Here is a 144,179-nt window from a genome sequence, read left to right as displayed (position 1 = left end):
AGTATACACATACCGAGATTAAGAAGAAAAACTCATAACTCACACATTGATATTTATGAGCCATTAAATATAATCAATTTGTTGGCACCGACTTGATCATAATCACATTAACATAATATTATAACTCTATTTTCATACTTAGTTATAAATATAGAGTTATTTGAATTTAAGTTTTATTAAATTTTATTTATCTTATATTATTTACCTAACTCACAAAAAGAATTTTAACCAAACAATTTAATTTATGAGCTTTTTTTTTTAAATATTTTTAAATATTTTTTGTTATTATGTTAATTTGTTATGAAACTTGCCAAAAGCCCAAACCTTCAATTATACAACGAAATACAAAACAAAAACAAAAATTTATCAGCAGTTGGCTAATATATTATTGTTTTATACAGATTAGTTTATTATATAATTGTACAGTATCCTTTTCAGCCTAGTTACTGTTAGGTCCTACCTTGTTGGTTTGTGCTAGGCATGTACATGTTAGGCTTTGTTATTCATTTATTGAGTCTTAATATGGGTTTTCGGTTAGGGTTGGACCGAAATCAGTCTTGATTTTGGTCCTTAGGCGTGTTGGGTTTAGGGTTTCCTTGTATAATTGTGTTCCCTATATAAGGAGACTTATATGGGCGGTTCTAGTTTAGCTTTTCTGTCATATCATTGTGAAGGCCAACCATTGTGAAGATCTCCATTGTACTAGACGATTTCATCAATATAATCGTGTGCATTGGGATGATTACGCGTTTGTTCTTGATTTACTTTTCATTGATTCCGCCCTTGCTTAGTGATTTCGATTGATTACTAGTTGGTTCATGCTTTTGGGACTTACAATTGGTATCAGAGCCAATCTAGTGTCAACCGTGTTCAAGAACATCAAGATCGAATTTGGCTGTTTTAATTCTTTAAGCTTTTAATAGAAAACTGTTAAAGTTTGTTATTAGAAATCGTTCACGGTTGCTGATGTGTTCTTGGTGTTCATCGAGGTTCAAGGCAATCTTCTTCGGTTTTTGGGGCATCAAATCTTGAATATCTCGATTTTTTTGGCAACAGAATCGAAATTCTATTTGAAATTGTCGTTTTCGGTGGAACTGGGTGTTTTTGGTGGCACGTCTCCTGTTCTCGATTAGGGTTAAAAGAGTCTTCGGCGGCACACTTGAGTTCTCGGTCATCGTTTTCGGCCGAAATCTACTGTTTTCGGTCAACCTCATCTGTTGACTTTCTGAGTTTTCGGTGTGACATTCCTTGACTTTTTGGACACATTTAATTTTAATCAATTAAAATGGAACCTCAACATTGGCCTTACATCAAGAACTGGATTCAATTATGGGAACCACTACAAGAATTCCACGTCTTTTATCAGCTGATGGGTTTACAGAATGGAAGTACAAGATTGAAAAATACATTAAGATGAAATATTGTAAGATTTGGAGAAGCATTCTTAAAGGACCGGTTAAAATTACCACAACACTGGAAAGTGGTAAAGTAATTGACAAACTTGTGTAGAGTTACACTGATACGGACTTTGAGAAGGTTGAGGAACAAGAAAAGGCGCTTGCAATTTTGACCATGGCATTGTCCCCTGACATCGCTCAAGGATTCAGGGAATATGATTCTGCAAAGGCTCGTTGGGAAGATTGATAGAAATTTATGAGGGAAACGACAATATGAAACAGAGCTGGCAGGATCTGCTCCGCCAAAGGTTCAATATGTTCAACCACATCCTTGGGGAGACTCTTGAAGCCCAACTGCAACGATTCATCACTCTCACTACTGAAATGAGTACTGCAGGAATCTCAGTCTCCCGCTCTGAGATAAAAAAAAGAAGCGGTTAAACTCTCTTCCTAAATCTTGGGACATGAATGTTTCTGTCATTAAGAAGACCAAGGATCTTCACAGGCTCTCTCTTGCTGAGATTATGGCTATCATCAAGGCCTGTGATTTGGATGATAAGCAGCGTGAGATAAATCACGTGAATTCCTACTCCACAACAAACCTAGGAATCTCGTCAAACAATGCTTTTTCATCATTCTCAGTTCCACAAACTCATGATATTCCTCCTCCTATGCCTTATCAACATCCAGCTTCCTCAAGTTCTTCAGGGTCAAACTCAAAAGCTCCTGCTACAATTTCAACTCCCAAGGAAGCTGAAGAAAACATGACATTAGCTTTTGACCTTGTGAACTGTTATAATGCTTTCTTGGCAGGAGACTTACCTCCTCAAATGTCATTTGCAGATCTTGATCAAATTCATCCAGAAGATGTGGAAGAGATGGATATCACCTGGAAAATTGCAATGGTTGTGTTCAGAGCTAAGCATTTTGCTAAGAAGACAGGGAAGAAAAATTGGAGTATGAATGGGGAAAAGAAGGTAGGGTTCAGTAGAGGTAAGCTTAGGTGTTTTAATTGTCACGAGCCAGGTCACTTTGCTCGTGATTGCCCAAAGCCGACAGAAGGGAGAATCCGGATAGGACGTTGGTGCCAGTTGTGAATAATAGAGGAGCTGCCACCAACAATGAAACTGCAAACCTGGCAGTGGTGGCTCAGACTTTTGATTGGGAGGACCAGATTCAGGCGTTGAACATTAGAGGGCATAAGACTACAAATTTGGAGCAGATAAGTGAACGCCCTGATAAAGATGCTGAAGAAGATGCTGAAGCGGAGATGATGCAGCTGCAGTTTGCTTTTATGGTCTCCACCACTCCTGAAACAAAAGAGGTTAGTGAAGTTTCTTGTTCTCAAAATTGTATGGATACTGTTAAACTTCTTCGTGATCAAATTGATATATTACGTAGAGAGAATGAGGACCTTAGGTATGAAGGCTATACTCTTACGAAGGCCTACAAACCTTTAAAAGAAAAATTAGAGGCCAAGACAAGAGACTTTAGACAGCTTCAGGAAGACTATAGTAATAAATGTGAAAATTATCATTATGCTAAACAAGAGATTGCCAGTCTAACTGTCGAGCTTGACACATTGAAGACTAGATTTGAAAAGGCAGACTTTAACTTCAAAAAGTTTGATGTGTCAAGTAAGACAATTGAGACCACGATAGAAAAACAGTTAAAATGGCAGGACAAAAAGAAAGTAGGTATTGGGTATGACAATGTTCCTCATCCTTGTAATCATAATTACACCTTTATCCCTATGACTAAAGAAGAAATGGACGGAGAAGCACAGCTTCAGTATGGCAAACCTGTTGTGGTTGTGCCAGATAATAGTTCTATGGTGAACGATACTAATGTCTCTACATCATATGCAGATTCATCCTTAGTACAAGACAGGCAGGAAGCTGGAGAAAGTGTTTTTGATAATTATTTTGCTTTGAAAACTGATTCTTTGGAAAATATTTCTGGTTTAAAACTTATGTTTTTGTTTCTGCTTCTACTGCTTTGAAAACTGATACTTTAGTTTCTGATGATTCTGGTTTGAAAATTGTTTTTGTTGATTGTTCAAATAGTCATAAAATACCAAGGATGTGCACGATCACGCCTTCGCTTTTCCACGATCATCTGAAGTACCTGAAACAATAAACAAAAAACTGTAAGCTAAAGCTTAGTGTTAGATCTAAGGTTTTGTCCCATTTTCTTCTTGTGTGACCTAGTTGGAATGGAAGGATTCCAAAATTTTGGCAACTTTATGGATCCTAGAGGTCCCTTTGACATCATATGTTGTAGATCTGATGTTCCATGGTGTATGTTGTCCTACGTATGAGTTGGAGCCTTTTATCACTCTTGTTGACCAAAAATGGAGAAGACATACATTGGACATGCATGTCCATAAAGTAGCCAACTTTATGGTTTAAAGGGTAAAGGAAAACCCTTCTGGAAAGTTTGGGCTTGTATCTTTTGTGATTAAGGACTTAATGGTTGATTTGTACTTCTTGTTGACCTTTAGAACCTAGGTTTAGAGATCTTATCTTAATAGATAAAGTTGGAAACTTTGTCCATTAAGGCGTTGGGAATGAGTAGATCTGGGATTTTGAGCCCTTGAAAATGAGTTAATAGCAACTGGACTCGAATTAGCCAATCAGACTAGTCCCCACAGCGTGGCACTAGGCCGCCACAACGTGGCAACTAGAGACCAGTCGATTGCTTCGTCGTTTTATGCCCACGGACTGGCCAAAGGAAGGCCACGATGTGGAGGGTTACTGATGGCATTTTGACTTCTTTGACTTGGATCTGGATCTGGTTTAGACCCGTGGGCCACGACATGGTCAAGGATAGGCATGGCACGAAGGTTGACTAAATTCAACGTTGACCATTGACAGTTGACTTTGACTGATTAACTTTTTGGCTTGAGTTGACTTTTGGTCAAACTTCTATTTTTTTAGAAGGTAGACTTAGATTTTACATTGTGTGGATTTTTAGGAGGTCTTTAGCACCCATATTTTAGCAGTGAGAGTTGTTAGTTGTGGTCGATACACATTAAGTTGGGTTTTAGTCGGCACTGTGATTTAGGTGAGTCTCATCACTGTACTTGTGGGTCGAAGGCACCAATGTCGACCCAATGGATTATGTTATTTAGGAAGACTAGGTAGTGGACCCTGGAAATTGTATAAAAGACCTGGATATGGCTTCCGAAAAATTGAATGCAAGACCAGGGTCTGGACCCTGGTAGTTATCTGTAAGAATGTTCGTTGTATTTGTGATACTTGCATGGAAGACCAGGAGGTAGCTATTGACACTTGTTTATAAGACTCATATTTTTTATCCCCTGGCTTGGGAAGGAAAGACTATAATACGATCATGGCATGATAGTAAATATAAGACTATAGTTAGCACATAACATTCTCTATTTTATGTATGGTATGTGGTATTTTAGGGAACTCACTAAGCTTTGTGGTTACATTTTCATGTTTATGGTTTCAGGTACTTCCGGTTCCAAAGGGAAGGGCCCAACATGACTACACAACATCCCCTAGAGCTTTCTGCATTGGCTATTTATTATTTTACTCTGATGTTTAAATGAAATATTCACTTTGATTGGTTTTGGAACAACTCGTTTGTATGGTTTATTGTTTAAAATGAAAATTTTACTATAAATTTTTGGGACGTTACAAGTTGGTATTAGAGCCTTGGTTTGAAGGATTTAGGCACACTCTCGGGTGTGTCTGAACTCAAACTGGGGAATTGGTAATATTTTGAAAGAAAATAGATTTTCCAAAAATATTTTTATAAAGAAAAAGGGGTGCGATACGTGAAATCAGTCGAGCTAAAGTAAGTATTTCCCAATATACCCATACATGTGTTATGTTATTGTTTTTATATGAGTATATGAGAATTGCATGATAGATTAGGGCTAAGGTTCTGCTCAGGATTGTATAATAGAATGCTAGGATAAATGCTTTTATATGTCGGTTGGTTGAGCTTTTAGAACTGCATGCTAGTATGGATTTCAGATGATTGGACAGAATGGCTTGATTAGGTGATGCACTGGTTTAGATTACTCGATGCTCGAATGTTGTTTGCTTTGTGATTTATGGGACTCGTGTTGATGTGAGTTAATTATTCATGAATATGTTGATTCACATGCTACAAAGGTTAAATATCTCAAAGTGATTGAATTGGCCCTATTGCGCAGCTCTTGTCTGAGTCCAACCGTTGTAGGGTTGAGTCTTTTAGTCGAGGGATTATTTAAGCTTTGTTGCATGTAATTGTATTCATGAAGTAGTTAGCTAACATTAGTAGGAGTTCTTCAGCAGCTAATAACGGAGAGTGGTGAGGAGGGAATCCTAGGAAAGCCTAAGAAGCGTGAATAATGTGAATAGTGCGCTATTTAGCGGGTTATGAGAATGCCAGTTTGAGAAGGTAACTTAGAGGATTCGGGATGATTCTTGAGGAAAGTATGTATAGGTGTGGAATGTAGTATTGGGTCTGTATTACTAAAAGCACATGATCCGTACTCGAATCAAGGAAAGTCACGAAGATTCTAGGAAGCCTGTAGAATGAAGATCCTTTTGTTATTTTCTGGTCATTTTATGGTTGCTTTTCATGATGGTGATGACACATGGTGGAGCAAGAGGCTCAAAATCTGGTTCCATTTCAGGCTCTGGTACCGAAACAACTTATCCAGGATTACGTGAGTTCATCATGTCAGAGATGAGACGAGGTATCCTTGATGCAACCCTGATAATGATCGGGACGATCAAGGAAGGAATTGCTGAGATGATGGAGGAACGTCTATAGGCCTATCGAGCTGAGATGTCCGCCGGACAGTATGGAGCCCATGTCCTCACATTCAAGGATTTTTGAGGATGTGGGGCATCCAAGTTCTTCTAGGTGAAAGACCCCATTGCCTCCAGGCAGTGGATAACGGATATAGAGTATGCCTAGATGACGAGCTTCTGCCCCGAGGGATCTAAGGTGAGATTCGTTGCAGGGTGTTTGAGGGAGCAAGCTTGGGATTGGTGGGAGGAGTTTGGTTATGCTTGTGGAGCACCGTCTATTAAGGCCATGACTTGGACTATTTTTATGACCAGATATCGAGCAAAGTTTACACCGGTTGTCGAGGTACGATAGCTAGCAAGGGAGTTTCAGTACATGTGTCCGACGACTGAGACTGTGGTGTAGATCACCGCCAAGTTTAGAGAGAGATCTTTGTTTGTTCCACAGTATGTAGCAGACGAGGAAATGAAGAAGACACGGTACCATGACATGTTAAGGGAAGATATCAAGGAGTTTGTTCGCTTTTCATATTTTTAGACATTGGAGGACATGATAGCTAGAGCCCGAGAGCGAGAGATTTACTTGGAGCACATCTCGAAGAAGAAGGCAGAGCAGGTGCAGAAAGCCAAGGCTTCAGTGAAGAAGCCTAAGACTTTTGATTTGCGAGCTAGATGCTAGCAAGGTCGAGACCATTGCGGAAAGTGCACGAAACAACATGATGGGGTATGTCGATCTAGGGGTATGGGTTGCTACAAGTGTGGCAGGATTGGTCATGTCAAAATGGATTGTCCCTAGGAGTCGAGTCCGATTTGTTTTCACTACAACCAGGTGGGCCAGAAGAAGGCCGACTGTCCGGGATTGACAGGATGAGTAACTAGGGCACCTGTTCCAGCTATTATGAGGATTAATGATGGTCATGAGGGCATGGTGGAGGCTCCTGTGGTGAGGAGTTGAGCGTTGCAGTTGCGGGCCGAGAAGGTCCGAGTTTAGTCAAATGATGTTGTCGGTATGTATCATATTCTTCCTTCATGCACTTATTATTATTACTTGTGCTTATTATTATGTGTTTGTGTGTGCAAAACACTATGTTCGGTTTATCTAAGTCCCGACCTACGAATTAGAATTTCCTTAGGATGGTCTAGTTGTTATATTTCGAGAATCTTCATATGCCATTTTGCATACCGAGAGCCATGCTTTGAGGGTATTTAGGTAAGTCGGTTTTAGGCCTACATATGGGAAGCGTCGTCCAATGACAAAGTAAGACGTAATTGAAGGAAGACCGAGTGTTCTGCTTGGAGAACCCGTAGCCAGTTGATTTTTGGTGGTTTCGGTAAGGAGTTCAAGGAAGCTGCAGCGTGAGCGTGTCAAATTTTGATGCGGAACTTGTAGGGATTTTTCATGGTTCCGATGCAATTAAGGGGTTGGTCAGAACACGAGTTTAGGGTGATTTGTTTTGTGATTCATGTTTTTAGGAATGTGTGTATAGTTCTCGCATCGGAAGCTTCTAGGAAAAGATCTTATTGTTGCTGGTTGTCCCTGCTAAGATAATGAAGATAGAGTTCAGAAGTGCTAGTGTTGCTCAACATTGGATGTCAGATATAGGGTTAGATCAATTACTAATGCTAGCAGGGGAGGAACTGTCGTGATCCATCAATTTGGGTTGTTTAGTTGTTGGATTGTTCAAAGTCACTCGATGATTTTGAAGTTGTTTCAAATGGGAGATGCTTAGAGATTTCAAATTTTCGTTGAATTATTGGTATGTGTGTATGCTAGGTCGGCTGCTCATAGAATCTTAGTTCTTACAAACTCAAGTTGGTGGCAGTTTTGAGTAGTGAAATTGTAGACGACTTGGAAGCTCGAACGGGTACGAGGTTGACAGAGTATAGATGATTCCAAGTGAGGGAGAATTTCTTGGGGTTAATGGAATCATTCCCAATGCGGGTTAACTTGGAATGGCATTCCGAGAATAAGTGGATAGCTAGTTATGATCGTGGAATGATCCAACTTTATACAAGGGATAATGATAGTGGCACATGGTGGATTCGTGTCTCGGTTCACGTTGAGGGTTGTGTTAGAACCTCTCTTCTTGTTATTATCTAATAAATGCCTTGGGGTTCGAAGCACGACATGAACACCTGATTGGGTTTAGTAGGATGAGGGTTTCGGTTTGTATTGGTTCATGGCTAAGTTTTCTCGTGGATAGTTAGCAAGACCATGGGTTAGAACCCTGGCAGTGGTAGAAGTGATGTAAGACTGCGGAGTGGCTATAACATTCACTATATTGGTAGGCGATATGGAAGTGTTGTAAGACTATGGAGTGGACCGTAGCATTCGTTATGTTGGTAGTCAGTGTGGAAGTGTTATAAGACTGCAGTGTGACCCATAGAAATCACCGAGTCGATGAGCAGTTGTGAGAGTGTTGTGAATCTATGATTTGGCTCGTAGCTTTCTCTAAGTAGAGTTAGACCTTGGCAGATGGGTTGTGAGACTGTAGGAGGGCCTCATCATTCATGAGATTGAGGAAGGTTGTAGGAGGACTTGGGCCCGGCTATGATGTAAGACTATGGCTGGGCCGATAGCATTCACCTAGAACGAAGTGGACTATCTAATGTCTGTGTGATGGTTGGTTAAGTTGTCCATGGTTGTACTATAGGGGTTTTTTGGGGTCGTGTTGGCAAACAAACTAGGATAGCATTTTTTTCAGATACACTCTTGGTTAGAGTCTCATGGTACGGTTATGTGTGAGGTTATTAGCTACAGCCACCGGTTGGAAATATGGTACTCCAGTTAATTGGTAGATCAGCATGGGACCAGGGAGATCCCTGGTTAGATCAAAACTATGAATGTTGGTTAGTGGAGTTTAATTTATATGTTGGTATGGCATCAACATTTGGATTTTATGTTGGGAATTGTCTTCGTATTCTAGTGCGAGGTTGCTGGAATCTACGAATGGTCAGGAATTTTGTTTTCCAATATCAGTGGAATAATTTAGGGTCAGAGGAGTTGTTGGTCTGGGTTGCGGAGTGGAGTCATTATGGTTGTGATTCAGAATGATATTGTATGTCTAGAAGTCAGACATGATTTTTGGATTTTTTTTCAGACTTTTGGGCAGAGTATGAATGGTTACTCTTTGTTGGTTAAAGTTAGTAGGACAATATTCGTTTCTTCTTCAGAGTTTATGATTTCTGCTAAGATTCGATATGGCTGCAATGTTGGAAGGCAGCCATCTGTATGAGATGACTTATCAGTCCTAATTATTATTCAAGAAGTTCTGACAGGGTGGTTGGGTGTGACAAAGTAAGTTAGAAAGATTGATTTTGACGATGAAATCTAATTTAAGTGGGAGAGAGTTGTAAAACCCGTGTTCTAGATTGGTTAAGCTTATTTTCATCAAGGACTAAAGATAGAGTTTTGGAGAAAACTTTGTGTCACGACGTGGTGCAAGGATGCCCATGACGTGGCAATGATCGAAAGGAACGTGAGTTTTATTGAATCGTCAAAGCGTGGAACCTGTTTTGGCCCAATCTCAGGATCTTATAAGGTTTCTCTCATATTTAAACCTATCTACCTTGAACCTATGGTTCCTTATCCGCCTCCATCACCCTCAAGCTTCAGAAACCCTAACCCTAATTCCTCATTGTGAGTTGTGAGTCCATTTTGGTGATTTTGGTTGCTTTTGAAGGAAGAAGAGGCATTGGAAAGGATTGTGGTGCTTCTTGGCTTGAGGGAAGATCTCTTTTGGGCATCTCTGGACCTTTGTAATTGTCTAAGCTCAGTTCTTTATGCTTTTATGATGTTATATCTAAGGTTTTGTCCCATTTTCTTCTTGCGTGACCTAGTTGGAATGAAAGGATTCCAAAAAGTTGGCAACTTTATGGATCCTAGAGGCCCCTTTGCGATCATATGTTGTAGATATGATGTTCCATGGTGTATGTTTTCCTATGCATGAGTTTGGAGCCTTTTTATCACTATTGTGGACCTAAAATGGAGGAGTCATGCATTGGACATGCATGTCAATAAAGCAGCCAACTTTATGGCTCTTGGGGTAAAGGAAAACCCTTCTGGAAAGTTTGGGCTTGTATCTTTTGTGATTAAGGACTTAATTGTTGAGTTGTAATTCTTGTTGACCTTTAGAACCTAGGTTTAGAGATTTGTTATTAATGGAGTCTCTTAATGGATAAAGTTGGAAACTTTATCCATCAAGGCGTCGGGAAGGAGTAGATCTAGTATTTTGAGCCCTTGAAAATGAGTTAATAGAAGCTTGACTCGAATTAGCCATTTAGACTAGACAGCCACGACTTGGCGACTAGAAATCAGTCGGCTGCATCATCGTTTTGTGCCCACGACGTGGCTAAAGGAAGGCCACAGTGTGGAGGGTTGTTGAAGGCATTTTGACTTCTTTGAGTTAGATCTATATCGGGTTTAGACCTGTGGGCCACGGCATGATCAAGGATGGCCACAACGTGGAGGTTGACTAAATTCAATGTTGACCGTTGACCATTGACTTTGACTGGTTGCCTTTTTGGCTTGAGTTGAATTTTGGTCAAACTTCTATTTTTTTAGATGGTAGACTTAGATTTTACCTTATGTGGATTGTTAGGAGGTGTTTAGCACCCATCTTTTGAAAATGAGAGATGTTAGTTGTGGTCGGCGCAAAATTGAGTTGGGTTTTAGCTGGCACTGTGATTCAGGTGAGTCTCCTCACTATACTTATGGGTCGAAGGAACCAATGCCGACCCACTGGATTATGTTATTTACGAAGACCGGGTAATGGACCTTGTCAATTGTATAAAAGACATGGATATGGCTCCCAATAAATTTTATGCAAGACCAGGGTCTGGACCCTGGCAGTTATATGTAGGAATTTTAGTTCTCTTTGTGATACTTGCATGGAAGACCAGGAGGTGGATCTTGGTACTTGTTTGTATGACCCAGGTTTTGGCCCCTGGCTTGGCAAGGAAATACCATGATATGTCTCATGTCATGATAGTAATTGTAAGACTATGGTCAGCACATATCATTCTCAATTTTATGTATGGTGTTTGGTATTTTAGGGAACTCACTAAGCTTTGTGCTTACAGTCTCGTGTTTAAGGTTTTAGATATTTCTAGTTCTAAAGGGAAGGGTTCGGCATGACTAAACAGCATCCCCCCAGAGATTTTTGGATGGGCTATTTATGATTTTTACTTTGATGTTTAAATGAAATATTCACTTTGATTGGTTTTGGAACAAGTCATTTGTATGGTTTATTGTTTTAAAATGAAAATTTTAATATGAATTTTTGGTACGTAACATAATTTGAAAAAGAAAAAGAAGAGGAGAAAAATTAAGGAGTAGATTCTAAAGATGAAAATTTCTTAATGTGATATTTGACAATTTTTATGTTCTTACTAAGAAGCCAATATCACATTTTCCTCAATATTCAGAAGATGGTTCTTATTTTAATCAATGTTTTTCCCCAAAACAAGAGGTTTGCAAGATTTCTGTAACGTCGTGTTTCGAGAATATTCTTATTTCGGGATTGTGGATAATAAATGGATCGAGTAAAGGCCTTGGGCTTCAAGGGAATAGGATTTAGACCTTATTGGATGTCGATGATATTGGTTATATGATGTAAGCTCTTGGTTTGTGTTTTGGAGTCAAAGAGTAAAACAGGAAAAGTGATGTTTCAGACTTCTTGCATGGATTATCGTTTTTAGTTCGACATGTGTTAAGCCAAAAGTAATTAGATAGAAGTGTGGGGATCGTTAATACCTTTCTGTGGATATAAAGATCGTCGGAAACAGAGTAGAAACAAAGAAATTATGATTGTTTGAAGTTGGTATGGAATTTGGTGAAAACCCGTTCTCATGAGGTGAGAAGCATATTCTCACGACGTGAGGAGCATGTTCTCACGAGGTGAGAAGCAGGCTATCACAAGGTGAGAACTGTGCAACCCAAGCCTACAAATTTTTAGGGTTTTTAAGGTATTTAAAGGTAAGGATTCATGTTTTAGGGTATTTTCTTAGCCTCCATCACCTTTAGAACCCCTTGGGAGAAACTCTAGCCTCCACCTTCAAGATTTGAGTTTCTCTTCTCTGCTCTCTCCTCTTTCATATGCTTTTTATGTTATTTTGATGGATTTTAAATATCAAGAAGGTTCTTTTGGTTGCAAGGAATGATGCTTCAAGTTTGGACCCATCTTAAACACTACATTTCTGCACTATTGTAAGTATAAAGATCCAATCTTGCCATCTAGTTCTTTAGATCTTGTCATTTGGGGGTTTTGGCACTTTTGGTCTATTTTATGGGTAATCTAGGAGTTGAGTAGACTACAACATCTTTTGATCAGTTTGGAATGCTTCTTGGACCTCATGGACTAGGAAAGTTATGATCTTTTGCGCTCCCTTTCATCCATGCAAGTTATCATGGTCCTTTAGGTCATTTTGGTGTATTAAAGTTTAGATCTTGAAATTTTGTGGCATTTTTATGGATAAAGTTGGAAACTTTATCCATCTAAACATCATGTTGATTCAGATCTGAAGGTTGGAGGCTTGGACTTAATGGATTAAGTAGAGAAATATGCATTTTTGGGTCCCTTTTGAGACTTAAAGTCTAGATCTTGAGCATTTTAGCTTTGGTCCTTATGAATTAAGCTCTGATGATTTTAACTTTGGTCCTTATGAATTAAGCTCTTTTTGAAGAAAAGCTTTTCAGACTGAAGACCACGGTGTGACATTAGGTTGCCACGACGTGGCAACTGGGGAAGCTTGGGTTGGCTGTGTTGGCTTTAGGAAGCTTGGGTTGGCTGTGTTGTTGTTGAGGTAGCTGTTGGGCTTCTGTCAAATAGCTCGGGTGAGTTTTCCTCACTATACTCATGGTTCAAAGGCACCAATGTCGACCCATTAGGTTGTGATATGTATCCTGGTATATAGGATGTCATTATGTAGTAGTGATATGTTAGATTGGTAGATCTATATGAATACCTATATTTGTTGGTTACATTTTTATCTGTTGCATGTGTCAACATAGTGCGGTTGGGATGAAGCAATACTGCTTTGTGCGGAAGCCAACAAAGTCAGGAGCATTCCAGACATAAGATGATGGTTAGGAGGGCATTGAAGAGTTATGTTGTCAGCTCGGGAGCAATCTAGACATAAGTTAAGGGCTAGGAGGGCATTACAGACTTATGTTGTGGGCTTGGGAGCAATCTACACATGAGTTGTGGGTCGGGAGGGCAATCTAGACTTATGATGTGGGCTCAAGGGTAATCCAGTTTGATGACTGTGGACCCAGTATGCATGCTTTTATATGTTTTTTTATGTAGGGTATTTTGGGGGGAACTCACTAAGCTTTGTGCTTACGGTTTTTTTTGTTTAAATGTTTTTCAGGTACTTCTGGTTTCAAAAAAAGGGTCTGGTTTGATCGCACTGCATCCCCTACATATTTCTTCCGCATTGATTGTTTATGATTTTACTCTGATGTTTTGAGAATACTTTGACTCTGGTCATCTTTTGTAATAATGAATGAATGGTTTTGACTTATTTAAAAATAAAAATTTTACTCGATATTTTTGGGACTTTACAATTTCATCTCTAATTCTTAAACTCAAATGGGTTCGTAATTATTTTTAATATCAAATCCTATTTTGAGGGGGCTTCATTTTATTATGATGATCAAGTGTGATGGTATTAAGAAGCATGCCTATTCAATTCTTATGTTGGAGATTTTGAAGGCATAAGGAGTGTGTGTGCATTTGTATAAGACAAAACCTGTAACATGTTTGATAAAGTGAAGCACTTAGAAAATGGGTGAACATGTGTTGAAGGCATGTATCGTATATCATATGAATTTGGATGATATTGACTTCCAGTCACATCAAAAAACATAAGAACTATGATGTCTACACCCCTGAAAACGCGTCAGATATCTAGTTGCAGACTAAGAGAATGTAATAGATGGCATCTTTAAAAGCATGTGGAAAAAAGCATCAGAAAAAGCATAACAATGATGTGTCTACATCTATTTGTAGAAAAAATTTCTTGCATTCCATATTCCAGATGTTGACCTACAACACGTTGTAATGTGATGCGTGTTCTTCAAAACATGTTGACTTTATGCTTGTCTAAGTAAACATGCATAGAAAAAATAGGATGAAAGTGATTACTCACTGAAAACAACGTACCCTTTAATGTTTTAGAAACAATGACAACACTTTTCAGAAAAGGTTGATGGAACGCGTCAGATCTCATATTGCGCGTCGATAACCGCGTATGACAATTGTTTTCTTATTTAACGCATCAAAGTGATGGTAATTGGTCTCATAGTTGTTGACTCCTAAAAACGCTTGTCTCGAATGGAGTCGATGTATTAAAGCGCGTGAACAACTAGCTCTTTGTATTCATTCGCTCCGACACACTCCGACGATTCACACGACATCAGAATGATGTCATTTTTGGAGTTTGGTACTTTCGCAATGTGAAGGCTTATCCTTTCCAACTCTGATAACCTCAAAAACCCTTCTTAATTTCATTTTCTTATCTTTTAATTTTGTATGAACCTCAAAAACCTAAAAAGCACACAAAAATAATGTTTTTGTTCTTTCTTTCTTTTTGAAGCCTAAGAAAAATCAAATATCCAAACAGAAGACTTATTTCTTTTCATTTTTACCTTAGAAAACCCCAAAAATAAAAAAGATTATGTTTTTTGTTTGTTTTCTTGAAAAGTTACCACCCAACTACGTGTTGGATTAGGTGTCTTAGCCCATAACTATAATTGGTATATACTTGAATTGATAGTAGCACAGTCCATTTGGGGTGCCCTCATACTAGCAACTAAACATGATGACTTTTGAAGAGAGAGGTTGAATTATTATTTGAATAGTAAATTGAAATAAAGGATTTATTAATGTATTATGAAAATAATATATTAATTAGAAAACATATTATTTAATTGATATTTAATCAGAAATTAATTGGAATTAATTTTCGGATTAAAATAATTAATTGAAAGTGTAGGGACTAAAGTGTAATTGTTCAATAGTTGTGCAAGAGGTTCTAGAACCTTCCTAGAAGTGTAGAGTCGAAATGTATTGTAATATGTCGAAGTCTGTGTAATTGTTTGTTTCGTATGTTTCCTTATGTATTTTCTAAGGCATCTGTTTAACGAAGCTTTAATGTCTAGCCTTAGTATTTTTTGTACTTTCAGCCTCCTATAAATAGGAGCTGAACATAGAGTGGATGGTAGAGTTTTCCCATTACTATTATCATTTTGTACTCGTGTTCATTGGAAGTAATAAGAGCTAAACCATACCTTATTTACTTCTCGTGTTCATCTTTACTCTGATCTTGATTCTCATACTCGATTAATCTCTTCTACAATTGGTATCAGTGCAGGAATCCATACTGCAAAGCTCTGATTTTCAATTGAATCTCTAGTTTTTGAGTCGCGAGTTTGTCTCAAAAGTTGCTGCACTGTTTGATTCTGAAAATCATCTCTGATCTACAGTTTTGATTTGATTCTGCGTTTGAATTGTGTAATCAAGTAATCGTTTTTGAGTTTCTGATCAATTCAGTCATTCAGTTTCAAGTGTCTTCAAGTTTTTCTGAAAAATCTCATTCGTACGTTAATGGCGAATTTCAACATGAACACGATGACTTCATTTTCTCATATGTTAGGATCTTCTACGAAGATTCCTATGTTGATTCCAGAGTACTATGATCAGTGGGCTGATCGAATGGAGGATTACTTGAACGAATTGGACGAGGAACTCTGGAGCTGCATTACTGGAATCGCTCAACCTCCACCGAATGTTCAACATATTGCTTCATCTGGATCAGCACCTATAGTTACTGATCAATCCACCAGGCTGAAGAACAACGAAAAGCGTTGTTTGAGAGAATTGCGAGGTGCCTTGCCACCTGTTGTTTGCAGTTACATCCGTGGTTGTAACACTGCAAAGGATATTTGGAATACTCTTAAGGAAAAGTATCAGGGAAGCGAGAAAACGAAGATAAATTATGTTAAGCAGTGTCTTGTAGAGCTGAAAGAGTTCAGACAAAAAGAGAGTGAAACGATTGAAGTTTACTATGATCGTCTTAATGAACTGAACTATAGATGCAATCGTTATGGTATCACAACGTCATCAATGGAGTTCAATCTCACTTTTGTGATGGGACTTCGTAAGGAGTGGAGAAGTGTCAGCATGATGGTAAAGAATCAACAAAGCTTCGATACTTCATCTCTGAATGATTTGTATAATCAGTTGAAAACTCACGAAAGTGAAGTGAATGAGATGGCTGAAGAGTCGAAACTGAGTTTGGGTGGACCTTTAGCTCTTGTTTCGAAAGTGTCTGAGAAAGAAGCTATTGAGAAAGATGATTCTGATGAATAAGGCTTTATAATGAATTCTGATGATGAAGCGGTTGCTTTTTACTCGAACAACCGAGTTAAAAGGTTTTTCAAGAAACCTTTCAATTCTAAGGTGAAGCAGAGTGATGTGAAAGGAAGTTTCGTGAATAAGTCTGTGGGTGAGGAGAAGAAGAAATTCGAGAAGAATGATGTGAAGGCAACTGAAGCCAAAATTGAGAAGAAACTTAAGGGAGATTCGGGCATTGAGTGTCATTACTGTAACGGAGCAAATCATTTGGCGAATGATTGTTTGCTTCGTAAGAAAGAAGAGAAAAAGAATAGGGTCAAGGACGAAGCCTATTATGTTGAAAGATTGGAAGAAGTTCGTGCAAAGACGAAGGGGTTATCTTCGGTTGCTCAAGGAGAAGGTGAGGAGGATGGCACTTATCATATCTGGTCTTCAGGATATGATGATGAAGAGATGCGTAATTCGACTCATGGGGCTATGTTCGCACAGTTTGAAGAAGATGAGGACGAAATGGTGTCTGGTCCCTGTTTCATGACCAAATCAGGTGACAAATCACCAATGACAACCAAGGTACATGCCATTCTTCAGTCTTTTAACATTCCTTTACAAGCTTATGATTCTGAAATAATTGCATTTGATGATATTGTTGCTTACTTTGATACAATTGTGGTGTCTGCTAGTAATGAAGCTAAGAAACTGAACATCCAGTTGCTAGAGACCCAAAAATTGTTAGATTCGAAATGAAGCAGGGTAGAGTATTTGGAGTTGCAATTGAATAATGTAAATAATGATAAGGAAAGTCTAGATAAGGATGTTCGAATGTTACTTGCTCAGAGAAACATCTACTGTAATTTAGCAAAGAGATTATATGCTAAATTGACTTCATTGCATCATTCGTCTGACATTAGCAAAGAACAACATAGGAAATTGTTGCCTTTTCTTGTTTTCGAAAGAGATAAAGTTGATAGTTTGTCCTAATGATTGTGAGAAAACCATAGCAGAATTCGATAAAGTGCCTGATAATCGATTTGCTTATGGTATTGTTAAGATAGACGAATATTTGAATGCAGATGAACTTGTTGAGATAGTGAATGATACTTTGACCAAAAGTGAACAAATCAAAATTTTGAAAAGAACTGAGAATTCGAAACTTGACTCTCAATCTAATTTTGCTGATGTCGATGATAATTCTGATAGTTTTAGCGAAATCAGTGAAATTGAGGAGGAGGAAAGTATCAATTGTTCTCAGTTATCTGTCATTAATGTCACATCTAAGTCAACAGGTAAAGAAATTTGTGATGATTCGATGGTTAAGGATAACACTGATAGACCCTCTACTTCGAAAGTGTGTGACTTTGATCAAGTGAGTGTCAGAGATAGTCAAACAAATAGTAGTGATGATGAGAATGAAGAAAAAGTTTCGAACAATTCTAAGCCAGAAAAGAATGTTTCGAATGAAACATCCATTCCACGAGTTGTTGTTGATCAAGTGTATGGAGACACTGAAAATTTCGACAAAATCATATCTGACAAAGGAGCTCATTAGTTGGAAACAAATACTGTTGTGTATCCAAATTTTAAGTGTTCAGATGATGTAGTATTTCCGAATCAAGTGTTTGTCACTACTAGAAATGTTGAAAACATCAAACCTGAGTTCAACAAAATGGTCGAAGACGATAACAAGAAAACATCATATGAAGGATTCTTTTCAAGGCAAAGCACTCTCGAAAACAATCTAACAAAGAATTCGTATGTTTTTCAAAGACAAAAACCACAAAGAAAATGGGTTGATAAACAAGAAAATACAAAAGAGATTTTGAAAAAGGAATCTAATGACACAAATGAAAATGTGAAACTTAATTCACAAGAATTTAAGGATCTTGTTGAAAAATTTTCAAATGAAAAAGGAATTTCGAAAAGACAGGCACCAAGAAAATGTCACAATCAAACATACCAACCAAGAAAATGTCTGAAAACGAGTTGCCTAAATCAGTAAAAACAAAGTTTTCAACTCGTTCGAATAAAAAGGAAAATCTCACTCAACCAATTTCGTCTGATACTCAAAATTCTTCAACAAAGTTTTCAAAATCATCATCTTCAAAGACTTTTCAAACAAATGTGAAACAAAAGAATTTTAATTCACAAAGCCAACAAAAGTTTTCAACTTCAAATTCATCCTTTCCAAAACCAACAAACAATCAAAACCGATTTTCTTCAAATAGAACAAATCGAACTTTTGCTAATTTTCGTTCATTTGAAAATGTTAGAAAATTTGAGAATGTTCGAAAATTTGATAATGTTCAAAAATTTGAGAATGTTCGAAAATTTGACAATGTTCGAAAGATTGCAGACAATAAAACATTTATGAATAATAAATCCACAACATCTGCAAAGTTTACTCAACAAAAACCAAATTTTCCGAATCCATCCGCACACAAAGCCACTAAAGTTTCGTACACAAAAGGTTCATCTGGGGTGGAAACAATCAATCATTGGCTTGAAGACAAAGGGAAAAAGTATCAATCGGGAAAGTTTTCTCAACATCAAATCCAGAAGGCCTATGAACAGTATTTGAATGATACTTCATCTGGAAGTTCATCTTCGAAAGAATCAAATACTCTAGTTCAAAAATGGCAACCAATCTCAAAGGAGAGACACACTGAGAAGCATGAGAAGAAAGTCAGTGAAAGTCCAAAACTATCGAAAATTTATGTTTCGGTACCTTTAACTGATGATGTTGACTTAATTGATTCTTTCAAAACTAAAGTTCGAAATTGGGCTTTAGGTTCTAAGTTTCATTCGTTTTTTCAAACTAATGATCAAGGACCCAAACAGTCTTGGGTACCTACATTCTTTTAATAAATGCAGGTACTATGTGACGAGCAATATGATGAGAAATGGTACATTGATAGTGGTTGCTCACTTCACATGACTGGAAGAAAGGAGAATTTGATAGATTTTAGACGTTTGGAAAATGCTGGTGTTGTGAAGTTCGGGAACAATCACAAATGTCAAGTAAAAGTATACGGGAAAGTAACGAATGGACAGTTTACTGTAATCGTGTTGCCTATGTTGAAGGTCTTCAACATAATTTGATAAGTGTTTCACAACTTGTTGTGGGCACTGGTAATCAAGTTGTGTTTAACGAAGAAGGAAATATCATTTCCAATGTTGATACGAAAGAATTTTTGCTGAAATCAAAAAGATATGGCGATATGTTCACTCTCGACATCAAACCTATTGTTGGGAAACCCTCAGTTTGTTTACTTTCGAAAGCTTCATCTGATGTCAGTTGGCTGTGGCATCGACGTTTATCACATTTAAACTTTCGAAATCTCAATAAGTTGGTGATAGACGATCTTGTTCGAGGTTTACCTGTTCTAAAGTTTGATAATGATACTTTGTGTGCAGCTTGCGAATAAGGAAAACAGCATCGTAAAGGACATCCAATTGTCATAGATTCGAAAATTGTTGAACCGCTGGAACTTCTTCATATTGACCTTTGTGGACCATCAACTGTTGAAACTCTCAACAAGAAACGGTACATTTTGGTTATTGTTGATGATTTTTCACGATTTACTTGGGTGTATTTTCTTAGGTTAAAATCTAAAGTCGCTCAAACAATGATCGAATTTATCAAGAAAATAGAGACAAGTCTGAAAAGGAAAGTTCGTAAAATCAAAAGTGATAATGGTTCGGAGTTTAAAAATAACGTGCTCGATTCGTTCTTAACTGAGAAAGGAATTTTGCATAATTTCTCATCACCATATACACCACAACAAAATGGTGTGGTTGAAAGAAGGAATAGGTCTCTTTGCGAAGCAGCAAGAACAATGTTGACATATGCGAATCTTCCTCAATATCTATGGGCAGAAGCAGTTTCGACAGCATGTTTTACTCAGAATAGATCTTTTATTCATCGTCGTTTCAATATAACTCCGTATGAAATCATCAATAACCGAAAACCTAATGTCAAATTCTTTCATGTGTTTGGTTGCAGGTGTTTTATCATGAATCTCAAAGATAATCTTTCGAAATTTCAAGCTAAGGCTGATGAAGGAATATTTTTTGGATATTCAAATAATTCGGTTGCATACAGAGTGTTGAATAAACGAACACGAAAAGTTGAAGAAACATTTAATCTCACTTTTGATGATTACTATGTGAAACAAGTTGAAAAACATTTCGAACAAAAACCAATTCTTAATGAATCAAATGATGAATCTGAAAGTTCTAATTCATCTGATTTTGATTATGATTTAATTTTTGGTATTCCAGATAGGGCTGTAGATGTTGAAGTCCATGCTGCTGATAATCAAACTCCTGAATCTTCGAAAAATACTTATTATTCGACAATCACATCAGATACTACTGCTAATGGCGAATGTATGCTAGATGCTCAAGTGGAGGGGGAGCACTTGAATATACCTTCAACTGTTGAGGGGGAGCATCCTTTCGAGGGGGAGAATAGCAGAGTAAATGAAAGTTTCGAGGGGGAGCATCAGAATGACAATTATGTCGAGGGGGAGCATAATGATAATGAAACCATAAATCTTGATGAAAATGATGAATTTCATGAACTAAATGATAATAATTCTGTTGCAGGATCCGAAAATGAAGAAATGTACGAAGATGCATATCACCATTGGAAAAGTGGACAAGAAATCATCCGAAGGAACAAGTCATTGAAAATCCACAAGATGGAGTTTTGACTAGAGCTCAAATTCGTGCAAAGAATGAGGTATTGAATGCTCGTCAATAATTTTGCATGTTTAATGTTTTCATCTCGAAAATTGAACCAAAGACAGTTAAGGTTGCAATGGAACACTCAGATTGGGTTGTTGCAATGCAATCTTAACTTGCTGAGTTCGATAGAAACAAGGTTTGGAGGTTAATTCCTCAACCTGAAAATTTTTCGATTGTCGGATTAAAATGGATTTTCAAAAACAAAACCGACAAGGATGGAAATATTGTTCGAAATAAAGTACGATTAGTCGTTAAAGGATATCCGCAACAAGAAGGTATCGATTATGAAGAAACATTTGCCCCTGTCGCAAGACTCGAGGCTGTTCGAATATTTTTAGCTTATGCAGCTCACAAAGATTTTGATGTCTATCAAATGGATGTAAAATGTGTCTTTCTGTTGCAGGATCCGAAAATGAAGAAATGTACGAAGATGCACCTTTAGACATTGATCCAGCATATCCACCATTGGAAAAGTGGACAAGAAATCATCTGAAGGAACAAGTCATTGGAAATCCACAAGATGGAGTTTTGACTAGAGCTCAAATTCGTGCAAAGAATGAGGTACTGAATGCTCATCAAGAATTTTGCATGTTTAATGTTTTCAACTCGAAAATTGAACCAAAGACAGTTAAGGTTGCAATGGAACACTCAGATTGGGTTGTTGCAATGCAATCTTAACTTGCTGAGTTCGATAGAAACAAGGTTTGGAGGTTAATTCCTAAACCTGAAAATGTTTCGATTGTCGGATTAAAATGGATTTTCAAAATCAAAACCGACAAGGATGGAAATATTGTTCGAAATAAAGCACGATTAGTCGTTAAAGGATATTCGCAACAAGAAGGTATCGATTATGAAGAAACCTTTTCCCCTGTCGCAAGACTCGAGGCTGTTCGAATATTTTTGGCTTATGCAGCTCACAAAGATTTTGATGTCTATCAAATGGATGTGAAATGTGTCTTTCTCAATGGTGAACTCGAAGAAACAGTTTACGTTGAACAACCTCCAGGTTTCATAAATGAAGAATATCCTGATCATGTGTATATTTTAGATAAAGCAGTATATGGGTTAAAACAAGCACCAAAAGCATGGTATGCAACTCTGACCAGTTTCTTAAAACAGTCGAAATTTAAACAAGGATCAGTTGACCCCACATTATTTCAAAAGAAAGTTGGGAATCATCTAATGCTTGTTCAAATTTATGTCGATGATATTATTTTTGGCTCTACTGACCCTGCTTTGTCTAGTGAATTCGAATGTTTTATGAAAAGCCAATTCAAAATGAGCATGATGGGTAAAATCAATAATTTTCTTGGTTTAAACATTCATCAAAGCAGAGAAGGAATTTTCATCAATCAAGAAAAATATACCAGGAATTTGCTCGAAAAATTTGGAATGAAGAATAGAACGAAGTTAAGAGTACCAATGGCAGTTGGAACAAGGCTAAATCCTTCGTTAGACACACCGGCTGTTCATCTTACTTTATACAGGAGTATGATAGGTTCATTGCTTTATCTTACTTCAAGTAGACCTGATATCATGTTTTTTGTATGCAATTGTGCTAGGTATCAAGCAAATCCAAGAGAACCACACATGACTGCAGTGAAAAATATTTTTCGTTATCTCAAGGGGACAACTTCGTTAGGATTGTGGTATCCTTCGAAATCAGGATTTTTCATTCAAGCTTTTTCGGATGCAGATATGGGAGGATGTACACTTGATCAGAAAAGTACTAGTGGAGGATGTCAATTGTTAGATGGGAAGCTTGTAAGTTGGAAATCGAAAAAGCAAACTTGTGTTGCAATTTCTACTGCTGAAGCTGAGTATGTTGCAGCTGCCGCTTGCACTTCGCAAATCATTTGGATCCAGAGTCAATTGTGTGATTATGCAATTAATATGAAAAAGATTCCATTGTATTGTGATTCACAAAGTGCTATACGCATTTGTCATAATCCAGTAAAACATTCGAAAACCAAACATATTGCATTTCGTTATCATTTTATTAAAGATCATGTGGAAGATGGCAATATTGAAGTTCATTTTGTAAAAACAACTGATCAGCTTGCTGATATTTTTACAAAAGCATTGGACGAAAAATCATTTGTTCGAATTTTGACAGGATTGGAAATGATCGAAGCAAGTTCTGTTCCAGGACTGATTTCGAAAGAATAACAAAGAAGTGTTATGCACATGTGTCGATTCAGAGGCAATAATGATTCATTCAGCGGCTGATAGTATTAACCACTCAGAGGTTACTGTTCACGTTCAGCGCTTCGACACGCTTCATTTTCGACTTTTGAGAAAGAAAAATTTCGTCAGTTTGGTACATTCTTACGTTTTCGTTTATTTTTAATTTCGAAAAATTGGAAAAACCAAAAATATTTTCGTTTGTTTGTATTCTTTTCGAAAAATCAAAAATTCCAAAAAGATTTTCTTTTGTTGTTTGTTTTAATTTTCGAAAAACTTAAAAACACAAAAATATTTTCGTTCTTTTCAAAAACATAAAATATCAAAAAGATTTTTGTTATTTTGTGCTTTGTTATTTTTTTCTTAGTGCAGATTTCACGAAAGTTTTACAAGGGTCATACTTGCATTTCAGGGGTAAGGTAAATTTTCGAAACTTTGTACTAGTTAGAATGTCCCTAGAAGCATGTTGCAGCATGTCGACCCAAGCCTCCATTGACTCAATGTGTGATTTCGAAAGGCTTAATGAAATTTTTCACTACGAAAATTTCTTCCCAATCAGGCTTGCATTCACATTAGTCTACTAAGCTACCTAACTCTTTTCACATGAGTTAAGAGTTTTCTGTTTAGTCCAAGCATAACAGAGGTACAATTGAATTTGTGAAACAATCTTTTGCATCTCAAACTTCTAACACATTTCACACACAATGACGTATGTCCAAGAGGTCATTGATCAAACCAATCATGACTTAGACATATCAAAACTCTGTGTTTACGATCTTAAATCATGAGGCTGTGATGAAAGTGAAACCCAATTTTCAAAATTTTTAAGGAATTGACGGGAAACTAGGTTCCAGATTTAACGAAACATTTGTTTCAGTACAAAACTTTCGAAAATCCAAATCATATTCAATTCTTTTGCATGATCTTGATCAAATAGTCGAAACTCACGATATTTGTTACCCAACAGGATCCAGCTCAAAATTTTTTCTTGAATATGATTTCCGGGTGAGTTTCATTTGAAATTTGAAGTCACTTTCAAATTAATTCAAAGCATACTTGTCACTGACTATACTGGTCAAACAAGTAATTTCGGTTACAATTACTCACCTTATGTTTAGGGTGATATGTAACGAAATTTTTAAGCCACCCACGAAGCCTTGAAAAAGAAGCCCTTCGATACTTCTCTACAAGTATTCGATTGTAATTCACGGGAACATACACAAGCTGTTGATTATCTCTCTTGATAATTAACGAAGAAACCTTTGTCCGGGGATTAACTGCCTTTGTGTCGAAATTTTATTTTTCGACATCACAGATCCCAAATTTTCGTTAGTTTGCTTCTTATCTTATTTTATTGGCACACTGCACTCACGAAATCCTTGAGGTTCTGAGTATTAACAACTCAGGTTGATGATTTCGATAGTCTGGCAAATGACTTCGTCTCTAATCCCAAAGACGAAAGAGCCTAACCTCCATGCTGAAGGTTTTCGATCTTATCCACATGGTACTCACGAACAGTCTGATGTGATGGTTTGGCAACGTGGCCCGACTTTCAAGGAACTTTATCTGACATGGCGCGTTTAACGGCTAGTGGTGCGACTTTCAAGGACAGACGTGGCTTACTCTTTCAAGAAAACGTTTGGAATTCAATAGGGGTTACATATAAAAGGAAATTATACTCTCCTTTTACAATTACGCGTTCAAATTCTCAGAATATCAAAAAGCCCTAAATTTCTCTGTTCTTCAAGAAGTTCTCAAAACCCTAATCAATGGCGGCTGATCCGACCTCCACTACTGAAGAAGTTGCATCTCAACCTCTTATGAAGATTCAAAGCACCAACTATCAGGTTGAAGGAGATGTGTCACTGTATCCAGAAGAACTCAAGATGCTGATTCTTGCTCTTAAACATTCAGGTCTAGCAATTGCAATGTTCAATGCTTTTAAAGTTCCGTTGTCATGGTTATCAATGGCTGGTGCCACTGCTTCTTACAGCAAAGCCACTGATCTTATCACATTCAATCTGGTGAATGAAAAGTGAATTCGACTCTCGAAGAAGTTGTTTACTCAAATCTTGGTAATTCCAAATTCCCCTCCATTCTTTAAACCTACTGCTGATCAAGTCATGTTCATGTTTAACGAGATGGGTCATCAACCACCACTTGTTAAGATCAGTGATTTCAAGAAATCTGGTCTTCCTTGCATATGGAATTTTATGTTTGGAATATACCTTCGTTGCTTAACTGGGCGAAGTGTAGGGCATGATAAGGGGAGAATGGAAGTTTATGGTATGGTAGCAGGGTTGTACTATGATCTCAATGTTTATTATGCTACTCATATTTGGAAAGAGTTTATCAAGAGCTTGGAGAACACGAATGTGGTGAAAGGAATTTCGTGTGCACGTTACTGGAGTTTGGTTTTTCAGTATGTATATGAGAAAGAAGGTATTCTAGTTCCTGCTGATGAGGCTAAGGCAGAATTCGCAAAGTATCACTTTCCAAAGAATGTTGCAGATGATTCAGAAGAATTCCCAAATGTTACTCGAATTCCTGATGGGATGTTGAAGAAGGTTGATCCAACAAATTCTGTGTTGGTGGCATATTTGCAACATATTAATCCTTCAATCGAAACTGGAATTTTGTTGAAAACAAGCGATGAAGGGTCCTCCAAAAAGTCAAAGAAGTCAAAGAAGATTCCTGAAGAGGTTGTTGTTCAAGAAAGTCCCAAGAAACAATCTACGACTAAGTCTCTTAAGAAGATTGCAAGTGAAACTAAGAAGCCTAAGGAGAAAGTTGTTCCTGAATCTTCGAAGGAATTCATCCCTTCGAAATCAGGTGTGTTCAAAACATTAAGGAATTTCACATATCAGAAACGAACTTCATCAAAATATCAGTCTCCTACTATTCGTAAACCTCAGCTTAACCGCCAAGGAGTGAAAGCTCGTGAGATTCCTGCACCTGTTTCTCCATCCTCCAAGAAGCGAAGAGCTGAGGATGTGGCGAAGCATATCAACAAGAAGAGGAAGAAACGAAAGATGGTGGTTCGTGCAGAGTCATCAGATAGTGAGATAGTTCCAGAATCCCCTTTGGGTTCGAATTCTCCAGAAGTCTCACAACCACTCATCATAGAAAATGTTTCGACTCCAACAACAACAGTTCCAATCGAGATTATTGTCACCAAATCAATTCCTGAAACGGTTCCAATTTCTCCAATTGTTGCAAACGTATCTAATACGGATGCACATGTTGTGGTAAGTGTTCCTCCATCTTCTCAAGGTAATCCTGAACCTATTTCCAGTTCCTTTGTTTCACTTCCACCATTTATTACACCTGTTTCCACTACCAATCCTTCACCAACATTCGATCAAGTCTTAAACCAACCATTCACTACACTCTTCCCATCACAATCCACCGATCCACCAAAACCAACTTCCGATGATGAAACAGATGGAGGAGGTTTCGGAGGAACGTTTTATGATCTCCATTTCGATTCGGAAGTAGAAGATATACCAGATCACATGTTGATGTCTGGTAAGCAGTTCAAGATTCTCAATCGAAAACTCAATGCTATTCTTCAATCACAAGCTGATTTCGGAGCAAAGAACTCAGTGTCTGGGATTGAAGTTGATGTGATGCTTAAAGCTGTAGAGCTTAGAATGCATAAACAAATGGATGTTATGGATAAAAATAACGAATTAAGGGTCAAAGCTCAGACTGATTCGTTCAATTCTGCACTTAACAATCTTCGATTGACAACAAAAGAACGACATGTTCTTTTTGTGAAAGATGTCAAGACAGTCCGTGAAGATGTCAATCGAAAGCTTGAGGAGCTGAAGGTTGAAGTTACAAAAGAACTTAATGAGCTGAATACCAATTATTCAACAATCAAGTCGAATGTTGACACTATTGCAGCTGCTGTCCGAACGGTTGTTGAATGGTATCAAGGTTTAACTCCAAAGTTTGATGCAAAGGATACAGCTGATGCTCAGCATTTCGAAAAGATGGGTGTTTTGCTTGGAGAATTAAAAGAGTTAGTGTCGAAGCCAGCTCCTACTTCGTTTTTAACTCCTGAGTTTTTAACTCAGAAGTTACATTCTTTGGATCAAGCCATTCAGAAGGCGGTTGCTCCTATTTCGAAGTTTGCAAACATGTTACCCACTGGTGCCCCACCTGTTGTCACAGGGGTGCAAGGGGGAGAAAAGAAAACTCAAGAAAGCAAACCTTCGAAAGTTACAAAAGTGGTTGATAAGCCGAAAAAGATTGAGAAGATTGTTACTACTGCTGGTGAAGTAACGAAAATTGTATCTGCTCAAGTCACAATTCCTATAGTTCCGAAGGTGAATACAACAGAAGCCATCAAGACAACAACAAGACCCATTCTGAAGGGGATTGTGTTTAATTTGACAACTAAAGGAGGGAGTTCAAGTTCGTCAAAACCAAAGGTTTCAGAAGGTGATAGAGATAAAGGAAAAGTGATTGTGGTTGAAAAATCAAAGGAAGAGAAGAAGGCCGAAATTGAAGTTGAAATGGAGAAGCAAAGGCAAATACAGAGCATACTGAGACTTCGTGAAATTGATCCACCTGGTATCGAAAAGGGAGATCCAAAGAAGTTATACATTTATGAGAATATTGAAGCAAGAGTTGCTTACAATCACATGCATGCGTTTGAGAAGAAGCCAAAGAAAAGCTACTATATCACTAACACTGATATGAGTCAGCTTGATTTCCCAGTGAACGAAATGATGTTTATCATGGCTCAATACAAGATTGTGGAGAAGTTCGACAATGAGGATGATTATATCCATATGAAACTTAGGTTTCATGCAGTTGTTGGAAAAGAACCAGAAGAGATATGGTCTTTGGTGAAAATCAAGAAAGTTGTCAGTATAACGAAGGATGTGATGTTCGAGAATATGATACAAAACTTCCGGTATCATGTTGTAAGAGCGAACAATCAAGTGTGTGATTTCTCGGTTGCTGATTTCCCTCTAATGAACTTGAATGATCTGATTCAAGTTGCATTGATTCTGAAAGACATAGAGGTTTCGCAACTTCAGGGGACTGACAAAGACGTTTTGAGGCTTGGTCTTGCCCATATCAAAATCTTTATAGACAATTACTATGATTGTCTAGCATTGACTGATGTGGCATTAGCATCAGCAATGGGAAAGGAAGTAAAGGTTGCGATGGAATTGTCGAAGACTCAAGTTGAACTGAAGAAGTATGTTGATGGGGAGATTTGCTTAAAACCTTTTGGAATGGTATTTGCTGGAAAAGAAAAAAATGGCAAAGCTAAAAAGGTTTTTGTTCCAGACTTCAGAGATTGAAAGATATACCACTTCACAATATACGAACTTCATTATTCGTATGAATAATTGCAAGAAGAACAATGACGGGGATAAAGTGGAGTTGAGGAAGATATTGATATGGTACTCGGAGATACGAAGGATGATGCATTTTGCTGCACAGATTCTCACGAATTAAGAATTTCAACATGATTACAAAGGGGGAGATTTTAGAGTCGAAATGTATTGTAATATGTCGAAGTCTGTGTAATTGTCTGTTTCGTATGTTTCCTTATGTATTTGCTAAGGCATCTGTTTAACGAAACTTTAATGTCTAGCCTTAGTATTTTTTGTACTTTCAGCCTCCTATAAATAGGAGCTGAAAATAGAGTGGATAGTAGAGTTTTCCCATTTCTATTATCATTTTGTACTCGTTTTCATTGGAAGTAATATGAGCTAAACCAAACCTTATTTACTTCTCGTGTTCATCTTTACTCTGATTTTGATTCTCATACTAGATTAATCTCTTCTACAAGAAGGTGGTGGAGGATTTTACTGTGGATAATTAGGATTTTATATTATCCTAAGTAGATAATTAAGGAGGTGGATAATTATCTAATTTGAAAAAATAATATTTTATTCAAATTAGGGTTATCCAGTGTATCCTATCTGCACTATAAATAGACCCATAGGGCTTCACATTTTCGGCCACTCTGAATCCAGAAGGATAACCGAATTTATAAGAAGCTCCTCCCCCTCTCTCTCCTCTCGCATCCTCTTTCTTGGTTTGGGTGTGATTAATTAGAGGTGTGACACTTGTGACACTTGCTCTCAAGCTTCAAGAACTCTTGGATTCACATTCTTATTACTACATAACAATCAAAGGTATGTTTACTATTTTATGTTATTAATTTTTAAAATAGTATATACCTTTTAGGGTTTTCCTTTTGATGTTCAATACTTGTATGTTCAATTAGAGAAAACATAGATCAAGAAATTAGGGTTGCATGCACACATAGGATTGTTTGTTATGCTCAAAACCCATCACTACGAAGGTATTATTGTTCAAATGCGAAGGAGTGCGAAGCTTCTCAATGGTTCAGAGTCTGTTTTACCCATTTATTAAAGCTATTATCCATTGGTTATTTCCATGTTTTGTCGATTATTCATTGGTTCTTTGACGTTCTTGATGTTTTTGTGAAAGTATGGGTACAAAAGTTCAACTTTTCAGTGTCAAGAACTTATTTGCAAGATTTTTAGAGATGATTTTTCAAATTTGATGGTTTTAAAGATCCATGTTAGCCTTGGGAAAGCTTTCATGTTTCCTAGCTGACACTCTTATGATTAGATATGTTAACTAGTGATTTTGATGCTTCTTAACTTTCCAGATCCTCTCCATATCATGTGTTGAAAAATAAGGGGGGAGTAATGCTTGTTCAAGGGGGAGTTTGACATTTCAGATTTGTGTTCTTTGATGTTGCCCTTTTTCCATATATGTTCCTCTCTCTTTAAAGAGCCCATGTTCTGATGATTCTCACGATTTAGGGGGAGAAATGTCAAGAAGATGTAAATTGTGATCTTTATTAGTTTCAACATTTAGGGTAGATTGTTGGGTTGAAATATCGAAAATGATGTTGGCATTTGTGAAGGTTATTTTAAAGATTTTTCAAGATGTATTTTTTATATTTAGTGGTTCCTTTAGTTTATTTATGATGGGTGTATTTATCCAATATATATAGCCTTTAGCTTTGCTCTTTTTAGTAAGCTTCCCAAAAACTCCTAATTTGCATCAATATCATATTGGTAGAGAAAACCCAAGGTTCTTGGCATGTTTCACTCTTATTCAATAAGATACAAGAAGTTTAACCAGATTACTTGCATTTCATAGTTTGATTCATGATTCTGATTACTATTCCACACATGTCATTTCATATAGGACCCGACACTAGTTCGTAGGATGTCTAAGGGAAATAAAAGTAAATAAATAGTGTTATGTCACGATGAAAAAATAATAAGAGCAAATCAATTCACTTTAGTAGGAGTAAAAAATAGTTAATCATAATAATATTATGTCAGAACATATGAAAAAATATAAATATAATTTACTACAAAAAGATTATAAAAAGACTATTTGGTGTACCTTCTTCGGCAGTTTCTTAGTTATATGTCACTTACACAGCCTATGTTATGACAATGGGAGAACTTTATTGATAACTTTACTCAAAACTCCTGATCTATGACAACCAATTAATTTAGGTTATTGTCTAAAAGCTTTAAGAAAGCTTTAAGCCACCAAATGTATGATTTTCTATCCCCTTTCCTTAAAAGGCCAACACCAAAGTTAACACATTTTGTATGGTTATCTATTCCAGTGAACAGAACGAAAACCGTATTATACCTTTATGGAAAACAATGATTAATCAACATAAACTGAAATTAAATATGTGTATGTGTAAACATTTAAAATATAAAAATAGAAACATATTCGTGATGAATGTGGCATCAAGTGAGATAATGTCTCCAAAAGCATGGTAGTTATACTATGATGTCTCGCCAGCCCAAAATATCGCACCCAACTTTTCTCTGACACTCTAAACTCAAAACTAAATGTTAGGACATGTTTTTTTTCCTATCGAGCATCTTGTCAACAAGGAATTTTGCATCCCTCCCACCTATGTAGCAATTAATATTTCTCGCACTATTCTTGAAGTCTGAAACCAAGCCACCTCTAACTGTGTGCCCACCCTGAATACCGGTATACAATCTATGTGCTCTTGCGGCATCGATATTTTGCTTTGACATGTTATGAATAAAAATATGATTAGAATAATCAAGTTTCCTCTTTGCACAAGATAAGTGCATAATATCCTAACAAAACAACACGTGATTATGCTTCTCAAAAAAAATCATAAACGACATATTTCATAATACCATGGATGAAGTGGAAAATAATTATTGCATTGCATTTGGGTTCTAAATAAATCTTTCCTTCTTTCAGTCTAATTATGTTGCGTGTCCATAGTATCTACTTTACCTGTATTGGGTTTACCTTCCCGATTGCATACCATACGACTTTTTATAATCATGTCGTATGTTGTTTTTCTAATTGTTCCAAGCTTGACATTGAAACCAACATCTAATGCATAGTTTCTATACATTCTAATAGCTACATCATATGATTGAAATGTTGACTCAACTTTTTTATTTGATCTCCTTAGAAACAATCGGTATCCAATATAATGAGCCACCAGGAGAAACTTCATCTGTGATTGTTCTGCATAGATATAACAATCAATTATTAAAAACAATTTACCTATAAAGTAAACATAGGAATGGTGACGAATATAAAATTACACATACTTGAGTTAAAAAATATAATTAAAGTAGTGCTTTTTGTAAATAAGCGAATAAAAATACGAACTTATTCTGCGAGAACTTTATTGGATGATGTTACATTTATGGAAGTCATTAGTATCCTCCGTATCATCATCAATGAACTCGCTTTCGTTTTCTTCATCTTTTGATATAATGAGTGTAATGGAGTTCAAATATATTCAATTTACCCATACTCATAACAAAAGAAGTTCAAAAAAACACACACACAAAATCAAAATACATCACCATGTATATGTTTACTAATTTCACCAATGTGTAGTCGCGATTTCAATCTGTATGGTAATGAATGAATTTCTTCATGAAAATATTAATATATAAGTTTAAACATGTTTATTAGAAAATACAATTTGAAAAACAGTAAAGCTTTAAACAAATATCAGAAATTCACCTCCATTGGGATTACTCATTTCTCTTATCTAAAATTAGACATTTTGTAGTTTATCATGATTAGAAAACTCGAAATCTTCAAGTTTCTATGCATAATAAACAGGGAATTCATGTTTATCATAAATATGATTATTACAAATTGATACTTCATCGTCCATATGTAAGAAATTTCTACAATGTTTCTAAACACTTTGGAAATTGAAGATTAGTAATTTGGTGAAATTAAAGTACAAAGAAAAGAGAGAAAAAGGGAATTATGTGTAACTTAAAAGGCATGAAATCTAGATTCCTTAATTAAGAATGATTTCATTTCGATTCTTTTTTTAAACATGCTAAAGATAAAGATATTCTTGTTATTTGACTTATTCATATTCTATAGATAAAACTTTCCCGTATTACGTTATATTATATTATTATTAAATTTTAAATTTTATTATATACTTGTTAAAAAAATTATCCCAACTTGTATCCCGAAATTATTCTTTCATAATCATATACCAATATGTCTTATAAAATTATGCATTGTTCTAGTGAAAAATCAAATGATAAGATTAATGTAAGATAATACAATCTATTAGACATAAATATTATAAAAACGGTTATTTTTAGAAGAAAAAAACTATTTTCATAACATATATTATCTGTCAGTAGGGGTGGCAAATCGGGTCATCGTGTCGTGTTTTTGCCTGACACGACACGACACGACAATTTTTTATGTAACACGACACGACATGATGTCGTGTTTTTTCTAGCTAACACGAAAAGAACCAATTAAAAAAAGACAAACACGACACGACACGACAAAAATAACATAATATAACAATTAGTGTATTTAATTAATATTTAATCACACATAACATGAGAAACACAAAAAACACGACAAATAAATGCTAAATCGTGTCAATATCGTGTCGAATTTTGAACACGAACACGACACGACACGACATCGTGTTTTTTACTCTTGACACGAACACGACACGAACATGAATTCGAATTTCAGTTTCGTCCCAATTTCGTTTCGTGTCGTGTATTTTTGTCGTGTCGTGTCAACAATTGTCACCCCTATCTGTCAGAAAAAAGAAAAATATCATAAGATTAATGTATGATAATACAATCTGTTAGACAATATATATATATATATATATATATATATATATATATATATATATATATATATATATATATATATATATATAATCCTTACATTTTAGATTTATTTGCGAAAAAGTCATTATATTCTGTTGGTTACCGGTTTACCGGTAAAATGGTCAAAATAAAGACAACGGGTGGTTTTTGGGACTTAATTGACTGAAAAAAGATAAGGGCTAAATCAATTATGAGGCATAAACATAAGGATTTTTCAGTAGATTTCCCATAATTGTTTATACATTTTTAATGACATGGATTTTTCAATTTCTAACATCTAGTTTCGGGAAGTTTCTTATTTTGGAATGGGGGATTTTAATTTAGTCAAGAGAATGTCTCGAGTTTTAAAGGACAAGGTTTCAACCTTAAGGTAATGAGAATTTTGGGTTATAAGTACAAGGCTTTGGTGGGCTAAAAAGCAGTTTGGTCTTAAGTTGGTTTTGGGCCTTGCTAGATTAGGCTTTTCGCGGTACGACATGAAGGTTGTCATGGTACGAAGTTTGTGCTGCCCAAACTTACAAAATTAGGGTTTTACCCCGTGTTTAAAGGTTCTATCTCCGAGAATTAGGTCTTTTGCCAGTCTCTATCTTCTCCAAACATCCCTTAACCTAACCTCATCCTCCATACTTGAGTTTTGTGTGTTTGGACCTCTTTTAGTGAAGCTTGAAGGTGAAGAAAGTCTCTACTTTGGCTCAACATATTTTGGACCTCTATGAGTATTCAAGTCCTATGCTTTATGCTTCTTTCATTATAGATCTAGGTTCCTTGCTTGGTTTTCATCCCTTTTAATTATTTGGGGTGGAGTTTAGAATGCTCCACGCCTAAAGGTTGAATCTTGGGGTCTTATGGACCTTTTGTGACATAATGGAAGAATTATTATCTTGCACTTGATGCCTGCAAAGTCATGGGTTCATTTTTGGTCTCTTTTAACATATATTTGTAGATCTATGTATTGGGGGCATTCAAATGAATAAAGTTTGGAACTTCATCCATTAAGACAAGGATTTAGTTAGTTTAGAAGGTTAACGTTTAGGTCCTGAAGGATTAAGACCTTAAGGAAAAGGTGGATGTTAAGTCGGGTTTAGAGGCGCGATTTGTTGTGGTTCACGACGTGATTTTAAGAGTGATTCCAACTATTTTGTCGTCTAGTGGATTACGGTGCGACTGGTCAAGGTTCACGGCGTGATTGTCTATTTGACCGTTGACTTTGACTTTGATGTTAACTTTTGACTTTTTGACCAGTTTGACTTTTGGGAAAACTTGGAGGTTTTGAGCTATAAGTTTAAGCGGTGCGTATATCTGATTCGTTGAGACTTTGAGTAGTTGGTTTTAGCTCTGAGATTTAGGTGAATCTCTCACTATACTATGTAGGACACTAGGTGTCATGATATGCTTTTTGTCTTTGTGACTCATGCATGTATGCTTATATGGTTAGTTGAAATAGTCCTTTGGGTTGGGACGGCTTTGTTGAAATAGGTTCTAGGCTGAAATAGGCCCTTGAATGAAATATGTCGTTGGCTAAATAGGCTGTTATTGTTATGTATGATATTTTGTGATGTATGAGGTATTTTGAAGAATTCACTGAGTTTTGTGTTTACGATTTTAAGTTTAAAATGTTTCATTTTTCCTAGTAGTAAGAGGAAAGACACGACGTGATTCTTCACATCTACTAATGTGATTTTAAGATATTCTGCATATTTGATTTTATTATGGCTCTGATTTATGTTGTCAAACAATTTGGTTCGTTACTCTTTATGAATGAAAATGATATTGTTTCTAAAAGTAAAAATTTGGTCTGAAAATTTGGAACGTTACATAATTGATGTAATCATATACACTTTTAATGACATTATATAATTTTGCTAATTTTTGGCTGTTTTTTAGAAGATGATTGATGAGATTTATATATTCTATCTTTTTTTTTTCTAAAAGTTAAAAGTCAATTGTATAAGTTTTATGTAAATACAAATACAAATAAAAGTTTATAATTATTTTTGAATGTGAGAGGTGACATAATGACATTAAAAAAGTTATTGACGTAACTGGGCAACATCTATTTGTGATAAAACGACAAGAAAAGACAATTTTGAGAAATAAGATGCCGACATCTTAAATTGTTGTAAATTGTAATCATATTATGCTAAATGGTTTATTTAAAAAAAAAATATTGTAAGTGTTATATTAATGAAAACATTAGAAAGTTGAAAGTATCGAATTGCATTTTTTCAAATACAATATTTGATTTAGGGGTTGTTTGGTATTTTCTTATTTAAGGTGATTATTGATTTATTATGATATATAGAGCTGACAATGGGTCGATATGGGTTGAGTTCGGTTCAACCCATTTATTAGTTGAGTTAATATTTCAATCCAACCCAACCTTTTTATTTAAATAAGTTATTTTCAATCTAACCCAACCTTTTAGATAAATATGTTATCACCGGGTTGACCCGTTTATGTAATTCTCAACCCAACATATTAAATAAAAGGGTTAAACCTGAGTTAACCCATTTAAAATAAAGAAGTAAAGAAATTAACTAAAGATTACACCACTTAAATTAGTTTCAAACTTAAATACACTTTCAAAATATAATAAAAGCACAATCTCAATTCACAACTACAAAGAAAGTGTTTAAATAACATTAAGGCTATGTAATTTCGAAGTGATTTTGAAGATGGACTAGTGTTGTCGGTGCAAAGAAAAAAAATAAAAATTAGGATTGTATTTTTTAAAACATAAATAATAATACAACATAGTAATTTATAAATTAATACTTAGATTATACATTGTAATATTTAAATAATTATTAAATTAAATATATATTAAAGTTAAATGGGTTGGTGGGTTGAAAACGAGTTGATAACATTTACTCAACCAACCTATTTAATTAAATGAGTTAGATGGGTTGACCTAGACGTGGCAAAAAAACCGGTTCACAAACCGAATCGGTCACTAAACCGAAAACCGGTTTATCTCTGAACCGGTTCACCTATGAACCGAACCGCCGGACCATACCAATTCGCCATTCCTACCGTTTGGACCGGTTTCGAACCGGTTTATTACAAACCGGTTTTGAACTGGTTTTGCGCCTAAACGGATTCTGCCCGTTTTTTTGTCTTATACTAACGGCTATATAGTCGTTTAAGGCTGTTAAACATTCGATTTTGGGTCCCTTTTGGCCATATTCACCAATATTTGATAGTATAAATAGTTATTAGATGTTTTGGCTTAACCAAACCTCAAAAAACGTCTCTTAGTTCAAAAACTGCTCTTAATTCAAACAATGGATTCGACTTCCGTTGGTGTCGGAGATTCATCAAACAATCTTACCGTTGTTAGCATCAAAGAAACAAGTAGAAATTCGGCTATTTGGTGCAATTTTGATTTGTGTGTAATGTCGAGCGGTCCAACAAAAGCGCGATGTAAGAAATGTGGTGCTTTTTTCAATGAAGATGAGAATTCGACATTGAAAACTCATATGACCAAGAGATGCCCCGCGGTGAAATTTGGGCTGGGACATAATCAAACAACAATGGCGAATGATACAACATTGTGGAGTTACGATTTGGCTAAAGTTCGGGATAGGATGGCGAAGTCCGTGATTCAAGAATGCTTGCCTTTTGACCACTTCGACAACATACGATTGACTTCACTCATCCAAGATACTCTCCAACCACGATATTGCCATGTGAGTCGTACTTCTATTAGACGTGATTGTATTGAAATGTGGAAACTTGCAAAAAAATGAATTGATTTTAGGATTTCAATCTTTAAAAATTGGTGTGAATTTAACTTGTGATGTTTGGACGGCTCCTCACGGTTCACCGGATGCGTACCTTTGTGTTACCGCTCATTGGATTAATCCAACTAATTGGGTAATGATGAAGCGTACGATTACGTTTGAATTGTTTGAGTATCCGCACACCGGTAGAAATTTATTTAAAATTTTAGATTGTGTGATCAAAACTTATAAACTTGAAGGAAAGATATTTTCTATATCTTTTGATAATGCTTCAAACAACACCGTCGCGGTTGGACAACTAAAACTATAATATAAACCAATTGGCGATTGTGTTTTTTTTTCATAGTCGATGTGTTGCACATATCATTAATTTGGTGGTGCAACATGGACTAACTAGCATTGAAACTATAAAAGATGGTTTCAAAGACATGTTAAAAGATATTTTTAGTTCTAGTAATGCTCGATATCATAATTATATGCAATTTTGTGCCGATGCGAATGCCCTCTTTTTAGGTCCGAATTGGGAAAATAATACCTGATGGAACTCCACTTGCAAAATGTTTGAATGTGCCTTACGTCAAAAAGATACTTTAAAAATGTTATATGACAACCTTGCGGACCGTAATAAGGTTACGGCTTATCCGGAATCAAGTTGGGATACTATCAAACTTGTTACAGACATGCCTGATGTTTTTAAAAAAGCAAATATTTTTTTATCGGGGGTTTATTATCCTACAAGTTGTTTAGTTTTAAACCAAATTTTTGTAATGTGTGCGAAAATAAATGAGTTTGAAATGAGGATCACAATGTTTGCTAATATGATGAAACCGATGAAAGCAAAGTTAAAAAAATATTTTCAAGAAATGCCTCCCATTATTATTTGTTCCGCCGCTTTGAATCTGGCTCTAAATGTTGGGGGGTTGAGACTTTAATTGAAAATATTTGTTACGATTTGAGTTTATTGGATGATGACATGGATTAGGCATCAATAGAAGTTTCAAAATTTAACAAACTTTTTCAAAATTTGTTTGAAGTTTATTTAACAAAATATGGTTCAACAAACATTCATGACATGATGCAAAATACGGGGGCATCCGGATCCACTTCTCACAAAAATAACGAAACAATTAGGCTCTATAATACTTTGAGGAATGAAAATTCCAAACGAGCTCGGTCTAACACCCCTAGTAGCGAGCTCGGAAGGTACACTGGTTCCGATTTCTTGTCACAAATGAGTATTCAAGAGTTTGAAAATTTTGATATTTTGGCTTGGTGGAAAGGAAAGGAAACCCAATTTCCGATTCTAGCCGCTATGGCCTGTGATCTACTAAGCTCCCAAGCTTCTACGGTAGCTTCGAAATCGGCTTTTTCTGTTAGTGGCAGGGTTATATCACCAAGAAGAACAAAACTCACCCCTTTGTCGGTGGAAGTGTGCATTTGCTTGAAATGCTACATTGATGACATGGAACGGATACAAGACATGGAAGTACTAGAAGGCACATCGTTGCATGCCGAAGCACGAGTACATGAGGAAGAAGTAGCAATGGGAATGTTGGTGCCACTCACCCTAGAAGAGCTCAAGTATGAGAGATGATTGCGCAACGACATGGCGGATGACGAATAAATACAATGACTACGGACTTGGAATGAAGACTACGACGACGACAATGTTTTATATTTGAAGATGTATTAGTTTGACAATTTGGATGTTTTGTGTTTTTATGTTTGAAGTTGTATTATGTATTTCCAATATAAAAAACAAAAAAAATGAAAAAAAAGGTTGAAAATTGCTCCAAAAAATATGTTGATTCAAGTTGAACAATTTTGTATATACATTATGTTTTTGTACATATACACAAACATCAAATTTAAAACAAAAAAAAAGTTAATACATCAAAAGATATGTATATTATTAAACAAAAAACAAAAGGAAAAAAATAGAATTTTTTTTGACCTTTTGGCATATATATGAACGTGTATATGTGTGTGTATTACCATAAGGCTTATGCCTTCCCAATTTATTCCACCCCAAAAAACCTACTGTGAATCCCATTTTTTTTTATGGTTAAACACAATCAAAAACAATAGAATTTAAACAAAAAAAAAACCTATTCCTATTTTACACTTATTAGCCCAAAAAAAAAAAAAAAAAAAAAAAAAAAAAAAAACCTTATATGCGTCGAACCGGTTTTGAAATGTTTTTGAACCGGTTTTTTCTGAACTGGTTTACATATTTTCGGATTTTTTTGGGGCTGGACCGGTTTGGAACCGAACCGGTTTTCGGGTGAACCAGTTTTGACTTAGTTGACCAGAACCAAACCGGTTTTCTGAACTGGTCCGGTTCATAAAAAAACCGGTTTGTGCATGCCTAGGTTCACCCATCTAACCTAAATGGGTTGAAATCTCAACCCAACCTGCTAATTTTGCGTTGAGTTCGGATTGGACCGGTGGGTTGGGTCGATTTTTGTCAGCTCTAATGATACGACAGTGGTAATAAAAAGTTTAAATATTTAGATATGAAAATATAATAAACATTTATTTACTTAAATAAAAAGTTTTTGATAAATTATATTTCTACTTACTTAGCCACTTATATAAAAAGTTGTTGATAACCTATTTCCTCCTTACACACATAAACATCATTTCACAAATAATAAAAAATAATTTATCAATTTATTACATTTTGTTATCAACCATCTAAACCAATAATATTTTTAAAAAACTTTGTTTCTAACACCAAAAAAAACAATAAACATTTTTACAAAAAAAAACATAAAAACATAAATTGATTTAAATAAACAATTCCAACCATCCAAACATAAGTTAATTTAAACTAGTTATTCACCCGCACAAAGCAGCGGGCAGCGAATAGTTTTTTTTCGGAAGATAGTTTTAACGTGCCGATCAGTTTCCTTTAATGGCGAGCTAGTTCATTGCGACCTTTTTGTAGACTATTTTGTTTCGGATAGTTCATTTCAACAGATAGTTTTTAGCTAGGTGCATAGTCGGACAATACGACGAGCGTTAAATACACATTTGAAATTTCATCTGAAAGTTCATAGTTGATTTTACAATATATAAATTACAACAATCTGCAATCTTTGGTATGTACTTGACCCGGTTGTAACATGGTCCTTTTGGGTTGCCTTCACCGGAGCAACTTGACTGGATAATTAGTGGAGAAAGAAGATATTATGGTTTATTAATATATTATATGGATAATATATTAAAAGAGAAATCATATTGATTAATTAATATTGGTCAACAATTAATTAAGAAATTAATTTTGTGATCAAAAGATATTAATTAAACTTAGGGGACTGGATTTGCAATTATAAGATAATTGGATTTTGGGTTGTGGATCATATGGATAAAGGGGTGGACGAAATTAGGGTGGAAGCCCACCTTGAAATCGTCCACGGCCTTATTCCAGAAGGTTCCATTGGACTGCTTAAGGCCTAAGCTATCCAATTAGGGTTTTGACTGAAACTCTACCAGCTCCACTATATAAGGACCCCTAGGGCTTTAGAAATCGACACCCAGAAACCCTAAGAAATCTTAGAGCCGATTTTGAGCCTCTCATCCCCTCTCTCCAAGATTATTCAACTTGCTTTGGTGTTTGTGATCCATTAGAGGCATCACATTTGAGGTGCTAGGTTCTCATAAGCTAAAGATCTTCAAGCAACAATCAAGGTAACATTCTTATTGGTTATTTATGTTATCCTCAAGTTTTGTTGTATGTTAGATTAGGGTTTGTAAGCTTTGGATGATTTGCATATACAATAGAGAAACCTAGATCCAAAGCTTTAGGGTTTGCATGTGCACCATAGGATTGATATATTGCTCAAAACACATCAGTGGTATCAGAGCCTTGATTGATTTCTATTGTATTTGATGCATTCTATGAATATTCATTGCTTAAAATCGAAATTTTTGCTTTCTGCCTGACAAACCGGTCGAGTCACCTGATGAACTCGACGAGTCCAGATGGTGACTCGGCGAGTCGGAGAGTCAGACAGAGAAAATTTCGGGATTTTGGCCTACTTTTAACTTGGGATAATTACCAAAAACATTTTTGATTGATTAAATCCGAATTTTATTAATATGATGTGATTATCCTTATCAAAATAGAAGATAATTGTCAGTTAATTAGATAATTATTGCCTTATATGATAAACTTTAATTATTTGAATTATTTGAAAAAATTATCTTGCCATGGAATTAGATTAGGTCAAAATTAGATAATCATCAATTAATTGTTTAATTAAATTATTTGAATTTTGATCTAGAAAGTTTTGAAAAGTTTCAAAACTCTCTCTCAAGTTTTGGAATTTAAATTTTGATTAAAAATTTTAATTTTGAAATATTTAAATTCTAAACCCTAGAATTTTACAAGTTTAAAATTCAACCCTTATACTATTATAATATTATAAGAATAATGATTATATATATATATATATATATATATATATATATGTATGTATAAGATTAATGCTAGTCTTACCGTTAGTAGGCATCATTCACGAAGCCGGTCTATAGGGGGTATAAGGTTGCTGCCAATAAAATGGCAGTTTAATGGGTGTCCACTCTCACCCACCGCTTCCTTGATTGGTGAAGCGTCATTAGCCGAACGGGTAAGATAGGGCAACTAATTCCTCATTAAAAGTATAATGGTTAATAAAGTAACTAAATATTTTTTATATAAAATTCTCAATCTTAGTTACTTTAGGAAAAATGTGAAAATGATGCTATTCCATGAAATTACACTTTGTACCCTTGCCAAGACGTTAGTGGAGCGTGTGTGGTTAACCGGCACACTAATTTGGGTCTAGCAAATGTGGCAAATGGTGACTCGATGATTGGCATAGATCAATGGAGCGTGTGTGGCTAACCGACACATTGATTAGGTGACTGTAACATTGAGGGTACCAAGTACATTTGCATGGTTATTCACACCTTGTTTGTGATCCTCGGTATCCCAATCACAAACTTGAAGGGCATATCGAGATTTAAACATGCCATTAAAAAGTTCAATGAATCTCAAAAGATCTAGGAGTTTCAATACATTTAAAACTTAATTTTTTTTGTTTTTCATGGTGGAAATTAGTGAATCGTCATTCACTTACCTTCAAATTATTTGTGATTTAGATTACGACATCCCTCTTCTAAATTGTGAATAATGTTGTTGGATCCTAGCCCTAATTTCTCATTTGGGTGTTTAATTGGGGATTCTTATCTAATCAAACTTTGTCTCTCTTCTTTTTCAGATGTCTACCTCAAACAACAACGCTTCTGGATCGAACTCTTCCGACTCATTCTCACTCATGAATTTGTGTGGGAGGGTGATTTTCGATGGGACCAATTTTAATGATTGGATCTGCAACATTCGAATGGTTACCTGCTACGAGGACAAGGAGTATGTCCTCGACAAGGAGCTGAAAGAAGTGAATGTCAACACTGCTACTCCCGAGGAGATCGCTGCCTTTGAGGCTCATGAGCGTGATGCTACGAAAGTCCATTGCATCATGCTCACGACTATGACTGCCGAACTCCAAAAGTCCTACGAGGACTTTTATCCCTATGAGATGCGTCAGGATTTACTGGACAGGTACCACCAAAGTGCCAGGCAGGAGAGGTACGAGATCATCACTTCAATGATCACTACCAAGATGAGGGACGGAGAGTCTGTCACAGCCCACCTGCAGAAAATGCAGAGATATGTCGACCGCCTGCTGAAGTTAAATGTTAACTTCGATGAGGAGCAGGTGATTGATATCATTCTTCACTCCTTACCTCCTTGTTACAACCAGTTCTGCATGACCTACCACATGAACAAGGAGGATGTCACTTTGAGCAAGCTTCAAGGTCTGTTGAGGATTACTGAGAGCAACCTCAAAGACAAATCTGTTGCATCAACTCCTACTGTTGCTGCTCCTGTCTTGGCTATTGGGCAGGGGAAGGGTAAGAAGAGGAAGGCTCCTTCCAAGAGCCACCATAAGGGAAAGTCCCAAGATGGCACCTCTTCTAGTGGAACCAAGGTTGATCTCGTTGCGCCCTCCTCCAACCCGAAGGATGCAGAGTGCTACTACTGTCATGAGAATGGGCATTAGAAATGAAGTTGCTCGAAGTATCTGCAGGACATCAAGGATGGAAAGATAAAACCATCCTTCCAAGGTACTTATACAATTCAATCTAATAACTCATCACATGCTATTTCTTGGGTTCTCGATACAGGATGTGGTTTTCACATTTGTTCTGATTTGCAGGGCCTAAGAAGAAGTAGGGATGTGAAGCATGGGAAGATAAACTTGATCATGGGGAATAGAAGAGTGTCGTCTGTCACCAAGATTGGAGTTTAATCTTTAGTGTTTAGTAGTGGGTTAGGACTAGATTTGAATAATTGTTGCTATTCGCCAGAAATGGCAAGAAACATCATTTCTTTTCATGGTTTATATAAACAAGGTTTTAGATTTTCGTTTGATAATGAAAAGGGTTCTATTAATGCTTTCTTTAATGATGTTTTCTATTTTGAAGCAATGCCTTGTAATGGAATATATGAAACTGTGATGGTTGTATTCAACTTAGGAAATGAGGTGTTGTATATCGATTCTTCCAATGATTTGGATAAAGCATGCTTGTGGCATTGTCGTCTTGGACATGTCAACAAGAAACGCATAGCCCAACTCCAAAAGGATGGAGTGTTGGAGTCATTCGACCTTAGGGACGATGACGTGTGCGAGTCTTGTTTACTTGGAAAGATGACCAAGTCACCCTTCACGGGTACTTGTGAAAGGGGTGAGGGTTTATTGGATCTCATACACACCGATGTGTGTGGGACCTTTAGATCCACCACAAGGGATGCAAGCTGCTTCTATGTGACTTTCACCGATGATTATATCAGATATGGTTATATCTACTTAATCAAGCACAAGTCAGAAACCTTTGAAAAGTTCAAAGAATTTAAGCAGGAAGTGGAGAATCAGCTGGGCAGGAAAATTAAGATGCTCTGGTCCAATCGAGGTGGTAAGTACCTTAGTCTTGAATTCCACGACTACCTCAAGGAATGCAGAATTGTTTCGCAATTGATGCCACCTAGGACACCGCAGTTGAATGGTGTGGCTGAGAGGCGTAATCGAACTTTGTTGGACATGGTTCGTTCCATGATGAGTCGTGCTACGTTACCTATCTTATTATGGGGGTATTCCTTAGAGACTGTCTCCCATATCCTTAACCTAGTCCCTACAAAGAAGGTTGCCAAAACACCTCACGAGACATGGACAGGGAAAGCTCCCTCGTTGGCACATATCAAGGTTTGGGGTTGCGAGGCTTTCGTAAGATGAGAGACTCACGACAAGCTCGAACCTCGTAGTGAGCGGTGTATTTTCATCGGCTATCCACAGAAGTCCTTTGGATATCTCTTCTATAGACCGAGTGACAATGTTGTCTTTGTTGTGAGGAGAGGGGTTTTTCGAGAGCGAGAACTCATAAGCCAAGGAGACAGTGGGAGGCAAATCGATCTTGAAGAGCTTCAAGAATCAAACGATGAAGGAACCTCTAACACTGGCGTTCAACCTGAGGAGGAAACTCCTATTGAACCTGTTGACGAGTCCCTACCTCTTAGACGTTCCAGTAGAGTTAGTGTTCCACCAGAGTTTTATGGTTTCCATATTACTACTGAAGGTGATACGTTTATTAGTGATAGTAAACTAGTAAATTTGGATGAACCTAGCAGCTACAAGGAAGCCATGGCGGGCTTGGAGTCTGCAAAATGGAAAGAGGCTATGGATAGCGAGATCCAGTCCATGTATGACAACCAAGTTTGAAATTTGGTTGGCAATCTGCCAGGTCGTAAGACGGTCGGGTGCAAATGGATCTTCAAGAAGAAGACCGACATGGATGGGAAGGTACACACTTATAAGGCGCGATTGGTTACAAAGGGCTTTACTCAAACTCCTGGAGTTGACTATGATGAGACCTTCTCACCAGTTGCGAAGATAAAGTCTATTAGGGTAATGCTAGCCATTGATGCATTTCATGACTATGAAATATGGCAAATGGATGTCAAAACCGCTTTTAGGAAGTTGGCTGAGGATGTTTACATGATTCAGCCAAAGGGTTTTGTCGATGCAGAGCATCCTAATAGAGTGTGTAAGCTTGAGAAATCCAATTATAGATTGAAACAAGCATCTCGCAGATGGAATCTTTGTTTTGATGAGAAAGTCAAAGAGTTTAGCTACCTGTGAAGCGAGGATGAGTCTTGTGTATATGTCAAAGCTAGTGGGAGTATAGTTAGCTTCCTCGTATTGTATGTCGATGACATACTGCTCATAGGAAACGGCATCCCAACCCTGCAGGAGGTTAAGTCTTGGCTTAGGAAGTGCTTCGCTATGAAGGACCTCGTAGAAGCTGCCTATATTCTGGGAATAAGGATAGTGAGAAACAAGAGTAAAAGGCTAATAGGACTTAGTCAAAATACTTACTTGGATAAGGTACTAAAACATTTTAGTATGGAAAATTCCAAGAAGGGGGAGTTGTCGATCCAAAGCAATACCAAGTTGAGTAAGACTCAAAGCCCGAGTACTAAAGCCGAGATGAGTCGAGTACCTTATGCTTCCGCAGTTGGCTCGATCATGTATGTTATGACTTGTACTCGCCCTGATGTGGCCTTCGCTTTGAACATGGTCAACAGATATCAAGGGAACCCTGGTAGAGCGCATTGGACCGCAATCAAGAATATTCTTAAGTACCTTCGGAGGACCAAGGAATGGTTTCTTCTCCTCGGTGGAGTGATGACTTAAGGGTACGAGGGTATAGTGACGCCAGTTTTCAGACCGACCGAGACAACTTCAGCTCTCAGTCGGGCTGGGTCTTTACCCTGAATGGAGGAGCAGTGACTTGGAAAAGTTCCAAGCAAGAGACCGTGGCTGATTTAACGTGCGAATCAGAGTACATAGCAGCGAGCGAAGCGTCGAAGGAGACAATATGGTTGAAGAACTTCATCGGAGACCTTGGAGTTGTACCAGCCATAAAGGAGCCTATGGAAATTTTCTGTGATAACGAAGGTGCGGTTGCCTTAACCAAGGAACCGAGGGATCATGGTAGATCCAGGCATATCGACAGGAAATATCACTTTATTAGACATCGGGTAGAAGAGGGACTCCTCGTAGTAAAGAGGGTATTGTCAGAAGAGAACCCAGCAGATCCCCTTACGAAGGGACTGAGTAGGGTTAAGCACTTGCAGCACGCTAGGAGCATTGGGCTGAAGGACGATATAAGTTTTAGTGATTAGATAGTTTTGAAACGTGTAATAGATAAATTGTAATTAACATTTGATGATTAAATAAATGAGTATTATTTATAAGTAAAGTTACTATCTTGTGTTAATTATTTACCTATTGTTTCACTTTGCATGTTTTGACTTCCTGAATAATAAGATTATTCGAACAGTCCACAATCGTTCATATGTTGGAAGTAGATATGAAAGAAGACTGTTGTGAATTGGTTTGTAGACTTTCTAAAGTGTATTAGACATAGCAAAAGTTTGTTGCAACATTCATGAGTGCTTATGAAATAAGATTTAAGCATTGGATTAAACCCACGCTTACTTGTATCACTTCATGGAATTTATCACGAGTGATCATAAGACGATAATATCATATAGTCTTTAAACCTAGAGATATGGTTTATTGTTTGCGAGTTGGCTGTGCATTGATAATGCGTAAACGCATCAGTAACTTGATGTTATAAAACGTATTGTTGTGCATGATTTGATGAGTGAATAGTAAATGCATATAAGTTGAATTTTATCTGTTCCTTTTATCCTAAGAGGGTAAAAGCGATATCTGGGCCCCTCGATGATTTGGTTTGACTTATGTGTCGGGCCCGGTCAGGACTGAGTTGATGTGTTCAATTAATTTCTATGTCATAAAAATCAGAGATCGAGAAACAAACTGTTGGACAATAAGTATGACTATGTTCCATGTAATTGTCCGCACGATATCTTGAGGACGGAGGACTATACGATCTCTTATTTAAAGGACAAGTCAGAGTTCGACAGCGCCTTTTGAGAGCTACGATTGCTAATCGGATTTTGAAGTCATACTTGCATCTATAGTTATTAGACTTATCCAAGTGGGAGACTGTTGGATTAGTGTCTAAGTCCATAACTATATTTGGTATGTACTTGACCCGGTTGTAGCATGGTCATTTTGGGTTGCCTTCATCGGAGCAACTTGACTGGATGATTAGTGGAGAAAGAGGATATTATGGTTTATTAATATATTATATGAATAATATATTAAAAGAGAAATCATATTGATTAATTAATATTGGTCAATAATTAATTTTATGATCAAAAGATATTAATTAAACTTAGGGGACTGGAATTGCAATGATAAGATAATTGGATTTTGGGCTGTGGATCATATGGATAAATGGGTGGACGAAATTAGGGTGGAAGCCCACCTTGAAATCGTCCAAGGCCTTATTCCAGAAGGTTCCATTGGACTGTTTAAGGCCTAAGCTATCCAATGAGGGTTTTGACTGAAACCCTAGCAGCTCCACTATATAAGGACCCCTAGGGCTTCAGAAATCAACACCCAGAAACCCTAAGAAGTCTTAGAGCCGATTTTGAGCCTCTCATCCCCTCTCTCCAAGATCATTCAACTTGCTTTGGTGTTTGTGATCCATTGGAGGCATCACATTTGAGGTGCTAGGTTCTCATAAGCTAAAGATCTTCAAGCAACAATCAAGGTAACATTCTTATTGGTTATTTATGTTATTCTCAAGTTTTGTTGTATGCTAGATTAGGATTTGTAAGCTTTGGATGATTTTCATGTACAATAGAGAAACCTAGATCCAAAGCTTTAGGGTTTGCATGTGCACCATAGGATTGATGTATTGCTCAAAACCCATCACATTTCAACATATAGTTTTTAGCTAGGTGCATAGTCGGACAATACGACGAGAGTTAAATACACATTTGAAATTTCATCTGAAAGTTCATAGTTGATTTTACAATATATAAATTACAACAATCTGCAATCTTGTAGTTTTGTACATTTAGAACATGTACAATATATAATTTATAACAATCTGCAATCATGTAGCTTCATCTGATACCCTGCATTAAACATCAAATGATTATATAAGATACATATTTGAAAATATTGTAAAATAATAAGTTGTTCATTGTACATTATTAATCACATAAAACTTCTTTGTACACCATGTTTGATGTGTAGATTCCATCATTATCAAACGTTTTTTCCTCTAGAAAAAAAAACATACAATTGGTGAAGTTCTTTATATGGTTTAGCTAATAAAATTTAAGACAGTTTAGCTACAACAGATTACAAAATTTCAAAATCAAGGTTCACATTCAACAGCAAATTAAAAGAAAAAGACTTTATCCCTAATTTACACAGTTTGAGACAGAAGAAAGAAAATGAGAGAAGGAATAAGCACCCGCAGTCGTCTCACGGAATAGTAGTTGCCTCTTATTCCTTGCATTTGCATGGAATGTTCTTTCTTTTCTTCTCTTTTACGAGAATTATAATTGATGTGGGAATAAGTGATGAAAGAACATGTATATAAAGGAAAATATATTATCATGGAATGTGAAAAAAATAATCAAATAATTAAATCATACAAAAATTATGCAAAAATCGTCTCCAAGTTGAAAGAGATTTGAAATTATGTTTGTCTTGCTTTTCCAAGTGGTATGTTTTAGCTTGGAGCATTGCTTTTTTAATTCCTGTTCATATAATTGTTCAAAATTAAAACAAATGAGATGTAAATTGCAAAACAATATACATGAAACATTTATTATATATGCATCACATCTGATTCATGCAATTGACATAAAAACAAAAATTGAAGTATAATTCAAACAGAGAGCAACCAAACACACCTGCTTATAACGATTCAAGGAATTAGGATTGACAAAGTTATCGTCAAAAAACATAGAAACAATCTTGTAACGCCCCATTTATTTAAATAAATAAATAAATGTAAGTCCCGGACTGAATTGCGAAGAATTTTAGATGTCGAGGGTTAAAAGTGTAAATTCCAGATTAGTTTTGTAAGTATTTATGAAGGCAGGGAGTAAATGGTAATTTATGGGACTTCATTTGAAGAGATTATGGAAGATAGGGGGTTGTTTGGTAATTTTCATACCCAAAATGTAAAGGATTTAATGCTGAGGGTTCATTTGGTAATAATTGGATTGAATTTGAAAGAAAAGGGAAGGGGGAGGGACTGATTTTGTTATTATGGCATAATGTTTTGAGGGATCAGGTATATAGCTTAAATGTAACCCTAACCCTAGGGAGTGTTATACTCAGCCGCCGACTTCACTCTCTTGTGCCCTCCTCCAGCCGCCACCCGACTCATTCACGTTTTCCGGCCAGACGAAGACCCGGCGGCCGCCAGCGTCCATGCCGTCGGCCCGAGCCACACTCCGGATGTCGCCACAGCCTCACTACCGATGAAGACGAGGTTGTGTCGCAACCCACCTCGCTACCGATGAAGAATCGATCGCTGCTTCTTTCTCGCCATTCCTTTCTTCTTGTTCGCTCCATCCGCCGCTGTCGGCTCGCCCCTGCTTGCTCCGGTCAACGTCGCCACCCAAAAGGGGTTGTCATGTTCGTGTGGGTGGGACTTCTGTCGTGTAGGGCCGTGAGGAACCACCATGGCAGTCGGCCATGGTGGCTACTACCGTCAAATGCCGCCGTCAAACCCCCCATTTCATGATTGATGAAGAACTGCTCGGTGGGTGTTCGCTATCTCGTTGTGATCGTGACCTTCTGCCGCTGTAGCGCCGCCGATGACACCACTGCCGCCTTTCGTTGCCACCAGCCACTGTGGAAGGTGGCTGTGTGCGTGTTTTACTATGTGTAGGTGTGTGTGGTTGTATTTTATTAGTTGTATGTTTGTTGGGGGTTTTGGGTAGCCGGAGTCCACAGAAGAGCCACCGCCACCACGAGCCACCGTCGGCCGTCATGGTGTGGCTGTGTGTGTGTGTGTATTAGTTAGTGTGTGTATTATTTAGTGTGTGTATTTTGGATAAAAGCCTTGTAATTGTAATTAGCATGAAATAATGAAAACAATAATAGTAACCACCACCGTAAGGTGGTGGCCGCCGCCGCGAGCCGCCATTGACCACCACTACCCGGGGTGGTAGTGGGTGGTGCCCCTCAAGCAAAACCCTAATGGACCTAGCAAGACCCTAATGGGCTTAAAGATTTATTTTGGGCCTATTGGGCCACGTTTGGGTGAGGAACCCTAATTAGGGTTTAGAAAACCCTAATTGTGAGTATTTGGGCCTTAGACTTATTGGACCCACTTTTGGGCCATTGAGATGGGATTATGTATTAGGCCTAATCACTCTATCTCATGTATATAGTAGAGCAAAGGACTTAATGGATTAAGTCCTTGATGGGTTAAGTAAGAAACACTTAACCCTAATCGTCATTTTATGTGAAACCCTAGTTTCACTTGGGCCTTGAGTTGGGCCTTTCGATTGGGTTTTGGTAATTGGTTTATTAATGGGCCATCCAAGAATAATTAAATGGACTAGAGTAATTAGTTGGGCTTTAGGATAAGGCCCATATGAAGGATTGGGCCCAATTTGGAAAGTTGGGCCATATGTTGGGCTTTGATCCCTAGTTGACTTTGGGCCTATAGATTGGGCCTTGGGCTTGGGTAAGCCAAGCTAGGGTTAATATAGTAATTATCCAAAGTATGCATTTATAGTTATGTGTTAGAACCCAATTAGTAATTGGGTGTTATTTTGGTGTTGACAGTTCGGGAATCTGTCATCCAGCAGTTGGGGTTGAGTCTGCAGGACTTCAGCAGTGTGGGATTGAGTCTACGGGACTTCAGCAGTGTGAGGTGAGTTTCCTTTCAGTAGGAACGGGTCTACGGCCACAATGCCGGCCCGTTTAGGTTAGCAGTAGTTCCGGACTTTAGTTCGATGCAGTAGTTCAGTATGCTTGGTGTCTTTGTGATACATGCATGGTATGTGTTATGTGTTCCGGACTATGGTCCGATGCAGTATGCAGTATCTGTGTTTATGCTAGTAGTTATGATTATGTTATGCTATGTTCAGTCAGTTCCAGACTTCGGTCTGATGCAGTAGTTCAGTGTGCTTGATGTCTTTGTGATTCAAGTATGACTGTGTGTTATGTGTTCCGGACTTCGGTCCGATGCAGTATGCAGTATCTGTGTTTATGCTAGTAGTTATGATTATGCTATGCTATGTTCAGTCAGTTCCGGACTTCGGTCCGATGCAGAGGGCAAGGCCCTGGTTAGTTCCGGACTTCGGTCCGATGCAGTTTCCGGACTTCGGTCCGATGCAGAGGGCAAGGCCCTGGTTAGTTCCGGACTTTGGTCCGATGCAGTTTCCGGACTTCGGTCCGATGTAGAGGGCAAGGCCCTGGTTAGTTCCAGACTTCAGTCTGATGCAGTTTCCGGACTACGGTCCGATGCAGTGGGCGAGGCCCAGTATGTGCTTTATATGTTATTGTCTGGTATGTGGTAGTTGGGGAGACTCACTAAGCTTCGTGCTTACAGTTTTCAGTTTTGGTTTCAGGTACTCAGTTCTCAAAAGAGGAGCTCGGAAAGATTGCAGTGCATACACCATTTGTTCAGCCTGGGATGTTTATACTCTGATATATTTGACAGTTGTCATGATATTTTGAGATACATAGTTTATGATTCTTATATGACGTTTGATGAATATGGTTTTATTACTGATTTAAAACGAAATTTTCAGACTGTGTTTTTGGGATGTTACAAAATTGAACAAAAATCCACACATTTTATGAAACATTGAACAAATCCATAAAAGGGAAAACAAAAAACAAAGTAAGAACATGAAGAAATTCTTGAACTACCCACCTCGATCCAGTCATTGGCAGCAACTACGTGAAGAGCAGAATGACGATCACTGATAACCGTTTGTTGAATAAGATCGGGATCTCTCTCCAAAACACTCCTTACAGACAGTAAAATAGTTGAAGAACTATCAGAAATTTGCCTATATTAATCAGAACCGAGCAGTATGTGTGCTTGGAGAGATTAATTAAGTTGGAATACTCTCGTCATTCATCAGGACTTGTTGGATTACTTTATTGTGTTGGATAGGCTGCATCAAGAAGAAATGTAAACACCAAAACCCTTCCCCTTCATGGAAATGACCTGTCTTTGGAGGCAGTAATAACAACAAGAAGCAATTTAGAACAAGTGTACCCAAAACTACATTTACAAATTACAAGCATGACAATTATCTCAGTTTTAGATCAATTCTTATTGATTAAAACCCAAAATTGAAAAGAAGAAAGTTTATTTTACCAAAAGTCGTATCATGATTGAAAGCTTTCAGTAGATGATAGTAATGGGGTTTTGGTTTTATATGTCAACAATGGGATAGAAATTGGGAGAAAGGGGAATAATTTTCCAGAAGACGACAACGACCATCGCAGGAGGACATTCCTCTCCTCCGTCGTCATCATCATCATCACCATCGAGAGAGAGAGAGAGAGAGAGAGAGAGAGCACTAATGAGTGGTGCAATGGTGTTAGCTGGATTAGTGTTTCAAAAGTTCGATCTTCATTACCATTTCCTTGAGCAGAGACATAGGTACACCATCTGAACTTTTTTTTGTCATTGAGCAGGTGGCAATTGTGGTTTAGAGAGAGAGAGAGAGAGAGAGAGAGAGAGAGAGAGAGAGAGAGGTGCGATGACATTGGCTAGATTAAGGTTTGAAAAGTTGGATATTCATTACATTTTTCCTGAAAAGAAACACATGTGCGATTGTAGTTTTAAGAAGAGAAACAGAGGTAGAAAAGATTAATGGAGGAAAGGATGGCTGGTGACCTATTCTAGGTTGTAGGGGCAGCGTGAGGAGGGTGGTGGTACCGGAGGGTTGCCGGAAACTGGAGATCGTAAGGAGAGAGACAGAAGAGATGTAGGTTTGAGGGCATTGAAGGTGTATAGAGGAGGTTAGGGTCTAGTGCTTTCAAGATTCAGAGATAGCGTGAAGATACGATGAGGTACATTGTCAGATGTAAAGCTTAAAAAGGTTGTATGTTATGTTGTAATGGGTATACCTCTTAAATTTCAAAAAATAGCTAAAATGATTTATATAATGCTAAAGATAAAGATAAACAATTCCAAACACCCCTGGAAATGACCATAAAATTCAAGACAAAATAACATCACACCTTTTATTTCTATTGATAATTGATAATAAGATTACAGGCGATGTTTACTAGAAATACACACATACAAAATCTTAATTTATGAATGAAGAGATCTCCAAGAGTTTATTGTGGGATTCCAATCTCAACAACAAAATCAAACCCTCGATGGGTTTCACTCCAAAATCAAAACCATTTGATGCAAACTTCAAACATCACTTTTGCCATCCGATCGCCTCTCACACAACAGAAAGCAGTGATGAAGCAGTACCGCGGATTACGTGGCGCCGGTGAGCGGATAAACTACTATCGCCGTCGGATCCACAGTAATTTCTGACGGCGGTAAGTTCGTATGGTGACGTGTCGGTAGCAAGCCACTGTTCAACCGTGAATGTCTGTTGTGCGCAGGGGATGTGTGCTCCGGTAGTCGTTACCTCAATGTAATTACAATACCAACCATGGTGAGCCCCGGTGCCGTCGGAGGTGATGTTCATCTCACACGGTGCTCCGGTCAAACAAGGGCCTCTTCCACTGAAAATGTCCAGATTGCTCCTCTCGAAATAGTTGTACCCAGGACCCATCAAACCACCCCAAGCTTCTAGATTGTTGATCCTGATGCCATAGCCGGCGGCGTCGTATAGTGTTAACGTCATGTTGGAATCTGTTCCGGCTTTAAGTATCGATCCAGTTCTGACGTAAATGGTGTACACACAATCCGGATCAGACTGCAATTATTCGAAGAAGGTTAATAAGATTTTAAATGTTTTGAATGAATGCAGACAGGAATAGGAGCTTACAGATCTGACGACGGCGGCGATGATGAAGACGATGAGGAGATTGAAGAACAAACGGTTGACTTTAGGAGCCATGGTTGCCTGGTTGGTAATGGTGCCGATGGGCAGATAGATCTGTGATGAATGGGGGAGTGGAGCGGGTGATATATGATATGGATGAAAATGAGGACATAGTGGTAGGGCCGGTCAAACCACGTGATACGTATATTTCCATCATACGTTGAGTTTGCAACCGGTCGAACCGGACCCGACCGTACCCGACATAAAATTTGATTTTAAATGAAGATATTAGAGGGATAATAATTGATGAGCAAAGGAACCGATTCGGTTGCAACCGGGCCGAACGGACCCGACCCGGGAACCGAATTTGGTGGAAATTAGGAACCGAACCGGACCGCCGGTTCTACCGGTTCCGGTTCTGGTTCCTACCGGTTCTTGTCGTGTCTTCAATATTGGAACCGGTCCTCGAGAAATATCAACATATGTTTCCGGTTTTTGGCGGTTTTACCGGTTCCGGTTCCTACCAGTTCCCGACTCCAAAAATCGACAGTAACATAGTATCCGTCCCGGCCCGACCAGTTCCATCGGGTTTTGGTTCCGGTTCCGGCCGGTTCCCCGGTCCATATGCTCATCCCTAATTGATGTCTTTTGCCATTCTCAAATTAAACGAATAAATTATAAAATAAAATATATAGTTAAAAGATACGATAAAATATATAAAAGAGAAATTAAATACCGTTATATTTTTTCTTTCTACTCATTCTTCTATCACTTTAAAATGATAACAAATGTAACAAAAAATTATTAATTATATTAAATATGACAGTTGTCATAATATTAAGTGTGTAAGAATATATATATATATATATATATATATATATATATATATATATATATATATATATATATATATACTAGTAGTGTACACGCGCGACGCGGCGGTGCGAGATAGTTCATTTCGGCAGGTAGTTTTCATACGGCGATTAGTTTCCTTTTCATGTTAGATAGTTCGTTTCAGGTTTTTGGTGAATTGTTTTGTGTCGGATAGTTCTTTTCGTCGAATTGTTTATAGCTAAGTACATAGGTGTGGGGCATAATAATTTCCTATTTCCTGTCATTTATTGTTCTGGTTTTTATTTTACGATTAAATTAAATGTAAAACAATGTGTAAAACTGTATATATTATAACATAATCACAAATTATATAACTTTTTTATAATAATAAAATTGGATTAGAGATACATAATGTTAATTAACACCATTTGTTTATATAATTTATAAATTCGAATTAATTTATTATTAACTAATACCATTTATAAATTCAATTAAAAAAACACATTCCTATGGTGCTCATGTAATAAAAAAACATTAAGTTTAGTTACATGCGTTATCAAAACATTTCTATCATTATCTAGAATTAACATTCTCACATAATTATTATGTGAAATCTCCTAATATTGTTTTCTTTCGTACCTACGTAGATAAATTATTTTAGTTTAAATTACTATAATTAAATCGTTTCTACACAATAGGGTTGTCACATATAAACAATTATTAAATCATTTAATATATTAATCAAGTGTGGATTATAATAAAGCATATAACAATTATATCAAAGCCCACATCAATTCGTTAACCCAGTTGAATTGTTTAGCTCACAATAAAATAATTCCAAATTAAATTGTTTAGCCCACATAAATATCAAATAATTCGTGTGCCCTACTTGTGTTTTCATTTTCATTTGCGCAGCCAAAGAATCAAAGGCTAGAACAAGCCTCTTTTTCTTCTCCTTCTTCTTTTCTTGGTTCGATTCTTGACTCCTTAATACGGTTGGTAAAGGTTCGACTGGAGGGCAAGTAATAGGTTGATGGGTTCGGTGGTTGTCGTCGGTTTGTATTCGGAAATGGGTGTTCAACAGGTGAAAGTTCAGTGAAGAAGGAGGTGGTGTTTCACGATGTTGGTTGGCTGTAAAGGTGGCTCTTGGTGAAGGGTGCAACGGTCGAAGAATATGGGTAGTAGTGAAGATCGTAGGTGCAAGTGCGATTTCCGATGGAAGGACGGTGAAAGCTTTTTCCGGCTATGATTGTAGCTAGATGTGGTGGCGATGTTGAAGGCAGCGATCATGGTAGACAGTTCTTGGTACGGCCAGGAAAAAGTGGTGAAGAAGGTGGTTTCAAGTGCTTGCTTCTTGATGGAAGTTTAAAGGTTGCATAACAGGTAAGAAAGCAGTGGATGGAGATGGATGTGCTGAGACCGTGATTTACTTTCTCATTTTTAATTTAAGTTGAAAATGTTTTTTTTTGTTATGATTTTGGTTCCAAAATCCTCAAATTTTGAAATTTTTCAGATCAAATAAAGAATAGATAAAAACACAGATTTATTATGTATAACAAGTCATTTTTTATTGTAGTTGCGCTCTCTTTTATATAAATCCATAGTTTTTATCAAACTTATAAATTAGAATTAGATCAATTTTTATTCTGAGAGTTTTAGTTAAATGAATCATCTTTTTCAAGTATTGTAAAAATATACGAATAAATACAAACAATAAGATTTGAAATTTGAATTGAGTTGATTTCGATATGAATCAGCACGCAAACACAATAAAAACGCTAAACAGGTAACAATATGTAACAACTAAGAATCAAAACATAACATAATAATCTATTTTAAAGAAAATAGTTACAAAAATGTAGAACATCATAAAAGTGCACTACCAAATAATGCTACAAAAACATAAAAACCACTCACTAATAATAATGTTACAGAAAAAATAAAAAAATGATACTGAAATTTAGATGTCGATGATCAAGTCATTTTACTGGATTTATGGTTGTTGCAAACTTCATATCCTAGTTCTAAGATTGATGCAATCTTCCTGAACCTTTATTTCTGTTGGATTCAAACGTATTTTCACTTTTGATTGAATTTTAAGTTGAGACATATTATATAGGAAGATAAAATGGTTTTGTGTTTGTTTGGTTGTTAATTTATATCCATTGATTACTTTTTAAACATTCAATATGTTTCTATCCATTAGATTAAAAGAGCAATCCATGTGAAGTGGGTGTCTTGATTTTTATTGGTTGAATATTTTTGCCATGTTGGCAATCCAAAGCAAAAAAGAGAACACGTGTTTAGCTAAGTGTATATATTCTTATGCATTTAAGTGTTGTACATTATGCAATACAATGTGTCTTTAAGACTTTTTTTAAGAGATGTTTTATTTTGTTGTACCTCATGCTTAAAAAATTGTTTTTAAGACTTGAATATGTATGCTTTATAATATAGTAAAGATATATATATATATATATATATATATATATATATATATATATATATATATATGGCTAGGTTAATTTGTTTTTTATATTTATTGTGTGCTAGAATGCACCAATAGAAATTTAGTAAATTAAATAAATATTTAATTAAATAAATATAGATATTAAATGATTTCCATAATTATATGTATATTAAATGATATTCATAATTATAATTCTCTTTTTATGAAAACTAATTAAATCCGTCATTAATGTCAGCAATAACATTCTTTCAGAATGAATTCGCATCTAGGTTTTTATATATGAGTTCGTATTTTGTTTCAGGACTCACTCACTTAAAATACAATAAAGTTGCATGGAATATGAAGAACGAGAGTGTATTCTACTAGAATACACTCTCATTCTGCTGAAATACACTCTCATTCTTCTGGATATGAATTCATTCTGAAAGAATATTATTGTTGACATTAATGACGAATTTAATTAGTTTTCATAAAAATGAGTTATAAGTATGGATAGTATTTAATATACGTATAATTAATATTAAATTCCTATTGGTGCGTCACAGCTAGTTGATAAGTTGGCTTATTTTTCAAGCTTTTTAAATTGTCATGTTTGACAAGCTAAAAACTAGTTGATAAGCTAGCTTTTCAAAACGCTACTTATGTTGTGTTTGCCGCACCACAACTAGCTAATAAGATAACTTATTTTTCAAGTTTTTTTAAAATTGTCATGTCCGCAAACCAAAAAGTAACTGATAACGTAGCTTATAAGCCTCTTTTTAAAAATCTACTTAAACTAGCTTTTCATAAGTTTTTTTCTAAAATTCCCCGAATACACCGTTAACTAATTATAGAAGACATATTTGTGACAACTGGAAAAAATTTCGTCAACGACCGTCACTAGAAACAAATGGTAGCAATAGAGTTTTTCATATTTTGGGAAAATATAATCAGATATGCTATGATTTATAACTTATAAGTAAGAAAAATGTTAATATGATTAGAAATGAATGATCAAAACGTTATACCGCTATTAATAATGGCTAGTGTATTAGAAAAGTACACAGTAACGTGATCCCAATTATATAAACTTCGTAAAAATCTGACTCCAATTGGAGGAGTCATGATTTTATAAAAAGTAAAAATCAACCGCGTTGTTAACGTAATTAACATCAAAATAGTATAAAGAAATTCGTTGAGTTTTGACTGAAGTCATTAAAAGGAAAATCGTATTACTCCGAGAGATAAGATCTTTGAAATGAAAAAGGTCAAAAACGGAGTCTGTATAAAGAAGATACGATAATTGAAAATATATAAAATACGAGTTAAAAATAAAAGTTAAAATTTTACAACGTGACCTTTATGAAAGTTGTAGTGCTCAAGGATATCTACACAAATATATAAAAAGGGTAAGAAATAAGATTCATAAAATGAAGATATAATTTTTTATAGAAAATTTAGTGATGCACGCGAAGTGTGCGCCGTACTCGACATGCACGTCTGACACCCGGATTCGTCGGGATTAGAGAGATGTTGTGACAACCCTAAATTTCACGGCAATAAAAGACCGATTTGTTTATGTTTATTTAAAATAAGAGTATCCTCTTAGAGGAATAATAATATTGCGGAGTTTGTTCCCAAAAACATGATAATGATATTATCAAAGCAATTCCGAAGAAATGTATTTTATTTATTTTAAAACGTTGGGATGTCATCGTCAATACAGAAACATGATCATAGCGAAATCTTACAAGCTTTACAGTAATTAAACTAGTGGCTTAATTGATGGGTTTCATACAAACAATCATATGTGTGCATGCAACCCTAATTGGATCTATGTTTTCTCTATTAGACATACAAGTATTGAACACAAAATAAAAAACCCTAATATGCATCTAATAATTCGAAATCTACATAAGAAAGATTAGAACACATACCTTTGTTGCTATATATTAATAACAACTAATTCTTGAAGATCCTTGCTTTTGAGAACAAGTACCACACGCGTAGTACATCTAATGGCTCACAAACACACTATGGCAAGAGGATGAATATGAGAGGGAGGAGAGAGGAGTGACTTGCTCTAAAAATCGGCTCTTTTAGGGTTTCCACAAGGGTGTCCGAATTCAAGAGCCAAGGGGCTCTATTTATACTTGAGGCTAGCTAGGGTTTGAGGGTGGAAACCCTAATTCCTTAGCTTAAGGCCTAACCAAGTCAATGGACCCCTTCCTTAGGGCTTGGACAAAAATCTCTAGATCCTTCTAGGGATTTTCGGCCCTCCCTAATAAGGGTGATCCAATGGCCCAAAACCTCAACTATCAAATATTTACAAAAAAAGCCCCTACACTTTCAGTCCATTCCTTTAATCCCAAAATTAATTCCAAATTAATTTCTGATTAAATATTTATTATAAATATGATTTCTAATTAATATATTATTCTTATAATATATTAATAAAACATATTTATGTACCAATTTATTATTCTAAATAATAAAATCAGCCTCTCTCTCTCCAATAATCATCCTGTCTAGTTGCCAGTGTGAAGGCAACCCAAAAGGACCATGCTACTATCAAATAAAGTACATACCAATTATAGTTATGGGCTTAGACACCTAATCCAACAGTCTGACACTTGGATAAGCCTAATAACTATAATTGCAAGTATGACTTCAGAATATGATTAGCAATCGTAGCTCTCAAAAGCCGCTGTCGAACTCTGACCTAGTTAGTTGTGTGTCCTTAAGATAAGGGATCATATAATCCTCTGTTCTGCAAGATATCGTGTGGACAAAGACATGGAACATAATCATTCTCAATGTCCAACAGTTTGTTTCCCGATTTCTGATTTGTGTGACAACAAACTTAATTGAACACATCAATTCAGTCCTGACCGGGCCCAACACATAAGTCAACACAAAATCATCGAGGGGCCCAAGATATCACTTTTACCCCTTGGGATAAAAGGAACAGATAAACTTTGACTTATATGCTTATACAATTTACTTATCAAATCATACACAACAATACGTTTTATAACATCAAGTTACTGATGCGTTTACGCATTATCAATGCACAACCAACTCGTAAACAACAACTCATATATCCCGGTTTAAAGATTATACGATATTATCATCTCACAATCACTCGTGATAAATTCCATGAAGTGATTCAAAAGAGCGTGGGTTTAATCCAATACTCAAATCCTATTTCACGAGTACTCATGAACGTTGCAACAAACTTTTGCTATGTCTAAGCACTTAGACAATCTACAACCCAATTCATGACAGTCTTACTTCATTACTTACTTCCAAAGTATGATCGAATGTGGATAATTTGAACAATCCTATTATTCAGGAAGTAAAACATGCAAAAGTGAAACACAAAATAAACAATTGACAAAAGATAGTAAACTTTACTCGTAAATAAATCTTCCATTACTTAATCATCAAATGTCAATTACATTTATATTGCTACAAGTATCTAACTATCTATCTAATCACTAAAACTAATATCGTCCTTCAGACCAATGCTCCTCGCATGCTGAACGTGTTTAATCCTACTCAGTACCTTTGTGAGGGATCTGCAGGATTCTCTTCTGACAATACCCTCTTAACGACGAGGAGTCCTTCTTCGACCCGATGTCTGATGAAGTGGTATTTTCTGTCGATGTGTCTGGATCTACCATGATCCTTTGGTTCCTTAGTTAAGGCAACCGCTCCTTCATTATCGTAGAAAATATCCATAGGCTCCTTTATGGCTGGTACAACTCCAAGGTCTACAATGAAGTTCTTCAACCATATAGCCTACTTTGACGCTTCGCTTGCTGCTATGTACTTTGATTCGCACGTTGAATCAGCCACGGTCTCCTGCTTAGAACTTTTCCAAGTCACTGCTCCTCCATTTAGGGTAAACCCCCAACCTGACTGAGAGCGGAAGTTATCTCTGTCGGTCTGAAAGCTGGTGTCACTATACCCTGTCACTCTCAAGTCATCACTGCCACCAAGTACAAGGACCCAGTCCTTAGTCCTTCGCAGATACTAAAGAATGTTATTAACTGCTATCCAGTGAGCTTTACCTGGGTTCCCTTGATATCGACTTACCATGCTCAACGCAAAAGCCACATCAGGGCGAGTACATGTCAAAGCGTACATGATCAAGCCAACGGCGGAAGCATATGCCACTCGACTTATTTCCGCTATCTCTGCATCGGTACTCGGACTCTGAGTCTTACTCAGTTTGGTTTTGCCCTGGATAGGTAGCTCCCTTTTCTTGGAATTCTCCATGCTAAAACGTTTTAACACCTTCTCCAAGTAAGTACTTTGGCTAAGTCCAATCAGCCTTTTACTCCTATTTCTCAAGATCCTTATTCCTAGAATATAGGCAGCTTCCCCTAAATCCTTCATAGCGAAACACTTCCCAATCCAGGTCTTAACCTCCTGCAAGGTTGGAACGTCGTTTCCTATGAGCAATATGTCATCAACATACAATACTAGAAAGCTAACTATACTCCCACTAGGTTTGACATACACACAGGATTCATCCTCGCTCCTAGAGAAACCAAGATGCGAGAAGCTTGCTTCAATCCATAGATGGATTTCTCAAGCTTACACACTCTATTGGGGTATTTAGCATCCACAAAACCTTCTAGCTGACACATGTAAACATCTTCAGCCAGTTTCCCATTAAGGAAAGCCGTTTTGACATCCATCTGCCAGATTTCATAATCATGAAACGCAGTGATGGCTAACATAACCCTAATAGACTTGATCTTGGCCACTGGTGAGAAGGTCTCATCATAGTCAACCCCTGGGGTTTGAGTAAAGCCCTTCGCAACCAGCCGTGCTTTGAACGTGTGCACCTTTCCATCCATGTCGGTCTTCTTGTAGAAGATCCATTTGTACCCAACTGTCTTTCGACCTGGTACATTGTCAACCAAGTTCCAAACTTGATTGTCATACATGGACTGGATCTCGCTGTCCATTGCCTCTTTCCATTTGGCAGACTCACGGCCCACCATGGCTTCCTTGTAGCTAGAAGGCTCATCCAAATTTACCAGTGTATTATCACTGATAAACGTATCACCATCTGTAGTAATATAAAAACCATAAAACTCAGGTGCCATTCTAACTCGAGTGGAATGTCGAATAGGTAATGACTCGTCAATGGGTTCAACAGGAATCTCTTCCTTAGGTTGAGTGCTAGTGTTAGAGGTTCCTTCATCGCTTGATTCTTGAATCTCTTCAAGATCAATTGTACTCCCATTGTCCTCTAGGCATATGAGTTCCTTCTCGCGGAAAACTCATTTCCTTGCTACGAAGACCACATTATCACTAGGTTTGTAAAATAGATATCCAAAGGATTTCTATGGGTAGCCAATGAAAATACACCGCTCACTTCTAGGTTCAAGCTTGTCGTGAGTCTCTCATCTTACGAAAGCTTCACAACCTCAAACCTTGTTATGTGCCAACGAGGGAACCTTCCCTGTCCACATCTCATAAGGTGGTTTGGCAACCTTCTTTGTTAGGACTAGATTAAGGATATGGGCGGTAGTCTCTAAGGCATACCCCCAGAATGAGATTGGTAGTGAAGCTCGACTCATCATGAAACGAACCATGTCCAACAAGGTTCGATTACGCCTCTCAGCCACACCATTAAGTTGTGGTGTCCTATGTGGTGTTAATTGTGAAACAATTCCACATTCCTTAAGATAGTCGTGGAACTCGATACTAAGATACTCACCACCTCTATCAGATATGAGCATATTTATCTTCCTGCCCAATTGATTCTCTACTTCTTTCTTAAGCTCTTTGAACTTTTCAAAGGTCTCTGACTTATGCTTGATTAAGTAGATATATCCATATCTGCTATAATCATCAATAAAATTCACATAGAAGCGATTCGCATCCCTTGTGGTGGATCTGAAGGGCCCACACACATCTACGTGTATGAGATCCAACAATCCCCCACCTCTTTCACAAGTGCCAGTGAAAGGCGATTTAGTCATCTTTCCAAGAAAACAAGACTCGCACGTATCATCCGACCTTAGGTCAAATGACTCCAACACTCCATCCTTTTGGAGTTAGGCAATGCGCTTCTTGTTGACATGTCCAAGATGACAATGCCACAAGCATGCCTTATCTAAATGATTAGACGAATCAATATGCAACACATTATTTCCTAAGTTATCTACAACCATCACACTTTCATATACACCATTACAAGGAAATGCTTCAATATAAAAAGTACCATTATAATAAGAATTAATAGAACTACTTTCATTATTAAATGAATATCTAAAACCTTGTCTGTACAAACAATGGACAGAAATTATATTCCTCGTCATTTCTGACGAGTAGAAACAATCATTAAAATCTAAACCTAACCCACTACTAAGCACTAAAGAGTAAACTCTGATCTTGGTAACAGGAGACGAATTCATATTGCCCATTATCAGGTTTATCTTCCCATGCTCCACATCCCTAGTTCTTCTTAGCCCCTACAAATCAGAACAAATGTGAAAACCACATCCTGTATCAAGGATCCAAGAACTAGCATGTGATGAGTTATTAGACATAATAGTATAAATACCTGTAAAGGTGGGCTTTATCTTCCGATCCTTGATGTCCTGCAAGTACTTTGGGCAGCTTCTCTTCCAATGCCTTTTGTCTTGGCAATATAAGCACGTTGCTTCTTTTGGATCAGAGGAAGGAGGGACATAACCGATTTTTCCTTTGGATCCACTTGAAGAAGATCCATCATGGGACTTTCCCTTCCAGTTCTTAGAGGGAGCTTTCCTCTTTTTCCCTTTGCCTTGTCCAATAGCCAGGACTGGGGCAGCAGCAGTAGGAGTGGATACGACAGCTTTTCCTTTTAATCCACCTTTAGCAGTTCTTAACAAACCTTGAAGTTTGCTCAAGGTGACTTCCTCCTTGCACAAATGATAAGTCATCTTGAACTGATCATAGCATGGAGGTAAAGAGTGTAAGACTATGTCTATAGCCAACTCTTCATCAAAGTTGACATTTAACTTGAGCAAACAATCTACATACCTTTGCATTCTTTACAGGTGGGTCGTGATGGACTCTCCATCCTTCATTTTGGTTGTTATGAACTGCGTGACTATTTCGTACCTCTCTTGATGCGCTCTTTGATGGTACTTTCCATCAATTCATGGCACATCTCATAGGGCCAATAATCTTCATAGAACCACTAAAGCTCAGGAGTCATAGTGGCCACCATAATGCACGACACTTTGGTCGCTTCCTTGCATTTGGCCATATACTCTTCCATTTCTTCGGGAATAGCATTAGTTTCATTTATCTCGGCGAGTTCCTTGTCGATAGTATGTTCCTTGCCCTCGTAACGTAGGGCCATTATGATGTTTATGATCCAATCATTGAAATTGGATCCATTAAAAGTGATTTATCTACAAATGTTCAGGAGCGAGAGTGGGTTCGAGGAGTTGTTGGAGGAGTTGGAGCCAGAAGCGTTGTTTGGGCCAGACATCTGAAAAAGAAGAACAAGTTTTGATTAGATAAGAATTCCTTAATATAACACCCAAATGAAATATTAAGGCTAGGACCCAACACAATAATTCACAATTCAGAAAAGGGATGCCGTAATCCAATTGTAAATTATTTGAAGGTAGGTAAATGACGATTTACCAATTTCACCACGAAAACGAAATTTAAAATGAATTAGGTTTTAAATGAAAGTCCTAGATCTTTGAGATTCATTGAACTCTTCAATGGCATGTTTAATCTCGATTATGCCCTTCAAGTTTGTGACTGGGATACCGAGGATCACAAACAAGGTGTGAATAACCATGCAAATTAGCTTGGTACTCTCGATGTCATTTACCACCTAATCAATGTGCCGGTTAACCACACACACTCCATTGATCAATGATAATTTACGAGCTACCCATTGCCACTCTTTTTATTCCAGATTAGTGTGTCGGTTAACCACACACGCTCCACTAACGACTTGACAAAGTGCAATGTGCAATTTCATGGATTAGCATCAAAACCACATTTTCCTAAAGTAACTAAGATTGGGAATTTATAAAAACATTTAGTTACTTTATATTTATCATTATACTTATTAATGAGAAGATTAATGCCCAATCCTACCTGTTCGGCTAACGACCCTCCACTAGTCAAGAGTGCGGTGTGTCCGTATATCAGCTCGTGACAGGTGGGTAAGAGTGGATACCCAATGGCGGTCATTTTATAAGCTGCTTCCTTAAACACCCCTTATAGACCAACTTCGTGAATGACGCCTACTAACGGTAAGACTGACTTTTTTATACATATATAATATTAAACTTTTAATTATATATAGTATAAGGGTGTATTTTAAACATTTCAAAATACTAGGGTTTTTATTCTAATTTAAAATTTTCGAAATTAATACTTTTTAATTTAAAATCTTAAATATTAAAAACCTTGATTTAATAATTATCCAAAATTAAACAATTAATTTAAATTATTAAATCTCATAGGATTATCCATTAAATTAAATAAATAGTTGAACCTAATCCCTTTATCCCCTAGATTTCCAAATTTTGGGAAGGGATATACCAAATCATCAATTATCCATTTAAACAATTAAAAGATAATACCTACCCAAAACCCTAGATTTTTGAAATATAATCTTGGGGAAGGCATATTTCGAAATTTCTAAGGTTAGCAGACCCTAAAAATCGAAATCATGAGGGTCAAAGGAAAGGGTGTTGGATTAGGTGTCTAAGCCCATAACTACAACTGGTATGTACTTCACCCAATAGTAGCATGGTCCTTTTGGGTTGCCTTCACTAGAGCAATTTGATAGGATAGACTTTTGAGAAAGATGTTATTTGTGATTTATTAATATATTATAAGTATAATATATTAATTGAGAAATCATATTATTTAATTAGTATTGATTAAGAATTAATTTGGAATTAACTGAGTGATCAAAAGAGACTAATTAAATTTATAGGGACTGATTAAGTATATCAGTAAAACTTATAGTTTGGGCTAATGATCCATGGTTGATTAGGATGAGCTAAACCAATATGATAGTCCATGGAGGTTTAACCCATGGAGCCTAAGAAATATGAAGGGTCATGGTGTATTAGGGTTTGTATGGATGAAACCCTAGTCTTTTCCACACTATAAAAGCAACCCCTTAGATCCTAAAATCGGTGCCCATACATTCTAAGAGAGTGATAATCGATTTTGAGCTAACTAGCCTATTCTCTCAAGCCTCCTCTTGCATTTGGTGTTTGTGACACATTAGAGGCATCACACTTGAGGTCCTAAAGCTTTCTAAGGCCAAGAACTACAAACTACATCAAGAGGTATTCATCTAACTTGGTTTTTATGTTGTATATCCTCTATTGTATGCTAGTTAGAATGTATGCTTTGGAAAAATGAACTTGCATGTATAATTAGAGAAAACTTAGATCCAAAGCATATAGGGTTGCATGTGCACCATAGGAGTGTTATAGTGCTTAAAACCCATCAGTGGTATCAGAGCCTAGGATTGTTTTCTATTATATTGATGCTTGGTTATTTTTCAAAGCTGAAAAAATCGATTTTCTGGCCTCTGACTGATGAACTCGCCGAGTCCAATGTTCTGAGTCGACGAGTTCACTCACTAAAAGGGCAACTCGACGAGTCCAGTTCATGCACTCGTCGAGTAGAGCCTTCTGTTTGCAGAATTTCGAGTTTTTTGCCAGAATTGGATTAGGATCATTATCACAAATTGTTTTGTATCATAAAATTCGTATTTTCTGATTTGGTAATGATGATCCTCATCCAATTAAAGAACAATTGTCAAATTTTAAGATAATAAGATGATTATTTGTATTATTTGATATGAATTGCCTTGCTATATGAGTTAGATTAGATCAATGGTAAATTATATGATAATGTTGTTAGTTAAAATTGATCTAAATTGTTCTTGAAGTGAGTTTTGTAACTTGTCCTCAAGTTATATGAAAAGTCTCATTCATGAACATTAAAACTCATAATTTTTCATAAGTTATGGAAACCAAAAGTTTTGAAGAGTTACAAAACTTGCCCTCAAGTTTTGGAATTTGTAAAGTCTCACTTTTGAAACATTTAATTCCAAACCTTAGAATTTTAAAAGTTTAAAATTCAACCCTTATACTATTATAATATTACAAGTTTAATAATAGTATATATGTATAAGACAAGTCAGTCATACCGTTAGTAGGCCTCATTCACGAAGTCGGTCTATAAGGGGGGGGGGGGTATAAGGTTACTGCCTATAAAATGGTGGTTTAATGGGTGTACACTCTCACCCACCGCTTCCTTGACTGGTGGAGGGTCATTAGCCGAACGGGTAGGATAGGACATTAATTCTCATTATAAGTATAATGATAATTATAAAAGTAACTAAATGTTTTATTAAATTCCCAATCTTAGTTACTTTAGGAAAAATGTGAAAATGGTGCTATTCCATGAAATTGCACTTTGCACCTTGCCAAGTCCTTAGTGGAGCGTGTGTTGTTAACCGGCACACTAATTTGGGACTGACAAGGGTGGCAAAGGGTAGCTTGATGTTTGTCATAGATCAATGGAGCGTGTGTGGTTAATCGGCACATTGATTAGGTGATAAGTGACATCAAGAGTACCAAGAAATTTGCATGGTTATTCACACCTTGTTTGTGATCATCGGTATCCCAGTCACAAACTTGAAGGGTATAATCGACATTCAAACATTTCATTGAAAAGTTTAATGAATCTCAAAAGAATCTAGGAATTTCAATCCAATTTAAAACTTAATAATCAATTTCGTTTTTCATGGTGGAAATTGGTAAATCGTCATTTACCTACCTTCAAATATTTTGCAATTGGATTATGGTATCCCTCTTCCGAATTGTAAAATATTGTGTTGGGTCTTAGCCTTAATATTTCATTTGGGTGTTATATTAAGGATTCTTATCTAATCTAAACTTGTTCTTTTTCTTTTCAGATGTCTATCCCAAACAATGCTTCAGGCTCCAATCCTTCTAGCTCATTCTCCCTCATGAACTTGGTTGGGAGAAATATCTTCGATGGGTCAAACTTTAACGATTTGATTAGAAACATTCATATGGCCCTTCACTACGAGGACAAAGAATATGTCCTCGATAAAGAGCTAAAGGAGATTGATGAACAAACTGCTACTCCCGAAAAAATCGAGGAATACAAGGTTCATGAGAGGGACGTGACAAAGGTGTCGTGCATTATGATTGCTACCATGACTGCTGAGCTTCAAAAGTCCTATGAGGACTTCTAGCCCTTCGAGATGCACCAAGATTTGATGGAAAGGTACCATCAAAGTGCTCGGCAGGAAAGGTATGAGATCATTGCCTCCATGATCACAACAAAAATGAAGGATGGAGAGTCCATCACGGCCCACTTGCAAAAGATGCAGAGATTTGTGAACCGCTTGCTGAAGTTGAATGTGAACTTCGATGAAGAGTTTGCTATTGATATCATCCTACATTCATTGCCTCCTTGTTATGATCAGTTCAAAATGACTTATCATATGAACAAAGAGGAAGTCACTCTGATCAAGCTTCAAGCCCTATTAAGAACTGCGTAAAGCAATTTGAAAGGCAAGGCTGTTGTACCTACTCTTACTGTTGTTGCCCCTGTTCTGGAAATTGGACATGGGAAGGGAAAGAAGAGGAAGGTTCCTTCTAAGAGCCGCAAGGGAAAGTCTCTTGATGGATCCTCTTCCAGTGGGACCAAAGCTGGTTCTGATAATCCCTCTACCAATCCAATTCATTGTCATGAAAAAAGGCACTAGAAACGAAGCTGCCCCAAATACTTGCAGGACATTAAGGATGGAAAGATAAAGCCCTCCTTCGTAGGTATTTACACTATTCTATCTAATAACTCATCGCATGCTAATTCTTGGGTCCTTGATACAAGTTGTGGATTACACATTTATTCTAATTTGCAGGGACTAAAAGGAAGTAGGGATGTGGAGCACGGGAAGATAAACTTAATCGTGGGGAATAGGAAAGTGTCGCATGTGACCAAGATTGGAGTTTATTCTTTATTGCTTAGTAGTGGGTTAAATTTAGATTTGAATAATTGTTGTTACTCGTCGGATATGGCTAGAAACATTATTTCTTTTCATGGTTTGTATAAACAAGGCTTTAGATTTTCATTTGATAATGAAATTGGTTCTATAAATGCTTTTTATAATGGTGTATTTTATTTCAAAGAATTGCCTAGTAATGGTATATATGAAACTGTGATGGTTGTAGATAATTTAGGAAATAATGTGTTGAATATTGATTCGTCCAATGGTTTGGACAAGGCATGCTTGTGGCATTGTCGTCTTGGACATGTCAACAAGAAGCGCATAGCCCAACTCCAAAAGGATGGAATCTTGGAGTCATTTGACTTAAAATCGGATGACACTTGCAAATCTTGTTTGCTTGGAAAGATGACCAAGTCACCCTTCACTGGTACTTGTGAGAGGGGAGAAGGTATGTTGGATCTCATACATACCGATGTGTGTGGACCCTTCAGATCTGCTACAAGGGATGCTAACCGCTTCTATGTGACTTTTATTGATGATTACAGCAGATATGGCTATATCTACTTAATCAATCATAAGTTAGAAACCTTTGAAAAGTTAAAAGAGTTTAAGCAAGAAGTGGAGAATCAATTGGGCAGGAAGATAAAGATGCTCCGATCCGATCGAGGTGGTGATTATCTTAGTATCGAGTTTCACGACTATCTTAAGGAATGTGGAAGTGTTTCACAGTTGACGCCACCTAGGACACCGCAGTTGAATGGTGTGGCTGAGAGGCACAATCGAACCTTGTTGGACATGGTTCATTCCATGATGAGTCGAGCTTCGTTACCTATCTCATTCTGGGGGTATGCCTTAGAGACTGCCGCCCATATCCTTAATCTAGTCCCTACTAAGAAGGTTGTCAAAACACCTCACGAGATGTGGACAGGGAAGGTTCCCTCGTTAGCACACATCAAGGTTTGGGGTTGCGAGGCTTTCGTAAGACGAGAGACTCACGACAAGCTCAAACCTCGTAGTGGCCATGTATTTTCATCGGCTATCTGCAGAAGTCCTTTGGATATCTCTTCTACAGACCGAGTGACAATGTTGTCTTCGTTGCGAGGAGAGGGGTTTTCTGAGAGAGAGAACTCATATGTCAAGAGGACAGTGGGAGGCAAATTGACCTTGAAGAGCTTCAAGAGTTAAGTGATGAAGGAACCTCAAACACTAGCACTCAACCCGAGGAGGAAACTCATGTTGAACATATTGACGAGTCATTACCTCTTCGACATTCCTCTCGAGTTAGGATGGCAGCTGAGTTTTATGGCTTCCATATTACTACTGAAGGTGATACGTTTATCAGTGATAGTACACTGGTAAATTTGGATGAGCCATCTAACTACAAGGAAGCCATGGCAGGCACCGAGTCTGCTAAATGGAAAGAGGCAATGGACAGCGAGATTCAGTCCATGTATGACAATCAAGTTTGGAACTTGGTTAACAATGTACCAGGTCGCAAGACTGTCGGGTGAAAATGGATCTTCAAGAAGAAGACCGACATGGATGGGAAAGTACACACATATAAGGCGCGACTGGTTGCGAATGGCTTCACTCAAACTCCTGGAGTTGACTATGATGAGACCTTCTCACCAGTGGCGAAGATTAAATCTATAAGGGTTGTTTTAGCCATAGCTGCATTTCATGATTATGAAATATGGCAAATGGATGTCAAAACCGCTTTCCTTAATGGAAAGTTGGCTGAAGATGTTTACATGTGTCAGCCAGAGGGTTTTATCAATGCAAAGTACCCTAATAGAGTGTGTAAGCTTGAGAAATCCATTTATAGATTGAAACAAGCATCTCGCAGATGGAATCTTTGTTTTGATGAGAAAGTCAAAGAGTTTGGTTTTTCAAGAAGCGAAGATGAGTCCTGCGTATATGTCAAAACTACTGGGAGTATAGTTAGCTTTCTGGTGTTGTATGTGGATGACATATTGCTCATAGGAAACGACATCCCAACCTTGCATGAGCTTAAGTCCTGGCTTGGGAAGTGTTTCGCTATGAAGGACCTTGGAGAAGCTGCCTATATTCTAGGGATAAGGATATTGAGAAACAAGAGTAAAAGACTAATAGAACTTAGTCAAAGTACCTACTTGGATAAGGTGTTGAAATGTTTCAACATGGAGAATTCCAAGAAAGGTGACTTACCTATCCAAAGCAATACCAAACTGAGTAAGACTCATAGTCTGAGTACAGAGGCCGAGATAGCAGAGATGAGTCGAGTACCATATGCTTTCGGAGTTGGCTCGATCATGTATGCTATGACTTGTACTCGCCCTGCTGTGGCCTTTGATTTGAGCATGGTCAGCAGATATCAAGGGAATCCTGGTAAAGCTCACTGGACTTCAGTAAAGAACATTCTTAAGTACCTGTGGAGGGCTAAGGACTGGGTCCTTACCCTCGGTGGGAGTGATGACTTGAGAGTGACAGGGTATTGTGACGCCGGTTTTCAGACCGACAGAGATAATTTGTGCTCTCAGTCGGGCTGGGTGCTTACCCTAAATGGAGGAGCAGTAAGATGGAAAAGTTCCAAGAAGGATACTGTAGCTGATTCAACATGTGAATCAGAGTACATAGCAGCGGACGAAGCATCGAAAGAGGCGATATGGTTGAAAAACTTCATCGGAGACCTTGGAGTTGTACCATCCATAAAGGAGCCTGTGGACATTTTCTGTGATAATGAAGGGGCGGTCGCCTTAACCAAGGAACCGAGAGATCATGGTAGATCCAGGCATATCAACAGAAAGTACCACACCATAAGACATCGAGTAGAAGAAGGACTTCTCATAGTAAAGAGGGTATCGTCAGAGGATAACCCAGCAGATCTCCTTACGAAAGGACTGAGTAGGGTTAAACACTTGTAGCATGCTAAGAGTATCGGGCTGAAGGACGATATTAGTTTTAGTGATTAGATAATTTTTTAGAAACTTGTAATAGCTAAAATGTAATTGACATTTGATGATTGAATAAAAGGAGTTTTATTTATAAGTAAAGTTACTATCTTGTGTAAATTGTTTACTATTTTTTCACTTTTTCATGTTTTGACTTCTGGAATAATAAGATAATTCAAACTATCCACAGTCGATCATACTCTGGAAGTAGGTTATGAGGTTAGACTGTCATAAATTGGCTTGTAGATTGTCTAAGGTGTTAGACATAGCAAAAGTATGCTACAACGTTCATGAGTGCTCTTGAAATAAGATTTGAGTATTGGATAAAACCCACGCTCACGTGAATCACTTCATGGAATTTATCACGAGCGATTATGAGACGATAACATCATATAGTCTTCAAACCAAGATATATGAGTTGTTGAATACGAATTAGTTGTGCATTGATGGTATGAAAACGCATTAGTAACTTGATGTTATAAAACGTATCGTTGTGCATGATTTAACGAGTAGTTAGTACAACCATATAAGTCGAAGTTTATCTGTTCCTTTTATCCTAAGAGGATTAAAAGCGATATCTTGGGCCCCTCAATGATTTTGTTTCGGCTTATGTGTCGGGCCCGGTCAGGACTCAATTGATGTGTTCAATTATGTTCTATGTCAAACAAATCAGAAATCGTGAAAACAAACTGCAGGACAATAAGTATGACTATGTTCCATGTATTTGTCTGCATGATATCTTGAAGAACAGAGGAATATATGATCCCTTATCTAAAGGACGCGCCACTGACTAGGTCAGAGTTCGACAACGGCTTTTGAGAGCTAAGATTGCTAATCGGATTTTGAAGTTGCATTGGCAGTTATAGTGAAGGGTTTTGAGCATTCTAGCACTCCTAAGGTGTACATGCAACCCTAGAAACCTTGGATCTATGTTTTCTCTAAGATACATGCGAATAATAAATTTCCAAGGTTTACATCCTAACTAGCATGGTATGGGGAACTTGAATCATAAAATGCTAGAAGAATTACATACCTTTTAGTAGTGGTTGATTCCTTGGAGTTTGAGAGCCTAGCACCCATAATGTGGATGCCTCAAATGGAAATCACAAATCACCACAAACTTTGGAAAACTATGAGAGAGTATGTATGCACTCTAGAAATCGGCCACCTTGCTCACACACACACTAGTGCCAAATCAAGTGCCAATGACTCCTTCATATAGTGTGGAGGATTAGGGTTACATTCCATGTAAACCCTAATACCCATGACTCTTCCTTTCCAAGGATCCATGGGTTAAAAGCTCCACGGACTATCCATGGACTCCCATGCAAGCCTAGCCCATTCCAAATGAGTATTAGCCCACACTATATAAATACAATAGCCCATATTTAATTAGTCACCTTTTTTTATCACTAAATTAATTCTAAATTAATTCAAGATCAATACTAATTAAATAATATGATTTCATATTAATATATTACAACTTATAATATATTAATAAATCATAAACATACAATTCTCAAAGTATTATCCATACAAATAGTTCGGGTGAAGTGCAACCCAAATGGACCATGTCGGGTCGGGTCAAGTATATACCAAATAAAGTTATGGACTTAGACACCTTATCCAACAGTCACCAACTTGGATAAGTCTAATAACTATATTTTCCTATATGACTTCAGGAACCAACCGGAAATCGTAGCTCTTAAAACTCTGTTGAACTATGAAGCGCCATTTTAGATAAGTGATCATATAATCCTCTGTTCTAAAGATATCAGCCGGACAAATACATGGAACAAAGTCGTACTTATTGTCCAACAGTTTGTTTCCCGATTTCCGATTTGTTTGACATAGAACTAAATTGAACACATCAATTAGGTTCTGACCGGGCCCGATACATAGGTCAAAACAAAATCATCGAGGGGCCCAAATATCGCTTCTAATCCTCCAAGGACTAGAAGGAACACATAAACTTCGACTCATATGCTTGTTCTACTACTTGTTGAATCATACACAAAGGCACGTTTTATGACATCAAGTTACTGATGCGTTTTCATGCAATCAATGCACAACCAACTCATAGGCAACAACTCATATCTCTAGGTTTGAAGACTTATATGATATACTGTCTCACGATCACTCGAGATAAATTCCATGAAGTGATACAAGTGAGCGTGAGTTTAATCCAATACTCAGAACTTATGAGCACTCATGAATGTTGTAGCAACTCTTTGCTATGTCTAACACCTTAGACATCTACAAGCCCAATTCATGACAATCTTAATTCATACCTACTTCCGATGTATGACCAACTGAGGATAGTTTGAATAAATTAATTATTCTGGAAGTCAAAACATGCAAAATTGAAACAATAGTAAATAATTGACAAAAGATAGCAACACATTACTCATAAATAAACAACAACTTTTATTCATCATCAAATGCCGATTACATTTTACAAGTTTCAGAAATGACTATCTAATCTGTAAAACTAATATCGTCCATCAGCCCGATGCGCCTCGCATGCTGCAAATGCCTAACCCTAGTCAGTCCCTTCGTGAGGAGATCTGCAGGGTTCTCTTCTGAAGATACCCTCTTTGCCACGAGGAGTCCTTCTTCTATATTATGTCTTACGAAGTGGTATTTTCTGTCAATGTGTCTGGATCTGCCATGATCTCTCGGTTCCTTGGCTAAGGTAACCGCACTATTGCTGTCACAGAAAATCTCTATAGGCTCCTTTATAGCTGGTACAACTCTAAGGTCTCCGATGAAGTTCCTCAGCCATATCGCCTCATTTGCCGCTTCACTCGCTGCTATATACTCTGATTCACAAGTCGAATCAGCTACTGTCCTGATATCTGCTGACCATGCTCAAAGCAAAGGCCACATCAGGTCGAGTACAAGTCATAGCATACATGATCGAGCCAACAGCGGAAGCATATGATAATTAACTCATATCAACCATCTCAGCCTCTGTACTCGGGCTCTAAGCCTTGCTCAGTTTGGCATTATGTTGGATCGGTAAGTCACCTTCTTGGAATTCTGCATGTTGAACCTTTTCAACACTTTGTCCACATAGGTGCTTTGTAAGTCCAATTAGTCTTTTACTCATTTCTCTCAATATCCTTATCCCTAGGATATAGGCAGCTTCTCCAAGGTCCTTCATAGCGAAACACTTCCCAAGCCAGGACTTAACCGCCTGCAAAGTTGGTATGTCATTTCCTATGAGTAGTATGTCATCCACATACAACACCAAAAATCTAACTATACTCCCACTAGCTCTGACATATACACAGGATTCATCTTCGCTTCTCGAAAAACCAAACTCTTTGACTTTCTCATCAAAACAAAGATTCCAGCTGCGAGATGCTTGTTTTAATCCATAAATGGATTTCTCAATCTTGCACACTCTATTAGGGTACTTTGCATTGACAAAACCCTCTGGCTGACTCATGTAAACATCCTCAGCCAACTTTCCATTAAGGAAGCGGTTTTGACATCCATCTGCCATATTTCATAATCATGAAATGCAGCAATGGCTAGCATAACCCTAATAGACTTAATCTTCACTACTGGTGAGAATGTTTCATCATAATCAATACCCTGAGTTTGAGTGAAACCCTTTGCAACCAGTCGCACCTTATAAGTGTGTACCTTTCCATCCATGTCAGTCTTCTTCTTTAAGATCCACTTGCACCCGACTGTCTTACGGCCCGGTACATTGTCAACCAAGTTCCAAACGTGATTGTCATACATTGACTGAATCTCGCTGTCCACAACCTCTTTCCATTTAGCAGACTCGGGGCCTGCCATGGCTTCCCTATAGCTGTTAGGTTCATCCAAATTTACCAGTGTACTATCATTGATAAATGTATCACCTTCCGCAGTAATATGGAAACCATAGTAATGCTCAAGTGCATTCCTAACTCTAGTGGAACGCCTAAGAGGTACAGACTCGTAAGTGGGATCAATAGGAGTTTCCTCCTCATGTTGATTGCTAGGGTCTGAGGTTCCTTCACCACTTGACTCTTGAATTTCTTCAAGGTCAATTTGCCTCCCACTGTTTCCTTGGCTTATAAATTCTCTCTCGCGAAATACCCCTCTCCTTGCCACAAAGACCACATTCTCACTGGGTCTATAGAAGAGGTAACCGAAGGATTTATGTGGGTATCTGATGAAAATACACCTCTCACTTCGAGGTTCGAGCTTGTCGTGAGTCTCACGCCTCACGAAAGCCTCGCAACCCCAAATCTTGATGTGGTCCAAATTGGGAACTTTCCCAGTCCACATCTCGTGAGGTGTTTTGGCAACCTTTTTGGTAGGGACTAGATTAAGGATATGGGCGGCAGTCTCTAAGGCATACCCCCAGAATGAGATTGGTAGCGAAGCTCGACTCATCATGGAACGAACCATATCCAACAAGGTCCGATTACGCCTCTCAGCCACACCATTAAGCTGTGGTGTTCTGGGAGGTGTCAATTGTGAGACAATCCCACATTCCTTAAGATAGTCAAGGAACTCTATACTAAGATACTCACCACCTCGATCGGATCGAAGCATCTTAATGTTCCTCCCCAAGTGATTCTCCACTTCCTGTTTAAACTCTTTGAACTTTTCAAAGGTTTCTGACTTATGCTTGATTAAGTAGACATATCCATATCTACTATAGTCATCAGTAAAAGTCACATAGAAGCGGTTGGCATCCCTTGTGGCGGTTCTGAAGGGTCCACACACATCAATATGTACAAGATCCAACAAACCTTCACCCCTAGCACAAGTACCAGTGAAGGGTGACTTTGTCATTTTTCCAAGTAAACAAGATTCACAACTATCATCTGACTTTGGGTCAAATGACTCCAAGACTCCATCCTTTTAGAGTTGGCCTATGCGTTTCTTGCTTACATGTCCAAGACGACAATGCCATAATGATGCTTTATCCAAACTAGTGGAAGAATCAATACACAACACATTATTTCCTAGGTTATCTACAACCGACACAGTTTCATATACACCATCACAAGGTAATGCTTTAAAATAAAGAACATTATTAAAGAAAGCATTAATACCACCACATTCATTATCAAACGAAAAGGTAAACCCTTGTTTGTACAAACCATGAAACGAAATAATATTTCTCGCCATTTCAGACGAGTAACAACATTTATTCAAATCTAAAGTTAACCCACTACTTAGCAACAAAGAATAAACTCCAATCTTGGTGACAGGTGTAACTTTCCTATTCCCCATGATCAAGTTTATCTTCCCATGCTCCACATTCTCACTTCTTCTTAGTCCCTGCAAATCAGAACATATGTGAATACCACAACCTGTATCAAGGACCCAAGAATTAGAATATGATGAGTTATTAGACTATATAGTGTAAATACCTGCATGGTTGGGTTTCACTTTCCCATCCTTAACATCTTGCAAGTACTTTGGGCAGTTTCGCTTCGAGTGCGCCTTTTCATGGCAATAGAAGCATTCAGCCTCATTAGGGTTGGCAGAAGGAGTGACAGAACCTCTTTTGATTCCACTTGAAGAGGAGCCATCAAGGGACTTTCCCTTGGTACCCTTCGAAGGGCTCTTCCTCTTCTTCCCTTTACCTTTCCCGATAGCCAGAAGAGGGGTGGCGGTAGGAGTAGGAGTAGTAACAACTGATTTATCTTTAATACCACTTTCCGCGGTCTTCAAAAGTCCTTGAAGCTTGCTGAGTGTAACTTCCTCCTTGTTCATGTGATAGGTCATTCGAAATTGATCATAACAAGAAGGTAAGGAGTGCAAAATGATATCAATCGCCAACTCCTCGGGGATGTTCACATTCAACTTCATCAAACGGTCCATGAATCTTTGCATTTTCTGCATGTGGCTCGTGATGGGTTCACCATCTTTCATTCGGGTTGTTATCATGGAGGAGATTATTTCATATCGCTCTTGACGAGCACTCTGATGGTTTCTTTCCATCAGATCCTGGTGCATCTCAAAAGGATAAAAGTCTTCATAGGACTTTTGGAGCTCGGCTGACATAGTGGCCAACATGATACATGCCACTTTGGTAGCATCTCCCTCATGTGCCTGAAGTCAGCGATCTCCTCGGGAGTAGCAGTAGACTCATCAAGATCCTTCAGCTCCTTGCCGAGGACATATTCCTTGTCCTCATAGCGAGTGACCATCCTTATGTTCCTAATCCAGTCATTGAAATTAGTCCCATCAAAGATGACTCTCCCATAAAGGTTCATGAGAGAGAAGGAGTCGGTAGGGTTTGAGCCAGAAGCAGCATTGTTGGAAGACATCTGAAAAAGAAGAAAGACAAGTTTAGATTAGATATAAAGATAGTCCTTAATAAGACACCCAAATGTAATATTAAGGCTAGGACCCAACACAATATTTTATAACTTAGAAGAGGGTTGTCATAATCCAAGCTATAAAATATTTGAAGGTAGGTGAATGACGATTCACCAATTTCCACCATGAAAAACGAAATGAATTATTAGGTTTTAATTGGTTCTTGAAGCTCCTAGATTCTTTTGAGATTCATTGAACTTTTCAATGACATGTTTCAATCTCGATTGTGCCCTTCAAGTTTTGTGACTGGGATGCCGAGGATCACAAAACAAGGTGTGAATAACCATGCAAATTTACTTGGTACTCTTAATGTTTATCACCTAATCGATGTGCCGGTTAACCATACGCGCTCCACCGATCTATGATAAACTTTAAGCCACCCTTTGCCTACCTTGTTAAGTCCAGGTTAGTGTGCCGGTTAACCATACACGCTCCACTAACGACTTAAGCAAAGTGCAAAGTGTAATTTCATGGGTTAGCACCATATTCACATTTTTCCTAAAGTAACTAAGATTGGGAATTTATATTTGCGCTTGGGGCAATGACGCAGCTAATGAGGTAATAACCGAGGCGCGTCAATTGCTGGTTGAAAAAACTAAGATTGGGAATTTATAAAACATTTAGTTACTTTATAATAATCATTATACTTTTAATGAGAATTAAAGTCATTGTCCTACCTGTTCGGCTAACGACCCTCCACCAGTCAAGGAAGCGGTGGGTGAGAGTGGACACCCATTAAGCTGCCATTTTATAGGCAACAACCTTATACCCCCCTTATGGACCGACTTCGTGAATGAGGCCTACTAACGGTAAAATTACTTGATCTTATATATATATATATATATATATATATATATATATATATATATATATATATATAAATATTAATAACTTATAATATTATAAAGTATAAGGGTTGAATTTTAACTTTTAAAATTCTAGGGTTGGAATTAAAGTATTTAATAAGTGTGTGAGACTTTACTAATTCCAAAACTTGAGGGCAAGTTTTGTAACTTTCAAAACCTTTCAACTTTCATAACTTATGAGTTATTAGTTTATTAAAATGAAGACTCTTCATTTTATCTAACCTATGTGTTCATTAATGGACTTTAAAAGAATGACTTTTGGTAATCCATAACTTGAGGACAAATTATGGATTCCATTAAAACACATAATGATCAAGAATTAACTAACAAACAATTTTGCAAATAATTACTATGATCTTCTAAACTCATAAGTGTATGAATATTCATATCAACAATTTCAAGAATCATAAATAACACATACAAAACTTGAAATTTTGATAATAGCCATTGTAAATGGATTAGCATAACCATTACACCATCTAAAACAAGTTTTATAAGACCAAAACAGTTTAGGGTAATGTTTCCAATCCATTTCCAACGGCAAAACTCGAAAATATGCATCCAGGGCCTCCTACTCGTCGAGTGCAAGAACCTACCCGACGAGTAGGATGAATTAACACATGGACTCGTCGAGTCCCCCCATGGAATCGGCGAGCTCACTCAGCAGGATGCAGAAAACTTGAGTTTTTTCAACAATTTGCATCAAGTATCAAGAAAACAAGCCTAGGCTCTGATACCATTGAAGGGTTTTGAGCATTCTAACACTCCTAAGGTGTACATGCAACCCTAGAAACCTTGGGTTTATGTTTTCTCTAAGATACATGCAAATAATAAATTTCCAAGGTTTACATCCTAACTAGCATGGCATGGGGAACTTGAATCATAAAATGCTAGAAGAATTACATACCTTTTAGTAGTGATTGATTCCTTGGAGTTTGATAGCCTAGCACCAATAATGTGGATGCCTCAAATTTAAATCACAAATCACCACTAACTTTGGAAAACTATGAGAGAGTATGTATGCACTCTAGAAATCGGCCACCTTGCTCACACACACACTAGTGCCAAATCAAGTGCCAAGGACTCCCTTATATAATGTGGAGGATTAGGGTTACATTCCATGTAAACCCTAATACCCATGACTCTTCCTTTCCAAGGATCCATGGGTTAAAAGTTCCATGGACTCCCATTCAAGCCTAGCCCATTCCAAATGGGTATTAGCCCACACTATATAAATACAAGAGCCCATATTTAATTAGTCACCTTTTTTATCACTAAATTAATTCTAAATTAATTCAAGATCAATACTAATTAAATAATATGATTTCATATTAATATATTACAACTTATAATATATTAATAAATCATAAACATACAATTCTCAAAGTATTATCCATACAAATAGTTCGGGTGAAGTGCAACCCAAATGGACCATGCCGGGTCGGGTCAAGTATATACCAAATAAAGTTATGGACTTAGACACCTTATCCAACATATAGTTATTAGACTTATCCAAGTGGGAGACTGTTGGATTAGGTGTCTAAGCCCATAACTATAACTCGTATGTACTTGACCCGATAGTAGCATGGTTCTTTTGGGTTGCCTTCACCAGAGCAATTTGATAGGATGAACTTTTGAGAAAGAGGTTATTTGTGATTTATTGATATATTATAAATATAATATATTAATTGAGAAATCATATTATTTAATTAGTATTGATCAAGAATTAATTTGCAATTAATTTAGTGATCAAAAGAGACTAATTAAATTTACGGGGACTGATTAAGTAAATTAGTAAAACTTATAGTTTGGGCTAACGATCCATGGTCGATTAGGATGGGCTAAACCAATATGATAGTCCATGGAGGTTTAACCCATGGAACCTAAGAAATATGAAGGGTCATGGTGTATTAGGGTTTGCATGGATGAAACCCTAGTCTTTGCCACACTATAAAAGCAACCCCCTAGACCCTAAAATCGGTGCCCATATATTCTAAGAGAGTGATAACCGATTTTGAGCTAACTAGCCTATTCTCTTAAGCCTCCTCTTGCATTTGGTGTTTGTGACACATTAGAGGAATCACACTTGAGGTGCTAAAGCTTTCTAAGGCCAAGAACTACAAACTACATCAAGAGGTATTCATCTAACTTGGTTTTTATGTTGTATATCCTCTATTGTATGCTAGTTAGGATGTATGCTTTGGAAAAATGAACTTGCATGTATAATTAGAGAAAACTTAGATCCAAAGCATCTAGGGTTGCATGTGCACCATAAGAGTGTTATAGTGCTTAAAACCCATCAAAGGGTTCAAAAACCCTAATCAAATTTCAAACCTAGGGTTTAGAAACCCTAATTTCGAAAAATCCAAGCCCTAGGGTTTAATAGCCATAATCCTTAATTTGTCAATTTCAATATATTGTATCAAATCTAATTGAAAACAAAACCAAAAGTTCTAATACGACTGATGGGTTTTATACAAACAATCCTATGTGTGCATGCAATCCTAAATTGGATCTATGTTTTCTCTATTAGACATACAAGTATTGAACACAAAATAGAAAACCCTAATATGCATCTAATAATTCGAAATCTACAGAAGAAAGATTAAAACACATACCTTTGTTGCTATATAGTAATAACAACTGATTCTTGAAGATCCTTGCTTTTGATAACAAGTACCACAAGCGTAGTACCTCTAATGGCTCACAAACACACTAGGGCAAGAGGATGAATATGAGAGAGAGGAGAGAGGAGTGACTTGCTCTAAAAATCAGCTCTTCTAGGGTTTCCAAAGGGTTGTCCGAATTCAAGAGCCAATGGGTTCTATTTATACTTGAGGCTAGTTAGGGTTTCAGGGTGGAAACCCTAATTCCTTAGCTTAGGGCCTAAGCAACTCCATGGACCCTTTCCTTAGGGCTTGGACGGAAATCTCTAGATCCTTCTAGGTATTTTCAGCCCTCCCTAATAAGGGTGATCTAATGGCCCAAAACCTCAACTATCAAATATTTACAAAACAGCCCCTCCACTTTCAGTCCTTTCCTTTAATCCCAAAATTAATTCCAAATTAATTTCTGATTAAATATTTATTAACAATATGATTTATAATTAATATATTATTCTTATAATATATTAATAAGTCATATTTATGTACCAATTTATTATTCTAAATAATAAAATCAGCCTCTCTTTCCAATAGTCATCATGTCTAGTTGCCAGTGTGAAGGCAACCCAAAAGGACCATGCTACTATCAAATCAAGTACATACCAATTATAGTTATGGGCTTAGACACCTAATCAAACACTAATACTCCTTGAATCTCTCAGCAGAATGCATCTTTTATATCGCTACATGTGATACAATAACCTGAGTGGGTCAGGTTGGAAAGCCTGGTGAGTACATAGGGATTTCAAAATGTTATAACATGCATATATATATATATATATACATATATATATATATATATATATATATATATATATTAGAACTCGTAAGATACAATTTTCACCCCATATAAGCAATTTACCCCACCCCGTCGATCCTCACAACGACACGATCCATGCTTTCGGATCTAAAACGAATGGCTTTACCAAATCCATACTCCCGGATCGGGTATCCATAATCTCGGACTAGGGACGAATGACTGTACCTACTCCATACTCCCGGACTAGGGACGGATCACTTTGTCTAATCCATGCTCTCAGATCAATGACAAATTACTATGCCTAATCCATACTCTCAGACTAGGGACGAATGACTATGTCTAATCCATACTCTCGGATCAAATACAAATGTTAGAGTTCTACCCTCCATTTATATCTCATACGTACTCTTAAGGAGTACTACACGATATTCATCTTAATAAATTTTGGTCTATTCTATAAGTCCTAAATCATCATATATTATCAAATATTTTCTTAACACGTATTCCAGGAAATATAAAATTTCTCACACATAAACTCTTTAACATATAATTAATACTTTAATTAATAATTGTATTAAAATCATGTTCATGAAAGTGACTATGTATTCACTTGTTAAAGTGACGACTCAAAATTCGAACAACGCTTCACTTCTAGCAACTGTCTTTTCCTTTGACGTAACCTAGTATCATTATCACTAAGTCTTAGTCTAATATTTATTTCGACTAATTATTAGTCTAGATTCATCATTAATTCAACGTCTATTGATTTATAGCTAATAAGAGACAACCAGGTAGGATCATATAGGATGTAGGGTCTGTTTGGTATAAAAAGTATACTGTTTGGAAATCCCACTTTAAACACCTCACTAAATCCAGCATAGACATCATCACCGTAAGTAGATCAATCATTATAACGACATGGAATCACTGATAAATCTTGTGTATGGCTTCATAATAATGATAATGAATTTAAACATAAGTTATACTGAAAGCACGGTAAGCATAACTCAACTTACAGGTGGTTTAGCGAGAAACCAGACTCTATGCGGGCAGAACTTCTAAACTGAAAGCTCTATTTCTCGGGTATTTCTGGCGATCCGAAGCTTCGCTACTAACACTTAGGAAGTGCTAGAGAAAGGCATTGAGGCGTTGGGGGGTTTGGGAGAGAATAGAATGGAAATGTGTGAAGAAATGAGTGAAATTCGGCTCTATTTATAGGCTGCCAGGAGCCCAGTACGATGGGCATACACAAACTTATGATGGGCATACTAAACATTACGTTGGGCGTAATGGGTCCAGGTGTCGCCATCAGATCGCAAGCCTTGGGGAGGAAGGAGTGTGCCAGATCGCAACATGTGTCGCACTCTTGTTAATCCGAAAATTAATTATCTTGTAAAATCCATAACTTTCGCATACGAGCACCATTTTAGACGTTCTTTATATCCGCCCATAGTTGTCGATGAGATCCACAACTTTCATAGACTCCATCGGATAATTTTGAATTTATTTTTAAAGTTGTATTTTAACAGTCTTGGACAGTTAAAGTCCGTTAAAAATTCATAACTTTGTCATCCGACGTCCATTTTCGACTGTCTTTATATCGTTGAACTCCTTTTAACGAGATCTTCAATTCTCGTTTAGACGGTGTCGGCTAATAATCGATCGATCAAAAATTCGATTTCTGCGCTATACACTGCTACGCTGAATCTTAGAAAAATCACAACTTTCTCAAATGAAGTCAGATTTGGACGTTCTCTATATGCTCGCTCTCAGTTTAACGAATACTATGACTCTCGTTTAGATCACTAAGACTAAAAAGTATTTTATCTAAACTTTACTTTTTACGTTACGCAGAGTCGTGTCGATTTAAATCGTGAAACTTCAATGGGTCATAACTTCTTCAATATAAGTTGGATTTTAGCGTTCTTTATATGTAAGGAATCCTTTTCACATACACAATAACTTTTGTTAAGATTATTTGTCCTAAATAATCTTCTATCAAAAAGTCATTTTTGACACTTATTATCTCTAAATTGACTAACCCGAATCTGCGGGCGTTACAGAAGTGGACCACCAGAAGTGTGACACGTGGCAAGCTTTGGATGGAGCCACGAGTCATGTGCACGACGCACATAAGGTGCATCGCACGCATATGCACTATAAATAGAGGTGCTCACTTTCTGATTTCTTCACACCCAAAAACCTAAAAATATCTCTCTTTCTCTTGATCTATCTCGTAAATCCTCCCAATGGAGCGAAGCTTCGGGTGCAGCAACAAGGATATCCCTGATCACACTACTAAGGTGAGTTCATGGCCCCAATATATTATTTTAACGGTTTTAGGGGGGATACATGCCCCAATATATATATATATATATATATATATATATATATATATATATATATATATATATATATATATATAGAGAGAGAGAGAGAGAGAGAGCTAGGTTCAAATGTGGATTGACATCTATTGTGTGGACGTGTGGATAATGCTATTCTGTGAGAATTACAAAGAAAATATGTTGTTTGATAATATGAATACGTTCAATATTATATAATTATTTTAATTATTAAGCATTTTCACTAATTAAATCGTCTATAAGGTTATTATACACTTTTTTTTAATTATTCTCATTCTGTCAGAATGTTATCAGAATGTTTATTGAGTCGTATTCAGTAAGAATTAAAATAAATAAAAAACGATGAATGAGAACAAAAAATGAATTAGAATTGGTGAGAATCCATTAAAATAACAATAGTTTTGTGAGATTGAACGTATTGGCATTAGTAAACAACATATTCTCTTAGTAATTTTCATAAAATAGCATTATCCACACGTCCACACAATAGTTGTCCATCCACATTATAACCTAGCCCTATATATATATATATATATATATATATATATATATATATATATATATATATATATATATATATATATATATATGTCAGTAGTTATACAAAGCTTGAAAACTTTAGGATAATGTAACCATAGATACTCTACCTATTTATAAGCTATGATATTATGCCTAAAAGTTATGACGCCCGATATTCTACAAAATAATTTTACCTAGAGGTTATACTGGCCAATTTCCTAGGATAACATAGTACGTAGAAGTAATTTTAGTCAATTATATGGATATATACTGTGCCTAGTAGTTACTCTGCCCGAATATCGTGTTTTCAAGTCAATCATAATTAGGGTATATTATATATATATACATACATACATATATATATATATATATATATATATATATATATATATATATATATATATATATATCCTAATTCTAATAAATAAGTACAACTCTGCCACGTGTCACTCTCTAAGGACCCCCAAAATCGAGTTTTCCCGCTCATTTATTCATCTATATTTACGTAAATGCCATTCAATCCAAATTAAATCAAAGTTCAAACTGATGCAAAAAATCCGGAAATTTGAGCAGTCAACTGCATTCAAAATATTCAACCATTATTTTTAAATGAATAAAAATTATGGAAATAATTTGAAAAAATATGTTAATAAAAAATCAGATTCGAAATTCACGATTAAATTTGAAAGTTTGTTTATTTTGATTGCAAATTAAATATATTGCAATCATTAAATCCCTAAAAATCTGCAGTATTCTTCTCAGCAAACGTAAATACCATTTATACAGTTATTTTGTTTTTACCATTCTGCTCCATAACAATTTTGCTTCATAGAAACCACAGCAAACGTATTCTTCTTCATTCTTCTTGATTCTGCAACGCTTCAATAATTAAATATCAGGTTAGTGTATTCAAATATCAAAATTACAAATATTTCTATTCCCTTCATGGTCTTATTTATCGGTATCTATCACGTTCTCATTGTATGATTGCTATTCTTCTTCTTCTTTTTTGTAATTCTTCTTAATCGTCTACTTCTTCTACCTTTTCAGTTTAAAAGACGAAAAACTAATGAACATGACAAGTTCATTTTCTTTAAAAAAATAAAAAATAGTTTTTTTCAGATCTGAAACTTTACTATTACATTATTTTTTTTTTGTTTTGGTGTTACATTTACTTTGATTTGCTGTTACATTAAATCTAATTTATGATGTCAATTATTTTTACTTTGTCTATTTACGTATTAATGTAGATGTATACGAAAAAACTAATGAACATGAGAACTATTTTTTCTTTAACATGATTGTTGTGATCCAGCTTCAAGTTCATTACTACAAATTAGTGAATTAACCCATAATTCTGACATGATATGCCAAACCATTGGAGTTGACCTACAAAGTTATTAAAATTCTAAATGGTCAGTCTTGCACAGTAACTTTTGTTTTGATGGTATGAAATTTTAAAATTTGTTTGTATTTATCTCTATACAATCTCAATAAAATGATTAATAATAACATACAAGTTACCCTACGTATAAACAAGGGTCTGTAAGAAATCTACTCATTTGGTTTACACATTAAAAAATATATATTACTTACTTTAAGAAAAAATTATTAGGTGCTGATTTATAATTTTTCTGTTTTAATTGTTAGTTAGGATGTTCTTTACGTTAGTTGCTGATTTATAAATTATTAGGTGCTGATTTATAAATTATTAGGTGCTGATTTATAATTTTTCTGTTTTAATTGTTAGTTAGGTTGCTAATTTTCCTTACAATTCTATATGGTTTAAATTTTCTTGCAGAAAATGAATATAGGAAATAAGGTTTACCTAAATAACATTGACCAGATAGATGAAAAATCACATATCAAGGTTCGGGTGCTTAAAATTTGGAACTTTGTCAGAAATAATAAAGTTTGTTCGATTGAAATGATCCTGATGGACGAGGAGGTTTGTTGTATTTCATATATTTTTTATTCATCATTCAATATTAGACATGTTTCATGAAAATAATAATTTTTAGTTTTTTTTAAACAGTGTACACAATACCATGCTCGTGTCTTCAATCAGAATTTCTCCAGATTTCGTCATCTTTTAAAGGAAGATGAAAGTTATATAGTTATAAAACCCAATATGGTTGCTGTTACTAATGGTTTTAGTTATACAAGTCATAAACAGACCTTAACTTTGGATTGGAAAAGCATCCTAAAAAAATGTGATGATTTCTCGGGTCCGGTCAATGGATTTATGTTTGTTGACTTTAATTCTATCATAGAACAAACATGCCCAAGAGACACATTCTTTGGTTAGTTATAAAATATTAATAAAATCATTTTTTATCATTTGTTTTCTTGGTTATAAATTTTATTATTTAAATATTATGATTTTAATTCAACAGTTTATGTTGTGTTATCTGTTGTGTAGATGTTATTGGACATATCGTGTCATTTAGGCCTCTTGAAACTTCAAATCCAGTACCATCCAAGCATTATATAAAACTCACTCTTAGCAACCTAGAGTGAGATTATATTTTATTATTTATTTATTATTTATTATCTTTAATTAATCACAAATTAATATTAATATACGATTTTTTGGTTTATTTAGTTCTGTACATCTGAAGGTTACTATTTTTGGAAGTCAAGCATATCAAATTTCAGAATACCTAAAAAATAACCCGACGGTTAATTGTGTTGTTATCGTGATGCAGTTTTTGAAGCTAAACATTTGGAATGGTTTGTATTCACTCTTTATATATAGATGTTTATAATTACTGTTTTTATATAATTTTTATTAATTGGATATACATTTTTTACAGGTATTGGTGAAGCTAAAAGTCATTTTGAAGTAACGAAATTGTTCATAAATTCTGACATTTATGAAATTAATGAGTTTAAAAATAAGTTAGTTTCCGATTGTTTTTTATTTTTTTATAATGTATTTTAACTTAAAAAAACACAAATCCTAATATTCTTGAATTTAAATTAAACATCACAGGTTGAAATGTCATGACAATTTCGGTATAACTGAAAAAAGCATAACTACACTTCAAAGCTACTCTTCTTCATATACAGATGACTTTAAGGGCAATTTTCCATTAAAAACAGTTTGTGAGATCACCGAACCAATTAAGGTATATTGCATTATTTGATATGTTTTACATTTTATTTTTGCATAATTTATTTTAATAAGTTTTACATTTAATATGATACAGGAAATGAAGTTTTTATTAGTTGCTTCCATTGTTAATATAAGGCAGAATCTACCATGGTATTATGAAGCATGCAAAAAATGTGGAAAAAAAATAATCCCTGTTCCCAAAGCCAATCATTCGTATACCAACCCTGAGGGAATTTCAGAAACTATGGTTGTCGAGTGTACAAATGCACAATGCAAAAAATCTGAATTTCAGACAGTTATAAAGTAAACACATATTTATTTCTATTAATTTTGTCAATCTGTAAAACAACACTAACAATGACATAATTTTTTTGTTTTAGGTATATAATTCCAATCAACGTACAAGATTGTACTGGAACCATTGGATTGACTCTTTTTGATAGGGAAGCAAAGAGGCTGTTAAATATAAGTGCATACGAGTTGAAAAAGATACATGATGCGGTATATTATTCATACCTTAAAATCAGAAAACATTTACTTTTTTTTTGAATTTATTAAAATATATCTTACAGGTCGGAGACAGTGATGCACTATTTCCAATGCAACTTAACGTGTTGAAAAACTGCAAGTTTGGTTTTGTTGTAGATATTACAGAATACAATGTCAACAACTATAATAACATCTACACAGTTCTCAGAGTTACAGAAGATATGTCCATTGTTTCTGAATTGGAAAGTAAAATAGAACTTATGGTATGTAACCTTTTATTGTTGAAAATTTACAATTCTTTACTGTTAAAATACATAACGATTAACATATTTCCATTTTATTTTTTAGAGTATTTAATCTGTCTCCTTAAATCAAGTTGCTTTGGAATCAGATGATGTTGTACAGCCTGTTCAAAAGGTTTTTCAATTCCTTTTATAAACTTTTATTTAGATTAGTTTTTATTTGGAATTAAACACTTATTATTTTTTTTTTTTAAATTAGGATGTGATCTCACAAACAGATGAAAGTTTTACACCCTCAACAGTTGATAAGTCAACCGCAACAAGTCCAAGCAAAATATCAGGTGATTTGAAGCGCAACCTCCAAGAAATTTATGATGTTGATTCTGGAGATGATTTAAGTTCAACTAAGGCTAAAAGAAAGTCAACCGGAGAGGAAACTCCACTCTTAATTCCAAAATTGGAAAAGTGAGTTGCTATTGGTTATAACACACATTTAATATATTTTGATCATTTGTTTTGGTTTTAAAGATATTTTGATTGCTTGGTATGATTTTTATTTTGGGATATTTAGGATGTGAAATATTATTGGTTTTGAATATTTTTGGATATTTTTATTGTTTTAAAGTGGACAAGTTAGTTGATTTTGGTTTTAACTCAAATTAAATATATTTTGAAGTTTATTTGCTTGTAAATATATTTTGAATTTTTTCTTAATATTTAAATTTTTTGGCCGATATTGCCTATGGGGTTATTATTGTTCAAATGTTACATCTCATCCAGGTTGTTAAGTAGTATAAGGTTTTTATGATTTTTTGGCTACCCCTTTTAGTTAAAAAGTATAATGACTTTGTTGTCTCTTCCTTTAAGCATAATGCTATTGTTGATTTTCCCCTTTGAAGTGTATTGCTATTCGTATCTACTGGTGTAGTAGTATGTTTTATTTTAATATTTAATTTTTGTTTTGTAAATAGTTTTTATTTAGACTCTTAATTAGCAATGATTGGCTCTTTTATTTAAAAAGTAAAATAAATGAAGTCTAATAATCAAAATACTTGAAATACATTTTTATTTCTAGCATTTAGCTCAATATTTAAACAAAAAATGATAGTGATAATAATACCTGTTAATTAAGAAAAGGTGCTGAAACAGAATTCAGTGAGTATGAGCTTAACTTATAATCTCTTTGCATAGCCTGTAGAAAATAATACAATGAATTAAAACCTTATAGTTATCCCTACATATCAACTTACTTTTTCGATAATATTTTTACAGAAGTAATGACCTGAATTCTTTCAAACTGAACTCTCCCTTCCAATGTAACTTCTTTACTTTCACTTGTACAATACTGTAACAACAATGAGTAAATTTAAAGTAGCAATGATTTGAATCAAAAAAAAAATTCCAGATTTTTTGTTTTTAATAAACAATTTTCCGAAAATACCCCTAAGATCTTTTGTTATATTAAAGGTTGCAAATGCTCTGAATCTAATTGCAATTCATTCGATAAGCACATAGGCATTCAAACTTCTTTTGCTATCACAGAAAAAAAAACACATTGTTGTAATAATCCAGAAAAAGTACAGGTAAAAAGAAAGCAATCAAAAACTTTAACATAACAATTTACTTGAGTAAATTTCTTTTTATATATGAATTAAAAATTGAATAAAAGGATCATGTGTAGTCTCAGCAAAGACACCCTTTCCACCAGCACACTCCATCTCGATACTGAATATGCAAAATGGACCCATTTTTTAAAATTATCCTTCTGGAGCATGGCAAATGAGTTATGAATAACTATTATTTTTGTCACGATAATTATGTTATTTTTATTAAATAATCAATAACCAATTCTAAACAAAATTTATATCTTTTATTTTCTTCAATTAATTCATACATTTTTGTAATCGTGTCAGCATATTTACTGATCTTCTATAAATTTCGTATATTCAAGATTCTATTTCCTAATATTCTATACTCCCTTTTTAGATGAATATCTTATATTAAACTAAATTTCAGTTGTAATCTTATAAATCCCAAAAAATCAGGAACAAAATTTTATCCAATAAAGATGCAACAACAATAAAATCATAAAATCAAAACCTTTTTCCAATATATATATATAACTTTACCTCAGAACGTGAAACCGAAAATTTTGAAACTCCTCATTCGTCTTCTTTATGTTTCAATTGCTTATGCGATTCTTTTTTCATCAAACTTACATCAGGGTGCTTCATTCAAGTTCTAATCCTCATTCCAGTTCACAAATCAACTGCTTTTCATTTTAAAGCTGTCTTACTTCCTGCAAGATTTCCATATCCATATGTCAGGTTAGTATTATGAGTTTACATTACATTGGTTTCTCTATGAATTTATGGTTGAAATTCACAACAAACTGTTTCATACAAGTTCAAAAAAACTTATGTGTTCTTGGTTTTTGAAGATCTTTGTTATAATATATACAAATAATAGAGCAAAATCTTTTATCTCTTGTGAAACAGTTGCAATTAACCGATGTTTAATCGAGATATGGAAATACTAGAACAAAAAGTGTTACCGAAATCTAAATAAACTTTCATTTTACTAACTGTAAAAAAATATGTTGGAATAGATGTTTATGATCAATAATCAATTTTTAATCATCACGGTTTTCGTCTATCACATGATTTTACCTTCATTGTTTCATTGGAGATCTAGGGTTTTAACCCCTGAAATCATCCGAACCCACGATTGGTTGAAATTGGGGAAAGAGCAGATGTAAATCGAATAAACCCTAGGTTGGAAACGAGGATGATGAGTCATGATGGTCATCATGGAAATAATTGATTGTGGCACTGGAAGAAGGAGAGTCTACCTTCAGATCGTATTTTTCAAACCTGAGTATGACCAAATCGGACGACGAGACGGCATCGTAGATGAAATATTCTAGGTTCCCTTTCATTCGTTGTTGATTGCGATCGATTATGGGGGAATCGATGAGATTCATTGACGGCTAATCTTCGACGACCATCTATGGAAGATTGGAGTCGTAAACAAACATCCAAATTTCAGATTTTCTGTGAAACGAATTGGTTTTTTACCTTCCTGATATGAAAACACAAACACAGAGAGAGAAACATAGACAGAGTGAGTGATGAATAAGACTTTTGTAGAGAGATAGTTGTTGGTAGATTATTGAAACTTCTTTTGCTAGATTAATTTGTTTAAAAAATATACGTAGCCCTACAGGAAACCACAAGTGATGGAACAATCAAATACACAATCGTAACACATATATTTTTCAAGATTATTGAAGAGTTACACAATATAAACAAATATAAAATTTCTATTTTATATTATTTAATATTCTAAATATTTCAATTGGCTATTTTGTTTAAAAAATATTATAAATGAATAAATTAATATTTGCAAATTTTGTTACCCATTTTAATAAACGAATTAATAAAGGTAACTTTTTAAATACATTTACTTTATTATTATTATTTATTTAATTTTAACTAACTTTAATTGTATTATATAAACATATTATTTACCTAATAAACAATTCATATCCTATCCTATGTCTTCTTATGCAGAAAACAACAGTAACATGTACCACATGCAGGCCAGAGAGAAAAGAAGACAAAGAAAAATATATTTGGAAAATAAAAGATCGAAGAAAATAAAAATAACATCGAACGTTCCAAGTACATCATTACAGCATTTCTTCAAAAATACTGTTATATAGTTGTATACATATATTTACAAGTTTTATAATTTATTTCTATTTGCATATCAATCAATCAACATTGTTCGTCAAACTCAAAATGTTAATACATTTACAACACCTGCAAAGCATAACACAACCATACAATACTGTCCTTCCTTTACAGATGTTAGAACTCCATTTTCTAACATTACAAATGTTATAAATCCGTTATCTAACATTAGAAATGGTAATTATTTATGGTTTTTAAAATATACTATTATCCATTATGTATATAATCGGGATATATATATATATATATATATATATATATATATATATATATATATATATATATATATATTATTTATTTATTTATTTATTTAATTATTTATTTATTTAATATATATATATTTTTTTGGTCAGATAACATCAGTTTCGATAAATAAACCACTTCCAAGTTAGCAAACAAAAGACAGTACCATGTACTTTCAAATGAAATGACATCAAAAAATGCATCTACAGTAACAACTTCTTCATCATCAATCAAGTTAAATCCAGGATGTCATAAATTAAAAACGAAGACAAGACATTTATCCCCTATCCCATTGATTGATCTGACAGAAGATGTAGAAAATATACATCAAGTGAACAATGAAAATCTTATAGTTGGTATCTCAAATGGTAATCAAAAAATAATATCCATTTTACATTTCAAATACTATGTTGTATATAATTATAAAATTCATTGATATTTTATTCAACGCTTTTATTTTACAGAATATTTGGATCATGGTGATCAAGTTGTTGTATGTCAAACATGTCGTGTAAAGTTATGGAGAAATGAATCCATTAGAGGTAAAGAAAAGGGGAACACGGATTATTCATTATGTTGTGGTTACGGCAAAGTTCAACTTCCAGATTTAAAGAATGCACCCCCGACTTATGAAAGAATGTTCCGAAATATGGATTCAAAAAGCAAACACTTCATGAAAAACATTCGACGTTACAATTCAATGTTTTCTTTCACGTCGATGGGTGGTAAAATTGATTCTTCAATCAATAGAGGAAACGCTCCATACATTTTCAGATTGGGTGGTCAAAATTATCATAGTATTGGAAGTCTTTTGCCAGCAAAATGATCGGAACCAAAATTCTCTCAGTTATACATTTATGACACTGACAACGAAATTACAAATAGACAAAGATGTTTTCGGTATTTTCTCAAACTTCTTATTCATAATTTAGTATTATTATTAATATATATATATATATATATATATATATATATATATATATATATATATATATATATTACTAATATTATGTATAAATATATTTATTTTAGTGGTGAAAAGGATCAATCAACATCAACTGATAGTGATATTATTGAAGATATTAAGGTGATGTTGGATTCAAATAATGTCTTGGTTAGATCTTATAGGATGGTAAGAGATACTTTTCAGAAAAATCCAGAAGTTGATATGAAATTACGACTTATCGGGAGAAGGGAGCAAGATGGAAGAACATATAACCTACCGACTGCTTCTGAGGTTGCTGCTTTAATAATTGGTGACATTTCGGATTCAATCGAAAAGAGGGATATCGTCGTTCAAACAAAAAATGGTTGTCTACAACGTATCAGTGAATTGCATCCTTCGTATCTTCCTCTCCAATATCCATTGCTATATCCATATGGGGATGATGGTTATAGTGTTGACATTCTTCATAGAGGTGTGTCATTTACGAACAACAGCAAGCGTGCGAAATGTACAATGAGAGAATATTTCGCTTATAGGATTCAAGACAGAGATCATTCGTTCTCTCTCATACTTAATTCAAGAAGGTTGTTTCAACAATTTCTGGTAGATGCCTACACTATGATGGAAACGGAGAGAATGTACTACATACGTAGGCAACAACATGTTCTTAGATGTGATTCTTATGAAAATTTACGTAACCAAAAAGCTCAAGGAACGACTGATATCTCGAATGTCGGCCAACGTGTCATATTACCTTCATCCTTTACCGGAGGTGCACTATATATGCTGCAAAACTATTTGGATGCCATGTCACTATGTAAATGGTTTGGATATCCTGATTTCTTCATAACCTTTACGTGTAATTCCAAATGGCCTGAGATTAAAAGGTTTCTTAAGGATACTTCACTTCAACCAGAAGACAGGCCTGATATACTATGTAGGTTGTTCAAGATCAAGCTTGATGCATTCATTAAAGACTTAAGGGAGAATCAAATTTTCGGCAAAGTTCAAGCATGTAATTAAAGCTTTAGATCGAACTTTGAAGGATTTATTAAGGTGCGTAAATTCAACAATCTCAAATATTCCATTTGGAGGGAAAGTTATTGTCTTTGGAGGAGATTTTAGACAGATTCTACCTGTTGTTCCGGGTGGCAGTAGACAGAACATTGTAAATGCTTCTTTGAGTTCTTCATATTTATGGGAACATTGCAAAGTCCATAGATTAACAAAAAACATGAGGCTAACTGTTGGAAGGGATCAATCAGATATAGGAAAAATAAGAGATTTTGCAAATTGGTTGTTGGATATAGGAGAAGGAAAACTTGGTGGTCCGAACGACGGTGAAACTATTATCGATATTCCGGATGATATTCTCATTAATGATTCACATGATCATATAGGTTCCTTAATTGAGTTTGTATATCCTTCAATTTTAGAGAACTATAGCGATATAAATTATTTCCAAGAAAGAGCGATACTTGCTCCGAAAAATGAAGTTGTCCAGGAAATAAACGACCGTTTGCTTAAGAAGTTTCCAGGAGATGAAGTTGAATATTTAAGTTCAGACAACATATGTGAATCCGAATTTCTCCATGATCAATTTGATGCAAATCTATACTCTCCTGATGTATTAAATGGTCTCAAAGTATCCGGTTTACCAAATCATAAGTTAGTTTTAAAAATTGGTGTTCCAGTAATGTTACTGAGAAATATTGATCAGAAAAACGGCTTATGTAATGGCACAAGACTACAGGTGTTATCATTGGGCAAACGTGTTATTGAGGCACGTATAATAACTGGAACTAATATTGGAAATCGGACTTTTATTCCAAGAATGTCTTTAACTCCATCAGAAAAAAAGATTCCCTTCAAATTCACAAGAAGACAGTTTCCTTTGGCCGTATGTTTTGCAATGACTATTAATAAAAGTCAAGGACAATCGTTATCAAAGGTTGGTTTGTTTCTGAAAGATCCAGTTTTTTCACATGGACAATTGTATGTTGCCTTATCTAGAGTTCAGAGCAGAGAGGGATTAAAATTATTAATTTTAGATAAAGATGGCAAACTCACAAATAAAACTTCCAATGTTGTTTATAAGGAAGTTTTTCGAAATTTGTAGCCAACTTTTTTGTAACGTCGTTTTATTCAATTTTAGCAAATCACACTTAATCCATCATATTACTGTATTTTTTTATAATTACGTATTGTTGTATTTTATGTTAATTTCATTACACACATTGGTAATGCATCATCTGCATATGTCCAACAAGAATCATGCATAAAAAAAAAGAGTTTTCAAAAATCTTCATTCCTAATTAAATACTTATCATTTACTTTGTAATTAAATACTTACAAATAAAAAAATTTATTGAAATATTCAATATTACAATTTATAAGTTATCAGAATTATTGAAATATTATTTTATTAAATAATTAATTTTTAAATTCAATTCAAAAACAGCACCCGTGCGTTCCACGGGTTTTAACCTACTATATATATATATATATATATATATATATATATATATATATATATATATATATGTATACAAAGATAATTATGAAGTATATCGATTTTAATTATCAAATATAAAGTAAAAAGATTATATAGTGATAATTAAAGATTTCATCAAAGAGTTAAAGAAAAGATAAAACACCTAAGGTTAATGTGCTAGTGAGTTTTTATTATTCATCCTTAGCCTGATTAAATTCGGCTACCCCGAACTTATAATGGTTAATCATACGAGAGCCAGAAAGATATGTATAGATCTATACAGGGCTGACACCCATCTGCGATTGCTAGCTACAATCCCAGCAGGATAACTCTTTTTTATATACAAGCGTTATTTGACGTCCGATGAAGCGTCATGCGGGGAAAATTATTAGTCTACAGTGTTAATTATGGGGGCTCATGGTAATATAAACTAAAAACCTTAAGGAACCAACCTAGAGGGACGTCTTTGAGTATTTAATATTATAATAGAATAAGACAAATAAAATATTCTAAAATTATATTATAATAAATTAGGATTAGTAAAATGTCCTAGAAAGTATTTAAGTTAGGAATGGTACAATATCCTAAGAATATATTGAGAAGTTAGGATTGGTGAAATATCCTAGAAGTATATTAAAACAAGCTAGGATTAGTAAAATGTCCTAAAAGTGAAAGAAGAAAGATATAGAATATTAGGATTGACTATACATCCTAAAAGATAAGTTTTAAGAAATAAAAGGAATTTGAAGCTATGAAATGGAAAACCTAGGAATTTATAAAAGAAAACACTCTTATTCATAAACAAAGATCACAAAAAGTTTTCAAAAAGATTTTTATCGATATCTATTAAACATGTGAACTCACCAGCATCAAGTTGACGTTTTCAAAATCGCATGTATTCCTAGGAAGGAGAATAAATCAACGCAAGGAAGGACAAGCAGCTCGAAGATAGATATGTTTCTTTTATCTATCCATGTACTAGACATCATTATAAATAAAAGGTATTTACAGTTTGTACTCTGCGATTTAAGTAAGCTATGTACCGTCGTCACTCCTCGGCACTTCTGCCACCGGCCGGGGGAGGTGTGACAGAATGGTATCAAAGCTACTTGCTATAGCGAACTAGTACTTCCTTAGGAATTACGACTATGACCTAGGGACATGTACTCCGATAAGGTTTTCCCTAAAACCTATAAATAAAAGTATTATTATAAATGACCCTACTGATATACTACTTACGATAGATGTGACTAGTTTGAACTATTTCTTGGGTTGTTGAATTTCAGAACGGTGATATGCTAAAATGATATTGCCCTCCAACACTTCTCATCTGTCCGATCCTTATTTGATAGTCTAGAAGTACAAAACAATAATAATTGCCAACCCATAACAATTAGGGATACAAATAAAGAACGCAAAATATGTAAGTCGGTTATCTAGGCCGATTCAGTGTCTAAAGGTTGAGTCACAACTAAATATAGTCTGATCACCTATGTTTAGTCTTGGTTGGACCAATACACCAACTGAATCCGGACTCGGTAATTGATAAAATAGAAACCATACATACATATACAATACAAACAAAAGTAAAGAGTATAAACATGCATAAGTGTACCAAAAGATATCCCACAAAATAAGTAAAAACAAGTATCAAAATACAAACCAACACATCAACCCTCCCACTTACTCATCACTGCTATTGTACTCGCCCTCCTCATCCTCCGTACTCTCCTCGATGTCATCGGTATCTCCATGATGCGTGCCTAAAGTGCCAGCACCCCTTGGGTGAGCATGAGGGGGAACAACATGACTTACTTGAGGAAAGGGTGCATGATCCATCCCCAACTGCTGCCTCACCCTAGAAATCGATTCCATAATCCAAAGACGCTCCTCCTATATAGCGTCCAAACGCTGCATCACATCGCGTAGAGTCGGCTATCGATTAGTCTCTACATACTAGGTCCCTGACGCCTCTCGAATGCAGGCTCGGGGATATGCTCCAGCTCCACCTGTCTGATCGACTCCACAATATCATCATCAGGAACCCTCCACTACCGATCATCTCCTTGAACCAACACCCGCATCTTCCCTAGAGTTTTCGCACCTATGTCTATGATAGGAATAAGAACCATCCCACTAGTATCGACCTCGTAAGACTGGGTCAATCGAGTGACCCAATGACCACCACAATTCCTGCTCGAAGGCATGGTACCTAGAGCCATACTAGACAAATAGAACCATCCTACTAGTATCGACCAGATCAATCAAGCTGCAGGATCGGGATACGCCTTCCAGGCGAAAAGATAAAACCGATCTATCAGCCCAGTTCATCGACGCCTTTGTCGAAGCGAACTGTACAAAAGAACTCCCAACAGGGCTCTTTGTAGATCGCCTCCCGAATTCTGATAACCCGACGCCATCCCTGGCAAATAAAGACCCCAAGATCGTTATCATTACGTAAGACCCGGGTAAGGAATGGCTCCATACGAGTTGTCAACCCAAACTCATCCGCGACACTCCAGATAAGAGCCTGAGGAACGCTGATCTTTTGGACAGAAGAGAAATCAACCAGGAGACAAATGAAATCCGATCGGTAAGATCATCAGGGAATTGTAAAAATGGATGCAATGGCCAGCTATGAGGTAACTAACCCGCCGCTTGACGATCCCGTCTCGACATACCTGTAGAAAAATAGGAAAATGGCAAATTAGGAAAAAATATATAAGATAAATATTGCATTAAGTGTTGAAACGGACCACACACGAAAAGGTGTGCGCTGCATGTGAGTGCACGTGGCGCACATGCATCTGCACGACGTGCTCCAAGAACACGAATAACAGCATATTCGAAAATCTGTTGTTTCGTCCAATTTCCAACACAATAACCACATAGAGATGTTCGACTAAGCTTTTAGAGCACAAACAAGTAGAATATTACATCTAAAACATTACCAATCGAGGGATTTAGTTAAAAATTTAGAAAAAAAATTGAAATCTAAAACCTCAAAATTTTGAACAATTGATGAAATAAACTCAAAATTAAGTATTGAGGTAGTAAAATCGGTAGTATAACAAGCCCAAATTGGTATCCCATTACAAGAAGTTCGTCCACAATTTACCCAATGCAAACATTTCTAAAAATCCCTAAAACCCGAATTTGAGCAATATAAGGAGTTAGGATTAGTATAGATGATGCCTGGAAGTAGAGGAATCAAAGGAAATACGGAAAATCGAAGCCATTGATCAAGCGTGTGGCGTGCTCGTCGTGTGATTGGGGACCGATCGAGACAAATGAAGGGGGGACAAAAGGGATGTTTGTGGAAAAATTATAGAATGAAGCCAAAAATTGAATTTAATGTTGATCTGTCTCAGGTACGTGCGGGCTGCGGCGCGCAACGTATGCCCGTCGCGCACTACTCGAAATTTTAAAAAAAATATTACCCTTTTGTTTTACCCTTAGATTATATTATACCCTAAAACCTTAGAGGCTTAATTTAGCTAGGAATTAAGGAACAAGGGAAGAAAATGTTCATCAGATAAAAGGAAATTCCCATTATAGCGTCGAGAAGAAGACTGGTTGCTAGGATAGCAACAGTAGCTTGCTATAACAAAGGAAATAGAACATTCCAAGACATATAAAGAGTTGATTACAACCCCATTAGTTAAACATAGGAATAACGAGTAACCTACTTGTTGTCATTTTTGGATAACAACCCTTCAATGCTAACCCAGATAGACCAACCACCATTCAGACCATGATTCAACGTCAAGTATCTGATGCGTTAAGAAACCTTAGAGCAAGCAAGGAAGAATGAAGTGATAAGGAAGCTGGTCAAATGGCAAAAACCTACAAGGATTTCATTAACAGTAAACCAAGACCCTTCTATGGAGATAAAGGAGTAGATAGTTTAATCTATTGGATAAAGGAAATGGAGATGATAAGGGAATTCCATTCTGAATAAGACATGACCCAAGCAGAACATGAATTCAACCATATAAGCACAAGGGAATCGAGTCTAGCCTTATATACCATACCATTTGAGTACCTAGCCACTATATTCCCTGAATTGATCGGCTCAGAGATCAAGAAGATCAATGCATACCTTCAAGGACTAGCTCCCCATGTTAGAAGAGAGGTGTGTGCATAACATCCCAACACCTACAAGGAAGCAAGATATTTAGCCTTCAGCCTCAAGGAACAATGGATTCGGAACTCAAAAAGGAGTATGAGGAAGTTTTCTCCAAATGACACTTAAATGTTATAGATCTGAAAAAAAAAAGAGTTGGGAAAATTATTCGGGTTGGTCAGAAAATCGTTCGGGCCGGAAATCGGGATCCGACTTGAGATTTTATACTTCTTAACCGGCAAATTTTTAGGTCAAAAAGACTTCACAGAGTCATAGATTGGGTCGATACATTTTGGAAAGAGTATTTGTGATCACCGGAAAACTGCACGGAGGCTCGCCAGAAAATTTCCAAAAATATGCCGTTTTGTAACGTCCCACAAATACTCCAAAAATACTGATAAAAAATTATTTTTAAACCATTAAACCCATATAAAAATTGTTCCAAAACCAAAAGAGTGAATTGTATTTCTCAAACATCAGAGTAAAACAAATATAATCAATGTGGAAAAGCCATCAGGGGATCCTGTGCAGTTAAGTTAGGTCATTCCCTTTGAAACTGGAAGTACCTGAAAAATGTTAAACCACAAACCGTAAGCACAAAACTTAGTGAGTTCTCCAAAATACCACATACAACATAAATGGGCCCAACCCAACATACATAAATAGGCCAAGCCCAACATATAACAAATAGGCCCAACCCAATAATAAATAAGCTCAACCCAACATACATAAATAGGCCTAGCCCAACATATAAATAAGCCTAGCCCAACATACATAAATGGACCCAACCCAACATATAAATAGGCCCAACCCAACATATATAAATGGGCCTAATCCAACATACATAAATGGGCCCATCCCAACATAAACATACAAGAGTCACAAAGACAACTAGCACAATCCAGTGTGCTGGCATTGGTGCCTTCGATCCACAAGTATAGTGAGAAGACTCACCTCAATCCTGAAGACACGATAAACTACCCACTCGAGCCAACGATATCAAGCCTCCTCTTGCTAAACATATCCATAAAAAACCCTGATTAACAAATAAGGAAAAGACTATCCCACGAAAGGTCTAGGCTCACAATACCAATTCCAAAAGTCAAATCGACCAAAAAGTCAATGGTCAACGCCCAGTTGACTTACTACTTGCGTAGAGCTACGCCATGCATACTTAGATTACACCCTACGTAGTGCCCCTGATCCCAAAAACTTCTATTAAGCTCTGAATACAGCAAACCAAACTCTCAAACTCCTAGACCTAATCTAAATGAATGTCTTAATGGATGAAGTCTCTGACTTTATCCATTTTCATGGTCACAAAGAGCACAATACCAAAACTTAGGTCCATAAAGTTATCCATTGCTCAAGAACTCATGCGGATGAAAAAGAGTGCCTAATCTCTTATTTTTATGACTCAATAAGCTCATAAACATCAAAAGGAGGCACTCACATGGTCTGGAGTAACCCATACTCACAAGAACCAAGATTATGGGACAAAAGCATAAAAACCATGAACTAGTTAGATCTAACAAAATGAACATTAGGATGCAAGCTTTATACATCCTGGAGAATGTTGATGAAGTGTAAGGTATGGATCTATAAAGCTTGAAGCTCACTAAAGCTTCTCTAATGGACTCCTTTCTTCAAAAATGCACCCAAAAACACACTAAAAGCTCCAAGACTCACAAATGGCAACTAGGGTATCAAATGAATGATATGAGGTGATGGAGGTTGGTTATGGGAGGGATCCCATGAAGTTATATTCCTTAAATAGGGATCAAAACCTTAGAATAAGGGTTTTTGTCAGCCGTAGTTACGCCCTACGTAGCATGAATTACGCCATGTGTAGCTCATTAAAAACGCGTTCCTCCATCAGCCACTATGGCATGCGTAGCTACATTACATCATGCGTAGGGAAAAATCCCATCTTCCAGCTCAACTTTAAACCAGTGGCGAATCTATGATTCAAACTCACGTGTGTCCCGTTTAAATGATATCATAAAATAAACATATAAAAAAATTTTGGTTATCGGGTCGGTTTGTCTGTAATATCATCTTAGCCAATTATTTATTAACTTTATCAAACAAAGGTCAAAATAATTTAAAATACTCATAATTTTTTTTTACAATTGTTCACAACATGTTGTCAAATTAAAAAAAAATCTATAAAAACATCAATGTTAATATTATCTAACACATCTTTCTCAATATACGACACTAGACAATCATTTATAAATCAACTCTCGTATGTTTCGATAATGTTTGTTGTTTACCATTTCGATGTTAATTATCATAATCACGAGATAAAGTGTCTACTTTGCCTTTTTTTTTTTAAATAAAGCGTTAGCATTATACCTAAACTAATAACATAAACAATTATAATCTAAATAAATCATAAAAAAAAAACAAATAAATCTAATACTATATTTATATAGCTATATATCTATAATATAAATAAAGCCTCAGAACAAACAATATATACTAGTATAACAAATGAAATAGGAAAAGTAAATTAATTGATAGTTATAAGTGTTTAAACAAATAACAAGACATATTATTCCTGGCATAATGATACAAAAGTAAGGCTAGTTTTCTTTTTAAAGGTTTAGCCTATGAGTTTTCTAGGTTTTAGGTACCCTATGACTTTTCATCTAATTTCTTTACACCATAAACTATACGACCACCACTATGCAAATGCAATTTAACCTTAACTCTAAAGGGAGAATGACTTACCCAAATATAAACTGAATGAGGGGGAAGCAGCGTAGGTTGCTGGTTGCAATGACAACGACGGCGAATGGTGGTCCAGTCCATTCAGATGACTGCAGAGATGATATCTGATGTGAGTGGCGATGAGGAGTTGGGAAACGACCAGTGCTCCAAAACATTCACCCAAAGAACTGTTGAAGACAACTTGCAATCGTCAGAGGTCCGAGACAGCCAAAGTTGTGATCGTCTGCGACACCAAAGAATCAACGGCGGCAGAAGGAAGCATTTCCAATTTGGAAGAAGAAGTGTTTGGAAGACCAAGGCACTGAAAAATCGTAACTTTTTTTAGGTTTTTCGTTTTTCCACTTTACAGGTTTTCTAGTATTTCTACCTTTACAATTTAAAGATGACTTAGTTTGAAATATTCATTCTTGTTATATTTTCGAAAAATATATTGTTTACTTAACCAACTCCTAAAATTTTGCTCTTGAATTGTTTTTTCATAAGTATTAAAGGTTAATAACAGATTATGATTGACAAATCTGAAATATCAAAATATTGTTTTATTTTTTCGTTTTTGTTACCATACCAAAGGGTGTCCTCTTTCTTTTACCAACAGTGTCCTTTAGAGTTTATGATATAACTTATAAATAAAATTCTAAATTTAGGGGTGTCCATGGACACCCTTTATGCCAGTGTAGATTCGCCTCTGCTTTAAACAACCATAACTTATTCGTTTTAACTCTGTTTTCGGTGTTCCTTATATGTACGAAAAGGTATTGAAGAGCCCCATAATTTTATGTAGTTACTTTTTGGCTTAACACATGTCAAACTAAAATTCTAACCCATGAAAGAAACCCAACATATAATTTTTCTCTTTCTACCCTTTGGTTCCAACACACAAATGGAGGACTTAGATCTCACAACCAACATTATCTACCTTCAATAAGGTCTAAAATTTACTTCCTCAAAGCCCAAAGCCTTTACATGATCAAATTTCAGTCCACAACCATTAATTGAGAAATGACCCAAAACAGGGTGTTACAACTATCCCCACTTAAATTAGATTTTGTCCTCGAAATCATTCCTTAGTACTTCCTTTGCCACACCAGTCGACCCTGCCCAAACTTCCTAAATTGCTATTAGATCTGAGAAGTCATCTCATACAGACAACCGTCTTCCAATACTTCTATCAAAGCCCAATATTAGCAGAAATCACATATACTGACGAAGAAATGAACCTTAACATTCTCCCCTCAGCCAACGAAAGAACACCCAACTGCTCTGCCTGAAAAGTGAGAACCCTAAATCGTGTCTGACTTCCTGACAGACAGAACCATCCCATCCTACATCTATAAAGACTCCAATCCATAACCCAAACCAAACAAAACCCTTCCTACCCTAAATTATCTTACTGGTAACTAGAAAAACAGAATCCCTGACCATGCATCGCTGCTGAAACCTTGAATTTGAAAACAAAGGAGGCTATCAAAGCGAGTCTCACCCATAGGTACCAAACCAATACATAACTCACATCATGATAACCAAAGATTCGCATATTCGATCTATCCGAGATCTCTTGATTCCACACTGACCTTCTACTAAACTAGGATGCAGAATCCTTAACTGTTTGTTGAGACTGAAAATCCCACACATGGTCGCACAACGAGACTTCACCTAAGAGTCTAATTGATAAATGCTACCCTAGCCTATCTAGCATACAGATCCAATCTATTGATCATAGAGTTTCCCTACTCCAAACGTGATCTTAAAACTCAACAATGCCAGTCTCTGCCGGGTCCCACCCTTATGAGTCACACAATTACTAATTCACGACACATCGTGGGATCATCTATCCTACTAGAAGACTTAAGATTGTAGATCAAAATGATCTTGCCATCACTCCAACACTAGTCTAGAGACTTATGACCACCACCTCATGCCCTGAGCATATCTTTGACTGTCTGAATGGCCCGCTTACCCATGATAACCTAACCAAACGGGCCTCACCCATGAGTCTCACCCACACTAACATAAACAAACATACCTCGCCCACGGGTCTCATCCAAACTATCGTCTCCATACGGGCCTCGTCCACAGGTCCCACTGGGATAGATAACTGAAGGGTGAAAAGCAATCAATAACAGATGAAGATGGTGATGAAATTGGTTTAATCAGTGTTTTATCTGAAAATTGATATGAAGAGAATGAATATTGTGTTTATCGGGGTCAAACAAAAAAAGTCAAAATCAGATCGATTCCGAAGTCGGAGTTTAAACCGGTGATTGAAATGAAGGAAGTGGTGAAATTAGGTTGATATGAACCGGAGACGATGATATAGATGAATTCAATTTGAATTGGTATTCGTAATCTGTGTTGAAGTGATGAAAGTGGGTCAATGTGAACTAATTTTGATCTAGATATGTGATTCGCAATAATCTGTGTTCAAAAGAAAAGTCAAGCTGAAAAGTCAAAATCAGAATTGCGAAGAACTTGACATCAGAACGAAGTAATTAAGGATGTCGTTGGTGCGATGGACTTATAACTTGGTTTGTTGGTCTCGCATCTGAAACATGTCTTACTATTGGGATCGAATGTCTCTCAATCAAAACGATGAAGGAAAATAAGCATTATCACAATTGAAGATACATCATAGTGTTTGTTGAGTCTCACATTTGTTTGGAGTCTCGTAGTTTGAGTATATGGCCCGTAATCAGAACAAAAGACTCGTAATTGTTTTTGGTTTGATCACAACGAAGGTCATAGGCTTATTCGGTGATGTGTTCATCTGCGAAGGTTTCATCAGAACGAAGATTGTTGATGGGAAGATTAGTCGATGGTTGAATGGAGCTTCGTTATTGATTTTCAATTGTGAAGCATCAACTTCGACATGAAGGGTTCGATATTGGGTTTCAATTCTTGATGGTTGAAAGTGAAAATTGATAGTGAATGGGTGAGTGTCGAAGGTCTAAGGTCGCAGACTGGACTTCGATTATGAAGGATTGACAGCGAAGGTTGTTGGGATGAATACCGAAGGTTTTGTGTGCTTTGCTATCATTGCATGTTTCTATGGTTCTTTTTGCATATGGACAGATTTGGGTAAAAAGCAAACAATTTTACACATTTGGTCCTCGAACTTTCAGCATAATGGTAATTTTTACCCAGAAACAGAAATATTTGCATTTTTTTCTCGAGATTTCAAAGATTGTTATTCTTAAAAAACATTTTCTAGCAATCTGAAAATTTTGTTCAGTTTCAAGTCAAAGCGGTCCGGAAAGTCAAGATTTCGAAAATTGACATATTTTTCGAACTTTCTGGATTTGAAGCTTCATATTTTTTTGTCACTTGTCAAGGGGGAGTATTGCATTTCCAAATCCACTTTGAGCACTTTCCCATTCCCATTTGGAGGTTTTATAATCATATTTCGATTATAAAAAGGGGGAGAGATTTTGATATTGGTATTCGAAATTTTTTGGATATTCATAATTTTAGCGAATGATCTTTTATGATTGAATACCTATGTGACTTTGAGGGGGAGTTGGTATTGATTATGAAGTTATTCAGATTTGATATTCCGAAGTGGTTTTTTTATGATGGTTTTGGACTTCTTGATTATTTTTGGGATGTAGAAACCACTACGCGTCTTGGATAGTTTTGTTACGAAGTCCGTTAAGATTTGTTCCGACTTCCACTCGGGCATTTCCGATTATTGGAGTAAGCACGAGGGCTTCTGATGTTTTGCCTTAACTCTTTAGATTAAGTCTGGAATTTCACCATATAGGTGGCACTCTCAGCCTTTCACTACTCTTATTTTTTCCTCATATCTAAGTACATGTTGTTAGAGCCTGGATGGATGGGATACATTGACTTGTGATCTTTGTTCAAAGTTGAGCTCTTGATGTCACCGAACTTGGATGTCCATATTTGGTTCATGAAGTGTTGTGTTTCTTCATCCCTATGCTTGAATTGCTTATCAATTCCATGCAAAACTTTACTCGTGATGTTATCCTCATTTTAGAGCCTTGAGTTGAGCTTCTTGAATCTGTGCGATAAAGTTGGAATGAATAATAATTGATAAAGTTCGCACTCAAAGAGGTTTTATGCATTCTTTTCAGCTCATGGTATTTTCCATAACGCTTGCCTTACCGGGATGATGATGAACATCATACTTGTAATCATTCAAAAGTTTTCCCCCATCTTTATTGCCACGTGTTGAGTTCTCTTTGGTTGAAGATGCGCTGGAGACTTTTGTGATCCATAAGGATGGTATACATACTACCGTACAGGTAATGTCTCCAACTCTTCAAGGCAAAACTACAGCTCCCAGCTTAAGGTCATGGGTATGTAGTTGTTTTGTGTACTTTGAGTTATAGGGAATAATAGGTAATACTATGGTCCCTTTTGCATCAACAGTCACCCAACCCTTGATGTAACATGTTGCGATAAAGGACGAAGTCCTCTATTCCTCTAGGAGGGGGTAGATTGGTGTGTTTCACAACATTTGTTTCAATGTTTGGAATGCAACTTGTAAGGTTAAGCCTTATGATCTGATGAGTCAAAATACTCACACGTTGATCACCAGTGCCAGGGCCAGCACCAGTGTCAGCGCATACTTTCCAAGTTCCAGTGTCAACGTGTAACTATTTGTACATTTTGTATAGTAGGTTGTAATTATAGAAAGTATAGTTGTTAACCAACTAATCCGATATCTTTGTGATTAGGATCAGTTTATGTTTAGATTAGATACAATCCCTTTTATGTCGGGATATACATTTAATAGTTTATTATATAATCTTGTATTAGGGTAAAACCCTAGTGATGTCTTTGTGACGGCTTTGTGCCATTTTCTTTGTGCACCCATTCTTTTGGTGAGAACTTTTCTTAGTGAAAACCATCTTTGTGATAATCCTTATTCTTCATTGTAACTTGCTTGTATCCGATCAAACGAACCTACAAGTGGTATCAGAGCAGGTTTACTGATACATTCAAGTAACAATGTTATCTTCATCACATTACAATCCAAAGTCCTCTACTACAAACATAATTCCTCTGTTCGATGAACATAATTTCTCCATATGGAAAGAAAAAGCCTTGGTTGTTCTAGAAACCATGGACTATGGCCTGCTTTACATTGTTAGTAATGGTCCACATGTTCCTATGTATCAACCTATGATTGACAATGTGGCCGCTGGTGGAAAGAATTTGAAGCCTAAGTGCAGTTATGGTAAAGAAGATAAGAGACTCATAAATTTGGATATAAAGGCAAGGGTTGTTATAGGAAATTCTCTTCCCTATCACATATACCACTTGATTCATAATTATGGGTCCACTCAAGAGATGATGGAGACACTTACTTTATCATACGAAGGCACAATTGAAGTCCAAGAAACAACCATCAACAATCTAAACCTGAGATATGAGCATTTTTTTGCTCAACAGGGTGAGACATTGACTCAAACTTTTAATAGGTTTAATTTTTTGGTGAATGATATGCACAGGTTAGGCACCATGAAACATTCATCTTAGTTGGTGCTAAAGTTCTTAGACTCCTTGGATAAAAGTTGGGAACAACATGCTTATGTTCTAAAGAATAGTGAGAAAATCAACTCCATGGACCTTACTTCACTTTTTGGAAATCTGCGCAACTACGAGGAAACTAAGGCTCTTCGTAAAGACATCATGAAAGACTCCATCAAAGAAAAGTATGTGGCTCTAGATTCTAGAAAAGAGAAGTCTGGATATGTTAGTGACTCTGACTCATCTGATCAGGAGGGATTTTAAGATATATATATATATATATATATATATATATATATATATATATATATATATATATATCCAGATGAGCTGATTGACATCGTTTCTATCGTTAAGAACTATGAAGATAGTAAAATGAGTGGATCTAGAAGATTCTTGTCCAAGGGAAACAACTCACTGAGAAAGAATATCTATGAAAGAAAGGATGAAGGTAAATGCTTCAACTATGGAAGCACTGATCATTTTATTAGGGAGTGCAAAGAAAAAAAGGAAACTCAAAGCCATGAAAGTTATGAGGGTTTATACAATAAGCTGCTGACACACTTGGAAAAAGAAAACATTTCTCTCCCAAAGGCCCTTATTGTCAAGCAGAAGAGATTAGAGAAGTGGTGTAATGTCCCAAAATACAAAGGTAAAAATTTCATTTTTAAAACAACCAAAACACTCATTTATCATTTACTCAAACTCTTAAAGGTATTTTATAATAAAATCAGTTATCAGAATACAATCTCAAAATCTCAAGGTTGCAGAAAATATGGGTGTATGCGCTGCGATCAAGCCGGTCCCTTCCCTTTCGAACCGGAAGTACCTGAAACCCTAAACAACAACCGTAAGCACAAAGCTTAGTGAGTTCCCCAAATACCACATACCATACATAACATACGATTCATACATATCAAGCATGCAATAGGAGGTTCTATATGCCAAACATAGTCTTGCCATTATGCCACGAGTCGTATCATGGTCTTTTCTTGCAGGTCGTGGGCCAAAACTCTGGGTCTTACAGACAAGTGCCAGGAACCAACTCCTAGTCTTCCATGTAAGCATCACAAAGACAACTAGCATACAATCTACAACTACTTATCTAATTAACTGCTAGAGTCCAAACTCTGGTCTTGCATACAGATTTTCCAGGAGCCACCTCCGGGTCTTTCCTACAAATGCCAGGGGCCATCCCCTGGTCTTCCAATAACATAAACCAAATGGGCCGGCATTGGTGCCTTCGACCCATACTACAGTAAGGAGACTCACCTCAAACCAAGATAACCGAATACTCGAATTGCTGCTACCGGAACCTAGCACTTACATTAAAATTTAATATTTCATCAATAATTGATTCTGATTCAACCAAGAAATCTAGTCCAATAACTCAACCTTCAGGGTAAATGTCCATTTTACCCTTTCCTTTCCTTGCCAAAATTTAAAGACCAATCCACTAGCATCATAAGCCCAAATCTCTCAATTGACACCACAAGGCCCAATAAGGCTCACATATTCGAATTGGGCCCAACCCATCATGGACCTATCCCGAGAAGGCCCAATAATCTAAAAGGCCCAAAATATCCAATGGTCAAACCTGGTCAAACTTCTGGTCAATGGTCAAAGGTCAAAAAGTCAACAATTCAAGGAATCTCAAACAGGCCGAGTACGCCCCGCGTACTTAGCTGGTACACCCAGCGTACACCCTTTGGGGCCAGTATGCGCAACATACCAGATGGGTACGCCCAACGTACTCCCCTGAACTCCGTCCTACTCCATTAAGCCCTTAACCACTTGAGACCTTGCTCCAAACTCACAAATTTGATTCCTATGGATGACTTATCACGTAAAGTTGGCAACTTTACTTGCATGCATGGCTTAATGGGGCTCTAAAGCTCAAAAGAGCTTAATAAAGGGTCTTAACACATGCATGAGTCCAAATAAACCATAAAGTTTGCACTTTTATGCTTGAAGGACTCCTTAAATGTCCAGATCTACAAGATTGAGCCTCTAAAACAAACTTAGCCCACAAGTACCAACCAAAAGGGACTAAAATGGCCATAGAAAAGCCCAAAAGAAGATCTATACAATGAGTAGACAAGCTAGGGACTTTATACCTTAAAAGTCACGAAATGAAGATGCTAACACTGGATCTCTAAGCTCCACTCCAAGGGATGAGTCTTCAACCTTCTTCTTCTCTTACACAAACCACCACAAGCACTCTTCTAAGCTCCAAAACTCACTCAAGGCATTCTAGGGTTTCAATATAGGCTAAAGGGGATGGAGGTTGACCTAAAATGTCCAGAGGAATGATCTAATGTTGCTTATATATATATATATATATATATATATATATATATATATATATATATATATATATATATATATATATATCAAGGTTGTAAAAATCGCTCGACGGTCGACTGGCGATAAGCGATTAATCAGACTCGGCGGGAATTAATCGGCGACCCTAAATTATTAATAAAATTATTTAAAAAATTAATATTTCCTAAAAAATTAAGTATTTGGAAATTTTAAATTTTAAAATTTTGAAATTTTAACAATTTTAGTATAATATTTTAAAGAACAAATTACACGAATGGTCCTTTAGGTTTTGGTTTTTTCCCTAAAGTAGTCCTTACGAAGGTTTTTTCCCTCAAATGGTACCTATGGACGTTAAGTTGCACACGAATAGTCCCCGAGTTGGATGTCCGTCCATTCCAACGTTAACCTGCCCCATGTGACTTGCGCATGAGGGTATTTATGTCATTTTACCCTAAAGACCTTTTCTAAACATATTATTAACGCCTACGTCGTCTTCTTCTTCCCTCAATTCAATCGAACGCTTCTACTCTTCTACTGTTAAAGAAAGAAAGTTGCAGATAACTCGATGACTGTACGTAAAGGCAAATGTTTCGTTGATTGTCTGGCAGATAACTCAATACATATTCGCCTCACGATGTCATCGTCTCCTCTCCCTCTTTCTTTCTCCATGAACTCTTTTTCTTCTTCAGCCCCCACTCGTCAACCACTCCATGCTTCTTCATTACAACTACCTGCACACATCCGATGGACAAAAGATGTGATGCACCAACATCCCACACCTAAAACAGTTCGCTACCGTCTAAGCCAATTATGCCGGGAAGGTCAACCCCATCTTGCCCGCCAACTGTTCGACGAAATTCCCATTCCAACAACCGTGGTTTGGAACGCAATTCATCTGTAATAACATGCCTCATGAAGCTATACTCCTCTACTCCCAAATGAAATCCAACTCTTATCCATATGATTCCTATACATACTCTTCGATCCTCAAAGCCTGCGCCCAAACTCCCAAACTCGAAGTCTTCAGATATGTAAAGCCGTTCATTGTCATATTATTCGGTCCCATTTGTATCCGAGCAAAATAGTATGTAATTCGCTTTTGAACATGTATGTCAGTTGCTTGTATGACGATGTAAAAAGTGTGTTTGAATCAATTCCAAAAAGGAATGTCATTTCATCGAACATTCTCATTTCCTGGTATGTGAAGATGAGACTTTTTGTGGAAGCTGTTACCCATTTCATAAAGCTCTTGAAGTCTGGAGTTAAACCTACATTGGTAAGCTTTGTAAATGTATTTCCAACAATGGCAGGAATCGGTGATTCCAAACTTGCTGAAGTCGTTTATGGGTTGCTTACTAAATCGTGTGATGAGTATTTCACAGATGTGTTTGCCACAAGCTCTGCTATCTCCATGTTTTCTTTCTGTAACAGTAGAAGCGTAGATTGAATAGAGGGGAAGAAGAAGAAGAAGAAGAAGAAGAAGAAGAAGACGTAATATAGGCGTTAATAATATGTTCAGAAAAGGTCCTTTAGGGTAAAATGACATAAATACCCTCATGTGCAAGTCACATGGGGGCAGGTTAACGTTGGAATGGACGGACATCCAACTTGGGGACTATTCGCGTGCAACTTAACGTCCGTAGGTACCATTTGAGGGAAAAAACCTTCGTAGGGACTACTTTAGGGAAAAAACCAAAACCTAAAGGACCATTCGTGTAATTTGTTCTATTTTAAAATTTGAAAGCTTAAAAATTTAAAATTTTAAAATTTTGGTGTAATATTTGAATTTTTTTTTTTGAATTTTTTAAATATTTCCCGCCTATGACCGCCAAGGACTGCCAAGCCCGAGTTTGACCGATTTTGACCAATTTCCGCCAAGCACCCTAATCGTAATCGGTTCGAGGCCACCAAACGATTAATCGGCCGCCAAAACCGAATTCTGCAACACTGATATATATATATATATATATATATATATATATATATATATATATATATATATATATATATATATATATATATATATAGGTAAAGGTTCAAATGAGCACCCTTAAATGTTAAGAACCTAAGAACCATTAATTTTAAGTGGCTATTTGTGTATTTTCTATTATTTTGATTTTTTTTTAAATTTTTATAAATGACAAAAAACAAGAAGGGCTAGTCTGATACCATTTCATCCTTATTCTATCTTTTCCTAATTATTGTCTTAGAACAAAACACATATCTTCTCACCTACTTCAACAATTTCTGATGAACACCACCATCTCTACCACCATTGACGGGCGGCCTCACCAATGATAACATCGCCAACGGTACAACCTTCATGTCGCAGCCTCTGACCACCGACCATAAAACCTATATCAATTGCCGAAATTTCAGATCTAGATATGGTAGAAATCGAATACATCAAATCTGGACCTTCTTGTACGCAATCTGGAATCTCCGACGACTCTTCAACACTGCCACCACGAACCTCCAACGCATCACAATTGTTCCCTAACTACATCTGAACATCCACCTTAAATCGCCGCCTCTAGAACCCTACATCATCGTCTCCGCTTGTCGTCAAAAACCTCTAGATCTGCCATAACATTGTTAAGATCTACAAGCCTCGGTACATAAACTACGACATCTGGCACCATTGATGTCCAGATATGTGAGATCCGGTCCCAATCTGTTAGATCCGGTCCCGGTTTCTGATTTCCGCAATCACCGGCGTCCAAATCTACAATATTTGACGAGATATGGTGTTGTGTAACCACCGGAATCCGCCATTGTCTCCGGTTACAAGCTTACTGGTCCACCTCTTTCCATTAGCCATGTACTCGATTAATACTCTCCACCTCTTGATGTCAACACAACCAATGCAGTTCTTGTTGTATGTATTCTATCACTTTCATAAAATCTCACTATTTTTTCCCTTTGCTTTTCTTAAATTGGCCCTCTGTTTTCTCTCTATGATAACGAAAATAAACACAATATTATAATATAAACTTAATTCAAGTGTCATGAATATCAAGAATACTTTTTTGGCCTAGAAATGATAACTTGATGCTATGTTGATGTCAATACTAACGTGTTGGTATTTGATTACCTTTTTCTTGTCTCTAGATGTCAGATGCACATGACATTATTTGTTTTATTCACTTTTTTTTAAACTAAAGGTATAGTAAAAAATAATGTGTAGATTGTTTGTATTATTGTTGGTATCATTCATAATGTTTAATTATATAAAAGGTCATAGTAAATTGATTGTATAATATATATGGTTACGTTTATTTATTTAATAATCATATTTTTCATGTTAATTTTATTGGTTTATAAACTTTTAGATTCACAAATCTATCAACATTTAATTCATGATATATTTTTCATTAAAGTGATTAGTTGTTTGTTAAAATATATTTTTTAATTGTTTATTTGCTTTGTTATTTTTATGTGTTAAGTAATTGTGTTATGACTGTAAACTAACTTTAAAAAAATATTTATTATAGACTCATGTCTCAACTTTTGGTTTGTCATGACTTTGAACCAAAATGAAAGGTTTTGTTATGAAGTTTGATTTCGGCCCCCTCACTTCTATTATATGTGTTCTGCCACTATGTCCAAATACACCGAGATATGATATTATACATGTAAATGAGCTATGAATGTATTGTATTAAATTGTGAATTTTGTGTATTAATATGTGAATTTTAATCTTTGTATATTAAACGTATAAATGTAAGTTTTAATTTGATAATATGGCTATGAATATATAATTTTTGTGTATTAAACTGTGAATTTATTGTATTAAACTGTGAATTTTGTGTATTAAACTATGAATTGATTGTATTAAGAGTATCAAGTGATAATATGGTTGTGCATTTATATTTTTTGTGTATTTAACTGTGAATTTATGGTAATAAGTTGTGATTTTTATGTATTATGTTGTGATTTTATGATTTAAAATATGAATTAACTGCATTAAGCTGTGAATTTTCTGTTTAAACTGTGAATTTATTATATTAAGCTGTTAATTTTGTGTATTAACCTGTGATATGTGTGTTTAAAAAACTAAATTGATTACATTAAGTTGTGAATTAACTGTATGAAGTTATGATTTTTTAATGAATTTTGTGTTAGAACATGAATAATTTATGTATGAATGTTTGTATTAACTTTCTTGTGAATATATTTATTTTTTGTGTTGTATAAATATGTAAGAGTGTATTAGTTTTTATATTTATTTTGCATTAAACCCATAATAAGTGAATTAATTGGCTTATTAAAATTTGAATATAGTATTTAACTTAGTATTTAAATTGTAAATTTTATACGAAGTTGTGAAATTTATGTATTAAATTGTGAATTGATTGTATTAAGTTGTGAATTGACTATATAAGTTATTAATTAACTAATTAACTATATTAAGTTGTGAATTTTATATATTAAACTATACATTTGTTATATTAAGTTTTAAATTTGATGTATTAAATTGTGAATTAACTGTATTAAGTTGTGAATTGATTGTATTAAACTATAAATTAATTGTATAAACTGTGATTTTTTTATGAACTTAATATGAGATAAAAGAAACATTATACACATATATTATTTTCTCTAATTTTGAATAAAATATGTAAATTTTAAATTGTGACTGTCGTGTAAGTTAAACGTTGAAATATTAAATTAAGTTGTGAATTAGTGTTTGAAATGATGAATTAAATTGTGAATTCTAATTTCTTTTTATCCAAATCTGTTTTTGAGGAAAGGATGTTGACGGTGTTGGCACCGATGGATGATGGTCGAGATGGTTAATGGTGGCGTATGGTAGTTGGCGGTGTTGATGCTAGTGGTGGTGGTAGAGTAAGGATATGTTCTATTCATCACTCATCTTCATCTTTTTTGCTAATTTCAGATAAGTTATCATCTTTTATGATTCATGCATATGTTTTTTTATATTTTCCTTTGAAATATGCGATAATTTATGTATGTATTAAACTGTGAATGAGCTATTTATACACTGAAATATGAGATTATATTTTTCAATGATTTTTAAATGTATTGTATTAAACTATGAATTTTGTGTATTAAGTTGTAAATTTTATTCACATCTTAATATAATAAATTTATAATTTAATACACAAAAATTCCTCCAGATGTGAACGTATAGATGTGAGTTTTAAGTTGATAATATGGCTCTGAATATATATTTTTGTGTATTAAACTGTGAATTTATTATATTAAGTTATGAATTTATTGTATTAAACTGTGAATTGGCTATATTAAGCTGTGAATTTTTTATGAATTTTGTGTTTACTTCTAGAATATGTGAAGAAAGAAGCATTATACACATATATGATTTTATCTAATTTTAAATAAATTATATAAAATTTAAAGTGTGAATATTGTGTAAATTAAACTTTGAAAGAAACACTAGCCTCCATATATGAAGGTATAAATGTAAGTTTTTAGTTCAGAATATGGAAATTCAGTTTATTAAATTGTTAATTTATTATATTATGTTGTAAGTTTTATGTCTTAAACGGTAATTGACTATATTAAGATGTGAATTGATTGTATTTTGCTATGAATGTGTTTTTTATAAATTTTGTGTTAAAATATTAATGATTTATGTATAAATTTTTGTATGAATATTCTTGTGAATATTTATTTTTGTGTTGTATACTTATGCAAGAATTCTTTAGTTTTTATAATTGTTTTTTATTAAATTCAAAATGAGTAAATTAATAGGTTTATTAAACTATGAATGTAGTATTTAACTTATCATTGCATTACTTTATATGCAGATCTGATTTGTAAGGAAGAATGGTTGCGATGGTGGTATAGGTGGTGGCAGCGTGTGGTGGTGGTGGTGATGGTAGAGTTTGGGTTTGGGAATTCTCTGAATTTGTGAATTAGTGTAAAGTTGATTGTATTAATTGTGAATTTTGTGTATTAAACTGTAAATTGACTGTATAAATTTGTATTTTATATAAATTTTGTGTTAAATATGAATGAATGCATGAATGAAAATATTAGACTAAAAAAATTTACAATTTTACCCTTTTCTTACCAAAAAGACAAAAATTGGGATTTTAACATATTTAGTAATATTCACAATACATATTTACTTATGAAACGAGGGCTCTTAGGGTTTTTAAACAAAAAATATACATGTTTCTGATTGTGTCAAAATGCTTTTTCACTATATTCTTCTTTCTTATAATAAAACATACATTGGTATTTGATAGATGTTAATCACATGTGATTGTATATAATTTGTATATATAAAAGATTGTAATCATATTTGATTAAAAAAGAGTGTTATGTTTATGTGTATAATCATACTTGATTGAATTATACTTTCTCATTCTTTTCTTCTGTTTTTCTCTGTATTTTTGCCGTTTCACTCTCCTTTTTTCCCTTTTTTCCTTTTGTTCAGGATTTTCTGAGATATAAAAATACATATATAATCAGAAAATCACAAAGTCAATTTAATCACATGTGATTAAAGATCTTTTGTGTACATATAGTGTTCATAACAGATAATAATCACATGTTATTGAATCTATTTTGGTACATAAAAGATATCAATCATATATGATTAATAATAGAATGCTTTTTTTTGTTTTATAACCATTTGCAATTGAAATATACATTTTTCAAATATCTTTGTTGATGATTTTCTTGTTGTTTTTCTTTCGGTAGGTTTTTTCTGTGTATGCTTTTCTTTGTTTTGTTCTGAAAAATATAAATACAAATATAATTAGAAAATCATATTTGATTATACACATAAAATATATGAATCACAATTGATTATTTAATGATTGAAGTATTACCATTTTGAGTTGGTCTCATTGTTGTTGCTTTTGTAAATTTTTTAGTACTAGTTTCTTTAGGTATTAGCTCCTCTTTAGTGTTTTCTGAGATGTACAAATACATGTATTATAAAAAAATCATATATGATTAATCCAAGTGATGACAAATAAATAATATTGTTTATATAGATTGTGATCACATGTGATTCAATCTTTGTTGTATGTATAAATGTAATCACATGTGATTCAATCCTTTTGGAGATTATAACATCAACAAATCATATATGATTGCACACAATCACTATAAGTAAGAATTCATCAGCAAATCATATATGATTGAACACAATCATTTACAACATATGATTTATCACCTTCATGCACGTTTTTTGGATCTGTCCTCTTTCTGGAATATTTTTTCAAACGTTTTAGTAGTTTCTGCAAGTTCAAACTGACTTTATTTACATAATACATGAATAACATAACACTAAATCGAGAACTTAAACGTTAATATTCGTAAAATTGAGTGATATTAAACAGAAAACCTTTAGTAACTTGTTCGACATCGAAAACTATGATTTTAGTTCGAAATAACTTTTGAATAAATGCAGATTTCGTGTATAATGAACAAATCAACAGTAGAAAAACTCGATATAGTCGTAACTAAGGTTTTAGTTCGAAATAACTTTTGAATAAATGCATATTTTATGTATATTAAACAAAGCAACAGTAGAAAAACTCGATATACTCGTAACTAGTGTTTTAGTTCGAAATAACTTTTGAATAAATGCAGATTTCGTGTATCTTAAACAAAGCAGGTGTAGAAAAACTCGATATACTCGTAAAATTGAGTGTTATTTAACAGAAAACCTTCAGTAAATTGTTGGACATCGAAAACTAGGGTTTGATTTCAAAAAAACTTTTGAATGATGTCGATTTCCTGTATATCGATTAAACGAACAGTAGAAAAACTCGATAATCATGAAAATCAAGTGATATTCAGCAAAAAAAAAAAAAAACTCGATATTCATGTAAATCAAGTGATATTCAGCAAAAAAAAAACATCGAATACGCGCTTTGATACCTTTCGATGAAGCTTTTGATGACATTTTCTCTGTTTTTGACGTCATTTTCTTCATTTTCGTTGAAAATCGATGAAATGTAAGAGAGAAATGAGGGTTTTCGGTTGAGAGAAACAAGGGTTTTGGTTTTCGTAAATCGAGGATTCCGACAATGTATATATGCACAATTCAGTTAATATTCCTTTTTACAATTATACCCCTGTTATTTTTTAAATGTCATATGTTTGCAACCAATTGTTGAGTTATTTACAATTATTTGTAAAATTAAAGTGTAATTTTTGTTCTCAAATGTTCTCGCAATAAAAATGTTCTCGATTGAACGCTTCCCTCTCTCTCTCTCTCTCTCTCTCTCTCTCTCTATATATATATATATATATATATATATATATATATATATATATATATATATATATAACATTTTTTGAAATAACTAGTGCTATGTAAAAAAAAAATAACAAACAATTTTATTTATATTAAAAAACTGTTGATAGTGATAAACAATTAATATATTCATGTCAGTAGACTATCGAAAAAATGTTAATTATGAATGAGTAAAATATTTGTTAAAAGTATATAAACTGATTAGCAAACCAACATGATTGCATTGCAGTTGTATGGATGGTCTAATAACCTGAATATTTAGTAGATCAACATACGATGAAAATATAGTTACTTGTTGAAGCAAGCGAATAATGAAACATGTTAGTTTTGTTAAAGAATAATAAGAAAAATAATCCTTATTACAAAAAGGATAAAGGTTACAGCTAACTAAGTAAACAAAATTCTACATGAACCAAGAAAGCAACAGTGCAGTGCACTTCCCATAGTTGGGTGGGTGTGAGTGTGGGTCTGTTACCATAAATTATTTGTAGTTGTCGGAAGCAGAATGCATGCCCCCTTGTTCCTGTGTGTGTATTATTTGTGAGACTAACAAGTCTTGTTTATGATTTATGTAAATTTCAAAATTTGTCCGAATTGAATTTTGGATTAAATAAAATCGGGCTGGCCAGTAGATGTCAAGCAACGATGCCACATGCGGCTGTTTGGATCGACTGTCCTGGGATAAGATATGACTTGAGGAATAGGAAGGTAGACGTAGTGAGTGTTGCATATGCCGACTGTGATGCCACTATATCCAGCAAATGCACCATGGACCTGTAGTGTTCACACAAACCATCAAAAATTAAAATTATGTAAAAGTTAAAAGTTACAAGGTCAAGGTCAAGGACTGGAAAACAAACTTACAGCATTTTGACCGAGCACGGTGCAGAGGATTCCGTCTGATGCGTTTGCTCGGCAGGCACGGATCATGTATGTAGGATCAATGTATTTCACATCAGCTGGATCCCCAATCTCTTTGAAATATTTTTTTATCTAAAAAAACACTACAGGGTTAGAATTTAGAAATAGCATATCATACTTTCATTCATTTGTTTCTTATAATATATAGTATCGGATTTTCGCCTCTTCCTATCCACTTATTATACTTATATTTATAGCAAACACATAGCCATATTCACTGCTACGATTAAGTAAATTTTATAAAAAAAAAATGGATGTAAAAGAGTTTTCAAAGTAGAACGTTTCCATATAGAAAGTAGAAAGTACCTCCTGTTGTATATGAACGCCAATATCTCCAAGTACAACGTTCCCAGATGCATCCTTAGCATTTGTTTTCTCCAAAAAGTTCTATACAAAAAACTATTACAAATTGTAAGTTGAGAAATGACATGGTGTATTTTTTTAATCAAATTACAATCTATTTTTTTCTAAAAACAAGTAGAAAATATACATTTTATTATTTATAGTCTTATTTGTTTTTTGTAAATGAAGAAAATATTAACTATAAGTCTATAATTAAATTATGTTAGAAGTTAGAACTAACCTGACCGGCTCCCTCTGCTACACAGATGACAGCTGATCCCTTTGTCTCAAGTAGATACTTTAGATGTTTTAGGACACCATGTGGCCCATGCAACTCAAAGGGTACCTTTAATTTTTTTTTTAATTAAAAAAAATATATATACATTGTGTTAATGACTAGATAAATAAGTATGTGATAAGGCAGGCAAGAAACAACTGAAGCAAAATACCTCAGGAATCAAACATATATCAATCTGGCCACTAGCAAGAGCTGCTTGCATAGCTATAAAACCACTACTACGCCCCATCAATTTTACAATTCCAACACCACGATAAGCACTATGCGCCTGCCAAAAAATAATAATAATAAATAATTATGTGTTGTGTTGTACCCAACCCACAGACAGCACAAGGAGAATTTAAAGATGAAATGAAATTACTACTTCAATGTATGCAGAATTTATGGCTCTTTGTGCTTCCTCTACAGCAGTATCAAAACCAAATGTCTTATCCATCAGCAAAATATCATTATCTATAGTTTTGGGAACACCAACTACAGCCACCTTTAACCCTCGTTTTATCAACTAACCACAACAAACAATTCAAATTCAAATGATAATTGAAATCATAAAACTGCATGCAAACAGATTCTTAATAACCTAACCTACCTCATTGTGTATTGCATTAGCACCCGCATGTGTTCCATTCCCACCCAGCACAAAAAGCATGTTGATTCCTCTTTCCTGCCACCAATTCATATCATATCATATCATATCACTCACAACTCATGGCTTGACTTGAGTAAACTAATAAATGCAAGAAATACCTACCAATAAGTATTTGTTTATCTCATAACATTAAACATTCTATTTCTACCTACCTACATGTACACGAGTGAGTACATGTCTTTCTATTACCAACATTGTTTGTACTCTCAATATCTTTCTTATTAACGCACGCATAGTTGTTGTACTTGGAAAAATCTACCTATATTTTTCTTCTTAGTTGCTGAGGAAGAAATGATCAAGTGAAAGTATGTTGCTATTTATAACAAAGAGCAAATATTTTTAGATGAAGTAAGTACCTGCATGCTATCCACAATTTCACTGACATTTGGTCCTCCACGAGAAACTCCTAACAAGCTTCCACCAGAAAGATGGACATTTTGAACAACCTTCCTGGACAACTAACAATCAACAACCAGATTCAGTTACTCATAAAACAATCAATCAGGAGGTTGGTGGGTGGGTGGAGGGCATTCACGTCAAATAATTATTATAAGGCATGGAAGGAAAACTTAATCCCACGTATAAAGCAAGCAAGATCATACGGGTAAAAAAAACAAAAGAGGAAAATGCTTAAACCAAACTCACTGGTATTTCAGCTAATTCGTTGCCAAATCCACGATATCCAAAAGGGATCCCCACAATCTTTTTCACACCATAAATCTCCAGGGTGATGACAATCTGTAAAGGACAGGAAAGAATTCAGTAATTAAATTAATTGTGTCTCAAATCTTCTAAATGCTTTCATTTATATTTATATTTGTATTTGTATAATACCACTCTACTTATTACAAAATCGTTTTTTTTCTCTTATCAAGGAATTGTACCAGTTACAGCATTGTAATTTCAGTTTTCTATACTCTGAAAAATCTAATTATACAAGTGAAAAATGTTTTATATCTGAATGACAATGCTATAATTGGGTACGTACGATATTGTAATAGAAAGAAATGAAAGTAGGATGCTATCAAATCAAATGGAGTACATTGCTATTTCTTGCATCTAACCCTTTAAATGTCATTCTAGTTATTTCTTTGTCTTTAGCATTTAACATTTTTGGAAGAGAATTTGGTCATACAGTGTTATGAAAAACGGTTAGTGAATCTAGGTTGTCAAATGACCTTGTTGTTGTGTTCAAGCCATAGGAAACTAAATAGACATTTATTCAAATATCTAAATCTAAATATTGGTTATTCCTAGACAATGTGAATATAATGGATCTTCTTATTAACAAGGAATGTAACAATGATTTTTCTTTTCATTATAAACGACAACAAGTTCATTTTAGTTTTGGAGGGAATATATAAAATTTAACTGGGCTAACAATTATCCAGCCACTTAATAAGTCTTAAGCCAATTCCCCCAACTTAGCTAAAAATATAAAATGAGCATATTTTTAGAAGTGAAAAAATATATCAAGAAACCACCTGTCGTATGACATCATTAAGCCCAGGACAGAGTCCGCCACAAGTTATAATTGCAGCCTTCACATCTTCTGGTTTGAAGTATATTTTCTCACGAGGCCCAGCACGGTGAATCCTATATCCATCATTTTTACACATCATTTTCTTAATATTTCTAAATACTAATATATATATATATATATCAAATTGACATGTTATCAAATTGTGTTAGTATTTATTCAACTGTTATCAAATTTATACACTGTGTGAGTACATCAATTATCAAAAATATTATCAAATCTTCTGCAGAGATAAGATGCTAAATTATTACACGAAAACAAACAACTTTTACAAAGATGAAAGAAGATGCTCCATTATCGCAAAAGAAGATTTTCCATTATCAAAAAATGACAAAATATGATGCCAATTTGTCAAAAGCTTTAGAGTTTTGTCTGCCACATCTACACTCCGACAAATGCAAGTTGATTCAATAATTCTCAAGATTGATCCGGTAATCCTTCGGTTTCCCGTTTCAAGATATTTCAAGACTCCAAGACTCCTATATATTAAGGAGATATGTTTTAATTAGAATCATCTCTGGGTTCTCTAAAAATTTCTCTCATTTAATTTCTCTCAAATGTTTAGTTCATGTCTAAGAAAAGTGTTCTCCTATCTACTTCTAGATGTTCAAAATCTTTAGATTTTCAAATCATACTTGCTCCAGACGGATGTTCTGATTGTAATTTAAAAGAAGGTAATATATAAAGAATTTTATTCAATTGTTGTATTATCTCTATGGCAATCTCATTTCGAGTTATTCTAACTATTAATTCTACAAAATTTGAAATTTTTGTTAAAATAATACTCGCATTTAATAATAATCAAGTTAATCAAATTCATGCTTGAAATATTTAAATAACTTTTGTTCTTTTATTATTCATCATGTCTGATTCAAAGATACAAGCTAATCGTCATTATTATTGTAATCAATTAAAAGCTTTACAAGTTCTAATCAATAATCATAAGTTTATAAGCAAAGATAGAAAACAGTTTTATAAAATAATGTATGATTTTTATCATCAAAAAATATCTGAAACTACTTGTTAATTTGTTCCGCACTATTGGTATATCTGAAACTACTTGTTAATTTGTTCCGCAATATTGGTATTATTGGTATATCTGAAACTACTTGTTAATTTGTTCCGCAATATTGGTATCAGAGCCGTGTTCTATTTTTGATAGTTATGTATGATATTTCTGTTTGTTATTTAATTAATTTTTGTTTGAAGAATTTTAAGAAAATTATGAGTTTTGTTAGACATGAACTAAACATTTGAGAGAAATTAAATGAGAGAAATTTTTAGAGAACCCAGAGATGATTCTAATTAAAACATATCTCCTTAATATATAGGAGTCTTGGAGTCTTGAAATATCTTGAAACGGGAAACCGAAGGATTATATATATATATATGACCCTGCATACCTACTTTTAATATCTCTAAAATCATGTTATTCAATTGTATTATGCATTTAAGCACAAAAAAAAAAAAAAAAAAAAAAAAAAAAAAAAAAAAAAAAAAAAAAAAACCCTGATAGAGGATTTACCCTCAAGTATATATAAGCTTATAGCTTTTTTTTCTTTATAAGCAAGATCCTTGAGATGAAATTAGAGTACCTGAATTATTTATAAAATAAGATAACTATTTTTTGCATCAACACTTTTTACCCTCAAGTATATAAAGTAAACCTTACAAATAGATGGGTTGCTTTACTCACCTTTTCAGCAGGATCCTTATGATGAAATAAGAGTACTTGAAATCTAACATAAGATGATTATTATTTTTCTGTTAAGTAAGAATTACAAGTTTTATTGGGTGTGCTTTCTGATCGAAAAGTGATTTCATTCGATAGTTTTGCATGTTGGATACAGGTTTCACTTGCGCACACCTTTTCAGCATACACCAATTAGCAATTTGAATGACAAGAAAGACAACTGAACATTATATATTTATATGTAATAATGTAATAATATTCAAATGCAAGATTAAATAAGGGATCTTTTCTGCCCCAATATTATACCATGTAATGTATGTAACGTCCTAAATTTCAGATTCTATTGTAACAAATGATATTTTATTATCTGGGAATTTATTCAAGGTGTAAGAATTTTATGTGGGGATTAAGAAATTAAAATGATAAACTTAATGGTTTATAGCTGGGGGACAATTTGAGACAAAAGAGCAAAGATAAGTGGCAAGTGAGTGAAAAGGAAGAGAAGTTGAAAAGCTGCTGAAAAGAGTTTTCTTCATTTCATCAAAAAATATCTCAAAATTTAGATACTTTTGCTCTCAAGATCGAAACTTTAGAGTTAAAAATCAGAAGATAAATCTAAACCAAAGTCATAGATCTTGCAAAAGGAATTCTCCCAAATTTTAGGTGAACATTCGTTTGACCTAATTTATTATAAATCTTGCATACATGTAGCAGAGTAATAAATCACCAAATAAGTAGTAGTTCAAATCATTTTATCGAGATATGATATGAATGGTGCAAGTGTCACCCTAGAGGCTAGAGGTGATCTGGAATTGGATAAATGATGAAAATACTTGTTATATGTGTTAGAATGTGTTAGAATGATATGGGGTTTGTAGTTAAAACTTGTTTGAAAACTCAAAAGTGAGAGATCATTCTTTAACTGATTATGAAATCTTAGCATAACTATGTTATATCAACTTGTGGACTCACTGAATACTGAGGATATACATGTACGATATACCTTTGGCAAAGGATGTGAAAGATAGCGGCATTTGATGTATACATAGGATAGATGAGAATTAACTGGATTGTATAATGATTGTTGAGACATTTTTTCGCTGCAAACAATAACATTTATAGTTTTGTGGCTGGTAGGTATATCATTATTATTGGATGTATTAACCAAAAAATTCCAGGTTGCTATCTGTCTTGAGTAAGTTGAGTATTATGTGGAATCTAGTAGTTGATGTATACTAATAACAGGGTTTAGCTGTGAATTAGAATAAGTAAATGACAACTGACAAGACAAGGTTTAGTGCTTACCATTGTTCCACCCATGTACAATCAGGATCAATACACTCAGCACCAGCAGATGTAGGGGAAGAATACCGAATAACCTGTCATGTCGGCATACAAGTTAATCACTAAAAATAAAATAAAATAAAATCAATGATGCATGCATGCTATCTAATGAAGTTAAATGCATCAAATAATAATGCTAATCAAGTCATATGACATAGTTTAGGTGATGTTGTGCTACTGCTACATAATATGCCCACTAATTTATGCTAGCAATGACCACAAATTATTCACGTTTTAGCATACACAAAAGTGCATGCAATATATACATGATATGCTTATGGGGAGACAGAGATACTTATGATTCATGAACATGATTAGTATACAGTAACCAACCATCAAAGAGTGTAACTCATATACCTTAAGTAGAACTCTATCGTTATTATTGATGTATCCATGCCACTCCTCATCAGAAGGATACCCTTGTGCAAATTCTTCACTCACTGGAGTCCTATATCCCAAAATATAAGAAATGAGTGGAGCAAAATTCATATTACACTTTCAAAAAAGTGTCACTGTCATCTAAATGTAAAGGTTATAAAATAATATCATATACAATACTGATTGTGTGTGGATTAAGATTAAATCAATCATGTGCTAGGATGTTTATGAATACTCGTGTTATTTGAGCTGTCAAAATCATGAAACCCCTTAAAGCAATTGTGTATATAATTCATACAACGCTTTTATACAGCAAATTGGTCCTGAAGTAAACTACTCCCATGGTCTCTCCATTCCACAAATGATTTTGAGAGTTTGTGACTCGTGCTTTTCTATTTTAAAATTAAAGATGGATGTCATTAGCATTTTGTTCCAAACTAATCTAGCATTATATACTTCTTTGTAATTCAATCAGCTATATTTTCTTAGTCCAATAAGCTAAAAAATTATTTATCAGTTTTGGAATTATAAAGTAATTCACTGCGTCAATGTAACCCATAAAACTAGTACCCTAAAAAGAATAAAGTGAGGAATCAGGAAATCACTAGTCATAACTAAATTCACTGATGCAGAATCTTGATGCATGACCGATCTGTTTAAGTAGGTGAAAAGTCATTAGAGGAACTCCTTTACTTCGCCCAAAGGTCATCTTAGCCAGTGCAACAGTAGAAACGGAACTAGGTAACTATAATTCGAATTCAAGGAACAATGAACTGAACGGATATAAATAAAAAGAGTACAAAAACAATTAACTTTCAAGTACCTCATTCTGAGACAAAACGTGGAGGGGTATGAAACGGCGTCAGGGAAGAAATCGCGCATGTGAGGGATGTTGAATCGCTTCTCAAAGTCTTCTTCGAACTTCGTTTTCCACTCGGGATCGCTAAAATCGATGGCGGAATTTGAATTCTTCTCCGCAGATGCTACGCAACGAGTTCTCTTGGAAACTCCGATCATGTTCGGTCTCTCTCCGTGACACGGGAAACTTGACCGGATCAATGCATGGAAAGAAGTTCGATCACTGGTTGTCGTCGGAAGAAGCAGCTTGGAGCTGATCGCCGGCGACAACGATCCCATTGTTGAACAGTTGTCGGGACAGAGAAAATGGAGAGATCGCAGGGAAAATGACCTTTGGGCGAAATAGTCAGAGGGGGGTTTTTCTTATTTCTCCGTCTCAGCTTCAACGTACTTCTAAAAGCCGCTTTTTTTTTATTTAACTTCACTCATGGTCGTCGATATCGGAATATATATAGGATTGTTTTTGGATTTAGAAGGTGTTTGGCTTAGCTTTTGTCTGGCAAAAGCCATTTTTGTAAAAGGATTTTTTGTAAAAGGGCTTTTTAGAAAAGTTGTTTTTTAAAATGTGTTTGGATTAGCTTTTGAAGGGAAAAAATCAAAAATTAAAGTGTTTGGTTTAATTTTTACATGCAAAATGACTAAAAATGACATGTTTACATATTTATTGGGGGTAGATGGATATATAAAAGTAATTTTAATGTTTAACACTGTTGAAAAGTTGGAAAAGTCATGATTTCGTGACTTTTCAAAAAGACCAAATTTACTCTATTGGAAAAGTCATTTTCAAAAGTCATTATCATCTTCCCAAACATATTTTTGATTTTTTCTAAAAGAAAAAGTCAAAAGTCATTTTAGAAGCTAAAACAAACACCCTCTTATTTTGGATTTACAACAAGGAGATCCTACCATTTTATAAAAAAAACATAATTTTAACTTATAAATTCAACACATAAAAAATATCTTTAATATTTAGTTTTTCATTCAAAATATTAAAAACTTCTAAATAATAGTGACAAAAAAAAAAGATAAACGGTAAAACAATAAATATAAAAATCATACAACGGTATAATTTAATATAACTTTTTTTATAATTATTATGATTTTTTATAAAATAACTAATGTGGCAAAAGAATGTCCTTAATAATATATACTAAATATATATTAAAAATAACGGTAATTCTAAACCCACGAATTGAATTCCAAATGCACGAAGACACGATTGATTTGATATACATCACTTAACAAATTTGACTATTTTTAATAATATTAAATTAAATTTGCATAGGATGTTGTTAAAAATTAAAGAAGATGTAAGTTTTCAATTCAATATCTTATACTTGTATTTATTTTCAAATCAAACCTTACACTTTTTAAAACTTTTATATATATATATATATATATATATATATATATATATATATATATATATATATATATTGTAGACTGTGATTAGTTTCTAGATTGTACTTCAAAATATTTAATCTTTTTTTTAGAAACATCAGAATCGCACATATATAAGTTTGCTAAATTAAAAAAAACAATTTTTTTTTAATTTATAGAGATCTTAATAATTATAAACAACAAAACATAAATTTGATTTTATTAATTATCAGATATTATAACTGTAGAATTGTTACAATTACTGTGTGTTGCAAATGGAGAAATGTAGGAATTCAGGCGAGCAGCATAAACAGTTTCCCATCCAGCAGACCGTGATGATCTGTTGTGACGCCAAAGTGGTAAAATAGTAGGCATTGGATATGCTCCATGTAAATCAACCTTCACATAATGATCACCTCTAACAAGAGCAATAACAACAACTCTATGAGTTGAGATGTCTTGGGGACCAAGCCATAGTGGAAAACATGTTGATGGACTATCTTTGCTTAGAAAAATAACTATTACATTATACTTGTTAGCAATGAGAAAGCTAGTGACCGACATAATCAACCAACGATCTTTTGGTGCGAAATGTGATCCATTGAAATTCAATGAGTGATGTATGGTGTTTAAATCGTAATCAAAAATCTGTGCGTACTCAGCTGGGTGTGCTAACAACTCATTCTGTAAATCTAAGCGGATTTGACGCCAATTATCTTCACTATAACCGAGACACGCAGCTATTGCACGAAATCCACAATTTCCATCTCCCTTCACGTTTTGTATGTTTGTGACATATGGATGAAATTCATACGGAATTTCATTCATAAGTGGATCTGAATTATACATTACTTGTTCTTGGTTGAAGTACGAGCTATGCATCGATTGTTCCTGATTAAAAGTTGAGTTGAACATTGGAGGTTCTCGGAACGAGTACGCACTGTGCCTATCCGGTTCCTGGTTTAGATCAAACAAATTAGACCGCATATAATCAGGCGTATAAGTAGAAATGCTACGTCGAGACGGATATTGAGTTGGTGGCGCTTGAGTCGGTTGATCTTGAGTTGGTGGGTCCTGGTTTAAATCGATATGGGTTTTCTTGAAAAGTTTCTTCTTTAAGGAGGGGCGCCCACGAGTATTTTTGTGAGTAGCAGGTTCAGAAACTGAAGTTGTTGACGGCGTGATTAAATTTAGTAACTTCCTTGCTAAACTTAACTTAACAGGTCTTGATTGTTTTTCGTAATGAGCATTAAACATATTTACCTCAACTGCACAACCCAAATTGTCATCTTCTAACGATTTGCATTCTAATAAATCAAGTTTCTTCCAAAACTTATCTACTGAATGAAGCGGTACACAATTACCTTTTTTAACAAATATAGCTTGTTCATGCGCACATGGCAGCCCATAACTTGTACGTACTTGACATCCACAATTTTCATAAACAAATCCAAATTCTTTGGACCGCTCATATTCTTTGAAAATGATATCAAGTGCATAAATTGAAACGAAACGACACAATGGTTTTAGATGTGGTATTTCGTAGTACCGATGTACAATTAAAATTTTGTTATGCGCAAGACTCGCTTTTATACCTGTGTATTGTGACTCAACAACATCAGCAATACGCTTCAATGATTTGGCGATATCTGATCGTGATGTTTCGACATATCTTTTTAACTTGGCATGTTGACTTTCAGCTCTATTAGTTGTGTGGTTGCCAAAGTTAAGAAACTTATCGGTCCATGCAGACACAAACTTTTCTTTGTGTGGTGTCAACCATGTTTTGTTTAGATAAGAAAATGCATCTGAAATACATAAAAAATTTCAGTTGATGTAATGAATTATAACATATTATAATGTATATTTAAAAATACCTGGATAATTGTTCGTAATTTTTTCAACTTGTGCCAAATTCTTGTTGTATGCTTCCTTTGTTTCAGAGTTAACCAACCTCATCCATGACGTATAAAGAACATCCCAACATGATTTGCATTTCTTCATGATATTGTTATTTATATGCCATCTGCAAAGTAATCCTTTAGCATCTGGAAATATAATAGTGTATACGTTCATGAGAGTCATTTCTCTATCAGTCACAATAACAAGCGGCAACATACATCCTTCCATTACCGATTTTAGACAGTCTAAAGCCCAAACATAGTTGGACTGTTTTTCTTCATGCATGTACACAAATGCAATGGAAAATGTCATATTTGTTGGAGTTACACCAACAATCTCCAATAGAGGCATCTCGTACTTGTTTGTCTTATATGTTGCATCCATTAACAAGACATGTGGAAATGCACGCCATATTTCTAATGATCTTGGATGAGCAAAGAATAAATCTTCTAACTTATTTGTCAAAACATTTGCACGACTATAATAAACATATCCATTTTGATCTAGAAATTTCATAACACCTTGCATTTGAGTTTTACCTTCTCTCTCCCTACGTCGAAGTTTTTCGTCTGCATTGTAGATAGTTTTGAGAGTAGATACATTTTTCGGATTTAGGTTTTTTAGTGCAGTTAATATATCTTTTGGTTTGACATTTTTTTTCAACAAATCTTCCACTATTCGACATTCATATTCAGTTAGCCGTCGTGGATAAGGATGACCTTCTAAATATAATGACGGCTCATGGTTATGAAATTCACATATCATTTTTATCTTCCAAGAATTATCTACTGACGAATATTTACCCTGTAGGCTAAATGGACAATTAATTTTTTTTGTCCCTGTTTTTTTTTGGAGATTTTTGTACTTTTGTATGTACCTCCACGGTCACATTGAAATACAACATTAAAGTTACGTTTAGAATTTTTTATGACGATGACATAACCTAAAGTATTTGCCATATTTTGCACCCAATCCATCAATTCTTGACGAGAATTGAACACCTGACAATTATATTATTATCAGTAGCCAACAAATCCACTTGATGCTTACATTACAGTAACAACATACTAATGAATTTATACCTTATTTGTTTTGAAGGGTGATGTGTCATCGAAGAAATAACGACTTTCGTTGAAACTTTCATTTTCATCTGCTTCATTTGTGTCCATTGGATGAATATCCGTTTCGAATGGTGATGTGTCGTCGAAAAAATACTTACTTTCATTGAAGCTATTATTTTCATCTACTTCATTTGTCTCCATTGGATGAATATCATCTCTCTAAACATAACAAATAGAAAAACATATATAATAATAATAATAATAATAATAGTAATAATAAGAAAGGTTAAGTACAAATACCTCATAATATGTGTCACCCATCCATTCTTCCCAACTTGTCATTTAATAAAATCTATATTTATAATAAATATCATATGTTTGCTTTTAAGGAAAGTTACTTTCAGCAAGTCGCTTTCAGTTTACCATATAAGAAATACCAATCCTCTATATATAGAAAGAAATTGTAACCAAATTTTCATTTTTATCCCTTCTATTTTTGTTAATGTTTCATAGTTTATATTTCTTATTTAACAAATTAATTTTTTCTATTAATATTTAATAATATTCATTATTACTCTTCTTGTAAATGTATTCATGAGATCATTTTAATTAAACAACTTTTATGAATAAGTAATATGTTTCTATTTGTTAGTTTTCAAAATTAATAAAGTTTTAAGGGTTTAAGATTTAAATTGATAAAATCTAGGGTCTTTTCTAAAACTACAATGTAAACCGAAAGTATAAAATTGTAATATTACATTTTATCGATAAAATGATTATTTTATCGGCACACATATTAATACATTTTATCGGCACACATATTATTTTAATAAAGTTATAAATTGGTCGATCAATATGAATTTTGAAAATAATAAAATATATTATTTTCATTAAATATCCTTACATTTATATTTGATTTTCAAATCAAACCTTATATTCCGCCGCCTCGGCCGGGGGTATAACAGGTGTATGGCTTAAAAATAATTGACAAGTTACTAATACATTATAATAGAACCCTTATCAACATTTGACGATAATAATAGTTCATAAATCAGTTCTTCTGCTTCATTTGTGTACATTGGATGGATATCCGTTTCGAATAACGATCTGTCTTCGAAAAAATAGTTACATACATTCAAGCTATTATTTCATCTACTTCATTTGTCTCCATTGGATAAATATCGTCTCTCTAAACATAACACAGAGAAAAACATACATTTAACAAAAATACAATAAAAAATAAGAAATGTTAAGTACAAATATCTCATAATATGTGTCACCCATCCATTCTTCCCAAATTGCCATTTAATAAAATCTATATTTATAACAAATATTGTATGTTTGCTTTTAATGAAAGTTTTTTTCAAAATGATATTGCAAGTCGCTTTAGTTTAACAAATAAGAAATATCAATTGTCTATATAAAGAAAGAAATTGAAACCAAATTTTCATTTTTATCCCTTCTATTTTTGTTAATGTTTCATAGTTTATATTTCTTATTTAACAAATTAATTTTTTTTATTAATATTTAATAATATTTAATAATATTCATTATTACTCTTCTTGTAAATGTATTCATGAGATCATTTTAATTATACAACTTTTATGATTAAATAATATGTTTCTATTTGTTAGTTTTCAAAATTAATAAAGTTTCAAAGGTTTAAGATATAAATTAAAAAAATCTAAGGTCTTTTCTAAAACTACAATGTAAACTGGAGGTATTAAATTGTAATATTACATTTTGTCGATAGATTGATTGACACACAATTTGACACGATAATTGAAATGATATATGTCAGTTGCCATTTTTAATTTATTAAATTGAATAGATGTTGCTAGAATGAGTTAATAGCGGTTCTTTTGTTATTTTTTAGGTTTTTTTAATACACATTAAATTATGATTAATTTACTTAATTTTACTTAAATAAATGTTGTTAGCAATGGGTTAGAAAAGTTATAAATTGGTCGGTCATTAATAATAGGAATTTTGAAAATAATAAAATATATTACATTTTGATGAAAAATAAATTTACTGAAAATGGTTAGAATACATAGTAATACTAAAAATCAAATATAGAGCCTTAACATTTTAATTGATATTATTTTGAAAATATTTATAAGACTAATCGTATAGTTTTTTCAGATCTATATATACTTTTAAGAAAATAAACCAATACTAGCCTATATAATAATAATGAAATTGCAAACCTTATAATTATTAAGATTAAGTTTTCATCTATATATTTGAAATAGATAATAATGAAATTATTGGAATTCGAAAGAACAAAAAGGGTGTGTTTTGTAATTTATATCTAAGTGAAAGGGATTAAATTAGAAAAGACATAAAAACAATTGAAATCATGTGAAGTGACAAAAATGATGGGACTGTTTATGCAGTAATCAAATCAATACTCTAATAATGACTTATACACGAATTTATTCGTGCGAATAGGAGGACCCTAAAAATAATTAGCGATTAATGTTGATTGATGTGATTGTGATTGCTTGACTAAACATTTTGTATGAAGTATGTTTATTTTCCCATCCATGTGTTTTGGATTAACTCATTGTGTTGATGTTGACATTTGTTTCTTGCTTGTTGTTGTTGTGGCTTTCATTGGTATAAGTAGTTTGATATTGATGGCTTGGTGAGGTTGAGACTTTTTTGGGTAGTTTTGTTTATGTTATTTTAGAGATGATATCAGTTTGAGACTTACTATGATGTTTCATTTATACTTGGTTTTGGATACATATTTTGGTACTGGTTTGCAACTTTAAACTTTTGATGGATTGTTTTTTAAAGTAATACCGGTGATGTTTTCATTAAAATAATTAAGACTTCCGTTGCTTAAATCTTTTAAATAATGTTTTTTTTTAAATGAGGTGAAAAATCACGATGTTACATTTGTGTCAAAAGTCGATTTTTTTGTTAATTTTGTTGGTTCGAATTACAATATTAAGTTTTCTTTTGGTGTTGAAATGGTTTTTGAAGTCTTCTAATACTAAAGGGTATGGTGATGTTTTTGTCAGTAGTAGAACTGTGCTACATAGACACCGCATCAGCTTTTATATTTTTTATAATTTTTACATATGAACTAGGGTGCGGTGATGGTTTTACCTATGAACTTTTTTTAAAATTTTCAATAAAAAAATAAGAACTTTTTAAATAAAAACCATACTAAAATTAAAAATAACATACAATTAAAAATTACATTTTAGAAATCCTAAAAAAAACATGAAATAAAAAATTACATTAACTTAAAAAAACATGAAGTCAAAAATTAAAAAACCTAGAAAAAAAACAACATAGGAATTTCATTTGCGTTTTAGATTATATTATTCTCGAATCGACGTCTTCACCATTTTAGCCGTCTCCCGATCTTCGGGGTCGAGGTGTCTCACGTCTTGCATTAACAACAAATATTCTGTGAGTCAGACGGTTTCAGTCATACGCTTCTCCAAAGTTGTATTCAATCGTGCCATTTGTGCCATCATTTCCTTCGATCTAGTAGACTGCTCCATTCCGACAGACGAAGTTGACGATGTCGCTTTCCTTTTCCTTTTCCTTTTGCTCGAGCTTTTGCTTTGTCCATTCCCATGGGACGAGGAGGCAACCATATTTCTTCGATGTCGTCGTTATCATCATTAAGATTATGCGACCATCCGATGACATTTGTTATGAGCTCGAATATGAAGATGTTCGGCTTCTTTTTGGTGAATTAGAAATGTCTTCATGTGTTGCAAACTCCTTCCACCTAATACTTATTTTGACAACTTCACACACATGAATGAACTTAAAAGGTTTTAACATGTCATCTTGGAATGTCGCGTGCATTTTTTTCAACAAATTCACTTCACTTTCTCCACTAGCCCATTGCTTTTCAAAGTAACATGTCATCTTGGAATGTCGTGTGCGTTTTTTTCAACAAACTCGCTTCACTTTCTCCGTTAGCCCATTGCTTTTCAAAGTTTGTGTAAATTTTGTTCCAATGTGTCACAAGTTTTTTTACAAGATTCCATTTCGAGCTACATTGGTTGGAAGTCTAGTAATCTCGATCTTAACCCATCCTTACAAAACCGCTCTGTAACACGTAACTAAAATTGATCACTATTGTGATATGTCTCCGACTTAACTTCGTCTTCTTTGGCGACCGAAGAAGCAAGCCTGAGGATCACAGTACAATAGAAGAAATATGTTAGGCTTGAACGAAGCTCTGACGGTCAAGTTAGTTTTTCTTTTCCGTGAAAGAAGAGAGATTTAGACTATTCAAGTGAAGGAGAGAAGTAGAAGATTATCGGTCCCTTCTCTTGGAGGAGAAGGAACCTTTTTATATCTATTTTTAGGGAACAGATCCCAAACAATATCCTTTACCTTTTCAGGTCTTGTAGATCGTGGAGGTTTTTCATTGGTGGAACGTTCCCTACACATTGTTGTTTGCTATTGGTGCGGCGTTGTCGGGAGGCGGGATTTAGAGAACTATCCTTTTCTATGTGGGAGCCGGAAGTACTCTTCTATCCAGTGGGAGACGTGGGCCCCATTTCTGGAGGGTTGTCCCTGATTAGCGGAATACGGGGATGAGTACGTGAGGGTTCTTGGGCGATGGTCCAGGTCTGGCACTCGTCCAGGTGGCAATCCTTGATCAGGTTGCTTTCTGGTTGACGCTACCGTTACCCTTTGATGTATTTGTTCTAGCGTGGATTTGGGCACGTGTTTGGTGAGAACGGTTCGTGACGCATTTCTAACGTAATAGAGTCGTTCTGGCCAGACAGTTTCCGTTGTTGGAACGGTTCGGTTCCATCGTTTTTCAAATTATTTAAGGGTCCCCTATTGTTAGGAACGGTTACGTGCTTCATTTCTATCAGCTATCTTGTTCTCCTTTTTTTGCTTTTTCTTTCTCATACGCCTTTCTTCTCCGATTCCCGATGGCCTTCGCCAGATCTGGAACCGCCCCTACGCCTGAGGAGTTCGAGTTTCTTCAGTTTCGGTTTGGGTTTATGCATGAGCATGGAGTTCAATTCCCGCTAGAAGGGTCTACAATTTATGAACCGCGGACGGGGAAGGTTGGTATTCTGGTGGTGATTTTCGAGGTCGGTTTCGTCTTCCTGTTTCGGACTTCTCCGACGAGGTTATGCGAGAATATGGTTTCTCTATTCACGACTTGACCCCAAACGCTGTGAACAAGATAGTTGGGTTCGAGTTGGGGTGTCGGGCGTTGGGTGTCCTTCCCTAATTTCGAGCATTCCAATCTTTCTTCAATTCGTCTACCCATTTAGGTGTTCACACCTTTTCCCAACCCCACAGTACGCACACCTTTATAGTTAATCAGAAGGCATCTCAAAAGAACTGGCAGGATAGGTGGTTGTGGGTTAACGGCGATTTGGTTGAACATGGATATCCTCATGTGCCCATGTCTTCAGATCGGGCGCCCCAATTGTGGGGAGCCAGTTTGTCAGTAGCTCGCGCATTAAAAGGGATTTGTTTGAATGGCGAGGATTTGCCAGATTGTGTGTTGGCGGCGTCCGGAATGAGTGTTGCTTGGCGGTCGCATGGGATGATGCCTCAGTTTTTTGTAGAAAGTGACGGTAAACGTTACCTTCCTACCCCCTTTTCCCCTTTTTTATTTTATGTAAAATTTCTTTGTTGAAGCATAGGGGGGTTTGCTTTGTTACTGTTGCAGGTAATGAGAAGCTTCTATCTCTTGAACAAGTGTTGCGGGGGAATTTTAAAGGGGATCTTCAGTATCGCGAAGTCCCTTTGGCGGAGATGTTCCTGGCTCCCGCCGGAGTCGGCCGTGTTTTTATGACTGATGCCCAAACTGTTGACCCCGGGGCGAGGTCTGTTTCTCCGGTCTAGCCTGGTCTGATGGGTTTCTCAATGAGCCGCCCCGGTAGGAGAACCAGGCGTGGCCAACATCCAAGTGTCTTCCAAACGTCGGTCAGCTGCTGCGGATGCTGCTCTTGCAGAGGACATTGGCGACAACACCATCGGCAGGCGTTTGCGTCGAAGGCGCAACATCGATTCTTTGCTCGCTAAGTCACCTGTTGTCATTGAAATTGCTGATGGTGACATTCCACAACAAACGGAGGTGGTAGATCTGCGTCACTCGGGGGGGGGGGGGGTCAGGCGATGTGGACGCTTGTTCCGACCCACCTCCTGTTTCGGGTGATGTCCACATGGAGGCTGATCCTTCGCCTTTGATCGCTCATGGTGTATATCTTCCTGAGTGGAATATTATGCACGGTTCCCTTCTATCAGAACAGGGCCTCGCCCGTGAGTGGTGTCGACACGTATTTCCTCCGGCTACCTTGGAGTCCCTTAATCTTCTTTCTTATTCTCATATGGCGAACGATCTTCAGTATGTCGTTGCCCAGGTTGCTCCTTACTTGGTGGCGGTTGTCGGTCATCTTCGTTACGTAGGGGCTAATTTAGCGGAATTAATTGCCGTCAAATCAGAACGTGACGAGCTTGCGGAGAAGGTTTGGCTTCTCGAGGAGGAGCGGCGCAAGTTCGATGAACGACTCCTCGTACTGTCCGTGGAGAAATCTGTTGTTGAGGATAAGGTGTCAACTCTTGAAGGGGAGGTCAATCGTTTGTCCCAGCAGGTCCAGAGTTTGAGCTCGGAGAACGAAGCATTGGCGGAGTGCTTGGCGTTGCGGGACGATCAGCTGGCGGCTAAGGTTTCGAGGAGGAAGATCTTGGAGGCTGATTTGGCTTGGGTCCTTCAAAAGGGGGTGGTTTGTGTGGTGGACCGTGTTGTCGAGAGCAGTGATGTAATATCCTGTTTATTTAAATAAGTAAATAGATATAATTTATGAAAGAGTAGTAGCCTTAAAGTCCATTATATTCAGTGGGATGTCGGTTTTGGGAGCCAAATGTTATAAATAGGATTATCCGGGATTTATTTTGTAAATATTTTTAGAAGTCGGGGGTTAAAATGTAAGTTTCGGGTTAGTTTCGTAAATATTTATGAAGGCAAGGACTGATTGGTGAATTATTGGGACTCAAATTGAAGAGATTTTGGAAGCTTAAGGGTTGATTGGTAAATTTCAGACTTTATTTGTAAGGATTTCAGAAGATGGGTTTAAAGGGTAATTTTTTGACTTAATTTGAAAGGAATTAGGATGGAGGGGTTGTTAATGTAATTATGGGATAGATGCTCATAACTGTCGGGTATATAACTTCATTATCTGTCAAACCCTAACCCTAAACCCCCCTTATGTTGCAGCCGTCACCCCACCTCCCTCCAGCCGCCACCATTCACCTCCCGACCTCCGACGCCGCCAGTCATCGAAGCACTACCACGGACGTTGTGTACAACCAAAGAGAACCACCGGAGTCGGAGCCTTGAACGTGGATGCATGGGTGAAGAACGACGGGAGCTGGTGATTCGTTTCTTCTCGTGCTCCGTCACCACCATTCTCCTCCTATTTTCTCTCCGGCCGCCATCATAGGGACTCAGCCGTTGCTGCCTGGGTCCGTTGGAAACAAAACTGCCGCCGGGAGTTAGGCTCCTGTTGCTGCTATGAATCGCCGCCTTATCGCCACCATCAGCCGCTATCTCTGGCCATTAGCGCCGCTGCTGCTATTTCCTTTCAAGACGAGTGTCGCGGGTTCGTGGGTTATCTGTTTGCGGTTGCGTGGCTGCCTGACTGAGAACCGAAAGAAATCACCGCCACCACTGTGAGGTGGTGGCTGCCATCGTGAAACCGCTGCTACCGCCGCCGTACGCCGCTAGATCGATGGTTGGATCCGGTTGCAAGAAGTTATCGTGGGTGTGTGCATTTCTGTTGAGTATGAGTGATGTGTGTAGCTTGGTCGGAAAACGAGAACAGCCACAACCACCACCGTGAGGTGGTGGCTGCCACCATCTGCCGCCACCGGCCACCACAAGGTGGTTGTGTGTGTGTGTTTCTTTCCCTTTTAGTGTGTTTATTTTTGGGTTGTAAATGTAAATTGTAAATGGAATAATAAAAGAAATTGAAAACCACCACCTTAGGGTGGTGGCTGCCGCCACCGGCTGCCGTGTCAGGTGGCGGTGTGCCTTGTTGGATAAGTGACTAGTTTGGGATGTTTGGACAAGGGACTAAAACCCTAATGGGCCTTGTAAGCCCTAATGGGCCCAATGAAGCTTAATGGACCTAAAAGCCCAAGCATGTGACTAATGGTCTTAGTGAAACCCTAATGGGCCTAATGAACCCTAATTGGTCAAAGGACCTAAATATTGGGCCTATTGGGCTAATATGGGTTGGAAGCCCTAATTAGGGTTTGGAAAACCCTAATGCCATAAAACCCTAATTTGGGAATTATCGGGACCGCATCGGAATTATTGAATGAACTTAAAATATTAATTGATAATCATTGCAAATTAACCTAAGCCCATGTGGGACTTAATTGATTAAGTCCTTTATGGGTTAAGTAGGAAACTTAACCCTAATTTTACTTGGGTTTATTGTTGGGCCTTTCTATTGGGCCTTGATGATTGGGTTACTAATGGGCCATCCAAGATCAAGCAAATGGACTAGAATAATTAATGGACTTTGAGGTAAGGCCCATATGAGGAGTTGGGCCCAATTTGGAAAATTAGGCCATAGATAGGCCATAGTTTGGGGCCTAGATGATTACTAGAGATTGGGCCATTGAGTGCCAATTGTTGGACTGGAATTAATGGTTGGGCCTTAGGGTAAGACCTATTAAAGGTTGGGCCTAGTTTAGAAAATTGGGCCATATGTTGGGCCTTGATTCCTAGTTTGACTTTGGGCCTATCTATTGGGCCTTGGGCTTGAATAAAGCCAAGCTTGGGGTAATGTAGTAATTACCCAAAGTATGTACTTATGGTTATGTAGTGGAACCCAATTATTAATTGGGTGTTATTTTGATATTGACAGTTCGGAAGCTGTCATCCAGCAGCTGGGATTGTGTCTACGGGACTTCAGCAGTGTGAGGTGAGTTACCTGATGGGTTTTATACAAACAAACAATCCTATGTGTGCATGCAACCCTAATTTGAGGATCTATGTTTTCACTATTAGACATACAAGCATTGAACACAAAAACTAGAAACCCTAGGAGGCACATGTAATTTTCAAAATTAACATATAATTAGGGTTAGGATACATACCTTTATTGTTATATTGTAATAACAATCAAATCCTTGAAGATCTTGAACTTTGGTAGCAAGCGCCACAGGTGTCGCGCCTGTAATGACTCACAAACAAACCTAGCAACCAAAGATTACTATGGAGAGAGAAGGGAAGTGGAAAATTCGGCCCTAGCCTCTCTTAGAGTGCCCTTCGACGAAATCCAACCCTATAAGGGTTTATATAGGTGATAAGGAAGGTTTAGGATAAGGCAGGTGTATCTTAGATAACCCTAATCCCTTAACTTCCTCCCTAAGGCTTCCAAGGCACCCTTAGAGCCCAAGGAAACCCTAGGACACTCTAGATTTCGATCCATCCCTCTTAGGGAGGTTCTAGAATGCTCAATGCTCAACTTTTGAACATTGTCACCTTTAGTCCCTGCAGTTTCAATTAATTCCTTTAATCCCAAAATTAATTCCAAATTAATTTCTGATTAAATATTAATTAAACAATATGATTTCTAATTAATATATTATATCCATAATACATTAATAAATTAATTTATTAACCAAGTAATAAATTAATAAATCATTCTTCTCTCTCCAACAGTTATCCTATTCAATTGCCAGGTTTTAAGGCAACCCAAAAGGACATTGCTACTATCAATTCAAGTACATACCAATTATAGTTATGGGCTTAGACACCTAATCCAACAGTCTCCCACTTGGATAAGTCTAATAACTATAGTTGTAAGTATAACTTCAAAATTGACTAGCAAATTTTAGCTACCAAAAGCCGATGCCGAACTCTGATCTTATCAGTGACGTGTCCTTAAGATAAGGGATCCAATATTCCTCCATTCTAGATATCGTATAGACTGAGGCATGGATTTTAATCATTCTCTATGTCTATGTGTTGTTTCCCGATTTCCGATTTATGACAACAAACAACAGACTACAATTGAACACATTAACTTAGTCCAGGCTTGGCCAAGCGCTTTAGGGTGTCATCACTAAATCATTGAGGGGACCACAGATATCGCTTTTATCCACTTTGGGTAAAATGAATGGATAAACTTAGACTCCAATGCTCGCTTGTATCTACTCATCAAATCACACAAAACAATATGTTTTACAACACCAAGTTACTGGTGCGTTTACATATTATCAATGTACAACCGACTTGCAGGATACAACTCACACGTCTCGGTTTCAAGAATATAAGATATTATCGTCTCACCAATCACTCGTGATAAAATCCATGAAGCGGTCCAAGTGAGCGTGGGTTTAATCCAATACTCTAATCTTATAGCAGCACTCATGAACTCTGCAGCAAACTTGTGCTATGTCTAAACACTTTAGACAATCTACAGACGGATTCATGACAGTCTTCATTCATACCTACTTCCAAAGTATGAGCGACTGTGGAGGATTTGAATACCCTAGTTATTCGGGAAGTCAAAACATGCGAAGTGAAACACCAATGATCTCAAACTTTTGAGTATAAATAAAACACCTTTTATTTAGTCACCATATTGATTACACATTATTCATCGTATAATGTTTCGGATAATCAACTTAATACTTGAATTATAACATTAGCTATCCCATGCTCTAAGCATGCATACTATGTTTACCAATGGTCCTTACCATGTGAAATATATCAATTGAAAACATTTCCAATGACACTCATTTCACAATTCCTAATCCTTATCACAAGTGTAAGAATTCCAAATTCTGCCACTATTAGAATATGTTAGATTCTAACATTTTATGCAATGACCCTTTGTATGTCACAGCACCAAAATCACAAAGACTTTGCCAATGAAAATACAAAGTGCTCTATTGGAGATAGTTACAAGACAATTCCATAGACATGAAGTCTCACATTCAAAGTACATTCCTTTGAACATCCTTCTTGCATAAAAGTTTCTAATCTAGACATAGATTCTTGATATCCAACTTCCAATATGGAAACATTTCCATATTGGAGATTCTTGATATCCAACTTCCAATACATAATAATGTCGGTCCATCCATTACTATACTTCCAACTGCCCACAAGGACCAACCCTTAGCGAACCTTAGATTGTCCTCGATAGTTGTTTAATTATTTTAGTCATTTTCGGTTCTGGTCCTTTTTCCCTCTTAATGCCCTAGGATTTTGGAAAGTTTAGAACGGTCGAATATTACAACATATGCAATCGATCCTATACCATAAGCGTATGGGACACGATTCATGAAAAACGTGATACTTTACCAGTTTCTGAATATAATATTGTCATATATAGAATTCCCTTATGTTGAATCTTTTCAACAT

At 35.5% G+C, this 144,179-nt stretch overlaps 3 protein-coding genes, 1 long non-coding RNA gene and 1 pseudogene across 5 annotated transcripts; 3 read left to right on the top strand and 2 right to left on the bottom strand.

The window, feature by feature from the left end:
- Window positions 1-53,614: 53,614 nt before the first annotated feature.
- Window positions 53,615-54,558, bottom strand: LOC145117002 (PLAT domain-containing protein 3-like). Its single transcript, XM_079053307.1, has 2 exons — window positions 54,411-54,558; window positions 53,615-54,338 (listed from the first exon to the last, which is right to left on the bottom strand). The coding sequence occupies exons 1-2, from the start codon at window positions 54,480-54,482 to the stop codon at window positions 53,853-53,855; spliced, it is 558 nt and encodes a 185-aa protein (XP_078909433.1). The 5' UTR covers window positions 54,483-54,558; the 3' UTR covers window positions 53,615-53,852.
- A 1,928-nt stretch (window positions 54,559-56,486) lies between these two features.
- LOC145111874 (replication protein A 70 kDa DNA-binding subunit B-like) lies at window positions 56,487-90,671 on the top strand. The gene is made up of 13 exons (XM_079048118.1): window positions 56,487-56,612; window positions 87,987-88,133; window positions 88,221-88,488; window positions 88,608-88,701; window positions 88,791-88,918; window positions 89,002-89,100; window positions 89,258-89,316; window positions 89,398-89,606; window positions 89,684-89,804; window positions 89,876-90,055; window positions 90,294-90,499; window positions 90,563-90,578; window positions 90,660-90,671. The coding sequence occupies exons 1-13, from the start codon at window positions 56,487-56,489 to the stop codon at window positions 90,669-90,671; spliced, it is 1,665 nt and encodes a 554-aa protein (XP_078904244.1).
- On the top strand, window positions 79,538-79,673 carry LOC145118237 (U4 spliceosomal RNA; annotated as a pseudogene).
- A 23,630-nt stretch (window positions 90,672-114,301) lies between the features above and the next one.
- Window positions 114,302-118,148, top strand: LOC145115889 (uncharacterized). The gene is made up of 2 exons (XR_013711754.1): window positions 114,302-115,030; window positions 116,907-118,148. It is a non-coding gene; the product is annotated as an uncharacterized LOC145115889 (long non-coding RNA).
- A 2,608-nt stretch (window positions 118,149-120,756) lies between these two features.
- Window positions 120,757-128,845, bottom strand: LOC145114925 (ATP-dependent 6-phosphofructokinase 5, chloroplastic-like). Of its 2 annotated transcripts, none has more exons than XM_079051041.1 (13): window positions 128,404-128,845; window positions 127,560-127,650; window positions 127,164-127,237; window positions 124,110-124,221; window positions 123,271-123,363; window positions 122,982-123,083; window positions 122,566-122,640; window positions 122,338-122,481; window positions 122,128-122,244; window positions 121,920-122,024; window positions 121,643-121,723; window positions 121,280-121,408; window positions 120,757-121,189 (listed from the first exon to the last, which is right to left on the bottom strand). In XM_079051041.1, exons 1-13 carry the CDS (start codon window positions 128,715-128,717, stop codon window positions 121,022-121,024), a joined length of 1,605 nt encoding a protein of 534 aa, XP_078907167.1. In that variant the 5' UTR covers window positions 128,718-128,845; the 3' UTR covers window positions 120,757-121,021. The 2 variants fall into 2 exon arrangements, with proteins under 2 accessions (XP_078907167.1, XP_078907168.1); XM_079051042.1 differs by having other exon boundaries at window positions 122,341-122,481.
- Window positions 128,846-144,179: the final 15,334 nt, after the last annotated feature.

Source organism: Lactuca virosa, chromosome 5, assembly GCF_052849685.1.
Source record: "Lactuca virosa cultivar CGN04683 chromosome 5, Lactuca_virosa_CGN04683_v6, whole genome shotgun sequence".
Taxonomy (NCBI): Eukaryota; Viridiplantae; Streptophyta; class Magnoliopsida; order Asterales; family Asteraceae; genus Lactuca; species Lactuca virosa.
The sequence above is the reverse complement of the archived record's forward strand: the minus strand, read 5'-3'. Positions and strand labels throughout refer to the sequence as shown.

Excerpts from the sequence above, each read along its gene's own strand:
- LOC145117002 (XM_079053307.1), bottom strand. The coding sequence starts at position 54,482 with ATGGCTCCTAAAGTCAACCGTTTGTTCTTCAATCTCCTCATCGTCTTC. Across the intron at positions 54,339-54,410 it reads TCGCCGCCGTCGTCAGATCT|TCTGATCCGGATTGTGTGTA; the intron begins GTAAGCTCCTAT and ends GAATAATTGCAG.
- LOC145111874 (XM_079048118.1), top strand. The coding sequence starts at position 56,487 with ATGATTGTAGCTAGATGTGGTGGCGATGTTGAAGGCAGCGATCATGGT. Across the intron at positions 88,489-88,607 it reads CCCAAGAGACACATTCTTTG|ATGTTATTGGACATATCGTG; the intron begins GTTAGTTATAAA and ends TCTGTTGTGTAG. Across the intron at positions 88,702-88,790 it reads CTCACTCTTAGCAACCTAGA|TTCTGTACATCTGAAGGTTA; the intron begins GTGAGATTATAT and ends TGGTTTATTTAG.
- LOC145114925 (XM_079051041.1), bottom strand. The coding sequence starts at position 128,717 with ATGGGATCGTTGTCGCCGGCGATCAGCTCCAAGCTGCTTCTTCCGACG. Across the intron at positions 123,364-124,109 it reads TTAATGATGTCATACGACAG|ATTGTCATCACCCTGGAGAT; the intron begins GTGGTTTCTTGA and ends TGTCCTTTACAG. Across the intron at positions 123,084-123,270 it reads ACGAATTAGCTGAAATACCA|TTGTCCAGGAAGGTTGTTCA; the intron begins GTGAGTTTGGTT and ends GTTGATTGTTAG.